This window comes from Buteo buteo, chromosome 13 (genome assembly GCF_964188355.1).
Source record: "Buteo buteo chromosome 13, bButBut1.hap1.1, whole genome shotgun sequence".
Lineage (NCBI taxonomy): Eukaryota > Metazoa > Chordata > Aves > Accipitriformes > Accipitridae > Buteo > Buteo buteo.
The window spans coordinates 5,567,815-5,711,993 of NC_134183.1; the positions used below are offsets into that span (position 1 = coordinate 5,567,815).

A 144,179-nucleotide genomic window follows, 5' to 3' on the forward strand; every position below is an offset into this window, starting at 1 on the left:
TACCCAATCTACATTATTAGCTATCAAAGGTCATGTATGACCTCATCCAGGAATCTATGCACCACAGGTAGAAAATTAGTGTTCTACTGCTTTCAAGCTATATTCTTTAGTCTGGAAAGATTCAGGGAGATCTTGCTGGACTTTTGAAATGTGGTGCTGCGTCTCAAGGTGCCTCATCCATTTCCCTGCCCCTTTCCTGATTCACAGAAACGGCCACAGAATAAGGATTGCGTTAACAGACTACACAATGTTAGCAGGTGATCAGCTGCTCTGAAAGAAAACAGTTATGAATCACATACTTTGGAAGGTAAACATTTTTTGAGAGAGCAAAGTTCTACCTTGAAATCCCAACAGAATGGAGACAGGGGAGGATACATTTGGCCAAGATCCTGTATCTGCAGTGATAAATGATGTATAAATAATATATTTTGAAACTAAGCTCTGGGATGAATGTTTTATAGTGGAGTAAATCCTAAGATGACTGATGCATTAAAGCAATGAAAAAAAGCAAAAAAAAAAAAAAAAAGGAGACCCTCCAAATAAAACAAGTTATTTCTTAGTCTTTAAGTACAGCTACACGTAGAGATGTATCCATTGCCTTAAAAAAAAAGACAAGCAAAGAAAAAAAAAGAGAAGGCTATAAAAGAAGAGAAGAAAATCTTGCAACGTCCTTAAAGAATTGCTCTATTTTTCTCATTTCATGTAATTCTTGCTCCTAAAATACTGTGCCTCTTTGATTATCAGCCCACTCTCCTCTTGCTCCTGCATTTTTCCTAAGGTATAGACTTTTGTCTTTAGAACAGAGCTTGTGCATTCATCTGCTGATAAACTGTTTATCTTAGCTTTTATGAGGGCGCCTTGCTGCAAGCCGGCCAGAGACAGGATCCTGGGTGTTTGTCTTTTTTTAAAAGAAGGTCCGGGAAGTGACGGGTATTTATACCTCCCCTTGGCTCTATATATCATGGGAGGTGGAAATCCACTGTCTCTGTTTCTTGCTTTTTCTCTCAGCAGTGTCTTCTGCCGTAAATCTGAATCTCTCAGAACAGAGTTTTCTTGGCTGCAACCCCTCTTGGAGGAATTAGGTTTATTTATTTATTTATTTATTTATTTATTTATTTATTCACGCAAAAGGTTTGCAACAGAGGAAACCCAAAGTTCTTCTAAATCCTCCCCCTCCTCTACCCCACCTAACCGTCCTATTTTTTGTGCCAAATACTAACATCTCAGCAGTCCAGAGAAGAGACCAGAGCCGGCTGAGCGTCTCACAGTTCGCAGACCTATTCGTTATGGAGAGAGAGGCCAGTGGGAGAATTGGCAAAGATGAAACAAAAACCAAGGCATTTTTAATGTTAAAAAATGACACTTATATTTACAAGCAATGGCTCCTGACAGGGATCTGAATTTCCACACAGGCTATGTTGTTTATCCAAACAAACTCCCTGTAGCAGCATATATTACATACATACACACATGACAAGTAGGAATGTATTTATCCTTTTTTTGCCAGCCTGCTTATTAAGATAAACATCTATTGAGATAAACCACATTTTTATTATTCCTTTTTTTATAAAACACTAAAGACAACTGAGTGACAGAGATTCAATGAAGCGAAAAATACAGCAACCCCCCAATCAAGCCCTGTGTGCATGTGAGTAATTCATTGATGCCAGCTACTGAATAACCCTGATACATAACATTTCCCACCTCTGATATTTAAAAAGACCCCCTTGCCCTTTTAGCACCAATGGAGCCCTTCAAATGTTTTATTGCTAATTGTCTAATGCTATGTGATGAATGGCTGCTTGACTGAAAATGACAACGCCTTTTCTCTCAACTACTTCATTTTCCTGGCTCCAGTGGGGGTGAAGAGGAAAAAATAAATCCGATTACATCATATTTAGCATGTTGGTTATGAATGAAGGAAAATTAAAGTTATTTTAAAAGTACTTCTGTCAACGAAGTCCTGAGCCCCCAGGTCCCCTGCACTCAGTAAATGTTGCCTCAGATGCTGGGGCAAAATGTTCTGAGAGACTTATGGGTTGTGTGGAAGCACAAAATCCCAAAGGCAGGGTCTAATCCTGAACAGGGAGCCAGGGGGAGCAGGATCACAAATATATCTAACCGAGAAACCCTGGACCAAATCTAGAGTGGCTGGACTTTGTGCTCACAAGAAGTATTTTGGCTACAGGGTAATAAAATCGCAGAACTTAGCCTGATATATAAAATAACTCCTGACTACAGTTTTGCCTCCAGAATAAATGCAGCAGAGGAAGGTCAAAAAATTCAGAACTACTGCTTTATTAGACATTCTTAATTTGCTCTGGCTAGAAAATCTGCAAGGATGAAGGAGTTCTAATAACTAGAAAAAGATTAAACTGTGCATCTTTGCCCAGCATTTTGTATTTATCACTTCTTCTCTGCTTCTTATGCTTTATCCCTTTAGGGAATCTGAGCTCTTCAAAAAGAAGTAGACCACAATGATCTGCCAGAGTTGTGTGCATAGCATTATCTTTGCAGCCACTACAAAATGTCACAAAATACAAACTCACAGTGACTGGGCTGGCTGTGAAAAGCTGTATGTTCAATAGGATACTTTTCAAAGAAACTTGTACCTTTAGTGGCAAATGGAACTATTTCCCCTTTCTCTCACAAATGATGAAACAGACACACACACACGGGGGTATGGGATTAATTCAGATACAGAAACAGACACAAAGGAGACTGCTTCCAAACCTGCTCATGTTCACTATGAATCTCTGGGTTGTTTCTTTGGCTTGGGAGTTTCAAGTCTTTGCCTATGAAGGCAAAGGGACACAGGCGAGTAAAATAATGAATCTAGGCTTCCCAGACACAGATCTGACATTTGCTCTCTCCCTCTGACTCAGGCTTTGACTGGGTTCAGGGATTAATTAGGCCATGCAAACGAGTTAGGTTCTCTCTTCTGGCAACCTGGTCACGTAGGGAACCCCCACCCCTCCCCTTCCCCACACTCTCCTTCCTCATAATGAAGCATGACTGTAGTAAAACAAGTCTTTTGATGGTGCCTCTTCTCATCACTTTCAAGACAAACAATGTCTCAGAAGCCCCCCAGCTGCTTTTATTTTTCTTATATCTACAGTTACATCTTGGGTGTGTTTACTCATCCTCATTAAATATGTTGTTCCCCCCCGCCCTTTTTTTTAATATCCTTCCTTTACTGCAGTTTACACAACACATCAATTACAGGATAGAGTTAAAAGCTTTTAGAGCCATTCTTGGGTATAGAGCAACATCGCACAACACCACCATCTCCAAAAGAGAATTGACACGGGGCATAGCAGGGTATAGTAGGAATGTGAGACAAACAGCCCCACAGCAAACACCTCCACAGCAAAGGAAGAAGTGGTCACAAATTACTACTTTGCTGACAGCAAAGCATTGCTTATGTATAGTAAACTTCCTTTGATAAGCCTGAGTAAGGATTTTGTTGGTTTTTTTTTTTCATTAAAAAATATTAACAGGTGACTATTGCCCTCCTCCTTTTAATACAGATACTTGGAAAGTCTAAGATGGCACAGTAAGAAGAAACAACCCATCATAGGACTAACAATCAGCTAGACTTTCCTGCATACACCTTGGTCTTAGGATCATTTTCTTTCAAGCAAGATTGAAATAATGACACTTCAATTGAGCATCCTTGCTGTTTAGCATGCAGTTTGAAGCCACATCACCTTTTAAAGTACTTGTTTTTATAATAAACACATCAGCAGTTCAATAAGATGCCAGACACAATGGCATATATTTTAACTATTATTTGGATTTGTTCTCTCTCTCTCTCTCTGTGTGTGTGTGTGCAACTGTGTGCATATGCATGCATGTGCAGTTGTTCCCATGTAGGAACAGCCTTTCCGTTATTCCCATTCTTGATAGAATAATGTGTCTTTGCAACACTGTTCTGTTTTTATTTACAAAAAAATCAACACCAAACAAAAAAGAGCATTGCCCTGACCACTGTGGAAGTTCCACAACAGTTCTCCATACTTTGAACATGAGGGTTAGCTTCTGTAAGCAAAGTGAGCACTTCAACTCAAATATTAGGTATTGAAACAGACCTGGACAAGGGACTCAAAGAAGAGACATGCCTTTGAAACAGAAAAAGAAGCAAAAGGAACACTGCTGCATTTAAAGTGTCTCATGGCAGAAATGGCTCTTTATGCCACTTTCACTTAAGCTCTCCCCACTTTTCTCATCAAAAAAGAAGGTAGGAATAACCTTGCTTTGCAGACCCTAACCTAAGTCACTCTCTCCAGGGGGACAATTCGGCTCCAGATATCAGATCTCTTAAATAAATAAATAAATAAGCATCCTTCCCCCACCAGCCTGAGGGCCCTTGCGTGCCTAGGCTTAGGCCTTGCCCAGTGGCTTACTGCTGCAGGACCTGAAGGGAGCAGGGCGGGGAGCGAGGTGGGGGCAATCACCCTCCAACACTGGGAACCGTTTGTAAATTACCCTAAGCTTCCCTTAGTCATTATTCCATTAACTGCCTCTTGGTAGATCTGTCAGTAACTAAGCTGGGACTTATTTGTAGAGAATCAGAGGCTATTTGCTGTACTAAGTGAGCCATGAGAGTGAAAGGGTTTGGGATTTATTTGTAATTACAGTCGGGATTTTTTTCTTCTCCTTCTTGCCTGGACCCCACTGGTACTTTCATTCACATTCCCTAAGCTGAAGCTGGCGCCAGGATCACAGGCTGGCCCTGTGTTTATGTCATTGAGACTAGGACAATATTTCAGTGTGGAGCCAGACCGCAGGGATCCACTCTATAAAACCCTCACTAAAAATAGACAGCCGCCCTGCCCCCAGGCCTGCGGACCGCCGGCACCCTGCGTGGAGCACAGCCCTCGGCTGGGCCGAACTCAGCCCTCCCGGCTGGCCTGCCGGCCCCGCCAGCCCCCTGTCCCATCCCGTGCTTCCCCCCAGCGAGGGGTCCCCCCTGAGCTGCCCCTGGAGCCGGCAGAGCCGTTCAGGCTCCTCATTCAGCAGCATCCCGAGGGCTCCTCTCCTCCCTGACTGCTCCTTGCGAGTGGATGTGGCACCTCGAGGTGCCCGGCCTTCCCCTGGGCCCTCCCGGCTGGGTGGCAGCACTCCCGGAGTCCTGTTCTGCAGCAATCTCTGACCAGCCCTGCAAAAGGTCTGCTCGGGCTGCAGCGCAGAGCCAGCGTGGTCCCCTAAAACCCCACTGGGGTATCGCGGCTGTGAACTGGGAGAGTAAGAGATACCTGAAAATATCAGTGCTTGGGACTCCTCCTTTCCCTCTGTAGCTTGTAAAGGCGTTCAGAGGGACCCCAGCAGGACAAAACTGGGTCAAAGACTTCACCTCTGTCTGATAAATCTTTCCTGCAGCAAATTAAAAAAAGAGCTGAACATTTCCATCTCATAGCTGTCAATTTTATTCAAAAGCATGAACCGGGGCAAATCATTCAGCCTTTTCAATGCCAGTGGTGCGTGATCCCTCAGCTTAGGAGGATAAATGTAACTAGTAGAGTGTTTATTGATTAGTTCAACAGCTATATAGATAAGATATGAGGCGCTTAATGCACAGATTTTCAAGGTAAGAGCCTGATCCTACAGCTTAGATCCTGACATTGGAAAGGGCTTCATTCAAGAAGCCTGCAAGTGACAGAAAAACCTCACATGGATTTTAATGGGCAACAGAGCCTTCCAAAAGACAGCAACAAAGAGCGATTGAGCCTCTTGATTCCCTTAGATCCCTGTTTGTTTAGCTGCTGAAAAACCATACCCAAAGGCAGCAGACGTGAGTACGTGTGCTCACACACACAGGTATCCCAAGAAGGGATGCTGCCACCGAGCGCCAACGAATGCCAACCTCCAGGAGGAACAAACCCCTCAGAGAACAGCTTTGTTCCAGATTCCCGTCACTGAATCACAGTCCTGGCGTAGGTCATGTTTATTAAGTCAGTAGGAACCAGACCCAAGAGTGAATGCTTGCTCAAACCAGTGGCAAAACTACAGTGTGTGCCAGGGGAAGAGCCAGATGCTGAGCTGTGATACAGAACAGCTGGAAGGGAACACCAGGGTTTGGTTAGCTAGAGGACCCTGTATCACTCTCTTATCCAAGGCCCAGGCCAGCCTGACTGTTCTCTAGCTGGGCTGCACAGTTCATTCCTGACACAGGTGCAGCCAGTCACCACCTGAGCAGAGATGGTTGCATGAATCTATGACAGAACTGAAAACTGAACTCCAAGCTCTGAAATCCCAGATAGTGCTTTAAAACCTTGCTGTGCCACACACGATGCTGCTTATAATGAGACTTGACTTTGATTTGATTGGCTCAAACTACATCATTCACTGGGCAAAGAAGTCGTTTTTTATAAGGATATAAGACTATTGTATCATGGACTAAGAACGTAGGAAAATAATGGCTCCTTGTTGAAAGGCTGCTTTGAAAATTTTCAAAATGTCAAGAATGTGTATGCAGTAGTATACAAGGACAGCTGTGGTGTCATAAAGAGATTTATCAGAGACATTGGGAAGAGAATCCAACAGATTTCAGACAAACCGGTACACGTTTTCTGCACCATGCTATATGTACTCAGCACTTGCTCAGTGATTATTCTGTTGAGTTCAGCTTCTTCTGTCAGTTGTTCACTTTGCTTTTTCAGCTAAATATAACAGGTGAATGTTAGTGCAGTGTAATCAGGATCCCTTTGCAGTAGGCATTGTGCATGTGTTGAACAGCAGTTCAGGGTCTGAATTTCGGATCATCTCAATAGATTACACAGATAAAAGATGAGAAGGTAAAAGCACACAAAGTACCGAACTGGCCTGCCCAAGGTCACAAAACAGCAACACTGAGAAGAGGGCTCCACTTTCCCTGCTTAGGACTGGTTCCTATCTTTTGTAAGAGTAGCACGTTGGCAGGCATAGGCCACAGGGCCTCAACGATTTCATAGCATCTTCTGATGCCATTACAGTGGAGTTAGTCATCAATTAGAAAGGGAGATCCAAATCACAGCTGCATGAAAGGCAATGGCAAAACTCCACACTGCTGCTAACAGTGGCTTTATCTACTGGCAACGAACATGTCAGAGTAGGAACTGTAGCTACAGGGAACTGTTGTGCAGTGTGTGAAATACTGGTTGCTCTCTGCACAACTTCTCAAAGTAATCCTTGCAGCAAGGAAATACTACACAGACAAAATTCAGTTTAGAAGCAGCCTTTGAAATGTAACATAATAGTTGCTTTTGCAGGGCTTCTCTCTATTTTATCTGAATAGTCACTGTTTCTCAAATACCAGTCCTGGGGATAGAGGACCTTCAACCACCTTCAGTCAAAAGTGTGATATGTAAATAAATGGCCTTCGTGCGGAGGAAGCACATTTTTGATAATGAACCACGTGCCATTAGTGTTGGAGAAACAGCCCTGAATTGTTCTCCCACTTCATGCTACAGCTTTTCACTACTTGAGCAAATGCCATTTGTTCCCTGTGTACTTCTTTCTATAGTCAGTGTGTGGACTTTCTTTTTAATTTTTGGAGCTCACTGATTGTGCACCTGACAATGGATATGCAATGAAAGGAGACTGTTGCAGAAATAGGACTTTCTGATTTGTTACAGTAATTAGATGCTAAGTAGTGAATGAAGCAGAAGATTGCAAGAAGATAAAGGCAACACTTGCAGGAACTGAACATCATCACAGAAAAATGAATTCTCTCCCTGTTTTCTGCCAAAGAATCCCAGTGCAGTAGCATATAAGCAACTGAAAACTTTTCACAGGTGGCCACTTAATGTATATGTCTCATTTTCGACAATGCTTAAGCTATGCAGCCCCAGTTGAGACTCCATTCATAGCAGGGCGTGCATTCACAACAGCTGCAATTCAAGCCAACTGGAACTGTGCTTTGAACATATAAAGTCCTGATATGAAATATCAGCTTTTAGGTGGCTTGAATAAGCACACCCACAATTAGGGGATACTCGATAATTTTGACTGTAGACCAATCTATGTCTTGGGTCTCAAGCCGTAAAATGACATCACACCCATGATGATACTAGGAAGATAAAAAACCATATCCTTTCAAAGATTTATTAGTTATATTATCATAGTACCTAAAAGCTTGGACATGGACTGACCATGCTTGGTATTGTACAAATGTGTAAGAAAAAGGCATGCCTGCTGCCACAAAAGTTCGTAGCATAAGTTAAAACAGCCATCTGAGGTAACAGATGGTATGACAGGAAAAAGACAATGAAACAGTACCGTCTGCTGGTTTGCTTCAGCACACCTGTGCTACAGCACCTATGTTCAATTTTTTTTTTTCAGATAAAACAGAAAAAAAAGGCCTAAAAAACTTTAGATACTGTGGTAAGACCCAGAAAAAAATTCTGTAGAGCCTATGCACTAGGCTGTACAGCCTGTGCTCCATACATTTTGATGAACACAGTCTCTTTCAAAAAGTCAGTGCTGTGAACTGCCAGTGAATCTAAAAGTTTTAAATAATGCTGAGTGCTGGAGAGGTTGCCTCCACACAGAAATGATCGCATATTAAGAGGTGAAAAACCTGTCTACATACACTATAGAAAGACACGGTGATTTGAGTTTTCCACATAAAACAAAACAAAGTCTCTATTATATTTATTTGTTTATTCTTTGTATTGCTGCCTGGCCAAACCAGTCAGACGTTAGAACCCACTATATCTTAGGCCCTAGGAATACATGCTATAGGGATTGCTCTCACCACAAGTACCTTATTATGTGATGGTTTTCCCAGCTAATTTGAAAGGTAATAATTTATCTTAATTTTAAAAGAAAAGTTGTTCTTAATCTGCAGATCTCTGCAAAGTGAACAAGCAGACCTGAGAATTTTGCAATCAGTTGGATTTTATACGTATTTTCAAAGTATTGCAGGTATCTGTTGTGGCAGCAATCTGCGGACTCCCTTGAAAAGTTTATGGAAATGTATTCTTTCAAATCATTACCCAACCTTTCTCCCTACCCTCTACCATTTCAGGACAGGAGCACATATACAGTTCTCTCTTTTCCTTGGCATCTGGACAACTCCTCTACTGTCACTGCCCTGTAGTCCTCAGCTGGCATAAGAATTCCAAAATAAATGAGCGTGTTGTAATCAGGAGAAAAATATTGTGTCCTTGTGGTGTTGATGTTTTTGCAGCTCAGCTTCTCAATGGCCGCCACAAGTTAAGCTGCATATTTCTTTACAAAAATATGCTTGCATTGGTAACTTGGCAGGCCACTCATTGAATAGACATTTAGCTACTTAACTGTTTACTGTTGCCAACAAAGTTCAGTTGATGAACTTGAAACAGGGGAGAAGAGGCACCTTGACAAACAGTACATGGTTAGCAAGCAGGCGGGCGGTCTTAGGGCAAGCAGACCTTTACTGCAGATCTGCTGGTCAAGAGGCTTTTATGAGTTTCTGTGAAACCCAAAAGCTAACAGTAAGAGTGACATATTATAGCAGAATGTCTTTAAAGAGACAAAGATACTGACTAAATACCTTCTAAGTTTAAGCATGTTGCAAGAAATCACATAAGCAAAATAAGCCTCAGCAGATAATTTATAAACCTGCCTACAGGCAACTAGAGCATGAGCCAATACTCAAAACCAGCACGGAAGTACTTAAAGTTGTGTTGCTGTGTACAATCACGCAGCCCGAGGGAACGTATTACCCAGAGAACTAAAAGGGCAAGGATGGGATTTTTAAAGCATTCGCTGTCAGCTTTGCTTTGCCAACTTTCACTCCTGCCAAACTGCATCCAAAAAGACAGGTCTTACCTGTGTTCATCCCCCAGAACCAACACTCTTCCTGGGGCCATTCAACTTCCAGTATCCTTCACTTCTTTCAAAAACTTAAGCTCTGTCTCAACTTCATTTCCAGTAAAACTGGATGCACAAATTCCCAATTTATTTATTCTGTACCCTCAGTGCTCCTACAAGTGTTTTTGCCTGCCTCCCATCAATTCACACCAAAACAATCTTCAAAGTACACTAATTTGCACTTTCAACCCATGCTTTCTTGCCAGCCTAGCGGGTACAGGCTAGAGCCACACCTGTGTATATTTGTTCAGACTGGAAGGTTTAAGTCAAGATCACTCACACTGCCAATAGTTTTCCAATATCCTTTCCAGAGGTCTCAGTGGAATGACAAGTTCTCTGGCCATATATTGGGGCAGAGTCAGCACCAAGAGCTGGAGGAGATGCTCCCACACTCAGGCGGACACTGCACAGACAGCAAGGTCGCCATCTGTGCAATACTCACTCCTGACTGACGACAACCTGGCTGATCAGACTACCTACTTGTTCCCCGAACTGGTTAAGCAGCACAGCGGTATTAGTGCACTACTGCTCAGGGCTCTTTGCATTCTCCAGCAGGGCTCAGTTGAGTAGGACTGGGACAGAAAGGCCATAGAGGAATAGGTACAGCCCAACTGTACCATTTTTTCCACAGCTGTTGATTTTTATTACAAAAGGGCAGTGACTGTGTTATGAAAGTCCACAAAATATGAAGCTAATAATAAACTGCTAGGCATCACGTGGAGTCTAAAAACTATGCTTCATTTCAGTGGCTGCTAACATGCAGGCTATTTAGAGTAGTTAACAATGTAGACCAAAATAATTCCTGTATAAATTAAAGCATGGGAGACATTAACTGTTACACCAGCAGGACAAGCTAAATTATGCTGAAAATATGTACACCAAATTTACGTGGTGAAGTTATAAAGGAATGGGGACAATTGGTTCTTTTTCTACAAATTTCACGTTAAAGAGGGGAATTACTACCTTGTACCATCCAGTATGAAAAAGTATTTAACAGATTTCTTAATTTAAAGAATGTCCCAATACAAGAGACATTTTCCAGAGGCAAAGTTCAATCCATTCTTCAGTTTTTCTTATAACTTTGCACATAGCCTTAAAAAAACCACCAAAACAGACGTTGGGCACACATATTGGGCTGAACTGTGACCACCTGAATTGATTTTTCTTTTAATGACTTCATCTTTATTCATTTCCCTCAACTTTCACAGAAATTATGCATGCGCATGAATAATGCATGCATAGGGCCAAATACAAACTATTTTGAGAGCACAGCTCCTCCTAAAATTTTTCATGGGAATACATGCTGTGTTATATGTATCTCATGGCATATGCATTAAATGTACTTTTAGAGCTCATCAGAAGTCACATTTTTTGCTTTTTCTTACTTAACAAAAGGTATTGGGAGGCAAATTATTTCTTTTTTTTTTTCACATCCAATAAGAAATGTGAATTCAGAGAGGCAGTTCAGTGCAAAGGGCAAGTCAATCTTCAGGAAGTTTCTCCAAAAGTTAATTGTACTCCCTATTTCTACCCCAAACTGCTCCGGTACCCAGACACTGGATCTCACAATGCAGTTTCTTTTCAATGTTAGGACACATTTACAATCTGAAGCATCCTTCTTGTGAACATACATACTGAACAGGAGCTAATAGCTCTTAGTCACCTCTTGGTTAAATGAACTACAAGAGTTGCCTAGGTATCTTGCTCTAAGGTACGTTTTCGAATCCCTGAATCATTCTCATAAATCTCTACTGATCCTTCTGAACCTTTCTGAAGTCTGACTACCAGAACAGGATGAAATACTTCACTACTTTTATTAATATGTATTAACATGGATCTGTATGTGGTAAATCTGGTCATTTGGCAAAGAATTAAAGTTAAAATAATTGGTTAAACCACAAATAGAGGAGACATTTAGCAAGAAAAATATGAGTGAAAGACATTAGTTTGTCACTTCAAATGAGATTATTAACATGAGTGCTGAAAACTAGATTACTGCCTAGTTGGAATGTAATCAGGTAGCTGATGCTCAGTACAGCTGCATTTTCTCCAACTTTCATGGCTTCAGTGGATGCTGAAATGAATCTTCAGTTTGTTTTTAAAATTAATTGTCAAAACTAAAACATTTCTCAGCATTGGTTGAACTGATTTTCTGTAAACTGCTTTAGCAAATAACATAGAACATGTTGAAAGTGAAATAATAAAGCTGTCACAAAAACAATGCATCTCTCGTTAGCTTGCGCATTAGTAGGCCCAACAGCATGGATGTCATTTACTTCATACTTGCTCCAAAGTGAAAGCTATCATCAAGCTCGTAAAGGATGTTCTATTCATAAATGGTAACTATGTTGCCTTAAATATAATTATATTCAATGGATTTTAAAAATGCAATACTGGACACTGGATGCAATCGCTACAGAATGTAGGAGACCTGTGCATGAGATAATTTTCTTCTGAGTTGCCCCTTTTTCTGATATTGTGGGAGTTCACTGATTTACTTTAAGGAAAAATATTACCATAAAAACTCCAGCTGAGTAAATGTGGTTTTAAAAGCTTGTTGCATTAAGCCTTTTATTTTACCTGCATTCTTACCCAAATCCTACCTTGACAGATGCAGATATAAGAAATGTGGTCTTTGAATAAGTCCAGAATTGTATATATTCATCACTTATTTATATTTTAACAAGCAATAGTTTCAGTAGCCTCATCCTTTGAAAACCTTTAGGACCCAATGCCAGCATGAAGCTCAACACAGAATAGTTACCATCTGAGCTTACACAGAAGAGAAAGCTCCATTTCTTTTCAAGTACGATGGATTAATGTAGGGGGAAAGTCAGTATCACTAAATTAATCCTGAATGTTAAAACCATGGATTGCAATGGCACAGAGGGTCAGAGATGAGTTTGGCCTGCTGTGGCTACGGCTATCTAATTTAATTAACATTTATGTTCTAAAAAAAACCCCATTTGCAAGTACTAAGTAATATGGTAAATATGGAGCAAATTATCAGCAACAGCAGGGGAGATTTAAAATATGCATCTTGAGTTGGAGTCACTCAGAAACCTGTGGTGATGCAATCACTCAAACAGAGTAATCTTTATGAGTTTAACTTTGCCAAGAATGCATGTACAAACCGTCTTCCAGAGACTCATCAGTGTGGATGACACACAAGCTGCCTTTAGTTGTTGAAATGCCTCATCCACGTGGCCCCATATCTGAATGTTTTCGCACATCAGGTGTTTCCTAATGACTTAGAGCAATGCTTTTCAATCTCTTTTGACTTGAAAACCCTTACAGCCATGTCAAGGCATGACGCAGATCCCTGTACAGTGGGTTGAAGGCTGGTGGTGATGGCTGCAGGTTGCAGCTCAGGAGGTTCAGACCGGCCATGACTCCCTGTGTTGGTGAGCCACAGGCACACCCACCCCACACCACTTGTGTCACAGCCCCTGTTGCCCTCTGGGGGTCTCCGGTCACCTCAGAACCCCCAAAACGATAAATACCTGAGAGGCGGCAGCAGTGGCCGTCGGTGGTTGGCGTAGAGAAACCGATCCATGCAGGCTGAGCTTTAGCAACGTGGGCACCATGTCTGGAGCATGGACCTGCCGTAACGTCGTAGCTAAGGGCCCGGGGGCTGTGGAAAACACCGGAGGGTTTTTTTTCATCCCGCTCGTTTATGGACCCTTGGATAATCCCCCCCTCCCACGCGCCGTGAAGCTCCTAGAGCACATTAGGGCATTACATCTAACGCAGCGTACCCCAAGCCAAGCCTCGCGGCCGCCATTACCTCAGGCTGCCCAGGAGAGGGCGCCGCGCGGCTCCCGAGGGACGCCATTTTGGGCGGGCGTGAGGTGAGGCTGCCCGGCCCGGCCCGGCCCGGCCTGGCTGTGTGCGGGCAGCCCGCCGGGCCCCCGGGCCGAGCCGAGCTGAACTCTCTAGGAAGTGTGCTCCATCCCCGTCCCCGTCCCCAAAGCGGGCACAGACGGAACATGCGGGCAGCAAAGGCGAGGGCCACAGGGCGGCACTGGCGTGTGGCTGGTACCCAGAGTCCCGCCTGACCTGCCACAGGACACGGCGTTTTCCCGCCGCCACGTGCTCTGTCACCTCGGAGGCTTCGGGCTGCTGAGGTGTAAACCTGACCCCATGGGCATATTTAGTCGCAAACTAATGAGGGTAATAAGGGCATGCCTTAGGCTGGTAAAAATCTATTTCTTGTTCAACAAACTAGTGTTGCAGGGTGTGTTAGATTGGTATGGAGGGTGATGTGGTTACTTATGATATGCAGCAAATGTCAAAAAATAGGGTACGAGGCTGCTAATAAGTAAGATCCCGGCTCAGAGCCTGCTGTCATCAGGGAAAAGCTCTTGGTGCACGGGATGGGCTTCAGCTGACATTGTGGGGCTCTGAGCAAGCCAGGAGTACGGGGCAGGGGGAGAGTGCTGCTGTATTTGCTGCCTGTATTGAAGGAGAGATCTGCAAAGCTGAGCAGCAAAACCCGGAGTGAGTTAGCTGAACTGCTAACCTCTGTAATGGTCTTCTGTAAAATTCACATCTCTGGGCATCTAAGAGAGGGTAAGGCGTACTCTGTGCTTTGCAGTTGTTTACAGGCTTCCTCCCCGAGCCCTACAGCACAGCCAGGTCTCATTTACCTAATTACTGTCTGAGGGGACAGGCTGTGGAGCTGATACCACTCAAGACAGGAGCGTGTATCTCTAGTCAAGCTGCAGAGCGAGCTGCAGGAGTACGGATTCAGGCTTGTACCATTAACACACGCGAAATGCCGGTTACACGCATTTTCCCAAATAAGATAAGGAGCAGCTGAAAACCGCGCAGGGGTATGTCCACCTCTGTAAGACAGGGCGAGGAGTCGGCGGCACTCCACGGCTGCTTTTGCAAAGTACCTGAAACAGCCTCCTCCAGCTGAGCCTGTGGCGCGCGGATTTACACTTGGTGCATCTTACATCTGGAGACAAGCAGCGTGTAGCTCGTGTGCTGGATCTGTGCCAGGGTTAAGCCCCCAGTAGTCGAAGCTGGATCCCTGGTAGCACTCATGATGGGAGGTCAGGCGCAATGAAAGAGCCCTAGTAGTTTGAGAAGGAACACACCAGCACCTTTCCTGATGGGAGGTCAGGCACAGTGAGCAGGAGGGCCCCCCTTGTGCTGGCAGCTCCATTCCAGTGTTTGGCCGGACTCCAGAAGATTAAAATAGAGCCTTAGACTGTCCCCTCGGCAGCACTGCCAGCCAGAGCCCTGACAATCCTGGGGTTGTACTCAAACGTGAGTCCCTCGGGAGCATGGGCTTTACCCTAACAGCTGAGGCACTGAGTAGGTCGAAGCAGGCAGGGTTATTGCTCTTGTGACTCAGACTCAAGGAAGAGAGGGATCAGGGTGGAGCCACGAGAGAGCAGGGGATCAGAACGAAACCACAAGGCACAGAAGGGGGAAGGAGCAAGTGTGGCCCAGAAGAAAGCTTGAAAAAATCCTTGTTCTGCTGGGACTGGGTTCAAAGCACATGTAGCCATGAGAATTGGGCATTAAACTATTCAAGCCCGAGTTCTGATTTAGCTCCTTTCTGCGATTTCAGGAAAAGAAAAGATAAGCAAAAAAAAAAAGAGCAACGTTTTCCTTTCTCAATCATTTTAAAAAGCAATATGGGAAAAGCCGAAGGCCATGCAGGTTCATGTGAAGAACCTCCACGTAGGTGGCAAAATCATTTGTGGTCCAGAAATGATCACAGCTGAGGGGAACCAGAGTTCTCATATCAGGTATTTTTTTAAAGTGCTAGTATTAGTCATACACATTCTCGTACATGTGTGACTAATACTAAGCACTTAAAAAAAATACCTGATTTTCAGAAGGGAGGAGCATTCCCAAGTACCACTAAAACCAACAGCAGTGGCAGATGTTGGCATTTCTTACAGAAGGGTGTTTCAATCCAGTCCTCTATTACGGATTTATTTATCGCCACTTATTGAAGGCACCCACACTTGAAATGTTTTGCTTCAGGATTTTCAGAAAGTGATTACAAACAGTGCTGGACAAAACATTTTGGCATTGCCTTTTTTCCCCTGAAAGATGAAATTTGGTTGAAATGTTGAAATAATTTTAATTTTGAAAATAGCACATTGATTCAGTAAAAAAAATGCCCATAGCACCAAATTCAGTGACTGTATTTTGGTATTTCCAAAACAAAACATGCATATTTACTGGTATAAAAGGTTGTTTTGTCTTTAAATTGACTTTAGTAGTAGTTTATAAAGCTCAAAAATTGCTACTCAGTTTACCATTTTTTCTTTGTAACTGAGTGTGTATGTGAGTAGCAGAGGGGAGGATTCTACCTGAATTTTCTTCCTGCATGTTTGCTATAATAAGATGAACTGGAAAATCAGAACAATTAGATCTGTTATTCACACAGGTAAGGAGCAGAAGTCCTACTGATTAATTAGGAATAATTAATTAATATTCATTAAAAACTCTAAGAAAATAGAAACATTTTTAATAACCCCTGTCTGAATAACATATATTTGTTTGAAAAGAGAGTTTAAAAACAGCCGTCTGGGGAAGAGAACGGCAAAGCTTATTAATAAAGATTTTTTGTGTGTTTGCAAAACAAACAAAAAACCCAAATCAAACCCAAAGCTTTTATTTAAAGACAGCATTAAAAAAAAAGTTAATAGTTTTCTCAGAGAGATGACAGTTTATATAAGTTAATACATTTGAATGGAACAGCAAAATGGTTATCTTTTGCCGTCAGAAGAATGAATCGAAAACATGCCTACAAGAGTTTGTTGATTTCTTTCCAGTTGGTTTAAAAGCATTTCAGTAAAACAGCATAGAACACAGAGGCAATTATAAAACAGCACTGTCCTTCAAGAAACCATGGCAAACTTGTTATAAAGGTCTGTAAGAATTGCACTGTTCACCTACTTATCTTCTTATATGGAGAAGAAATCTCAGCTCAGGGCAAGCAAAACATATGAACAACCAGGCCCTAAAAAATGCGTGGTACATGCAAAAATGCACCAAGGTAATTTAAGTACATGCACACAAAAATCCTTCTTTGTCTTGCAGTGTTTTTTCTAGTTAATTTCTTAGGTTACTGTACACGACTAATTACTTGCATTTGTTTTTTTTCTTTTACTAACTTAGTAAATGTGGTAACAATCTTAATGTTTTAAAATTAAAACTCAAGGAAGCAGAAATGACTGACGGTCATGTTTTATCTTACATTTTCAGAATTATTTTGCTCTGCTGCTTAACTCCACTTTGGCTGCGTTTTGGTTGAAATATTTTCCATGTGTGAAAATATCCACAGATACTCCAGTAAGATGCTGTTATTCTGAAGCTTGCAATGAGTTGGCATGTTATGGCTGAAATACAGACATTTGTCAACATTTACATTACCATATATACTTGTGCACAAGCTATGGATAATCGACTGATGCTGTAAGGATGCTAGCCAGAAAATTGTGTCCCTGCTCTGTCATAAGCTCTCTGTGTGACCTTGGGCATGTCACTTATTCCAATTTTGACATTATCTGTACAAAAGGGAGAACAGTACATGAAATGTTGAGAGGTTCAGACAGTATTGTAGTTAAAATACATTTAGCAACCTGTTCATCTTTGGAACAAGGTAAACAGTGACCCAAAACAGAATCCTTCCAGTTCCACACCAGCATTCAGAATGGAGTTGATCTTACTTGTCTTGCTTACATGCAGTAACCCAATTTTATACTACATTAGAAATGTTGCCATGCTTTTCTTTTCTGTGTACAAGAATATGTGAAAAAAAGAGGAATCGCAACAGAAGAGTGTGTTTCACTTTTATAAGGTAATTCCCTCAGTAGGTAATATCTGGGGTGTTCCTCAACTAGAAGCAGATTATACATACCCACAATACAGTATGTTTACAATGTGGCTTGAAAGCACAGATTCACACCAGAAATGCAGAGTGGATTCTGTCTGGCTGTCACTGTAAAGACACAGCTGAAAGCTGTGGAGCCTGTACGACAGCCACCAGGCTTGGAGAAAGAGGGCTCAGTCTGCGAGATTTTTATGCTGTTCGCTGCTTTGATGCAAAGATGCTTGTATGCCAGCAACTTCTGCAATTGTAACACACAGATTAGAAAGGTGCCACTTCAAACCTGGCTACCCAGATATCACTTCTGTATTAAGGCATTTACATTTATATAAATTGAATTTCAGTTTCCGTTGACTTTGATGGGAGGTTATTTTTCCCCACAAACTCTGGAAGCCATGCCTGTTTCATTTAGGTTTCTGAATATGTAGACCAAAATCAAAATTTAGAGACCATATTTGAAAGCTTGGCCTTAGAAAAAGTCACTTTCCAATAAAAATAAAAGAATTCAGGGGAAAAACACAAACTATATTCAGATTTCCATGGATTGTAAAGCTCACGTACGTGGGTACTTGATGATGGTCAAATAGAACATACTTCAAAAAACACGGTTTAAAGATTATACACAAGTACACATGGTATTTAGGATTTTGTGAATGTATACACTAGCATTTTTTTGTTAATGAGGGAGAAGACTTGAAGTACATAATTTTAGAAGATCAGAGGAGCTGTAAGAATGCAAGAGCATTTCAAGTCTTCTTAAAAGAGCTAGGTTTCTATGATATTAGATCAAACAAAAAAAATCTATGTTAAGAACATTTTTATGACAAGGATTCACTTGAATAAACCTAAGATTTCTTTTACCAACCAATCTTTTTTCTAAAATAGTATTTAATATCTGAAGTTATAAAAAATATTTGTAGTCTTGAAAATTATTTTTATTGTCTATTTTATGTACTATACATGCCTCTTTCAGGAATTATTAAAGAAGCATGAGTCATACGGCACTCATTTACTCTTGGCTCTTGGCCATCCTCAATATATATTTTGCTATTTTCAAACTATTTGCAGGTACATATGCATGAAAATATTGTTGTGTCAAGTCCCAAGATCACAGTTAGCACAGCATACATTGTTCATCTATATATTTACAAAGTTTTAAAGCACATAAAATTGTGCATTATTATGTACCCAAGTTTAAACTTTAACATACGCTTGGTTGCATATATAGCAACAAGTTACAATAAAAATCTGAACAAAGACAACCAATAAACAGCCAAATTGCTATGTACAAACAAGGCAGGAAGCAATTAAACACTGCTTGCACATTTCACTTAAATTACTTTTTCTCTGAGGGGAAAAAACCAAACAACCCCTCTTCCCCTCCCCCAGTAACCCTAAATGGTCTTCGTTTTCATCAGCAAAATAACTGGAACTCCCGTTGCATTCAGTAGGGGATTCATTTGCATAATATGGGAGAGAAATTTGGTCCCTATCATAAAATGTAGCAATGTATTATGCAGTATGTATTTCCCCCCCAGTACAACTGGTAACACAGCAGCATGGTGGGCTTGCTCTCTGAGCCAGGCTCCGACAATGATCCCTGTGACCTCTAGGGGAATATTCCATGAGGTAAAAACCCTTTTGTCTTCTTTACACATATTATTTTTGACACCAGCATGAATGTGTTGTTTTCATGATGACTCCTCTGATCCAGATCCTCAGCTGATAGCGAGCCAGCCTTGTGAGCGAGTGGAGGTATGCTGATTTATACAAGGCAATACCTGACTCAGCTTCAGTGGAACTACTCTTGATTTACACTGGTGCAAAAGAACCTGGAATGAGGTCCAAGGACAGCGGAATTGGGCCCAAACTGACCTTTATATAAAGTAAACCACAAAAAGTCTGTGCGTTTAGCTTAAAATCTGCTTAATAAATTACTACAGTTCACAGTAATAAGGTAGATTAGTGCTACGACAATCACTTTCTCTAATGTTAGATCAACTTCACATAGCTTTTCCAAGAAAGAAAATGAAAATGACAATAAACGTAAAAAATCTATTCTTATTATTTGACAAGCAAAATAGGAGGTTTTCTGTAGCCTAGTGACAGACAAGCTTAGTAACACATTACCCTATTATAGGATGACTGGTTTAAAGGCTAAATCTTGCCCAAGATGCTGTGGTACGAAAAGGCTGAGGAAGGTATTCTAGCCTGGCTGTTACTTCACCCCAAAAGCCCAGTATGAGAAACAGCTAGCTGGGTAAGAGCTCATGAACATCAGTACCGAGGAGAGATGATCTCTGAGCTGGTAGGGTCTGTACAGCTTTCAGCAATATATGGGGCCTGCTCCAAAGCCCAGTCAAATCAACCAAATGACTCCTAATGACTTTGCAAATGCTTACTTAGCAGAAGAGAGGGCTGTAGCTGGTGCCAGCACAAAAGAGGGGCGAACAACTGGCCAAAGCACGCTCAGCCCACCTTTGGGAACGTTGCCCTTGGTTTCTGCAAAGAATATACTGGGCCAACAGCTCTGCTGCTCACTTCTGGGCAGGATTTAGCCTTATGAATTCTACTTCATGGAATCAAAAGATAAATTATACTTACAAATAAAGTGTTCTAGCTATTTAATGTTTTTCTGTAGTGGAAAAATCAGAGACCCAACCTGATGAAATCTCCGTTGTCTGAAAATTCAAGGCCTCTTTACTAAAAATACTTCTTGCTGATGGCAAAGTTCAACACCTCAGAGAAATTCAGAGTAAGTTTCCAAGCTGTATACCATATTTTCAAATACACTATACCCTTTTTGTTTGTAAGGCTGTATTGAAGTTTTACATAACAGTCATGAGCCATGCATTTAAACACCTTAAAAGAGTTGACCAGCAACTTAATGCATTTCTTTATACCATAGAGAATTTAAAGATGCACCATCTCTTTCCAAAACACTCTAAACATAAATGTTCAGGATAAAATATTCCATCTTCCCCCTCCCCCTTTAATGTCTATGTTTTAAAATATTAATTATAGATTTCTCTGTGTGTGCTCTTACTGTATAGAAAATCCAATTGTTGATATCTAAAGGCAAAGAAAAAAAATAAATACAAGCATGGGAAATAAATGCTTGAGCCACAGGTTTCTTGAGGCAAACTGTCCATGGGCAGACTGCCTCTTGCGGGTGCAAGGGATTTTGAGTGTAAACCTTGCACTGTACCTATATCATCTCGCTTCCTACCAGCAGAAACAGGAAAGTTTTAGATCATAGGAGATGTGGTCCACAGGTTTTTCTTTTTTTTTTTTTTTCTTTTTTTTTTCTTCCTGTGGATTGGTAATATTAAAGCACTATATTCTTTTCTAGCTAGTCCAAGTGATGCCTAGAAATAGGAGGGACTGGGTTCAGCCCAGGTGAAAATATAGTCCCTGGAAAATGCAGGACAAAGGTTCTGTGGCAAGCTATATGAGTAAGAGAGATATCCAGAAGTTTGCAAAGCCTAAGTACCCATTTCAGAGCACCACTTTGGCTGATATAAAGTGGGTACAGACTCATTTGAATGAGCTGTCTGCTGGCTAATGAAACTCTAGTATGCTGTGGGCTCTGAGCCACAGCATTTCTCATTTCAGTGCAAGAATCCTTGGAGGGGCACTCTTGCTCAACCTGGAGAAAGGGTTCCTGGTAATTAAAGCAAAGGTCTGAGTTCCTAATTTAAATTTGATTCTTGACTGTGAGCCTTTAAATTCTACTCAGAAGAGTCACTCTTGCCTTTATGGAGTGGGGATAACAGTGCTGTATTTTGCAGGATTTTTCTGAACTGCTATAGTTGCTTGTGAAATGTCTGAGTGATCTTCCTAAGAGAATCGCAGAAGTATTATGATTAGTATTACGACAGTACTTGAAAGGCACTGTTTTCCACTCTTTATTTATCTCTGGGTGTTCATTACTATTCTTTTAAGGAGCTGCTTTACTCAGTCACCCACTGAATAGGTAGGGATAGCAATTTTGAAAAAAAGAACACATACTTCTACCAAAAGATAATTCCAGTGCTTTATAACCTGAAGTATTTAAAGTCAGAACTATCAATTACTACTTTGACTATGTGGAAAAAACCTCAATCTAGAGGTAATAGGATCAAGGAAGCATGCCCCATTGGCCATCATGTAAACACTACTTCTATATAACAAGGTTAAAATCAAGATGGGGTACACGGTGGCTGGCATTTGCATTCCCAGAGTCAAATTCCATCTTAGCACAGAAGATTATGATGAAGTCAAGCCCCTTCTACCAGTAAAGAATCCAGCTCTTTGTTAGATACATGACTACTTCTGGAAAAGTTCAGCAGCAGGAGTAGGTAACAGAGATTTTTTTACATCCTTATCTAACCAGCAGTGGGTACCTGTTCTGCTGTAGATTTTGCTGCTTCTTGCCCTCACTGCTCCTGAAGAGCCAAAGCAAAGCAAGGTGGGTTTCATTTAGGAACATCTTGTTTTATCTCGTCACTTCCTGCAAAAACATATGGCCTCAGCATATTGTTATTTTTATTCTTTAATAGACAGTTTTATGGCAGTTTTACTTAGAGGCTAAACAGATTAGGGAAGCCTGGGCTAGGTGGTGTATACTAGAAAACAATGTAAATTATTTTGACTTCAGAATATGAGCATTACATTGTTCTGGCTCTCCCTGATGAAAAGCCTTCTGCTAATGAACATAATCTAATGTAATAAGCTCTTACTGCCCTCAGTGACAGTAAACCATCACTATTTAGTTCTATGGCGTGTGAGTCAGGTTTTCCCCGTGCGGGTCCATGTGGCATAAAATGTACAATATATGTCCTTCTAGCTGCAAATTGGCACTGACACTTCTGCTCCCCCCCCGCATCTTCTCACCCACAGGAATTTTCAGATGGGTCTCATTCAAAGCCTGTGGAAGTGAATTGAAGTCTTTCCATCCTCACTGAGCTTTGGATCAGGTAATGAATGAATATTTTTGGTGCAAAAAGTTAACTTCCCTCTCTCAAAAAGAGACGTTACGAATGTAAATCCCTTATAGAGAGTTTTTACCCTTATATCACTGCAAAGACTCTCCTTGGCTTCCACATACTGACCAAGCATAAAATAGTGAATAACATTTATTTTTGAATTTATGGATTGAGTTCACAGGGATTTTAATAGCACTGGGGTTGTGGAAGTGCTATTTTAATAAGGACCACAGATCATGGGCCCAAATCCTTACCTTTACCTCAAGGACTTGTAAACTCAACTATTTAACTCAAATCTCTTTATTGGAGGCCTTAGAATGTATCCACCTGGAGGCTGAAAAATTGAAAGGTAGAAGGCTGCGCAAACATGGAGTGAGGGAATTTAACCAGCAGGAATGTGGCCCATAAAATTAAACTTCAAGAACTGTTTAAGAAAAATTAAAGCTTGTGCAACAGCTGGGGTTTCTCTCCACATTAGTTCATTTCTTAGTGACTCAAATGTTATGGTTCTCATTAATATAGATTTCATTTTTGAGATCATCTTCTGTAGTGCTGTAAGTCCTATTCTGGTTGCAAAGGACAAAATCATGACTCACTGTGATCTGCTGTTGACAAATATGGCATGCTAAAACACCACCTCCCACCCTCTTTATGATATTAATATTTATTGGTGGCCCAAATAAAAAAATCTCAGATTCAAACTGCACCCCAAATTTCCCTAATCTGAATTGCCAGAATATCCCAATTTCAGACATAGTGATCAAATACCCCTGAAGTTGACAGTGACTATTCAGGGACAGAAGTAGGGGCATTTCTTTCTAAGGGGTTTATGAGAATGCCGCCAACATACAGAAATGCACTCATGTGGTGGGCAGAAGAAAAGACCAAGCTTCACTTCAATCCCACTTAGACCCTGCATATTATTCCTCCAGAACTTGGCCTCATTCTGCCTGCTCTTGACCTCAAAGGTTCACCTCCTAAGCTTTTAAAATAACTTGGTACTTCTTATATAATTTGAAATCTAAGCTCCTGAAAAAACCCCATTGTGATAATTATGTCAGGCTCTGACAGCATTCAGAGATGGTGTTGACTGCATTTTCTAGATATAGAAAGAATTTTCATTTCTCTGTAAGTGGCTAGAAACTCTGGGTTAACTGTGTTACTAGACCAGTTAGCACTTTAGTTATATGCAACCTAAATCCATTCAAGAAGGCTAAGAAGTAGAAAAATTTATAGGAAATAGTGGAAAACAGGTTAATAGAAGTTTAGGACACAGTCCTAACATGAGGACACCAAGGATGTTACAGTTTCTGCTAACTTGCAGGCAGAACCACTCATGCTTAAAATTTTGCATGCTCAGAGATACATGGAAATCAAGAGAACTGCAAAACCTTATTACTAGATTTGCAGCCGCGGATTGTTCTGTTATGTGGTGACTGTTACGAGACTACCTGCAAAACTGCAGATGCCAATAATAATGCTTGCATCATGACAGATACCCCTGTAAGACCAGAGATCTGGTGATGAAGTCAAAAGATTAGGATTCGTTTGAGTGACATGAGTTGCCATTTCAGGAGCTGGATTTTTACAAGTGGTTTTGAAAGTATGGCCCTACATGCATAATGCTCACTATCTCATTGTGGAGCAATGGGAAACAGTGCAGAAGTCTGGGGTTAAAGTGTGCTGCTGAAGACTTCCGAGACAGCAGAACCCGACTGGTCATCTGGACCCGTTATCTGTTGCATAGCATTGTGCACATCCCTATGTTCTACAGACTGTGTGCTCATTGCCCAGGACTTGCCCTCTTCATCCAGAAATGTTGTTTTATAAGGCTCCACATGTATCCTATGGACATTCTGTCTTGATTCCTCATACTTGCCTTTCCCGTCTTCTGGAAGGCTGGATGCATGAGGTAAGAAAGTGCTCCGAGACCCATCGATGGGAATTTTTAACTGCTCACTGGAGGTAGGTTCTTGAGACAGATCTGAAGATCGCATGAGATGCTGAGTATACACGCCTTCAGACAGAGAGCCAGCCTGTGTCTCGCTGTGCACACGCAGCCAACGATGATGCCGGCTGAAGTAGTTGTAATGCTGATGTTTCCCTAGCTTTTTTTTCCCTAAAAAGCTCAATGGCTGCTTGGAGCTAGAGGACTTGTCTATGCTTTTCGATGTAAGCCCTGACATTGTTAGATTGCTCATATAATCTGTGCAACATTCAGCATCAGTATCAAAGGCACTACACTCTGTCAGGCCTTCTTTCAATGTTAGGCAAGGCTTCATGTCGTGGACTTGGAGAACATCAGGTGCACTGCCACCCAGGCCACTGCCTGCCTGCTGGGATATGTCATGTGAGGAGGAGTAAATCAGGTCTAATTCTCTGGGGCTTAATGCATCACTGGAGTCATAGTCACTGTCAGTTGGAAGGAATACTTCAGAGCAGCCTTCTTCATCTGAGCAGGGCTGGGAATCTGCAAAGAGAACTGATTAACACTAAGACAAGCACAGGAAAGAAATTGCTTAACTGTCATTTATGTATTTTTTTTCTTAATTTAGGTGACAGCAAAGACAGTAGTCAGGGAGGATTTACGTATGTGTTAGAGAGGTGGTGGTAGAATTAGGAAAACCCAGAAGGATTCATTTATTATATTAAGTACAGGGAAGAACTTGAATTTGAATTGGGACTAAGTTCTGAAAGGATCTGTTTTCTTTTATCTTGTTTTCACCAAATTTCATAGAGATGGAGATTTGGGAGAGAGAAAAACTCTAATCCAGGTTCTGTTTTAATTGAAGATGTCAGTTGAGTTACTCCAGGTTTATACCTCTGTAACTGTGAGTAGGGTGCAACTGTACATGTGTGTAAGAGGCTTGAGGCAAGACAGGGAGGTAGATGAACAAAAACTACCCTTTTGCCTGTCAGGTGCATTATGTATCTTCAAATCCAAAGCAGGCGCACTTAATTCAAATGTGAATTTGTTGACCAAAATGCACACTGGCACTGAAATCACTGCTGTCTTTTGGCCACAGAAGGATCAATGACATAATAAATAGTGGCATATGTGATAGAATGGATTGATGCTCCACTGCCCTGGATAGTTTATATTAGATCCAAGGAAAAAAACATAGATTTTATACAGTGCTGACTATTCACTCTTGACCTAGTGTAAATTACCATATAGCACAGCAATAATGAATCAAGCCCATGCAGGACAAGATAATTCTAGGTTACATGGTGCCAGCGCTAAGGATTATTCTGCATTCATGGTCTGTAATACAGGGAAAAAATTAGCTCAGGGAGAGATGCTGAGAAAGAACACCACTGTGTAATGGAGCGAATCAAAGCACCATCGTCTTTGGGTTTCTTTTCTTTTAACCTAATCTAATCAGAGTAGATTTATTCATTTTTCTTAACTGTATAAAACTACCAATTTGAAAAAACAAATTATTATTACCAAAATGGTCATGGCAGTTGTTTAATGCAGCATCTGTTGCTTTTGTTTCTACTGTTTCATTTACTTGTTGCTTAAAGACAGCTCAGCAGAATAGTGGTTTACGTTTTTCTCCAAAATCCTTATTCTATTAGCAAATTAGGTGTTACTGTTTAATTTGCTTCATCTTTATTTGCTGTGATCCATTTCTTTCATCAGTTTAATTTTCCAGCTGTTCAGAGAAGCAGTAATGGTCAATGAGGTGGGTACTTATTTGCGTAATTCTGTGTTTTAAAGTGCTTGTCTAAAACACTGAGAACAGTGTGGTATGTGAAAATCACTGTTAAATCAAACTGGACTGTTGGCACTAAAATTTGCTCTATCAAAACAAAGCAAGAGGAGCATAAGAAAGAATTGCTCCAAAGCAGAGGAGCAGTCAAAGCATGGAAAGAAAATGGCTGCAATATCAGAGAAACAGAAGGTGACAAATGGAGACCATGAAAAAGTCTAACTTAGATTCCGGGCAAATTATTAGAAACTATGGTGAAGAATAGATAGAAACATGAGTGATGAGGAAGGGTCAATAGCTTTTGCTTAGTAACTCATGTCTCACCAGTCTAATAAAACTCTGAACACGTGCACAATTAATACACAGGCATCCTTAGATTTCTGAAGAGCTTTTGACAAGGTTCTTTACCACAGGTTCTGAAGCAAGGAAGCTGTAATTGAGATAAAGAGAAAGCTCCCTCCATATATTGTTGGTGTAGACAACAAATGAAGTAGTCAGCTTTCACTATGGAAGGATTTTACTAATTCTGAACATCATGGAGAAGTCAGTGTTAACACTTGTCCCTTCCAACCTGTTCATTAAATGATCTGGAACAGTGAGGTGACAAAGTTGGCTGATGATAAGTGATGATTCTAAGTAGTTGAAAACAAAAATGATTGTAAAGACTGTAGAAGGATCTTGGGATACTGAGTGGTGAATGATTGGTAAAATGATTGTTAAAATACCTTTGCAGGGAAAAAATTTACTCCTTTTATAAAACCACATACATGAACCTTTATAATTAGAAGTGAGTTCAAAGATTTTGCTTGAAGAACAAAGAAAAATTCTCTTACCACTCACAGCTTTTCTCCTCTGGATTCTAGCCTCAGGTGAAGGGGGAGGTGAAGGAAGACAATCTAGATGTGAAGAGGTTGAGCTGATTTTCTTTTGAGAGTGTTCTTCTGAAAGATCCACTAGCTTCTTTATAGGTAGGCCAGCTGCTGGCTGCTTGTATCTTGCATACTGCAGTGCTTCTGTGATCCATCTCATTTCCCTCCAGATGTCATCAATTTGCTGTAGAGAAAAAAAAAGGTGAAAAAGTACAATTAAGTCTGTGTATTAATTTTACCTAAGTGTGTACTTTCTTCAAGTGCCCAAGTAGGTGTGTAGTCACTGCCAACAGAGAGAAGCAGGATTCCCTGACAGGACACTTCAGATTTAGGTGGTCTGAACTGCCTTTGGTTAGGTGCTTGTTCTCCTCCACCACTGCAGAGGGTGCTTGGGGCCACCAGACTCTCAAAATAGGTACCTCAATTAAGAATCTGTAGTTAGGAGGGTTGAATCCAGGCCTAAACTCTGACATGGAAAGAAAATGAAAATTGTCTTTTGATGGAGTAAAAAATTTGATCAATTTTGTAGCACACTTGAAAGTTGGCTTCATTCTGTACTGGAATGAAAGCAAGGCTTCTTATGCATCCTTGCAAACCCAGGATTATGTTCAACAGCAGAGTGCTCAGATCAAACCTAGTTTTTAACTAGAAGAATATATATACATGGAGGGTTGAAGCACAGCTGTGAGCCAAACTGCAGGTTTCTCCCTTATCATCACATTGGTCTGCATACATTTTAAGAGTATAAATCTACACTAAGACAGTTCTAACACATGCCTGTTGATGGCAATAAGAGACAAGTGCTAAATCAATAGCAGGATATAGCTTTAAGTATCTATGCAGAGAGGAAAGATACTGTTTAAAGTGGGTCTTGAGAGTCTTATGATAATGGAACACTTTTAACATCTTCAGGCAATTCAAGATCTTTGATGACTGAGCAAATGTTGCTGCAACCAGCAAATGGCAGTAGCTATAATACCCTTCTGCTGCAGTATCCTTTCGAAAACTTCCCTTGTATTTGTCTTCCTACAGAAGATTCTGCATCTGAAGAAGTGAGCCTTCACATTAATATTGCAGTTGTTAAGGGAAACTGCTTTGCAGTTACACAAGCTACATTCTGCAGAGCGAAAGACCTGGGTCAGTAAATGGACAGGCAAAAGTGGGTCGTACTTTGTGCAGTATTATCAAATAGGGAAGTAACAGAGGGATCAGTGAAAAGGGGACTGCAGACTGATATATTCTAAGATGAGTTCTCCAGCACATACTCAGCTGGAGATACTTCACAAAATGCACATCCAAAGTGTGAAATTTATTGCCAAAGGATACTGTAGATGCCAGATTAGCTAGGGTAGTTCTTGATGAGCTGTGTTGGAGACGGGATAGCTGGATAGATGGATCTTTGTTTTGACCTAGTATGGCTGTTTTTATGTAAAGGTGAAATCCCAGCTCCAATGATGTCAGTGCAAACCTTGCCACTGAGTTAATCTGAGCTAAGAATATACACTGATAAGAATAGCAAATGATTCAGAAATTAATTTGTAATCCTACATCATTTCAAGACTTCAGTGTAGCTCCATGAAGAGAATGCCAGTTAGCAAACATCTCACCTATTTGATTTTGGAGATTTTATATTTCCTTTTTGTGATTCTTCCTCAACCCCAAACAAAAGTCATATTGCATGCAGTTTAATAAAATGCAAATCCTGTTGGTTTTCTCCCTGATGCCATTCTGCAGTGTCTCCTGGGATAATGGATCAGTCATTTTAATGAACTGTGGTTCTTTTACACTTTAGGAACATTTGAAGCATTACGCTATATAAATTACAGCTTAACTTCAGTTTTAGTTTCAGTGTCTGTAGATTTCTTCTCTTGCTGTGTAACATTCTAGTAAAGACTCCAAGTACCTTATCTGCTGGTTGTTTTTTTTTTTTTTCTAATTTTTACTTTTCAGTTGCCCTCTGACTCCTTTTCAGAACTGCATTTATATAGACTCCCTTGCTCTTTACAATGTTTGGTTTGTGTAGTGACTTCAACACTGTCTTAGATCTAGGATCACACAAATGCTCTTGCGGTTTTGTGGTCACCACTGAAGATTGCGGTATGTGGTGGGCTGAGATATTTTTGCCAATAGGTGGAATACAGCTGGTTTTCATTTGAGAGGAAACCTGACAAGGCTAATACACTGTCACAATAATTCAGCACAAAACACTGAAGTTTAAAATGTTCTCCCATATTTTCCCAGCATATATATGTGACTCAAACACTTTGGAGAAGAGGAACACAGAACTGTCTATACAGTGCATGCATATTAATATACATATACTTATTTTTGATGTGAATGATAAAATTTTTCCAAATTCTCCTGTACACTGGGAAAAAGCTAGATTTTCTGAGTGTGAGAATGAGAAGATGAGGAGGAATGAGATGATTGAGCAGTGAAAATGTAATGGAACATTCCTCTCTGCCCTGCTGCAGGTTGCCAAAAGCTCTAAAGTGGACAAGGCCAAGGGGATCTGAATTCAGAGCAAAGAGGAACAGAAATACTATCATCTTGTCCATAATTATGGAGGGCCAAACGTATTATCAATGGAATAAATGGTTGTCTTGGCCCCTGTTCCAACAGAAGGTTGCTTGAATATTAAGAATACAGAGCTGTAAACTTATCTGCACCTCACTTGTAGAAAGGCAGATCAACCATGTCCATAGATGCACTCTGCAAAGGGCATAAGTTTTACCTATAAATAACCAATTGCCAAAATGGTTTGCAAAAGGACAGGCCTTGCTATGCTGCACAATGGGGTGTAGTTCGAAGATCCCTGAGTTGAGCAGGTAAAGTCCTGATCTGGGAACAGTACAGGAAAATCAGTGTGAGAGACAGAGAATAAGCAAATTAGACAAGCATGATAACATTTGTGATCCTTCTGCATTCGGGGACTGAAGCAGTATCACTGCATGGTGCTGGACAGACTTACAGATGCTTTTGGGGCTAGCTTTCCATCTTAAATGCAGAGCTGCTTTCTTCACTGTGATATTGTTGATGAAGATTGCCTCCACAACCTAGTTTGAATTATCATTTTAATTTTTTTAATTGGCAACTTATCATGGTGAAAAATGTTCTCAATTCACAAAGACAGAGAAAAACTATTACACAAATGAATGCCCAAGCATGGTACTAGCTTACCTTACATTAGAGGGGAGTGAGTTTTACAAGCAGACTGACACATTTCTTTATAACAGTCTAGTATAACTGTCATTTGATTTTACCCATAAAAATCCTTGTATAAAAGCAACAACTAAGGAAATCATGTTCTGGGTTTGAATTTCATAAAAACAGAATTGCACTTTTGATACAACTGCTCTTTTTATGATGTCTGTGAATAATTCTCCATTTAGATTTCAAATTACAGCCCTATGCAGTTTTTAAGAAAGCCACCTTAAAATCTCCTTGGAATAGTCAGAAACAGACTATTACCTGTATGTAGTCTATAACTTGCTGGTGTCTTTGTTTGGCTGCAGCGACTTCACTGTCTGAAATTGCTTCCCTTAGGGATTGCTGGGTTTTCAGAGAGTCCAGCTCTATGACAGCAGAAAGGCGGCAATACAGGCTTATAAATTTTTCCTTGTAACAGCAAAAATGAACTGTGAAAAGACCAAGTGCAAAGGAAACATTGTTATATTCTGGTTATGAAATATGAAATCCTTAGCTTTCAGAACACAAATTTTATTAAATGTAATTACTAACTCTGGATGGGTTACTTTAAGCTAGAAATAAATAATACAGGCTCTAATTCTCCTCTCATTTACACTGGATTTACTCTGTAACTTCAATGATTTCAAAGGAGTCATTTCTAATTTATATCTAAGTGAAGGGATAATCAGGTCCTTAGTATGCAACTCCAGAGGCTATCTTGCCCTTGATAGCTTTAATCAGAAAGGCTATTTCTGAGGCTTTTATAGCTCATCATTTCTTTTATCAAGAAAGTACTGACACGACTGGAAAATGGAACTCATCTTTTATTTTTTCTAATAGAGTGTTTTAGAAAGTATCATTTTGAAGGATGATAACTTCCTCTTGGGCTAGGCTCGCTTAAATCAGTAACTTAAATGTAAATGACTCAGCAGTAAAAGCATTTCAGTGATATCAGAGCTTGGGTGAAACAATTAAAACTCTTTTAGGTGTTATCACACATCATCCTCTGAACTCTCATGCAGGAGGGTAACACAGAAAGTTCAGACATGACCTCTTGCTTTGTGTAATTTGACTTTGGAATAGCACAGAGCTACCCAAGCTACCTCTAAAAGAGGTAACTAGATAACAGAGACAGAACAGCTACAGTGCCATGGAGCTTCACAAATGTTAATTTACCTGGCCTCTTAAAGCTACATTATTCTAGAACCTGCAATTGCTCAGGCAAAACTTACCAGTTCTCTCTACAAACTGCAGTACAGACATAACAAAACTTGCTGAGGGAGAACAAATTTTCAGAAATACTTCCCCATTCATTGGTGCTTCAATAAATGCAAGCATACAGCGTGATCTTGTTATAGCAGCGAATGCCAGTTGGCTTACTACTGCTACTTTTCTGGATTGTGGCATGATATTTTTCAGGGTGTTTCAAGAGTAAATTGCATAGATTCTTCTTGTCATAAATATTAAAAAAAGAAAAACAGTGTCACATGTCTACTTATCCCTTGCAAACAACATGATAAGAATAATTGAGAAGAATTTCTCAAACTAAGAAATCCAATCACAGAAACATCAGCAGCATAACAATAAAGGCCTAATCTGAACATAGAAATCCCACAAAAAAAGAGTGAAAGAAAGAATTCTACCTTCTGGTTTCTCAATGATTCCTAGATATTGCAGGGATCTAGTCTGAATAGTGTGTGGTCTTACAGTATATATGCCATATGTGGTGGACTCTTGAGTGAATTACAGCCGCGGTTTCAGCTCCAGTGCTGAAGTTTCTAGCCTTTGTGGTTTTAAGTCAGACCCTTTAATGTTACTTTAACAAATGTTACTTCAACATAGTCTTTTGTGGTTATGCAATTATATAGTTGGTAGCCACCAGCTAATGGGGAATGGAAGCTTCTAATATTTGAGATGTGAATCACAGTCACTTTATAGAACATCAGGGATACATATATAATAAGTCATATAGAAATGTCATCCGCCTTTGGCCAGATGATTGCTTACTTAAAAAAAACACTCAAAAGTAAAACTCAGCTTTCCATACTATTTTCTCCACCATGAACTGCTTTCCCACTGCAGTAACATTGCTAAACAGAGAGGTCTGCATCCAGAATGCCTTTTGAGAGATGACTTTGTTGCGTGTTTATCTGCACCACATCATCCCATTCAGTGTCTATCGCTTTGTTGGACTGATGCAAACTATGTCCCAGAAGTGAGAATGACTCCTGCCCCCAGCCTGTGTACCACATAATGAGAGTTAAATAGTCTGCAAAACCTCTAGTGCGGAGATTAATTTCACCAGAGATGAATATGCTTCATGCATTAATTTGCACAGTGAATGCAGCAGTCACCTCTCACAGCGAGAAATTATATGCTCAATACACAGAGTCTAACTGTAGACTTCAGGGTTGTGTGTCAAGAAGATCTGTCTTTAGGGCACGACAGCCATGGCCATATGGCCCAAAGCACTGAACTAACTCTTCTAGGTCAATTATGTTAGTCTTGTTTTGAAGGGGTAACTTTTCCTTGGCAGACTACACCAGCTCATGTATTGTCTGTCTGTACCACTCATAATTTTATGGCAGCTCAGCTGTCATCTGTCCTCCCACAACCAGCATAAAAACCCAAAGTTGTCGCAGGCACCACTTTGTGTGCTCTGACTGATGTGGCATAAACACAATCGTATATTCCTGCCTGATCCAAATGAAATTTGTGTTGCTGGATGATGGTAGGTCGCAGATCTATTGTGACTGCAGAAATGTAGTCTTGGTAAGACCCTCCATTAACATCTAATGATTGTTCTCCTACATTAGTGACTCTAATAGCACTTAGCAATGACATATAGGAAATAGGATGGTGCTGGTAATGGTGTCACATAAACACCTGAGAGAGCTATCACTGAGGACACAGTTGCCATTAGAGACCTATTCTGTAGTGGCTCCTCGTGTACTGACACCCATCAGTTTTGGTTTGTATCTTTTTCTCCTCTCCAAGGCAGAGGAAAGAAAGATATCCAGTTTTACAGGCCAGAAAGAAACAGAGGAGACTAATGTGTAAGGCTCAGCAGTCCCCATACTTATAATATTCTTTCTAAAAAGAACTATTAAGTCTTTATGAGCTGCTTTTATGTGGAACCTTTCTTTTCTCTGTGGACCAAAGAAGAAGAAATGAGAAATAGAGGACCTCGAAGCTAAAGCATCTTATGTCTTCTGTGAGACCGCTGGAAAACTCTGGTTTGGGGAATTCTTACCTGGTCAGCAATGCCATGAAACAAGAGGGCTCAATCTGCCACAGCACAGGATGTGCTCCCTAAAGAAATAGATTCAAGTCCAGTGCTTTGGCATTTTTCACAAAAGGCTTTTTCTGCACCACAGCAATAGGACTAAGTCTCCTGCATTTTTTTAGGAATCAGAAGGAAAAAGATGACCCTTACGTGGGAAACTCTAGTCAGACCTTTCACAAAGCTGTGAGGGAGTCAGCCCTTGAGTAGGACTATCTGCAGTCAGGAACTGCAAAAATTCTCCTCTACAAAACTGGTGATTATTCTTGTGACAATTTAGGGGGACGTATTTTTTCATCTCCTTTCACACTCCAACCTTGCTATGTCGTGTGTGATTTTTTGGTTCTGTTTTTTAAAGAACATCATCTTCCAAATAAGCTTAAAGACACATACTGGATAACTGTGGGCTTTGCTCTATGCTTTGCATTTCAATAACGATTGCTACAGTATATGCTTTAACCGCTCTGCTCTCTCTGTAACTTGTACACAGTTATAGGTAGTGTTGTTGCCAAAGCCATCATGTGATTTATTGACTCTCCACTGGGACAAGGGGGAAAACAGATACAACTTTGTGATTTTATTATAAGGAGACTGGGTTAATATTTCTAGGTGAAGCAAGCTACTATACCGAGTTCAAACATCTGAAGAGGGAGGTTAAGAAATCCTGAGTGTGGGGTGTAAGGATTATTCTGTCCTGGGGCAGTGCAGACGTCGTCTGAGGCGGGGAGCAGGAGAAGAAAGGAGACATTGTGACCCAGTTCCAACACCTCCTGTGTATACAGACGGAAGTGCTTAGCCTGTAGAGGGACACGCGCAGGGGAAGAAATAGGAGAGAATTACAACATGGCACTTATATAAACAACACCCCAAATGATATAAAACATTAAAGAAAATTTGCACAACATCAAGCTCGGAATTTTTATAAAACATAAATATTTGGGGGGGGGCCTAAATGTGGGTTCATGTCACTACATAAAATAAAGATTTAAAGCTGCAATGTTCCACATTAAAACAACACACACAGACACAACCCCCCTGAAAACAACATTTATGTTTCTTATTAGGCAGAAAATGATCACATGCCATGTGCTTTTCAAGATTATGATTGCATAATTATGTGAAAACATGAAAATGGATTCAATTAAAAACCTTTAAGATTCAATTTAGGGTTGGTTAAGAGAAATATGCAGCTTTCCCTCAACACAGCACTGAAAAGGTTTAACAAGTGCTGCAGCAAGAGAAAATGGCACACACAGGAGTTGGCCTGAGGCTGCTGTAGAGCTGCTGTGTGCAGCACTGCATTTTACCCTGGGTATGTACCAGTGTCACTGTCCGTGATTCTGTTTACCACAAAAATAATAAAAATACATAAATAAATCTGTTGAATTAAAAATTCAATTCATTAACATAGAATTTTGGTCCTGCGTCATTGGAACATTTACAACTATGTTTAACTGCAAGGTCATGTTTATGTCTATCTCTCATGCACAATAGATGAGCTTAAACGCTTGGCTGAACTGCAGCCTAAGGAACATATTGCACATTGATTTAAATATTTTAGTCCCTAGCTCAAAAAAAAAAAAAAGCCACAAAAGCTATAACCTCCAAGAAAATACACTAGCATAGAGACCTGCACAGAGCCCTAGTGAATTAGAGTGATTGACCACAAGGCAGCACACCATCTGTCTCAATTTTAGATTTACTTGAGTCTTACTTGGCTCTTCCCAGGCTAGAAGGTGCAGCACTGATGGATTCCTTTTTAAAAGCAAAGCCTAAACCTTTCAAAATCAAGAAATGTAGAACCAGATTAATTTATTTTAAGGCCATTTCTTTCTAGCTGCACAAACAGACCTTGAAGTGAATATAAAGATGATTTACTTCTACTTTAAGCCCTCTTTACCCTTGTAGACCAAAATAAAATGGAATTCATGTAAACAAGAAACAAACTCCTTAGCTTATTTTTTCATGGATCTTTCACATCATAGATTATCCTCCCTGACTTTATTTATTCACATATGCATTTCTTGTACCTAAATGTAAAGCCAGAAGCCAGATACCTCTCCTCACCCACAGCAATCTGGAGGTCTGGAACTATGTGTTTTAGAAGTGCTACGTTTATCTGTGTGTAAAAGAATAGCAAAACGCTGTGTCTTCAGCAGGCCTTTCATACACTCTCACTATTACCTCTGAAAGAACAGTCAGTTGCCTGGCTTGCCTGCCTGGTTTTTTTTTGCCAGCTGGGTAAAGGTGCTTGCAACTACTTTTTTCATGCAAAAGTGCTTATTTGCACCTGCCTGACGTTGCACAAACGTGCTAGCAGATGCAAAAATAGGAACTAATTGAAAATGTGTCTCTTAATCCTTGTATGTTCAAATATCCAGGAAAATATCTGTTTTATTGAAGATGTTCCACACACACATACTTAGAATAATGGAATACAAAACTTCTCTGCTTTTCTTTTCTTGCAACCGTAATGTTTAATCCCTACTTGCAAGTTACACAGTTTGTAGCTTTTAGTTGTGTTCTTAAGAATCAGTTTTTAAAAAGGTGATAAATACCACAAAGGAAAATACCTGATGCAGAGGTAGATTGATCTGTTTAAGGAGAGCTTTCACTGCCATCTGGAGCTCATACAAGAACAATTGAGTAGGGCAGTCTGAAGTATGATCCATACTTTCCACAGATTCTGAGCCAGAAAGTGTTTGGATCCATTCCCACTCATCTCTGTATGTTGAGTCAAGTTAAAATTAGAAATATAACAAAAGTTCAGTGCACAAGCAGGAATTCAGTGTATGTGCATTTGGGATCTGTTGATAGTTTAATCCTCGTATAGCAAAACATTCTAAACTTGTGCAGTCTTGATTGTTTGTGGTTAAAAATCTAACTTTGAAAAGTTTAATTTTTCTAGCACATGTACATCAGGCTGAACATTCCTTGCAAACCTCTGAAAGTCCAACTGCCTTTGAAATATTTCACTAAGGCTTCCCACTCCAAGTTTTCTTTTTCACATACTTCATTCCCTATCTACCACAATATTTTAAAAAGCATGCATTGGAAATGACAATTAGCAGGAAGTTTAATTTCTGTGTCAGACTTTCTTGTACTCACTGGAGCCAAAGAACTTTCTGGTTTGCTTGACATATATCCATTTTAGACTTGATAAATATGGGAATCATCTTTCTGGATCAAATCCTTAATTCACCCTGCCCAGTATTCAGTCTTGAAAAGCAGCCAGCACCAACCATTCAAGAAAAAAATGTACAGGAAACCCCACTACAAGATGAGTAATAGATGTGGTACAATTTGCTCCTAAATAAAGATCTGATCTTAAACTTCAAGAGTCAGAGATGGTTATAAACTTTGAAGCACTAGGCTTTATATTCCTTCCAAAATTTTTGTTAGTATTAACTACTACATTCTGGATATCCTTGTTATCCATATAGATATCCAGTTCCTTTTTCCTCATGCAAAATTATCAGTTAGTTGCTGAAATGATATGGGATTAAAAAGCTCCAGAAAAAAGCCAGTAAAATGTGTTGCCCACTAGGCAAGGACTGAGCGGTATGAATAAGTGCACTTGCCCGATAGATAAGGGAAGCAATGAACAAAGGGGAAAATGGCTTTCCCAGAGCACAGTAGTTCAATGACTGATAGCATTTGTCTGAATATGTGTTTTTAATTGCTGTATGTTTGCTGTGGATTAGAGTGAGAAACCAGATACTACACAAGAGAATACACAGAAAAATCACCAACACCAACAGCCCATGGTCAGTGCAAATCAATAGAAAGGCTGACATTGAATTCACTGGAGGCTGAATCAAGGCTGCAGGCTATGAGCTTCCTAACAGATATATGGAAGATCATTACCACTGTGCAGAATTTGAGCAACCACAGAATACTATCCTTAGAAACCAGGGGGCTCATATGTATGTGTTCTGGATAGGCCTTCAGATTGCTGGAAAGATCCAGGTGCACCTGTTTAGTTCAGTGCTGATCTCTGTGGTGGTCCACACCTGAGCCAAACTTTGCTGGCACCTACAATTTTGCAATGGCAAAATTGCCTTAGCATTTAAATTTGATCAGTTGTTTCCAAGTTAAAACAAATGTTCTCTCTCTACATATGTGTGTGTGAATATGTATATATTCACTTACTTGGAGACGTTGCTGTTGTCTCGGATTTTAACATGACACAGGACATTAGGCAACTTCTGCAACACAAGCACTTTGATTTGATCCACAGAACTGCAGAGTTTAAGGTAACCCAGATACAAGCCGGGGGGGAGGCGTTGCTGACTTCTTTTGTGATAGGAAAGTATGTCCTGTTTCAAGAGAAACAGTCCTACATAAAAATCTCATTTTTTTTCCACGTAAGCAGAAGAGTTTGAGATCAAAAAGCAACAAATGTTTTTACAGCCATCTTTTTGTTTCAACAGTGTTCCCAATTTGCAAAGCATTTAAGCACATGCTTAAGCATATAAATAATCTCTGATAGTTTGGATGCACTTGGACAACTTTAAGAAAGTCATACACAGGTCCTCTAAGCTCTCCACGTCATGCAGGAATTGGCTTTAAAAAACTGAGGTTTCAATTTTCTACAACTGTAGTATTTAAACTAGCTTAAATAACACCCACCTCTGCACTCCTGTCTGATCATTTCAGCAGTGAGCTGGTTCAGGGAACTGATTCAGCTGAAAAACAACTCAGGGAAAGGAGCAGTCATTTTTTTCAGCCAGAACGGTTCCCTGGTTTGGTGCATAGCTACACAGATGGAGCAGAGCAGCATTGAGAAAAAGCTATCACCTGGAGAAGGTGGGAGAGAGGGGCTGCATAAGGCAGTACGGTCACCAAAATATCCCTGTAGAGTCCCAGCCTGCATCTCTCAAAAACCTGTTCTGTATCATCTGCTGTCAACAGGAAGATCTCTATGAGCATGGGGGTTGGTGGTTTGCAAAATTTAATTACTGGCTGTGTTTTCTGAACAAATAGCTTTGTCAACAAATAGAGCTTAGAAGGAATTAATAATGATGGCATATTTGCTGAAGCCAGAGACATTTTTAAGGCTCTGTATAGCAGTCCCCCAAAACTACCCTAAAAATGATGTCTGCTGCCATCCTGAGAAATGTGTGCTTCTGCAATGGGTGAGTAGTAAGACACCTGGCCTTATGCCTTTACTCTTGGAACCATCAAATTATCTGCCAGTGCTATGCTTGGCTCTGACCAATGCAATTAGACCCTCATTTTCACAAGCACGTCATGAACAAAATACCCATTCGATGATTAAACAAGTAATAGAAGAAAGGGTGGGCATTAGATAGGAATGTGTAAACCATTAGGGGAACATTTTTTCCACTAGGATCTCTGTGGAAATCTGATCAGGCCTGTATTTTGGGTTTCTTAATATAAAACTTTTGCCCAGATTGACATTTTTCTACACCTTTAACACATTTTAATACATTAAATCTAACATAGATCAGGTAAGTTTTATTGTCTTTTGGAAATTTTTTAACGTTCCTAAAACCTGGTAATGTATATTTTGATTGCCTGTCAGTTTCCGGTTTGAAAAGCACAGTCTCTGCCCAAGAAAGTACCTCTAATTCAAAAATTAATCACAGCAGTCATCGTCTAGTCGAGGGTGCTAAAGAAGGGACTAAGACAACGATTTGTCTTGTAGTATTTTGGGTAACTATGCAACTGAGTTTTAGAGAGATTGGCTACTGACATTTTGGGAGAAATATATTGCTGTTACCTACAGAAAACATGCATTAATCTTCATGTGAACTGTCTACGTTTAACATGAGTTTACAGATGCCCTGATTCTTGAAGAGCTGAAAACCCATGGTTCTCAATGATGTTAAATGAACTGACTGTGCAAAGCAACTTCTAAGATCAATCCTTACCTTGGTATTTTTCTAATTGTGAAGTCTAGGGGCATGTTATGCAGAAATTAAAGAGGGTTATGGTCAGTAAAGAATTCTTTAGCAACTATACCAGGCTCTAAGGAACTCTGAACCCCACAGAACAAGTTTATTATGTAGAACAGTAAGGTTTTAAACCTGGATTTAGTGTTCAAGGTTGGATGGAAAAATCTTATGGAGTGTAGCAATTGTGTCTGTATAGGTGCTTAAGAACATCCCAGAGAATTTTAAAGGTTTTTATATCCCTTGCTACAGAATTCTATAGCATGGTTTCCCGAAACTGATAGAAACTACTATTCTCTGCTAGGACTTTGAAGTAATTTCTTTAGAATCTCATGGATATTTTACATAATAAGGATCTGATCCCAGACCCACTGGAAGTAATATAAGTCTTTGCTTTCAATGGGAGCCTTGCCATTAATTTTATTGGGCACTGGATTAAGGCCTAAAATTCTACAAAACTCTCCCAAAAATCAGGGCTCTGGCACAGGTTTTACAAAAGCAAATAATGTACAGTAAGAGAAGCAAAGCACTACCTGGATTGTTATAAGCAAGATGTCTAATGCTGTTGGCTCCTCTGGAGTTGAAAGAGATTTCCTCTGGCTTTGTAGTTTGGATACCTGCATCCATTTGCCATTAAAAAATGAATAAAGACTCTCCACTTCTCTTATAGTAACTATCAGCATATTGCCATGTCGATCCTTGATTGGCTCATAAAAAACTCTGCCTAAGTTGTGCGTTCCCAGCAAATTCTAGAAAACAAGCAAATTATAAAATTAAGGTTATTTATCACATATCAGGAGAGTAGTATTTTTTTGAAGCTTAACTTTGTGCTCACTGACATCCGTCCTATTGACTTCAATAAAAACTAGACACACAGTGTTTCTCAAAATCTTGCCCTACAGTCATATCATTCAGTGGCAAAAGGAAAACTTATTCCCTAGGTTGTGTTTGTGGATTGAATTGTGGATCCTCTGATATATTTGGTCCAGCAGTGTTTAGTCCAACATTTAACGGAGAACATCAGAAAGACTATTATGACCCAATGCCTTTGTAAAAGGAAACACTGAAAAGTATTTCACTTATTTGGTCAGAACTTCCTATTTTAGCCCAGTCATGTAAAGATAAAGGATGCAATTTTCAAAAGCACTCAGTGGTGGTCTAGTGGTGATTCCTTTGGTATCAATAAAGCCCTTCTGATCTGAACTTACTGAAGAGCTAGGTGCTTATCTTAACCTCCCCATAACCAAATGTCAGAGATGATACAAAATGCTTCCTCTATCCCCAAATCATTCATAATGGACACTTCAAATGTTTTCTGTTAGGGTCATTAACTATAATATCCAGTTTCTGTTCTCTGCTTTAAAATTATTCGGATTATTTTCAGGAACAAAAGCAAGAGGCCCTCCTATCTGTGTTGAATGTAAATAATTCTGGAGCTAAACTGTGGAGTGTGTTTGTGAAGGAACACAGAAGAATTTGAAGAGATGTGGACCCTTTTCCTTTTACTTCAAATTCCAAGAATGTGCTGGACAAAACCGGCAGAAACTAACAAACTGCCAGGGCAAAGCTCTTCAGGAAGATATGGGAGGATTAAAGAAGAGTAATTTTAAAAGGCTCCACATAAAATACATATTTTGGTCAAAATCCCTTTCCTCACACAGTAAGGCATCTGCTTATAGATGCAAACACACTCAATCCAGTGACCAGCCACTGAAGAGATTCCCAGATGTCTTAAAGAAAAATGCCTAACATTTAAAATATGCTCATTACTTTGCGACTTTTCAAGAGATCTACAGTAAGCTGGATAGGGATGGGAGTAGTTTAAAATGAAAACTTGAATTCACAATGTAGCCCATGGTATGTTTAGGGAAGAGCTGTAGGTTAACTTAATGACACTGTAAACAGATAGATTATCCTGAAATTATTTATCTGTACTTAGCAGGCAATATTTACTTATAAACTTTATTATTAAATTATTTATAAACTCTAGGTAGTCAGCACAGTGACTGCCCTTTATGTGGCATAACTTAGCTATTTTAGTTTATGCATTGCTCTCCAGGGCATACTTCTGATGCCTATATAACACCTCGCCTCTTCTTTTTTTTAACTGTTCTGACTTTTGAGGTTAGCCTCCATAACTGATTAACACTGGGTATCTTGAGTATATATTTTGTATTAATCTATGTATCCACAGGTGGGTCAAATCCTTGCAGGTAGATGTTAGCCATCTAGTTGTCATATTAATCACTGCAACATATGAATGTGCCTAGATGAAAACAAAGTTCTTTACTGTCACTGACTGTATATTCTGAATGGCATCCCAGCATAGTGAATGGGGGTACCTACTAATATGAATATGTGACTAATTCGTATGCTAAAAAAGTTTTGTGTCTGCTTAGCTTGGCACCCCATCACTTGTGTTTTGTTTGCTTTAGTTGTCTCGTGGTAACAACAGGCAAAATTACAGTCCCTGTTGTCTCTGAATCCACTGATCTAGTCCTTTAGCAGCTGTGTTGTCACTGATCTTTTCCATTCTGCCCTAAATTCCTGCGGAGTCAGTCTATTAACTGCCTCAATAAAATGTATTCAACCGTATAAACTTTATTGAGATCCTTCCATTGGTGGATCCCATTAGGCCACACACTGTTAGAGGTTGGCAGACCGGTGACAATCCCTGTGTTCATCAGGGGCCCAAGCTAACAGAACAAACGTTAAGGACAATAAATTTGCCAGAAATTCAACAGAGCAATATACCACATGGACACATTTGCTGTATCTCTGTGCTTCTAGCTCTGCTCTTAACATCTCCAGTAGCAAATAATATCACAAAGTACTAGGAATCTTGGTTATCTCGAAGTGTAGTCTGTGCATACTAGCAATGCTCTGTTAAAGGCAATCTGCACAGAGGGAATGAAATTGAGCTAACCAAAGGAATACGTGCTACCTAAGCTGAGCTAACCACACCAGAGGGAACATTCAGCAGATATAGTTAAAACTTTCTCTAGTGACAGCTCAAAGGACTGACAAGCAGCTGCTGCTTAACACAGGTGGTCCTCCAATAAAGGTACAGCAGACTGGCATTCCATATATTTCGGGATACTTTGGGGAAATCAGTCAAGACAGGTGGTTGCCCAGGAAGGCTACTCTCCTGTACAGCGTGCTTTGCCAAAAAAGGTAAAACAAACCCCACATGGATATTCTTAATAATGCCCCAAAAGTATCTGGCTCTCATAGCTGCTATAAAACCTAGCTTATTGCATTGACTGGCAATAACAAGAGGGATGGCCGTATGGCTAATACATGCGCCAAGCAATATGAAGATCTTCATTAATTCCATGACTGTACCATAGACTTTTCTGGGAAGCTTTGGTGACTTCATTCAAACAAAAGGTAGGAGAAAGTGAGGCCTGGATATACTTTTTCTGTAAGAATTGTACACACATCTTCTTGAAAATGTGTTTTCCCACAAAAGTAAATATTTTATGGAAGTGTCTGCCTTCCAGCTAGAGATTTTGTGTTACCATGAAACCCATTCTTCAGAAACTTTACAATAAATGGCAAAATGTTCTGCTGGAGAAAGTGTAATTACTGTTTGCATAACAAACAGTGGACTGAGACACAGAAGGATTAAGTGACCTGTTCAGTACCACTCAGGCTGTATGTGTAGCACAGGTTGGAACAGAACAGTCCTGAGAGTCACTGCTATGCCTTAACAACATGATATGAGTAGTGCATGTAGTGCTGCTGTCCTTACCACTGTGCTGAGGGGTCACCACAAGATCTATGCACCACTTAGTCTCTATTTTTAAGGGTCTAAATAGGTCTCTGACTGGTTCTCTGCACAAAGGTACATTTCACCTTAAAAATTTTGGCAGCTTAATTAAGAACTTAATGAAACATTCATTTTTATTTCCCCACTGATGATCCACAACAGCATAGCCATCCTGTTTGTCAAACAGCATAGTTCTGCCCTAGAAGCTGTACTTGAGCAGTTTGTAAGCCATGGGTGAATCAAGAGTACTATTTTGGCAACTTCAGCAGTCTACTTGTCCTTCCTGTTGGGGACAGAGGCTACCTACTGCTGCAGGTTCCCATGTAGCTCAAGGGAGTGCTGAATCTTACCCAGAGTTTAAATGCTTCATTAATATATTAATAATGAATAATTAATAGGCCTTCTAAGAGGCTTTTAAGCAGCAAATGTTAGAATTATAACTCTTAAATTCCCAATCTGCAAACCCTTAGGCTTATCTGTGGTCATTATTTACTGGTTCATATGTGTTTGTTTCTTCATCTGCCACTATTGTTTCTTTCCTTTCTTTTTCCTACTCTTTACTCTTTCCTTCCAGCTGGCAAGAGAGGCTCAGTGGCTCATTTTGTTGTACATGATAACGTTGCTTCAAGAACAGGCCAGTGGGGAGTGGTGAACTATAGGACAGCTGGCAGTACTATCCCTTAGAGATCAGAAAGTCACTAAGTTAATAGCTAGAAATATGCAATGCAACGAACCTGTAGCTGTGCTGCTGCCGAAAGCATCTTTTGCCTGGCTTGAAGTGCTGTTGATGAGGACATGGATACAGACATATTCTGCCTTAGCCATCTGATATCATCCCACATACAAGACAACTGCAAAAATATATCCAGTTCAATCAGTTTTTGTTCTCAGCATTTGCAAAAGCAGAAATGAAACTAAAAGCATTTTGGACTTGGAGAAATCAGTAGATATTGCTCATTCTGAGTTTCTGCAGATGGCAATGAGTTGCCTAGATAAACATGAAACAGATATTGAATCAGACACAGAAGTTGTTCTGTAAACATCATGCACCTATTTAAATTGTTTTTTTGACTATTGTGTAAAAGTAATGTACTGTTCTTTGGGGTATAAAAAATAGCGTGAAGATATCTTGAATGATGGCATAACCATAATACCAACTTTCAAACTTCTAGTTATTTCTTTAGGCTCTTCCTCTAAATGTTCATAAAACTTTTATGTACCCAAGTAGCAAACACTTATGTAGGACCACACATTTAAAAGAGTTAATTTTGCCATTGTCAGTGACCCAATCAGAATTTAATCCATATAAATGGTTCATGAAATTTTAACATGAGTGAAATGTAAAGCACTTAATCATTTAGATTTTAATGACATCATTTCATATATTCAGAATGATGAGCTAAGGCCTACGCATTGCCAGCAACAAATTTGTAGAAGCAATATATGAAATTAGGCTCCCGTTACCTTTGTGAACCACAGGAAGTCCTGCATAACTGAACTACTATGAGAGTCATCAATTTCCACAATTGGGATTTGATCTTCGTTGGTTACTAATAAATTGTCTTTGTAAAAAAATATAACAGATAAGTAGAGTCCCCTAAAGAAAGAAGGAAACATTGTCAGGTGTTCATGTCTATTCACATCCATGCCAAATTTTAGTCAAAGAATCAAAGATACTAAGTTCTGAGGAGACAAATCAAACAATCTGGTCTTAACTTCTGTGTTATATAGATCATGCAACTTCAGCCAGTGAATTCTGAAAAATATTTGGGAAGCTTATCACTTTAGATAATGTGAGACTATAGGAATCTAAGAAATTATGAATCTGTGCAAGCCACTGACATCAGTTTTAGTAAGAATTTTGTCAGAGTAAACAGTACACAATGGAGGCTTTATGCCCTTTAGAAATCAGGAATTTTACTAAAACTTTTTATCATTAATGGGCTTAGTTCTGCCCTCTTTTACTTCAGAGTAAATCTGAAGTAACTCAGTTGAAATCAGCCAGGTTATTACAGATTTATGTTAGTGTAATTGAGTGTAATTTGGCCAGCATATCTGCAAAACTGTTTATAGAGATCATTCCTTTCAATATTTACCCTTGCAATTAGTTACATAGGTTAAGTAGTTGCCTTAGGGAGTTTAAAGACTCTGGAGAGCTCCTCTGAAAAAATCAAACTCTTATCAAAATACAAAGAAGAAAAAGCAAACTGAACACTCGTGGCAATGAAAGAAGAAATAACCCAGAAGAAGCAACTTCCATTTGCTAAAACAAATTATCGAGGCTGAGGGTTGTTTGAGTCACACTGGGTTGCAAACCTAGCTAAAGATGTTAGAGAGTTCTAGATGTGTTTCCTGTTGCCAATGGACTATTAAAACATGTTATCCGAGCTCTGCATTTTATATTATGAATGAAATAAATACCATAGTTTCATTACTGAGCAGCAGCAGAGGCAGTACTTCCAAAAAAGCTCAGAAACTACACTTTGTGTTTGCACAGAATATTTCTCTGTTACAATTCAAACCCTTTTCCAACAGTTACAATGAAAAGATTCTATTGATTTCAGTAGGAACTGGAGCATTATTTTCCTATCAGCTGCACCAGTCTTACATGTATGTGAATTTATCAGGTTCATTCTGATTGATTGCTGTTTCATTGGTAGTGGAATCTTCACATATATTTCTAAAGTGCTTTTCACCATTACATAAGAGCAACAACTGCTAGCTAAACCTCAGGATGTTTGAGAGATAAAATGAATGACAAACCGTTTCAGAGTCTTCACAAACTTGTTTGAAGAGTGGAAAAGGTGCTTCAGGCTTCTGGAAACTGATTGCTTGCGACCAGCATTCTGTAATTTAGAACTTTCTAGAATGGAAAATAAAAAGCAAACCAAACCCAGCACTTAAATTTCAGTTAGTATCTCATAAAGAACCTTTGCCTCTTGAACCACAATGCTAAATTTCAATCAGTGCCTACTATATTCCTTTCAAAAGACAATATTTAGAAATATGCTCAAATACAAGCTTTTGTTTGTGTTTTCATTATCTTGATGATATGCAACAGCAAACAATTTCCTTACTTGCAGCAAACTCAGACTTGGTAAAAATGTTTTGCTCCTAGGCAAAGTGTAGCTTGAACCAGTACTCTTAATTTTGAGAATGATTATGAAGTTTGCAAGTGGTCTCAAAAACCCAAGAAGAGATTCGAACCATCAGCCAACATTTTAGGGTGTTGTAATTCCTCAGTTTCTGTCCATATATAGCTTAAACTTCTAAGAACTGAATAATTGGTGCCTTGACAATCACTATCATCACAGCATCACCAGTCTAACCTAAGTAAAAGTTTTAAGGAGACACCTAGATTGACCCTCATCTTTCTCTGTATCACATTAAATGCATGTGCTTTTGTTTGGATTTTTTTTTTCCCCATCACAAGAATTTCCACTCACCTGTATTGCTTCAGAGCTTTCACAGTTACATTTGCTCCCTAGTAATCTGGAATCCAAGGAAGAGGTGTTTAACTCTTTTGTTCACTTAATGTCAAAGCTGAGACCTGCTATGTGCCTGCAAGGATCTCTGGACCAGCTCTCTCAATAGAAGAATTTTATAAATTCAAATATTTGCCCAATATTGTAAAAAATGTGGTTACATTTTTATACATTCTATTATTTTTCACTTTCATGAATTTGACTTAATGTCTTTCCTTCTCTCATGCATGGCCTGAGTTTCCTTGTAAGCCAAAGAAAAATCTTCCAGTGGGAACTGGAACTCACAGGCTCTGTGAAACAGCTGTGTCCACCTGTATACCTGTAAGCAGATTTCAGAGGGTATGCCAATAGATGGCAGTCAGGAACATGCAGGATTGTATAATGTGTAATGTATTGTCTGTTGTTGTCCACATATAGCATTCAAAAGGAACGAGCGATTAAAACTGTTTCGGGGTTTTTTGCATTGTCTTTTGCGATGTCCCTCCTGTATAATGCTGTTGTAAGAGAAACAGCAGAAACATTTAGTTTAAAAAAAGAATTAATTCTTCAGATATTTACTGTGATCTGAAAAGAAAGACAAGAAGAAAAATGTACATGTGAAACTACATCTCGGTTTTCCAGGATCTGATTGTTTATTTGGATGAAGCATGGATACCCATCCAGACTGAAGTGTGAAACATTTTTAGGGACATCCTTCTCCTGTAGGGAAACAGTATGACTCATGAAGAACTATTTGCTGAAAGCTGCTAATCAGTCTGCTTAGGTGTTTTCAGAGTAATGTATTTCCCACTTACTTACCTCCAATGCAGAATAGGAGGTGTCTATCTGTGTCTCCCTAGTGAGTTCTAAGTTTGAACATTTAAAGAACATCTAAATTTGCTCTTGTCAAAACCCCATCTGTGGAAGTGCTCAACATATTTTTAAATGATGAATAAATTTGCACCATAATTTGCACATTGAAAACCAAAGAAAGAAGACACATTGTTAGCAATAATTACCACTCTGCTGAACAGCAAGTACAAAGAGAACAAAGTTATACTGGGGGTGAAATCATACAATTCAGATGTATGAGAATTATTAGATCATCAAATCCATTGTCTTTCCAGTGCAAACTTGTTCTCCATGGCATATTCTCCAATGTGTTTTAACAGACTCATCCAAATCTATGACTGCTTCTTTGATGCAACTGATCTTTGTTTTCTTTTCCTTTTAAAAAAATTCATTTGTTTTTCTATCCATATCTCCTCAGGTAAGTTTTATTTTACTGTAAACTTTTTCAGTATATCAGAGTAAGGTAAACCAAATGCTACATGAAAACTCCTGTCCTACTGTTTCCTTCTTCCAAGGTTAAGACCAATTTAGGAATATAAATTTCATTCTAATTATGGAATTTTTATTTTCTTCTGTATTAAGGGTGGAGGGAATGAAGGAGGAAATTGCTGAAGGCAAAGCAACATAATTCTATATAAACACCCAGAGACTGCAGCATTAAAATAAGAGGGCACATTGCAAGCGAAATATATGTTATTGGGCTATTCAGTGGTTTGGGTTTAGTCCACAGCTTTACAGAAGCCAACAGCAAAAGAAATAATGTAAAACTAGATGGAGGCTGTAAACTATCCTACACTGCTATTTGCTTTTGTTTTACAGTATAGTGTGTCTAGAAACCAAAAAACAGGAGCTGAGATTAGAGGATAATTTGGATCTACAGGAAATGGAACTTTGTCTGTTATTTAATTAACTAATAAATAACATAGTGTAACCTTTATAGAAAAGCACTAGTAAGAAAAAAAGTTTATATTAATAAATGATACAGCAATAGAGCTGTGAGCTCTTTTAATAGAAGCTCAGGAGCAAACAAATAGTGGCCAAGATTAGAGAATTTCCAGTGATTAGATTTAGATCAGAAGCATTCAAACTTGGATTGAAATAGGCAATTAACTACAAAGGTACATTTACAACATTAGCAGTTTTTCTCTTCTCAAGTAGGATATATAAATGATTCTTTGCAGTTCACTTAAATACAACAGATACTTAAAGCAACATAAGTCAGTTGTGGAAGAATGAGAACAAAGTTGCATACTCAGGCTGCTAGTATGCATCTGGGGTCTCTGCTCTAGAGGAATGTCTGTTATGCCGAGCCATTTCTCTGAGGAGGAAGATCATCTGGAATTCTTTCCTATCACTAGACAAGTGGGTGCCTCTCCTCAAGTGGGGCAGATGTGAAGTAAATGGAATTACCTCAGTGCAAAATTGTCTGAGATCTTAGCCCCACAAATCAGACAGCCAGTGGAACAGCTAAATATCACTTAGGGTGACCCTGAATAATGAAGCAAATTAGCACAAGATGAGCTAGATCCCACTGAAATCCTAGTGGAGGGCATAAAATGGGGCTTAGAGTTTTCACTAATTGTGTAACCTTACGAAAATACATCAAATAGCTGGAAACTTCCAGGCGAATTCAAACTCAATTTAAAGCTGCACAGTTTTAGCACTGCAGACAACTGACACTGGGATAATGTTCATGGAGACATAATTCCACACAGAAGTCAAAGGCATAAGTAGTCGCCAGACACCTCAATAGCTTGAGACCATGATAGATTCTGTATTACCTCACCTCAAGCTGGGATGTCTTTCAAAGGAAAATTCTGTATCTCATGAAGAAGCTATTGGCATGACAGTCATATTACTGGGTGGTATAGTTTGTATTACAAAGTCATGCTCAACAGCTGAAACTATAACTTCTTAAATTCCCTACCTGAACTTCTCAGCCTATGGCTTGGTTCTCAAGCCTGCTTTTTTATATTCTCACAAACAATTAAACATTTTAAACGCCCTGTGTAATCAGAGATCCTTCTCTTTGTTAAGTGCAATGAAACTATGTGCTCTGCTTGTGAATCAAATTACAATTAGAACATTTTTATTTCACCTCTGACTTGTCTAGTAAAACACATTTCAACCAAATTTCAGAAAGAAAATATCTGGTAAGCATTTTACTGAAGAGTTGGGTTCCTTTCTTAATGAAGCATCACACAATTACTTAATCCACTGAGAATTGCTTAGAAAGAATGATCTACAAGAAAAAAAATACTTAAAAAATATACTTGAAGCGTTGCCAGGACGTACGATTGTAGTAACTCAGTTATGATAGTCTGTAGCATGGTATTATGAAGACAAATGGATGACTGTTGTTTGTAATCATCAGGGTTTTCCAGAAGATTAAACATATGAAAGCAAAGCTTCCTAAGTAATTCCCTGGGAGATTTCATCATATCACAGAGCAGGTTCAAAAGCAACAGCTGATCTAATTCCAAAAGCTCTTAAACTCACTGTACATTCCAATGTATTCTTCCTGGTATTTTTGTAAGCTTGTTTTCTTCAGCCCCTGAAATGCAAGCATAGGGCAAAAGGCAGGCTGCAGTGCAAAGCCTGAATGAACAGACTTGGGCAAGAGATCTTCGTGGAATCTGGGCAATTTAACCCTCCCAGATCATGCTGGAGCACTAGCACACAGCCTTGCTCTTCTAGCTCCTCTGTGTTCTGAGGCTTTTGCCTATGTTATCCAAGTAATCTCAGGCCTTTTGGATCAATTATGCTCAGTTTTTTCCACCTCCTTTGCACTCAACCTCCACTCTTCTTCAGCCTGAGCAGCATGAGTGTGATATCCTGCAGAGGAATCACTCAGTGAAAAACCAAGGTGCCGGGACCCCAGGTTTGAGTCCTGTCTTCACCTAGCTTTAATTCATGCAGAGCTTGATTCTGCTCTCATTTATAAACCACAGCAAATCACTGGTTGTAAGCAGATTCAAGGATACTCTACAAAGAATGTTCAGCTATTTACTGACATCTCTAAAACAAATGAGGAAAACAGACGTTACAGTATTAACATATAATCAAAGAAGAGTGTGGTAAAGAGAAGCGTGGTAAAGAACAAATAAATGCCTGGACAGGTCCTCAGCTTATGTGTAACAGCAGATCCATGCTGACTTCTATCCATGTCAGTCGAATCATGCTAATTTACATTAATTAAGAATCTAGCCCAGGCCTCTGTATTATATGAAGTGAAAGACATTATTGAGGCTTTTCAGTCATATACAGTAGTTTATCTCAGATCCTTGATCAGAATCCTCAGATTTCACTCAGGTCGATAAATACCAGAATCAAATTTCAGAGTCAAAGTGATGTCATCATTCTTACTTTTTCTGCAAACTCTTTGTCTTGATTCTCTACCAAATTACTGAAATACAAGGGATTGACATCAGTCATATATTTAAGGCAAGTTCCAAAGGCTCTCCTATTATTTTATAATCCTGATTTATCCAAAATATACTACTGTGTAATGCTAGCATTACAAGCAATTATGAGATTTTTATTTGGTTAGAGGCAAGGGTGTTGCTCAAGCTGACTCCACAGTGTAGTACTGCTGCATGTAAGCTCCCACATCCTCTTTCAGACATGCAAGAAAACGTTCTGAGCTAAACAGATTTTCTACGTTGTTGTTATTTATTATTTAAGGAAAAGGAGTTAGGAAATCAACAACAGAGTTGTCTGTGTGTTGCTTTGAGACTGGGGTTAATTTCTGCAGCAGTGGAATTTTATAAGAACCAGGCACTGGTGTCAGATTCTCAAAAGCAGGGATTTTCTGCATGTTGTTTATAACTGCTTCTGTTTTGGGCTGGTATGTCAGTAAAACAATTTATACTAAGAATATTCTCAGCTATTCCATCACTTATTCCCTGTTGACTAGGCAAGTGGCCTGAAAGACCTGAGATATGCACTAACTTCAGAAAGAAAAAACTGTACCATGGAAAAAAGACTTCTTTAATAGAATGAAAAAGCTATGTAAGAGATAGAATACATCATCTGTATTTTCAGTACCAAGACCACCTGCAAGTGCTAATGCTTGTTTGAATATTAATTAGAGAAACAACATTTTCTTGCAATATCTCATTTCCCTTTCCAAGCAACATAGCTGAATAGTTTAAGTTGCTATGGTTACAATGGGTTGTGGCAGACTGTGGATCATCGTGATAGTGACATATTTGCATGTAAAGAACAAAGGCTGCATCTTTCCATTTCAGCCAGATGATTTTAGCCCTAAGTATTTCTATGTTTTTAAATCAATTGATGCAGCTTGACATAACAGTCATACTAGGTGAAGAAAAATGAAAACTTCATGGTAGTTCAACTTTTCACTTTAAAATAAGTTCCTTTGCAATGAAGCATTATTCCAGTTAGAAGTTTATTTTAAGAAAATAAATAGTACTTTTCAACAACCCATATAGAACAGGAGTTTTTATATATGCTTTAAAAAGAATGCCAAGCTGTTGCCTTGGCTCTTAAGCTATTAAAGGCGCAGTCTGTTTCTCATGAATGAAGAGCAAAGAGCTGGCTGAGATTCGAACTCTCTCCTAGTTTTGATCCATTCTATTTGAAAATGTAGCAATCTTATCTTCCCACTGCATTGTGCAAGTATTTTTCATTATAGATTGGCATCACATCCACTAGAGTACTTAGTGTCTTCCATTTGAAGCCAGCCAAGTCCCCTCTTTTGATCCAAACCAGTTGTTAACTCTCTAAAGTATTTCTTTATATGAAAAAATAAAAGAGAGATCCTTGAAACATTTTAGTGGAATCCTGTGTGAAACTAATTTGTAGGAAAAAACAAATCAATAGGTGTGTAGGGTACACAGAGAGAAAGGATGTGTCTGTGCTTGTGTGCATTCTAGCTTTCAGATGTTTTCATCCAACTAATTTCAAGGGTTAAGAGCAAGATAGTGCACTAAAGTGATTCCAGATGGGCCAATATTAATATCTTTCTTTTCCTGATGAATGAGAAGGTATGACCTAGTTAGAAAACTGCTAAAATTACAGGCGCCACAGAGGCTTCAGCTGGTGCCCTACCACATAGATATTTATCCTTACCTCTGCAATTATAATGCTGATGAGCTGCTCGAACCTGCTGAAGGAGACGTTCCAGTGCTTCAGTGTGTCCCCTGTGCCGAGGTTCTCTTCCACTGCAGTCTTTCCAGTCTATTGAACAAAGGAAATAAACAGAAATGAAACACAAAGGAGAAGGAGAAGGTTTTAAAATATTTTCTTGCCTCTGATACTCTTGGCTTTAGAGGAGTTTTACATCTGGGCATGCGGGAAAAAATGGCAATTGTTTTTAAGTCTGCTGTTGTTACTTGTACAATAAGTTTCCTTTGCCTTATGCTGGGTAAGTAATTAATCATAATGATTATTAACAAAGAGCTCACAATCAGCTCCCAGAAGCTCCTGTAGTGACTGACTAGACAATGGCTATTTCTCTTCAGTACATAAATGGTCTCTGTTGCTGTAGTGTCAGAGCTGCTCTCAGCCTCTACCATACCGACACTCTCAGTACCTCACCAAGATCACACTACTGCTCCTTCTGTGTTTTGTTGAGACACCAGGAGGCTAAATAACTCTCTTACAGTTATACAGGAAACTGTTTGCAGAGCAGGGAATGAACATCTTCCTACAACCAGAGCTAGCTCTGTAGCCAGAGAAACATGCTCTGAGTAAATTTGCTTCTGAAAATCTGTTCCCAGCAGAGACCTGAACAAATGCTGGCAATCCCTGCCCTAGAGTCTACAGTCTGCTCAGCACTGCACTCGTGAGGCAAGAAGCTGCGGTTTCTGTCCCATGTACCTTCAACCTACAAAAGACTGTTTTCACACATTTGCTGCTAGCTGCAATCTCAGTCTTGATTTAAAAAAAACCAATCTTATCACAAATAGGAGGATGAAACTGTGTGTATCAGAGAGGAGCTTTTTAATTCCAGATTTGACTATTTTCATACTTACTTTATATTGAGAAAAATGTATTGCACCAGTTTCCTGACTCAAAGTAATGATGGGTCAAGGTATTAGGAAATCTGTCTGCAAGGGAGGCATGCTTCCATCTTGGTGGCATAGAGGCCACGTACATATTCACAGCCACCAACAAACAGTTTGCTCACTCACTAAATATACAGATCTAGTTTCTAGTGCAAGTTTGGAGTCAAGCATTCCTTCCAATGGGCTCACTATGCCAGGGATATAAATATGTATTTGCAGCCATTTAGTATAGCAGCTAGAGTAAGCCCCATGAAAGGGTGGAAAGAGAAGATATTTGCTATCCTGATAGCCTGTAGGCAGTTGCAACAGCTGCAGAGTGGCTATCCTGCATGTCGTATGCTATTGCAGAGATCAGGGCCCTGCTGCATTTATAGCTCTGTGTGGGGAGGCCAGTCTTAGATCTCCTGTGAGCAGCCGAGAGGAACCAACTGGAACTCACCAGTCTCAAAGTGCTTTGGTGTCATCAAACTGGTAGAGTTTCAAACAACCTCATGATTTCTCTATCCCAGTGGTTTCCAAACTTTTTGAGCCTCCAGATTGCTGACTACCTTAAAAATGACATGCAAATCAGACCAACTTATCTCATTGTCCATCACTCACATGCTAATGAATAAGCCTAGAAATGTTACTATCTACTTATGATTTCACAGACCAGCTGCACAACACTGGCCACTACTTTCCAGGCTGCTACTGTGTATGTGGGGGATACAGGAGGATAGTGGCAAGCATTCACTGTCATGCTACACGGATGCATCTCCAAGGATGTCACTAACCTTTGATGCTCTGGGATTGGAATGGATCAGGATTAAGCCCTGAAGCTTTCATTTCCCTTGCATATTCTTCTGGCTGCTGTTGCAGACAGCTTTGTAGAGTATTAATGTATTCACATTTAATTTTTAGCTTAGGGCCATATTTTGTTATGCAACACTGGTGTAATTTCAGGTTGCTGCCTCCTTGCCAAGCACAAATCTGCTAGTTTTCAAAACCAATGGTGAAGGCAGTCACGTGGATAAAGAAGTTCTGCCCCCAGTAACCGCAGTGGTAAATAGCATCTTGTCACTCAATCTATAATTCTGACATTAGTATTACTTAATGAAATAATTTACATTTAGGCTCTGATGGTGTCACTTGCTGTAAAGCTTGAGCATGTGTCACTAAGGATACTTAATGAAAATACCACATTCTTGCCAGCTACCTATATACAGTGTGCTGATTATGCCTAATGCTTCTGTGTTCATCAACAGAGAAACATACATATATAGCCACGAAGAAACATTTCTCTTTGCCTTAAACTCACAGAAAATCACATATATATCAAGTGATGCTGCCGGTCTCCTACAGGGAAATCCAAAAGACTCCTTTTGTTACCTTGGCTGCCTTTCAGAGACACACCAGCACAATGATTGTCCCAGGCACTTCAGCAGTATTCCCATGGATAGTACTGCTCTCCCTGGTGGAAGCAGGGACTTCACTGAGTTCTGAGCAGCTGCACATGACTACATGGCCCTAATGCCAGCAAGTCTAGGACTTTCTGCTACTCTAAAGCCCAGAATCCCCGAGACACTAAACATGGGAAATGAACTTAATTCTCTGCATAGTTTTGTGTTGATCCACTGAAATCTGCAGGAAAAATTCCCTTACATCCCAAAGCTTTGGAACTGGCACATATTGTCAGATTTCAGAAGGTTAATAACAGTGGACAAGAAATAGACAAAGAAGACAATGCAATACGCTTAAAACAAAAGTTCATATTGTACAAAGCTATGGTCTTAAATGCCACCTATCTTGCTAGGAGGAATAACTAGCAGCTACTACAAAAGAGTCTGTTTCTCAGCTGATGTAAATTTTTGGTTTGTGGGGCCAAATCCTGTGTTGTTATACCTGGCTATAGTCAAGGTAATTGCATGTCACTAAGTTATTCAAAACAACTCCACAGTAGTGAGTTATCCGCATAGCCATGAGTAGAATTTTTTCCCACAACTGTAGCACATTTTTGTTCTCAAACAGAGTATTTCTTTAGGCTAGTTCTGGTTTTATTCTGGGGTAAAAAAGAGCAAAACTGAAGCAAAATAGGACAATGGTATTGCAAGAGCCTCATTTATCCAACCCTCTCCATTATGACTACTGAGAGTAGGTGCAGCTTGCTTTATTTTCTCACATTAGCATGCAAGGTTATTAAATTGTTACATTAGCCTAATAAAAACAAGTGCTAATGCAATAAAATGAAAAGTCCCACTTTACTGCATTAATCAATACAAGGAAAGCTGTAATATGCTGAGCCAGTTTGGCAGTGAACACTAAGTCTGGAAAAGCAACTAACAATACAATGTGATTATAATAGATTAAAAATTACAAATGAAAAATCATAGTCCTAATGGAGTCTGAGAAAGCCTGTCATAGGTTTGAAAAGGAAGAAAGGCTTTTGGACATGTCTGGAACATTTTAGTGTTTACGGGCTAGATCCTATCAACATGCATGTCCACACTAGAGTATTTTACATACAGGATAGTGTAAGAATGGTCCAGTGAATGGGTTCTATAATGCTACAAGGCAGAATACAAAATCACATATGATACATGTAAGTGTTTTTGTTCTAGCAGTTCAGATTCAGGTTTTGATCCATTCATGTACTGACAAATGAGGTTCCATATAGCAAAACTCTATTAAGAGAAATGAAGGTCAAAATATTTCTCATTTTTCTTAAGTGTTAGTGACTAGATGACAATGTTCTGTCAAAGGACTGGAGAAGAATAAAAGATAAGACAAATAAATATACATATATGATTATTTTGCTTATTTTTGGGGGGTGGAAGGAGTTGAGTTCTATTTATTTATTTATTTATTTCACTCCTAGGTGACATGGCAATTAAATCATGAACTCCAGAATAATTGTCTTTTTCTGTTCTTTGAAGAGGGAGAAATTCTTACAAAGCAACACCACTAGTCAAACTAGGAGGGTAGAGAAACTCAACCTACTTGAAGGAGAAGCATATTCAGGAGTAGATTTGCGTGGAGGTCCCCATCCTCTCATGTTGTATGCTGAAACATGGACATAATACCTCTGGCCCTGCAAATGGAAACAACTGGAGTCAAAACTATCACTTGACTCAAAATCTTGGCTGTAATAACTGGAAAGCAGTCCCTCCCAAAGATGTTTTCTTTGAAAAACTTAAATAGCTTTCAGTGGCATTAACTGATGCACCGTGACAGATTGAAACCCAGTGTAAAGATCGCAGGACAGGTGATCTGCTGAGGGTTAACAGAACACACCAATTCCAACTGACAAACCGCAATCTCTTCTACCAAAGCCAAGCCCTGGGAACTCTTTGCAGTCAGGCTTCAGGAATAGGGACTCCCCCATTTCCTGTTGTATTTAGCAGAGTCTCTCTACCAGCACAGCAATGGAAGAAGCTTCATTTGGCTGCCACTGAAAGCAGTCAGACCTTTATCACTGATTTTGATGCATAAATCTAGGCCAATGGAAAGCACTTCTGAAAGTCTAACTTTTAATTTAAATGTGTTATGTACTTTGGAGAGTATAGACAAACACACAGTGAGCACTGTTCTTAACATGTGTCTATGGAAATGACTGTGCAAGCTTGCTTGATTTTAACTCAAGAACAGTTACTCTGTTTTGTTGTTAGAAAATGTGAAACAGAGTAAATGCATATTGTGGCTCAGCTCCCTGAAAGACAGTGTGCTTCAAATCAAAGATTTCTTCAGATAAATGGCTAGAAAAAGACAGTATTTTTTTCTATTTTATGTAGAGGGTTTTATATTGTGCCTATTCATTACTCTTTAAAGTTAATTCTCTCATTTTGAGAGCCCATCTTTGGGGGCACTGTCCAAGGGTCACAGGCATACCTCCCCCTACTATAACTTTGTAGGCCTGATGCAGTGTGCTGTGAATTCAGTGGAAAGGCTCCAGCTCAGCAGATGCTGGATCGGGCCCCTCTTATGATGTTTCCAGTGGAAATAGTTGTATTTTGAGCAAGCTTTATTTTCATCAAGTATTTTGTGAATCAAAATTTGCTTGCAAAAATGGTCCTTAACGGACTGTAGGAAAGACTTTCAGACATGTGGTCAAAATTATTCTGCTTAAGAATTCATCAGTTTTCTCCATCACTGGCCCAGTTCTTACCAGTGTAAAACATTTATACAAAAATAAATAACAAAAATTAAAATGATTGCCATTAACATGTGTGTTCCCAGAAGAAGTAGAAGAGGAAGAACTGTTATTTTAGCTACTGGTCATCAGAGTCAGGACTAGGTCTTTCACGAGCCTTTGATCTGCACTAAGATTACCCTGTGATCCAGAAAACAGCAGCTTTCACTCCAGACTTTTCTGATCTCCCCTAAGCATGACAGCTTATAAAACAGTTCATGCTGTTTGTCTATTCCTTTGTGACTTTCGTCTTATGGATACCAGACATATACTTAGTGAGTGGAACTTGTTGCTAGAAGAAAGGCACTCTACATATTACCAACAGGCATGGATGCAAGTTATCAATGTTTTTGTTATTACTGGGGTGGCAGGGGGCATCGAGATCTAAATAAGTCATTTGGCACTTACCGTTCTGAGACCCATGATGGTGCACCTCAAAGACTGAAGATTGTCCATAATTATTTCACCAACCAAAGGAGAAAAGTCTTCCGAAGAGCTCCATTCCACTAGGAAAGAAATATCAGGAGAAAATCAAATCAGATACCAGTCCAAGCAAAGAAGTCAAAGTACTTGGATCACTCACAGGTTAACTTTTCTCCTAGCAGTTTCCCATTCCATGTGGATACTAAAAGTCATGTTTAGCAATAATCTTTAGCAAAAATTCACACAATAATTAAATTATATCCCTGTGTATGAGAGAGAAAAACAAAATATTGCTCAAAAGCTTTTCAGGAAAGAATGCTTAAAAATACACTGCAATAAAAATTACATTCAGTCAACATTTGCCCTCATTTAAACAATTTCTGTTTAAAGAAAGAGAAGTAGTGGAAAAGAGTAGGTAGAGGATTTGGATCTGCTAATGCCATTTGGCAGTTTATGCATCCAAACCAAGAAAAAGTACTGTTTTGCAATTGGATCTGCATAGGCAGGCATGGGCAGAGCGCCCTTTTGGCTCCACAGGTCCACAAAACTCTCATCACCTAGCCTTGGCTAATTTGTTTAGAAATATCCTCCTTGGATTAGATCTGACACTCACTGGAGTCTCTTCATTGGTTTCAGTGGGTTCTGGCTCTCTTGTCCAAGCCTGATGCTGCTGTGGTCACTGAAATTACAGAGCTCCATAAGGACCTGTTAAGTGGTATCCAATTTTGATGTGAATTAAGTGCCTCCCAACACATCCTACAGCCTAAATTACAATGGGTACCTTCACCAAAGTGCTCCCATCAACTTGTACAGACAACTCATATTCCTGCTTAAGGGGTTATGAAATTAGTAGTCCTGCTGTCAGTACTCTTCCTCAGGACTTGCAAAAATGAATGGACATGTAAAATAGTATCAAACAGACCATGAAAAACTACTAGATGATTTTAAAAAAAGAATACATGCAAGTGGGGAACTGGAGGCTGCAGGTAGGAAAACAGCCACTTTTTCTTAAATTATACTTTATGAATGACAGGTACCATGATTAGAGTTAAGGTTAATCCCAGAGTCATACCTCTGGGATTTAGTACCTTGTACCTTCAGACTCAAACTTCCAGGAAAACCATAGTGAAATTAATCTCTTAAATTATTCTACTGTAGACATGGGAGTCTCATCAATTTACTGGATTTACACCAAAGTAGAGAATTCAACCCCAAACTTTCCCTTTCAGATTCACAAAACAGTTTATAGATACTTTATGTGCATATTTATTAGTATTGGAGTCAATAATTTAGAACAGATCAGAGGGTATAGGTATTTTAATTTCAACATGTGGAATTTTCATCTTCTGGCTGTGTCATACTAGTATTTTCACATTAAAAGAAAAAGGCTTCATAGAATTTTTTGCTCAGCATATACAACATTTAACTGCCAACACATTTTTCTAAAATAGCCAAGTATCAATAGCACAACTCATTTTTTCTTTCTCCTAAATGCTCCTTTTCTGTGATTGCAGTTTGTGAGTGCACAGCATGTTCTGCAACATTTTTGTATTTTCTGCAATGAAAAGGATATTGGTTTCGTCTATTGTCTTTGAACTTTTTCAGGGTATGTTTTTCTAGTTTTCCAGGGGTTTTAAATACCTAATTACTGCCACCTTTAGTGGAAGCTATCTCTGTACATTAGTATGAAAATGTAGAGAGTGTTATGGTACTGTATTGTAGGTTTTTGTTGACAACTTAATTATAGAAATACTTATAAGTACCATTGAACTTGATGGCCTGTCAGAGTTTCCATTGTAAGCCACGATTTTCAGGGTTTATAACTCCACTGTATTAAATCATTGAGGACATTGTATACATGCTGCAAACTTAGCCATGTTGTCTGTTTTCCAGAAGGATGAATTTGAGAAACCCTGTTCGAACTGCTGAACGTGTTATCAACAGGCTTGCAGTCACTTTAGATAGCATTTTTCTTTTCAAAGATTCTTGTAAAGCAAGATAGTGTCACTCAAGACAGATTCTACCAACAAATCCTGTATTCACTGAAATCCCCAGGCATGACTGAGTGTGCTTCTCAGCATGAGGGGCAGTGGTAAGGTTGCACTTTAAGCAGCACAAAACAAAAGCCAAGGCTGAAATAAGCAGCTTTAAGCTGCTTTTGAGGTTCCCAAATTTTTAGCTGTTCTATGGACTGGAGACTGCCTGAATATAAACTGGTAGTTCAAGAGGCATATTTAATTTGTGTAGCTTACACAAATAAACACTGCAGCCCTGTTCTTGATGTGGGTCTCTTTCTCAACCTTTCCACCTGTATTCTGGCATTTAGAAAAGCGCTCCTAATATTTAGAGATCCTAACACACTGTCTGAAAAGGAATTAACTGCCTTAATCTAAACAGGATTGCAATCCTACACGCTTGCAAGCATGTGTACAGCAGGAACATCATGATGCTAGTATTATGAGAAGCAACAGCATGGCAGTTCTCAGGAATAATCAAGGACCGCTGAGTTAGAGAAAGAAGCTGAGTTACCAAGGGAGAAAAGGCTGACGTTGCCTTTAAAGCCATCTTAGGAACAGTTGAGGAAGTGAGGTTTGAAGTAATAAATCACAGCTTCGCTCTGATGTTCTAGGGCAAACTGTTGCCCCAACTCATGTTGCTAGTGAAACCCCATGTGCAGGGCCAATGCCCTCATTCACTTGCTGGGTGACACCGTGATCTCCCAGTCCCTTGGAGGACAGCTACTTGCTAGGGAGAGCGACTGAGTCTGCTAGTCCTCTCACAAGGTCCTGAGGAGGGCTGTGTACCCCTCTGATCCCCTCAACCAGCCGAGTTTTCACTGGCTGCTAGGCCAGGGCTCAGCTGTTCTTCTCATTATACAGCCAAGTACTGCCAGCATTTTGCACTTATTTTTTTAGCTTACCCTGTGGTGGTTGAGCCCCATGAAATTGAAAACATGGGAATATGATATTAGCTTGTGGGTCAGGTTATGGTTATCATTATGATTGAGACACCCCCCCCCGCCCCTTAAAGGATATTTGCCTAACAAGATGGTGTATACAAAGTTACTCAGATTTTCACATATATATATATTTAAAAACTTCACATTTGGAAAAAAACCCTGCCCCCCCAGTTTCAATAAAAATTTCCATAACTGAAAAATAAATATTTTTTGAACAGCTCTGTTGGAAGAGTGCCTTCTTTTCCCTCTTGTTTCAAAGTACTACTGAAAACATATCAACAGGATACACTGAAACATTGCTATTTCTGACAGAATGTAGTTCTCTGACTCATGATATCTGTCATAAAGAAACTCATAACAAATTTTGGATATTTTTTGCTTACTTTTGATTTTAACAAACTTTTTTCCCCATGAATTTACTGATTGAAGTGAGAAGAGGATGACATGATATAGTTTTAAAGAAATGCAAATCAACTTAAATCATTTATCAATGAAGTTTATATCTCCTGTTATACATTGCCAGGTTTCAGCTTTTTACCGTAATGGTTGTCTAAAGATAATCCATAATATTCTACTATACTCATTCATTGGGTTTTAAACCTTTTAGAAGTGTGTGAATACCAGTGTCGCTATTTAATAGATGGGAAAATGAAAGCAAGGAGAGCTAGAGCATCTTGTTCACTCAGCAGGCCCCAGAACAACATGGGACAAACTCCTATGTCCTATGTAACATTTATTAGGCCAGCGTTGCTCACACTTTCTGGCTACGTGGGATATATATAGCACTTTCTGGTACCAATAAAAAGCTACATGTCCATGGTCTTACCCTTGTGATTAACCTGGGTCTAAAAGTTATGTAACTTTGTGCATGAGAAACTCATAATGAAGATTTTGCTAAATCTCTGTCTATTTTCTGAGAGAGTGCTGGGAGATACTGCTCTGGTAGTAAACAAAAAATATCAACCATTTGTGTAACTCTAAAGTACTTGGGACTTTAAGAAAGAACAAAAGGCTAGCTAACCTCAGCACTTTAAAAGTTGCATATAAAAATGCTCAAATATAAAAACCTGAAGATGAAGAGGGTCCTTTATAAGAGCCCAGGAACAAGAGCTGGTCTTGTAGACTGTACCAACTGTGCTGTAAAGGACCTGAAAGCTGTTGGGTGAATTAAGGATGGAGCATATTCCAGTCCTGTTCTGAACACCCCAAAGGGCTGCTTTGTCGTGAACGCTGAATGTCTTTGCTGTTGCGGCTTTCCATCTGACACTTCACGTTATGTCAGAGCAGGGTTTTTTTGTGTGTTTAATATATTGGTGACTATGTGTTTTAATGAAGGTGCCCTGTATTCCAGAACTAGCAAATGCACGATGTGTTGCTGCGGTCGCCAAGATAAGTAGTAATTTTTAAATAAACAGCAGTATAAACAGTTACATAAAACTCATGTAAATTGCTGGCACATAATTTTAGACTGGCTTAAGTTATGTAACTTACTTGTGGCCAAGTTTTTTTTTTTTTTAATACTCAATTCATGCACTTTAAAATAAAGGGAGAAGTTTTTTTTCACCTGTTTCTTTTCTACTCGCTATCTGTTATACTGACCATGCCTTAAACAGCTTATCAGAGATTGACAGATAGACAATAGACAAAGTGAAGGCACAAAACACCTCCTGACCCTATTGTAGATTCACTCAGGAAAGCACCTTCTCCTGAGTCAAGTAAATAGCCCAAGCCACACTAGAACTTGTCACTTCTCTTGGCATTATTTTTGCTTGCACTTAAATTACTCACTGAATTGCTGAGTAGATTAATTAGAGCGAGGGACATGAGTTCTCTTGCTAAATTGATAGGGTCTACAGAATAGTGTACTGAGCTCGGATTCTGGGTTTTATTCTCACATTTGCTACTAACTTGCTGCATGACCTTGGGCAAAGTATTATGCCACTACAGCTTTTAACCCAGACTTAAGCAGCAAAGATTCTCTCTCCTTCCCTTCCTCCCCATGTCTAGGGCCTAGGCTGAAGGACACTGTGATCTTAGGCTTGTGTTTCCAAGGGCCTCCAAACAAATAATTGCATTGTTCAATAGCTTCCTTTGAAATGTAAAACTGAAAGAGAGCACTAACACCAGAAACCACTTCACACCATCTTTTTCTGCCTGCTGAACTTTAAAAAATAATTTTAATAATTTACCCTCATAATGTCTTAGCAGCTTGGTGCAAGGATATTGAACACTGCCATTTGTGTGAATAAAATCAGGATGAAAGTGCCAAAACAAATATTTAGATGTATAACACAAGCGAAGAGAATTGAACACTACTGAAAAGCAAGAATCAGTTTGTTGGTGTAGACGGCATCACTGGCTCAGATGGAGAACATTGTCTGCAGTATTTGGTCAGCTCCTCCTACCTGTCTTGAACTGTTCTTTCCAGCCTGACTTAAGAAAGGAACCCAATTTTTGCAGATTTGGGTTCAGGCTCTGTTCATGCCTCTCTTGTTTGGAAATTCTCCAAAGAATGATAGGAGAAAGACAAGTCATACCAGCTGTAGGGAGTACTGACAGAGATCCCAGCATAGTGCTTCCATTAGGAAAAGATGAATGTTTGGCACTGAGGAGTTTGCATTTGTTCCCATGGATTTGTTTTTTTGCATGAAGGGTATAATCCAACCATAAATGCAGACTAATGTAGAACGTCTGGAATTGGTTGCATCGGCTTAGTAAGAGCGTAGACAGGGACAATATGGTACGAGCCACAGCATTTATAAAAGGGATAGGTGAACTTTTCATTTGTTTGTTTAGGGACTCTAACTGGGATTTACTACAGTGCCTAAGGGACTTAGGCATATTGGTGTGCAAACACAGAAGTTAAAACAGTGTAGTGATGGCCTGGGACTAAGATTTCTAGGTACTACTAAAATGAAAACCTGAGCTCCTAAGTGCTCTAAGTACTAGTGTTCATTATTTTGGATCTTACCTATTATTTCAGTTATTTCTGTAAACTTATTCAAGGCTCTTCATACTGGGTCAGTATAAACATCAATAAGGCTGAAGAGGAATAAAAAAGATGCAAACAGCCAGCACTGTGTCCACCTGAAGTAAATAAAGCACTGCTGCGTTTTAGTGTGAAAGATCTATGGGTGGGTTTAAGGGCCTCTCATCAGAAGAGTACCAAGAAGAGTGTTCCTAGACTATTCCTAGAGAGCACATCTTCATTTGAAACTTCTGTGGCTATAAATCTTCATCATACATGTTTCAGAGATTTTTTTTAATAATCAAATACTTGCAGTAAAGCTTCTTCCCTAACAGCTGTGGGCTCCTTTACCTTTTACGCCTGCTAATAATAACTGATGATGTTAAATAACCTTTCTTGTGGCCCTGTTTCTGGATGTTCCTTTGACCCAGGCCAGAATACTCTATTTTATGTCTTGATGTTTATGGGAAGCATTATGACAGCAGGCTGTGTGCCAAAGACACATCTTTGCTTGATCATGGCTTCACTAGTTCATCTTATAGCAAGTCTACATTATATAAATGATTTATAAGATACTATTTTTATTGCATTGTAATAAAATTCTCACCAAGAGAAAATAAAAAAAATTATTGACTGTTTTTTTCTCAAGTATTTAATTAGTGTTTTCTAAGTACTAACAATTCTTTATCCATTTGTAATAAGGTCAGCTATTCCAGTACAAGAAGGAACTTTTTTCCTTTTTGTTAGTGAAAATGACATTTCTTACTAACATTTTATAAATAACTAAGAAAATGTGCCATGTGGGTGCATATTGCCTTCCAATGTGGGCCAGTGGTTAAAAAGCTACAATGGATTATAATAACAGCCAAGATTTGTGTCTCAGCCCTGCAATGCAATGACAAACATATCCCGCTCTGGCCATGGAAAGAAAAGTGGGAGAACATAAGTGTTGGAACTGTGAAAAGCGATTGGAGAATAAATGGGGTTCTTATGCAAAGGCTTCACATCCTAGAAAGGTATAACAGGCTTGGCTCCGATTCTGCAAATTTCCACTCCCAGTGGGTACGTTTTACTCATCTAGTCTGCGTAACCAAAGCTGGTGGGGAAGCTTATGAACGTAAGGACTACTTATTTGTGTGAAGCATGCATGAGTTAGGCTCAGCTTCTTCCCAAAACATAATACATTAAAATCTAATTAATAATGAGCAGTTGGGAAAATGCAAACAAAAAAGTAATCTATCACAATGTATGAGACAAGCCAGAACACTGCACAGCACTGTTAACAAAGAAAATAAACACACAAACACTAACTCAATCTGTTTAATGGGATTCCACTGCTTTTCCTCTGGTTCTCCTGTAATATATTTTTAAAGAAGGACTTAGCTGCATAGATGTTAACTAATTATATTTAAGGCTTTTATTTCTTTATAAACTAATCCCTACAGTAACTTAAAGAGCTTTCACCTTTCCCTAGCACTGCAGTCAGGTGCTGCAGGCAAAACAGTCTTGATTTGGGGAATTTTTACTTAATTTAATTTACTGCCAATTAACACAAATTTCTAATCACCCATTCAGAATGAGAAGTAAGAAAACATAAACAATTAAACAAATATTTAAGTGAACACCTTTCCACTGCCTTTCCCAGGCTCAACTTAAGCCTAACACCTATCCTCCCCCTTTCCTATGGTCAGCTTCCCTTGTCTCCACCATGGGCTCCACACTCAGCGATAGGGTTTGCCATCACATTTAGAGCTAGCCGGGCCAGTTGTGACCAGCACCCAGCATCTGCTGACCTCCTCCCACGCCTGTGGCCCCTGGCTACTGAAACCTGCCATATATGCCCAATACGGTACTCGGGCATGAGCTGAGTGAGTACTCATGCATGAACTCATTGGTTGCTCAGACATGAGTTAATAGGGCGCTCATGTGTGAACCAGCTGGGTGTTCATTAGTAAATTAAATGGGTGCTCATGCATGAACTGATTGGGCGCTCATGCATAAATTGATTGGGTGTTCATGCGTGAACTAATTGGGCACTCATGCATGAAAACAGTAAACCCTGCAATTTATGCTCATACATGAGGTAAGAGTTCGAAGCAGATCCAAGGGCCTGATTCCAACTTTACATTCATTTATCAGTTCTGTGGGTCAGATCTAATTACTAGAACAGAATCAGGTTTTGGTTGGAGAGGCAAACTGACTATGGTTTAGACCCTTTATGCTTGTAACTGGTCCAGAAAAGTCCACGATGGACCAGAGAAGACTTCAGACAAAGTGGTGAGCAGGAAACTTTGCCACAATCACTTTGAAGACATTCTGGTTTTGTTTAAGTCTCCAGTGAGGAACCATTCCCAAACCCATGAATCAAAAGATCTGCTAAATCAGGAACCTCCTTCAAGACAGAAGCTGAAGGTCTTGAGTTCCAGTCCTGCCACTGACTATAAGAAATTCACCTCTTCTATGCAATACCTATGAATGGGAAGCTGTAACACTTAGCCACATGCAAATAATTTTTAAAAATAGTTGTTAATTTTGGTAAGGCAAAGCAAATGTAAAAGGTAAAGCAATGTCTAAAATTTAGCAACATCATGATATGAGCCTTTTTCTTAGACACCAAAGACAGACAAAACTAGAGCCTCTATGTCTGGGTTTTCTCATAGCCATTCATCTTGAGCTGCTGTTCAAAATTCCTATAAAACACAAAGCAGGAGGAAAGAATGATTGAATTGAGTAACTGGTGTCTGATCAACTATATTAGTTAAATACACCATCACTCAACATGTGACCCATGTTCAAAGGTGGTTTTAAATACATAGCAAACTTAAAAAATAGTAGTTCTTAAATTTTAAGTACAACACATACTACAGACATTGGCAGGAGCTAGAAATAGAAAGGTTTGTTTTAACATTTATACATTTCTGTACTTGCTAGGCATAAAAATAGAAGGCAAATTGCACAGTCCTGTTAGCTACCAAAATGTAATGTGCAAATAAAGTGCCCAGGAGACCTAATAAAATGCCATAAATGAACTACTGTAAAAAATATCAGACCACACCTATTCAGCAGGATAAATTCAAATGTCTTACAAAGAAATGTATTCTCTTTCCTTTTTATGGAGTAAGAACTGTTTTGGGGAAAGAAAGAAAGAGTTTCAGAATATACAAAGAAACTTTGAATAATAAGTGAAAAGGGTTTCAAGATCAAGTTGAATGCAGAATGCTACTTAATTCCACTATAGACTGGAACAGGATCAAACAGTGACATAGCATCTACTGTAGCAAGATGCATAGGTATTGATATTAAAGCACCACATTTTCACACCTAAGATTCATTTCTAAAAGCATTCATTTCCATAAGCAGGGTTCTTCTAGATATCAATGAAAGCACAGGCTTGCTGTTTTCCACTCTGACACTGCTATGGGAACAGTTGGTTGCCACCAAAGTGGGGAAAAATGCTGGACGTGTATATATATGTGTGTGTATATATATATATATGTGTGTGTGTGTGTGTATATATATATGTGTGTGTGTGTATGTATTTAGGTCTTTATGTAAGCCCTACCTATTAGACCAGGCAAACCTGTCTGGAGTCAAACCCACTGTATAGTACTAGAAGGATCACTGCAGGAATCCTGCTATGGAACAAATCCAAACTTGATCAAACATGGCAAGTCAACTATTGATAGACAAATCAAATACATAATTACAAAACATAGGTATATGCTGTTTGTATGTGCTCACAGGGACGAGCAGAAGCCCATGCAAAATGATAAGATTATTTGGTTGTGAAAGGATTACCCCGAGAGTAAAACATGCAGAATCACACAAATATTGTAGATAGTTTTTGTAAAACCTTTGAGGTTTTTCACACTGAAATTTTCAATGAAAAATTTCCATTGACACAGTGACATGTCAACTGAGAATCTCAAATACAGATTTTTTTTTTTTTTTTTTTTTTTTTTTTTTTTTTTTTGAGCTACAGAACTCATATCATATAGGCCCAGCCTGGCAGGCTTCCTTATCCCATGATCTCAGGTGCTGACCCTTAATGAAAAGGTAGCTCCATTCATTCTTTAGTTGAGGCTTCCAATGACAACACCAAATTGCACCAGCCTCTCCTGGACAAGGGTGCTTGCCTATAACCAACCTATTTCATGCAGCCATGCAATAGCAACATACTGTGGCTACTGCATATCTAGCTAGGACTGAACCAGTGATTTAAAGACAACTTAAATTTTTCTCATGCAAAAAATTCTGAAATGAACCACAAATTGCCTTGGAAGATGGAAGGCAGGGAACAACTTTTTGTCAAAATTTAAGCAAGACATAACTCCTCCTTTCTTGACCTAAGCTGACTTTTTTTTTTTAGGAGCTACACTGACATAGAAAATAAAAAAATCTTCTCTCCATCCAACAGAAATCCTAGAAGGCAGCTGGGCAGTCCTGACAAACATGATATATTCTGCTAAAATAACAAACTAACCAAAAAGGTAACAAGGGCTAAAGTAGCCTAGACAACTTAGCATCGCTATCTGGAAAATAATTTGGCACCCAAGTCCACAGTTACATCCAAACAGAGAGAAGATCAGCTCTGTTTGCTACATCAAACACGGCTCAGATTTTTTTTTTTTCTCTTCCTCTCTCTTCAAACATAAATAGTTCCAGGCTCTTAAATAAATTGGCTCAACTTTGGTTATACAAGCTATTTCATTTTTTCTCCATAGATATTTGTTTAAAAATTGTAAATAAAATATAAACAGAGATTTTCCATTGCATAGTGATCCTTTCCAGTAGGTAATGATCAGAGCTATGCCCATTTTTCTTCCTCATCCTATATTTGGGGATCACAGCATTATTATGACTACTTCTGATGGGAAATGGACAAAAAAATAATTATGCAGTAAGAGAAGGTTTACTTGTACTTATTCACTGTAAAAGCATAATAATAATTGGGTTTAAAATGCACAGAAAATAAGTGGAACAAAATTACTTACCATTATTTATAATTTTGTTCTTTAAAAAACCCTGCTTTGTTTATGTGTATGTGTTGTGTGGAATATGTGAACCCTAGAAAGGCTAATTAGTGAAAGACAACAGTTCTTAAAAGCCCTACAAGCACTTACCACTTGGATCTATTGGGAATGTTCCTAGGAATCAAATGGTGCCTATCGGGATTATGTTGCTGCTGGGATTTTTTGCATCAAGATAGTTACAGTAGTGTAGCTCTAGGATAAAAATACATCAGTAACAATATGACAGTGTAAACAGAAGGTTCACCCTAGCTTCAAACTGTGGCAAGTTATTTTGTATACTAGTGTGGAACGTTTTGATTGTGTTTTCAAAGATGTAAAACTAAAGCAGGTCTTAAGTACCTCCACAATGGAATGTAAAGTTTGGCTTTAGGGTATGATTAGCCAAGGGCAGGGGTTTTTCTTCTCAATATTACAGTGATGCTTCACATCCTTCCTAAAACTGGCTGGGGTGAGGTGTCTCTGGCTTTGAATCTTTCTCTAGTATGGAGCAGATTATTACTATTATTATTGATTTATGTTATGCCTGTCTGCTTCCAGCCTCAAAACACTTTACTAAGTTACAATATACATAGGAATCATTTCATGTCAGCCACCACCACGCTGTAGCCTTCTCTGGAGGGAAACTGAAGGGAGCCATTAGGATGGTGCCTGCAACATTAAACAACAATCCAGGAGAGGAAGTAAAGAATACTCTGGTTCCTTAAAGCAATGGCTCAACAGAATGCAGTCACTGAACTGCCATCCAGCTGGGACACCAAAGTCAATACCCATTCACCGTGTGTGGTTAAAATTAAATCTCCTAATGAAGTGAGATGGTTTTAGTGGTTAGAGAGTGAGTGCAAAGTATTATGCTCCTGTATTATTATTTGTAAGCTATACAGCTAACAAGGGAAAAGATCACACACAGGAAAATAGCAGACAGTTAGATAATGTTCCAAGCCCAGTTTCTAAATGACATTTGGGCAAATAAAGCTTTGGAAAAAATATGTCGAAAAAAAGATGACACAGAAAAAAGGAATTGGCAGTTTCTCCCTGTTTTTAGGGAACTAAACTAAACTGAACAGAAGTGATGTTAGTTTTTATGCCCTATAATTCAGGTCCAGAGAAAAGAACATTATTAGCTTCTGTTAATGAGCAGGTATTCCCTAAACACTGCTGCAAAAGCTCCTGAATTTTAATTTGCTTAGAAAAAGAAATGGTAAAGTATTGAGGGGAAAAAACCCCTAACAGCTTATTGTTGTTCCTGAATTAGCAAAATGCTTAGATGGTTTTCTGGATAGGAGGTTTATATATCTGTCTAAAAAGATCCTCTCACAATGTTATCAAGCTCTCCTTTCAGGGTTAGTAATTGCTAGCTGGTTCTAATCATTCTTGCAAGTGATCATTTGAAAGGTTCATTTTATGACCCCTCAAACTAGCACAAAGAATCTCACTCCATAATGTAATAAACAATTCTACAACCAGTGCTTAATTAATTCCCGAAAGTCACCAAAAGGAGCTATTAATGATCTTTCTTTTTATCTAACCATAAATATGCAAGTCTCCTGGGATAAAAGATTTAAAAAGAACATTCTGGCAAAACTAACTGTCAACTTGGTAAAGCATAAAATGATCACCAGTGAGGGTAATTCAAAATACAATGGCAGCGCTACCTAGTCTGATTAGAAAGTTAGGTCAGGTTGGATTAAATGTCTCTGAATGTTGTGCTTACCAAAAAGAGGAAAGAATGGACATGGTACAAAACAGACTCAACCCAAATGAATACACAAGAGAAAAACACTACAACCTTTAGAAAATTATTTTAAAAAATCAATTCTATTGGGGAATTTCCTTTACTGTGAAGATATCAACAATCATTGTAAAAAGAGCGTGGACAGTATTTCAAGGTTGTTTAAAATACATGTATTACAAAGAGCAGGCTGATATTTTCAAGAGAACTTAAGTGTTTTAGGAGCCCAAGTATCATTTTCACAAGTAAACCAGGCACTAGGAAGCCCTTAAGTGAAATTTAGTTTCCTGGCAACCCAGCCCATTGCTGAAATTAGATTTAGGCTTCTAAAGGGCTTTGATGTTTTTGAAAATCACACTTCCTGCAGCACTGCACAGCTGACTAGGTGTAATACAGTAATTTACCCTTCTACTGAGGCTATCAGGAATGGAATCACTTTGATGGCTTTAGTGATGTCTGGGAGGCTGGTTTTTTTTTTCTCATACTGTAAAAAAAATTTTACTGGGCATAGCCAGTGATGACTGGAATCTCTGACCAGAAGCAGGGGGAGGAAAGAAAGAGAGAATCTGCCTTTTTCAAAATAAACTCATGCAGTCCTTTGGGTGCTTGTGCTTGATGCCAGTGGAGCCTGTGCACCAGTATGTGCCACCTTCAGAAGAGCTCCATGAGCTGTTGAACCCTCGATGGACTGGGGCTTTCTGAATCCCTTCTGTAGATGAAATCCCTGTGACACCCACACAGAGAAACATGAAATAGACTGCCCCCCAAGACAGCCATTAGTGTTCTTGCTATACGTGTGGAAATCCAAGGTTCAAGTACCTCTCAAATGAGTTTTTAATTATTAATACAAATACAAAGAAACAAACACAACAGGAAGCATTAAGAGAGACACAGTGGGAAATAACTAAGAGGACTTTCAGGCTCCCCTCTCCTTGACTCCCCTGGGCTGAGCAAAGAAGACCTCAGATCTTCAGAACAGTGCTTTTCAGTCTCTTGACCTGTGGAAAGACTCAGGCTCCCACTGGAAGATGGAGACTGCGGATTGCTGCATGTAATACTGAAGAACTTACTGTTCCAAACATTTTAGAAAACCTGGAAGTTCCTTTAAACAGGAAATTTTAAAATTTCTCATTTTTGTTCTAATCTTCAATAAAACTTTTTTTTTTTAATGTTGCAATTTCCTGTGGAACAGAAATTCTGTTTTAAAACCATTTCTATTCAACAGCGCTATTCAGATGGAAGCATTTTCCTATTCATTCCACTTTGCAACTAACTGGTGCCACCCCGAATGTATTGCTCTTCCAAGAATGATGTGGCAGCCCTGGAATAGCTAATTAGTTGGGCTGTATGATGCCTCTGCCAAAAGTTTCAGCTTCCAGAGGCATTCCTTGAAGGAATGGTGGTGTGGGTTTGGCATTTACAAGGATACATATGATTTCAGGAGCCCACAGGCACCAAAAGTTAGCTTGTGTTTTATAACTGCTCATCTCAACCCAGTCATTGAGCTGATGTCCTAACCACAGTGAGTCAAGCAAACTTCTGCAAAGCACTCATGGAGAAAGGTTTTGGTTAATTTGTTTTTTATTTTTTTAATAAAAATATTGTCTTTGGGGAATCTTTTAAGAAAATTCCACTTTTACAGCTATTAACTGGGGAAATAATTAAATTCAAACATTACTAGCATTGTAATATAATCTCTTGTAGATAAAGACCTTTGTCACTTAGCCCTCAAATTTTTGTACATTGTTAAGGTAAATGAAAGATGTCTAAATCCAGTACCTTTATACTTGGTCACCACAGCTGAGTTGACACTCAGAGGTTCTTGGAAGGTGACAGTGAGTGATGTACTGCTTGTTACCATGAGACAGACATTGGTTGGCGCCTCAGGGGCTCCTGGGAGAGAAGAGAAAACATCAGCTCTTCAGCACAACAAATCCTATTCAAACAATGTTTCTGAGTCTTCAAAGAACCCACTGAAAATCACCCTGCAATTGTGAGCTTTGGGTTGTAGGTGTTTGTGTTCTCTGCCTTTTGAGCATTTTAATTAGTGCCCCTGCTAACAATATCCTGCAGACACCATTTGTTTCTATCATGGTTTTTGGCTCCTTTCGGTTAAAAATATCTTCCTGCATATATGTAACCCAATAAAACAGATTCATGCTAATTATGTCAATGAAAAGCCCCTATAAATCTCTTGGGGTGGGTAGGAGGAGAGAGAAAGGACAAAACCACAAAGACCTAATTAAACCTTTATGGTTTCACTAACAAACTCAAATTTATCAAATAACAGAAAACATTTTTACATTATTGTGATTCAGAAATTGTGAATTCCACAAATGTTTCAGTGTAGTAGTTCAAAATACAGCTGTCACTTGAGGTCTAACATCTTTTTTTTTTTTTTAAAAAAAAAAAGCTTAATTCACAGAATATCAATCAGACTCAATTCAGAAATCAAACACAAAATGTCATGACTTACTGCTGGGATTGATTTAAAAAATCATTATATTAACTCACACTACTGCTATATTTCCTGTATTTAGTATCTAATACAAGGAGTACTACATCTATCTTGAAGAAGTAATCTTAGAATACAATAAATTTGAGAAAATTATTTGTAAGTACATTTATATAAAGTTGGTTGTAAAAATGTTAATGGCAATGATTGTATTTCATTGAATAGGATACAGCTAAAAGATCTACATGTGAAACAATTCAGCCCTGTTTACTCCTTCCCATGGGCCCAAATTCACATTTACTTTGGGCACAGACTCACTTGTACAACTGTTTAAAGTTACCCAATCTGAGACTATGCTGATGCATCCATACATGGATGCCAAAATTAAGTTTTCACAATTTTTATATGTAAATGAAATTCCATTGTTTGATCAAATGTTTAGAACAACTCCATTCTTCTAAAACAGAATACTTAAAAAAAAATCAGATTACAACAGAAAAAAGGCCAATGTCCCCCCATCCCTCCTCTTCCCTATTCACATATTCTTTTCTAATCATCCCATTTTAAACTCTGAGCACATTGAGATTCAGGAGTAAATGTGAAGAGAAATAAGCAGGACAGAATCATTAGATCCTGAACCAAGAGTTTGGAGGTCTCATCAATTTTATGCAGCCCACTCCTAAACTTGCTATGTGCTTGTTGTGCTCAGATATTTGGTCCCCTGTTGTTCTAACATCAATTTCTTTCTCATTCTTGGGAAGGCCATTTAGTATTATACCTCAGTTTTCCCACCCTAACATTCATCTGCTTCACAGCAATGCTGTGAGGATCAGTTAGTGAGGAGAGCATCTTTGCTCAACAAAGGCAGTGTTTTCTCAGTTGTAGAGTTCTTGTCTTGAATTTTGCAACTACTTTCTTCTACTTACTAGCATGCTCGTAGCCTGCTTTCATGCGCTTGTATAGCCTGTATCTCCATTCCCATGCTTTTAGTTGCTTCTCTTTTTCTGTGTTGTCTGTACCAAGGCCTTCATTCATCACTTGTGCAGACAATTCAGTAACTCGCTGCTGTGCTTCCTGGACCAAGGTACTCAGATGCACTGACCTGCTTTCCATGTTAACAACTACCAAGAAAAGGGAAAAGTAAGTAATTGCTTGGCGGACTTATGTGACAAAATTCTGGCCTTACGCATTCTGGTATAACACATGTAAGGTCAAATCCTTGAAGACTCTGCCTTCCAGTAGTTATCTTGTCATCAAGTGGGCTAAAGCATGCCAGTTTGTACCACTTAAGGATCTGGCCACTTAAATGGGATTAACAACATTAATAAATTGAGCAAATTTTATCTTCTGATGTTTCTCATAAGCTTAAAAATGTCTTAATTAGACTGAAATCACATATATGTTTTAAGTTGGTGGAATATTAAAAATGACTTAAAATAATAAAGCATTTGATTTCTATCTAACCCCTACTTTGCCATAATATCATAAGCTTTCATAGAAAAAAAGAAGGTTGTACTGGTTATAAACACATACAATATATAAATGTCTACAAGCAAAGAGAGATCTAATTGGCAAACTTAAGAATGAGAGTTTTGTGCCTAAGGGCCATGGCTGGTATGGAATGGATCTCTTTCCAGGTTTTCTTTGTGCCAGAGTTTTGCCCATGTAATATCTGATTAGTCCTCTGACAGACTGGACAGATAGCAGACAGCTTGACACATGGAGATTTTGTTTTTCTCCAATGCTCAGAATAATTTTAATTTGATATTTAGCAGTTCAGATTGCCTGTATGAACTACTGCGTGCTACATAAAGGTGAAAATGAAGATCACATAGGTTACAAACTAAAATAGGTTTGATTTTAGCCCAAGTCCACAAGATGGTGAATCAAGCCGTATTTTCAGAAATGCTCTTAGCCTGAAATTGTTCAAACTATTTGCAGTTTAGAAAATAGGAGTTGTAAAGGTGCTTAATCTGAAAGGAAATGCAACCACTGATCTGATGTTCAATATGCAGGAAATAGCATACAAGAGAAGGAGTTCTGAAATTACAGACAATAACTTTTCTCTGGTATCTGGTATTTTTGCAGAAGAGCTCTGAAATAGTCTTAATTTAAAAAGACCCCTATTTACTGAAAACACTACCCTAGCATAAGCAGCTACTCTTAGCAATGATGGGGAGTTGCTATGTAGGGACAGCCAGGCTCTTCATTTCCCTAAGGTTTTTACAGGAACAGCATGAATCTTGCACAGGATGCACTGATCATTCACTTGCATAAGCCAGGCACAGTATACATTTCTGAAAACATCAAACTATACCATATAAAGGACCAAGACTCTGACACGTTTTTGACATCAAAATACCATGCGAGTGAAGATGTCTGTGCACATAAATGTGTTATTCCTAAACAGGAATCATAGGATTATGGGACAAATCAGATTGGAGAGGACCTTCTCTAGTCCAACTTTCTTGTTCAAAACAGGGTCAGCTATGAGGTCATACTAAGTTACTGAGGTCATTACCCAGTCTGGTCTTGAAAACTTCACAGGATGGAGGCTTTACGATGACTCTAGGCAACATGTTCCACTGCTTTACTGTCCTTATGGTGAAAAAGGTGTTTGTTTTATCCAGTCTGAACCTCTCATTTTAACTTTTGCCCTCTCTCGCTCATAACAATATCACAATCAAAGTTTAGCGGAGTCTAAGAATAACCCTACATAGTAATGTGAAAAGCACCATGGGATCTTTAAAGCCACAGGAGGAGAGCAAAGAATTACTCAACGCCTCTGACATCCAAAAGGTTGTTTTTGAAGAATGTTTGTCTCTAAGACTTTGCTTTCAGAAGCTGGCTTGAAGCCATCCTTCTTGAAGTTTGATCGTTCTTCATATGGACATCAGAGACATATGGCCAGGCTTACTGGAATCCGTTGGTATCCTAAGAACTGCCTGTTTACTGGGAGGCCAAAGGTGATATGGTTTCCTGGATCCGTGCCTACAATAAACATGCAACACATCTGATAGCACAACAGGACTAAGGAAGGAGATTTTATGCGCCAGAACTTCAGGTGATTGAGAATTGGCATTGGTTCAAATTCTCACTAAGGATCTGGCTCTATCTGTTTAATCAAGATTCTGATCCACAATTGTCAGGTCTTGGAAATGTGTCCAATCAGCCACTGGAAATTTTAATCTTATTTTTATTTGGGTTCACATGAACAAGCCAAGCCAAACCATGAGTATATGATGAATAAGAATAACTGAAAAGATAACACAGTGGACTTTGCCTGCTCCCCAACTAAATTAATATTTTAAATGCTGTAGTCTCTGATCTTACTTACTTTGTGTTTGAGATGTTGGGTTCCTGTTAAGATTTATAGTCTGAGCACTCCATGTGGAAATGAAGATCATAGTTTTACTTTCTATTGCTTTATCTGCTGTTCCTATTCCAGGCAGAAATCCAGGTGATACAGATGGAAGCTATCTGTCCTCCAGATCCTCTTTTCTATAGCATTAGGTTAGGGGCTATAATGAGGTTTCGGCTGGATCACTATGGCTAATATAGTGGAAAAGCAAGAGTTTTTTCTGTAGGAAGCTTTCTGTGTGCGCTTGGGATGGGGAATTCCTCTATCTTGCAGTCTCCCAGATCTGTGCATCTGTCCTATACACTTCCAATCAGATTGAGAGATGCTTGTGTCCTGTCCCAAAATCGGAGTGGGTCAGAATTTTACCTTGAAATCCCCTCCCCTCCCACTCAGCCTGGGGAAGTCTTGCTCAACTGCCCACCATAGAGAAATGAAAATGCTCCCGCTGGTTGCTGGATCATGTTCTTGCAGCCCTGAGATCATACAAACAGAATGGATTTCATTCTAACAGGGCTGGTTAAGTACAGAAAGCAAAGCAGAAAGACTAGAGAAAATAGAAAGTGACTGCTATCAGTTCCACATGAATGAAACCACATATAAGATGCTGTGAACCTTTGTTTTGAATGCTGAAAAGAACTTTTTGCATTTTGCTCTCAAGTAGCAACTGTAAACCCTTTAAGGTAAAAAAAACCAAAACAAACAATCGTTTGCTTTTTATTGAGAATGCTTCATCCATTATTTCAATCAGAAAAACTAAAAATCAAGATAAGTGAAGTGGAAATTTGGTGGGTATATTTTGAAATGGAAATGAGGTGGTTATATATTCATATTCTCTGTGTTCATAGGCATGTTTGCATTAATTACAGGAAATGAATACTAATTTATGATTGCCCCTGCTCGCCATCAGACTACATTTATTTACAGATGAGGTCAATGAAAAATTAGTTTAGTCTTTTTTACTGCTGTTTAGAACACTCAAGACTGTGTTTTCCTCTAGATTTGTCATGGTTAATGAATGTTGCTTCAGCAGTCAATCATGTACTCTAAATGCTGTCACACTTTTTTTTAAAGCCTCAGTCATGAACCATGACAGAAAAATAAACAAATAAATATAAAACTAAAAAACTCTTTTCACTGAGCAGCTACACTATGCAAAAATCTCCAGGGAAGGTTAAAGGAGGCCAGAATAAATGATAATATAAGTGCTGTGGACATAGAAAAGCAATAAAGGTGTACCAACACTGAGGGTCTGGCAAAAAAACTCAACACACACGCACATGCACACACACTCTCCAGTGAAAAAACTGGCAATGTTAGTAGCCTCAAGGTGCAATTTCCTGGAGCACTGAGATTGACATGCCAGCACTAAATGTTGTTAATTTAACTAACTTCAAATTAATGGCAGAGTCTGCAGTGGCCGAACCCCTCAAACACAGTCTCATTATAGCCTTGCTGGGAATGTCCTAAATATAGGCATTGACAGTTTTAAACAAATTCGCATACATTGGTGTATTTTTAGACACAAGTAAGGCGTCAGAGTTTGTGTCATGGTATACGGTTGATTAATTGGGTTGGTAAGTCACCCTCCAACCCACAAATTGTGCATAAAAATGCCCATGAAGGAATACAAAGGAGTTTTATAACTACAATATGCAGTTATAAGAAATATTGGTATTCCAGTAAAGTGAGAAGGTCTGTTTTGTGCTTAGATTTTCTCTGGTTCTGTAGAACTTTGAAATTCTCATTTAAGTGGGATTTTAGGCCATTTGAAGACCACAAGTAAGGAGTCTGTGGGTAATGGAAATGATAGATTTCAACACAACCTCTCTCCTGAAGGCAGCATAGCCAAAATCAAAAGGATAATCAAAATAAACCAAAGTCTAGACAACCCATCGTCCTTTCATTTTTGATGACAAACTCCATATTTCAGACCATGATCTGTGAATCACTCACTCAGTTCCTGTTTCCATATTTTTAAAGAATTTTTTCTCAGTATTGATATTAACTCAGCTGCCCCAGTGTTAATCACATTAGACACTCAACCTGATTCCCCAGTTGGTATATCTGACAGAAAACAAAAAAGATCTACTGAGCACGCATTCAACAAGCGGATATTGCTGCAAATGTCCTCTAGCACTGTGGTACTATTGCTGGTATAACCATCTTTATGATAAAACCAGTCAGGTTTTGTGTGTAATTAGTTTCCCCAAACAGCAGCAAACCTAACCTCCTACAGGCAATTATCTGAGTAAATTCAATTTGTGTTCTTTACTTACAGTGTGGGCTTTCCTTTGCCCCAACGTGTAGAAGGGTCCTAGCAATAGGGACGTTGTTTGTCAAAATGGCAATATCCAAAGGAGTTAGTCCCTCACTGTTTGGTGTGTTCAGGTCCAGCTCCTCCAGTGTGTATTGATAAAGAAGAACCTGAACAGCATCCAGATCTTGCTGTTCTACGGCCTCAAACATAGCTTCATTGCACTGGAAATTCTGTGTATCAATAAAAACAGAAATACAGTAAAACTTTTCAAATATCGGTGGTTTAAAAATAAATTGAGAAAATTTGTGTTTTGTGACATTGCTATAAAATATTGATCCTCCAGGCCCAGCTCAGGTTAAGCTAGAAACATGGAAATTGTTTGCAGCAAAGTTGAGCTTGGTCTCCTTCTGGACTTGTATGCTTGAACTTGCTTCAGGTCTGTGGGAAGATTCAAGTGAGATTCAAATCCATACAAAATAAACCCATACTTATTTAGACATCTGTCCTGTAATCAAACTATATGAGCAATATTATATGTTTTCAGTGTGAAACTGGATGAAAGACTATGATTTTAGCAGAGTCTTGGACTACTGAGTTTTTCAAACTCAAAATTTAAACTAAAAATCTACAAAGTCAAGTGATTAAAATCCAAATAAAACAAGCTACTCTGGAGAAAAACCTTCACAGCTCCAGTGTGAGGTAGTAATAGGTGCTGTTCATTCAAATACTTCAATCATTCCTATGTGCTCAGATTTTTGCACTTAACTTACAACTAGAAGCAGCTTTGAAATGTATAGTCGCAGAAATAAGACTGAAAACATTGACCATCCAGTGCGCGTGTCCAGAAAGTGATGTTTCTGAACAGCAGAGAACACAAGCAGCCAAAGGCAAGAACATACACAGCACCAACTCTCAAGCAGGGAGAACCTCTGAACCTTTTCCTTACCAATGCCAAGGAGATAAAAGAATGGTATAATACAAAGAAACCTATCGTTTCTTAATTGAGCTGGGGAGAAGCAGGTGCAGGAGAGTAGCATGGCCTGCAGGTTTCTGTTATGAGAACATCCTTCTGGAGCCTACAGTAATGACATGTTATTTGCCAAGATTCGTTAAATTCTTTCCCAGCATCCCATTGCCATAATTACCCAATAGGTTTTTTTTCCTCTTAAGAATGAATTAGTAGAACCAAGAGGCCCAGCTGAGCAAGAAGGGCTCAGCATGCAGTCACATAAAGGAATTGAGATCTATGTAGACATATTGTGCCAATGGGTTTACTAAAGAAATGCATACATAAGAGAACAAGTAATCCAGGTACATAACATAAACTAGCTTCCTGTGTCCTGAAACCCACACGGAGGAAACACAGAGAAAATTCTTATGTAATAATGTGGGTTTTATGATATGAAATAAATACTGAATTGAAACCGTCTTCTACTGTGATTAGAAATTAACATTTCAGTCACACCAAAACTTCATTTTCTTTTTTAAATTGATGTAGTTTTATTTGGCATATCCCTGTCCAAGTTTTGCTCTCAGTGAAACAACTCTTTCTGAAAGAGCACTGATCTGCTGGAACATCTTTTGTCTCTTCCTAGAACACATAGACTAATGGTTTGCAAGCAGTTTTGAAAACTAGAGTCCACAGCTAAACCTCTGAATTTGATCAGTTCTACAGGGTTTTTTTCAGTTGTGCTTGAAGTTAAAAGTGTCTTCAGAAATTCTCAGGCCTGACAGAGATCTTCTCGTCTACTGTTTTGCATGTGAAGTATTGGTACCACACTAAGAATTTGCAAAGGTGATGTTATCTTAAAGTTTTAATATGGACCCCATCTATGCTGAATATTAGGGATCAGCAGAACAACAGGTGCACGTAAGATGATCTTTACCCCAAATTGTCAATATAGAGAAATGAGATACTTATGTTAGATGACTATCTAAGGATGAGATGAATGATGCAGCAATAAAGCAAATCTAGGAGAGTAGTGCCGACTTGGGAACCTACCTTTTAGACACTTAAGTACAAAAGAGAGGTCATGCTGGAGAAATATTTTTTCTGTAGATTTCCATGCAGAATAAAAGATACTACTTAAACAAATGTTTCATCAAAATGAGCCTCTGTCAAATTCTTGTTTTCAGATTCTTCTCTACATTGTAAGATTCAGATTTAATTTCATTATCAAATACCTAGATCATACTTCAGTGTTAGGTGTAAGAGAAAAGTCTCAGAAAAAGGAATAGTTGAATGGTAAGCAGCTAGATTTATCATTCTTTATCTGCCCCTCGGTTCAAGGCAAAAAATTGTCTTTAAGGACATATACTGTCATCAGAGAGGGCACATCTCCAGAAAATTTTAGAAAAGAGGGCAGCACATATTTCTCTTCTTATAAGGTGAAACTTAAAAATGACAGAAATTTTTACTGCAATGCAGCAATGTTTCTTTTCATTCCAGTAGCTCCACACATCTGCTGTCTTGTTTATATAACACCTTATCACCCTGAAATCAGAGATCTTATTCTGGCGTTTTGCCCCTACCCTGAAGGGATGAAGTGCTCTGGCTAGAAATTAAAATAATTTTAATTAGAAAATATTTTAATTAATGGTATGATTCTGATACATGCTATATGTCATCAACTCCCACTCAAGTCAATGATATGCATTTAACAGCTGTATGTCACTGTACTAGGTACTCAAAATTAACATAAATAGATCATTGATGTTCCACCTAGAGGAAAAAAAAAAAAGCTGTGCTCCTTCGCTCTTTGAAACTTCATTATTATGAATGCAGAACTGTGAACTGATAGATTGTTTTTTATATAAAATATTAGAAATGCAAAATATATTCACCAATTCTCCAAAAATATATATCAATATTCTAAAAAGCATTAATTTCATCACAGTTTACACCCATTTCAAATTCTTTTTCTACTGATTTTGGAACTTCCTCTATACTGTTGTTTATGTAAATAAAGACTAATTATGCTTCAGAAGCATCTGCATTTTGATCCAATCAGAAAACAAGCAAAATCATATTACTTTCTTAACTGATCACAGCTGGGAAAATCTACTTATTTAGCAATAAATTCATAAAAATCTTACAACAAAGGGAATTGGTTGAAGTAAACTGTATGACTACATTAGTTTCCATTTCTTTCAATTAAGTTCATTTTTGGAAACACCAGCTAACAGTGTGAGAACAGAACCAAAAGGTACAGCTGATGGTATTACTCAATGACAGGCTTGTGGTGCTTACTTAGGATAGGAAACAAAGTACTTTCTGCTTCACATTTCCACTTCTGTGGCACTGAGTACATACATGGTTTTCACCTTTTTTGAAATCAGAATAGTCATTCTTTTTTAATTGACTTTATGTACATGCATAAAGGTTAAATGAGTTCGCATTTGTAGAATGGTATCCTAAGTGCTCAATACCATTATTTGGCCTTAATTCCAATTTTGTGCGAAACTCAATAAATCTTGTACTACATCTCAGGAGTTTCTTGCATTATATAAAAACAAAAAAAACCCTGTTATAATAAAAAAAGATGGCTACCTTCATATTACAGCTGAAATTAACTCAATGATATGGCTGACAAAAGCATTTGGCCCTTTTCAAATACATAGACACACACCTTAATAAGAGATTTTTCCTACCTGAATGATTATGGTAAAATTATTTTTAAAACTTTGATTTGAATTGGTTTTTATTTTTTATTTAGTTATCAAGATTTAGACCTGCCTAGATACCTTTGAAAATGCATCTTTGGATTTTTGTTTGCCAAATGAATTACCTGAAGTATTTGTGAAATTTTGGATTTAAGTAAATTGCTGAACAGAATCTAAGCACATGCTTAAGTTAATTCCTCATAAATGCTCTTGCAAGCCAATCTGTTGGCAAAAATGTTTCACCAAAAGGGAAAAAATAAAAGCAAATTTCTATTTCTTCATTTCATTAGAAATCTGATTGAAAAAGCTGCACTGATTTAAACAAGAAACAGAGCATGAATTTTATAAGCTACTTCATCCAATCCAAACAATTATGAGACCAAATTGCAAATATCAGCTTTTCCAAATGAACAATTCAAACACAAGCAATAGGCTGAAATAGGTTGGCAAGTCTCCGAACTTCAAAGAGTGTAAAAACATGGGAACTGTGGTATGGCCTTTCTAACTGTGCACATATGCCTCCCTCATCCACATAGCAGTGTGCATCTAACCATGCTATATCTATTTCAGTCAAAAAACATCCTGGTGAGACAGTGAAATATCTACATTTTCAGCCATGCCAGTAAATTGCCCCATTTGGAAGTCTGCATCGAGCCCAGCTCTCCAAGTCCAGAGAAATATTCTACACACCTGACCAAGTTTTCCCCAACTATCTGCTTTCACACAGAAAACAGAAATATATTTGAGGATTATATAGTTTCCTGCAAAAAGCTGATCATATTCTATGTAAAAGACTCTAGTATTGCAGCAGGATTCAGGTGTCTGCAGTCCAGGGGTAAGAAATTCAAATAGGGGTAAATTGTAGTATCTTCAGACCCATGTGCTCAATTTTAGCCCAGCTGGTATTGTCACAAATACTAACAAAAGCCTTCTGATTTCTGCCTTCGTTTACATTTACTAGATAACTTTCTTCTGCTCTGAAAAGACAAAACTATTGAATTCAAAGAGAAACTGAATCACATTTACAAGTGATCAGGTAAAGTTTAGGGGCAGTTTTTACATTGCGTTTTCCTTGACTCAGTCCTGCAGCCTCTAATCATTAGCTAGACAGCTGTGCTATGTGATTAATTTATTTAGGTGTTACTCTGATGCACAAATGTATATACTGAAAAGGACTACAGTACTGCTTTGCAGTAAGTAATAACCATGTTCCAGTAAGTGATTCAGTGGTGGAGTGTTTAGAAATGCAATCTTATGTAGCTTAATTAAAATGAAGTGCCCCTTTCAAGATATTTGCTCTACGTCTGACTGAAAAAGTCCACTATGTGCTACTGGAGTTGGAAAAAATGTTAAAATAGTTTCTGCAAAGACTTGTTTTGATAAACATGAGTTCAAGAATAAAGCTATTTTGGGACATTGCTATGTCTGCAGCAAGACAACAATTTACTGAATGGAAAGTGTTGCACAGCAAGAGAGAATGGAAAGAAAACTCTTCACTAGCCAAAGCAGAAAGAAAACAAATTCTAACAAATGTTGTTCACTTGTCTGGAGACATGATTTTACTCATTGACTTAGCTCTGTAGCACATAAACTCAGTGATTAGAAAATATATCAGCCAGCAGCTTGACCAGGAATATTTCCACCCCTTCACTGATGGTGTCCTTGCTATTTATTTTTAGGGAAAACTGTGAAAACAACGGGCAGAATGGCTAGAATGGGATCCAAAGACTTTTGAGTTCAGTGGGAGTCTATTCACTGACAGTTGTGGATACCAGCTCAGACCGCAGACTGGCAATAGCTAGAGGTACCTACGCTCACTTTAGGTCAGCAGTTACAAAAGTTATGTCACTCCCATGACATTGTAGCGGGTTGGGGGAAACAAAGTTAGCACAATTAAGCCTACATCCCATTAGACCACCACCCACATCACAATGGAAAATCGAGTCACCTAATTATGATTACCAATTGAATAGGCACTCCCATCACCTGACACACCTAGACTGAAAAGGGAGAAAAGTGAGACTGTAGTAATTAACTCTGCGGAGAGCAGAGGACTTGAGCCTCAGCAGCAGTACACTGCTCCTCAATCTTTGGGCTGTGCTCGTTTGCCTTTTCTCTTCTCATTAGTTAAGCATGACAGAAGACCCCATGTTTGAAGGAATATGGAATTTGAAGTGTATATTTAGAGAAACACTGGTCAGAATATATGCTAACAGACTGGCATTCGTTCAGTTTACATGTCAGTGTGCTCTGGCATGGTCCCCAGCACTAGTTTATCCTCTTCTCTTTCACTTGCTTAGTCACACACAAGCTTGCAATTGAAAAGAAAAAGGAAAGAAAAGTCAGTGGCTAAAAAATTCATCTAAAGAATCTTTTCCCACAGTTCATACTTAGAGGCCCAAATTCAAATGATCCCCACAAACTGAAAGCATCTGGAAACCCACTGCCTCAAAAGCACAGCTGTTGGCTACTATGCAAAGGCTGTTCTCCAGCTATCAAGACCTGTTTGAGTTTCAGGCTTCTCCTTCTATAAAACAAAATCTATTGGCTCTGGCAGAGCTGAGAGGAAGGAGCCATGATCCCCTGCTTCCTTCAGGTCATAGTCTTTCTTCACTGGAGAGAGACAACAGTCTCTTGACTTTTCAATGCCCTAGAGCTACATTTCAGCTTAGCTCTTCCATGGGGCATGCATGGGTCCTCTGACTTCAGGAGAGAAGTGATCCTAGGGGATAGGATCATTGAACTGATCTTAAAATTATTTTCAATTCTTGCATTGATTCATATAATTTGTCTCATATGTAACAAAGATTTGTGAGTGTTAAAGGACTCTAGAGTGTGTTTTTTATTCTGACAAAATGTAATATTTTTATTATCTGGCCCAACCATATTCAGAGTTTAGCCCTGCACTGCGCTTAGCATCTGCTTTAGTGCAGCAGAGTAATGGTTCCAAGAGGTGTCTCCTGGCACATTCATAGACGCTGTCATAAGTTATTGCTCTTCAGAAGTGGAGAGGAACTCTTTCCTTCAAAATAATTCAGAGGAAAATTTGAAGGATGTGTCTGTTCTTCCTACTTATGGAAAAGGGGAATTTATTTTATTTTGGCAATATCAACAGCAGATTCATCTTCCTCCAGCAAATATAAGAGATTCTATTGTGCACTGAACTTACACTGTGCTGTTATTGCAGGGACACAGTCCATTCTTCAAATGTATGTGCTGGAGGTTGTGTAACTTCACCAGCACTGGCATAAATAGGAGCACTTGTGAGTGTTGAGTCTAGCAGGTGCTTATATGCTTTCCTGTACTGGCACCAGAGTGCTTGACTGTGTTCTGTGACTAGAGTATGGTACCCAGGCCAGACTGCTTCATGTGTGGTCTCCTTTTCCCATGGTCTTATCTAGTGACCATTACCACAGTCTGTGAACAACCTTGCATTTATCTGTCACAGCATGTAAGTTCCAAACAAGAGAGCAAGTAGAAAAATGGGAAATTCTATTAAAGTAATCTTCAGTTTTCCCAAGATACTTTTTCTTCATTTCTTGTAAGAGAAACACTTGTGTGTATATATTTTATCCACATTTTATCACATTAATGCCAGGTTAAGATCTTACTCCTAAAATAAAGCATCATCACTTGAGCAAGGTAGCTTTTCTTTAGCCTTCAAGAAGGTCAGACTTTGTTTTGACACAAGATCATAAGTGATAAGTCTGGGAAGAACGTACAGCACTGGTCAGGGAACAGACAAAGTGAGACGATGAAAATTCTACAGATTAAAAGCAAACTGATTAAGGACATTAATAGGACAGTAAGTTGGCAATTTGATAAAAAATTAATTACCATTGAGGTCTTACGGAGACTGAGCCGGTCAGATCGAGCTCTGAAATATGCTTCATCAAAGGATGTATGACTCCCCTTAAGCTTCTCTGACAGGTTCCGATATAATCGCTTTGCCGCATTTGGAGAGGATGGCACGCTGTTCTTTTTAGTCTGGAGGAGACTTAAGTTATGCATTTGCTGTGTCATTTTCAGCTAGTAGTTTCTAGAAGAAAAACAACAGCTGTTTAACAAGGTTTTGCTACACTAGCATAATTGATCAGAACTGTATCATCAAAATGCACATTGCAAGACTTCTATGGCAAAAATCACTTTCACACACACAGTTTTTGAACACACAGAAGCATGTTTTTGGGCTTTTTCAATGGCAAATTGCTCTTCATGGAATTAGTCCTGTGGATATCTATGGGGAAGGAGAATTCAGGATGGAAAAACTAAAACAGACCACTTCAGAACTATTTGCTGATTTGTAAAAGGACAAGGGGTTTCATTTAATGAAGGAAATAGCCTTTTGACAGAGTGAGTTCTGGCAATACAGGTGTCAGAAAAAATTACACCCAAATGTAAACATTAATATACAATTTGGATAGCATGTACATAATCTGCGTTTTGTCAGCACAATGGTTTCTTAAAACAAAACCAAAGCAACTGAGAGGAAAAAAAAAAAGTCTGATTACAGAACAGAATGCAGGACTGAATTTTTTAACTGGTCAAGTGACTTAAGGTTGACACAAGCAAAACTGTGGCAAGACGTGCTTTATTTCCCACATTACTATCTGCTAGCAAACTGTGTGCTCCAAAAGCATGTGACTTTTCAGTTGGGTGGGTGGATTCTCTTTCTCTAGAGACTCAAAGCAGTATTTCTCACAAAGGAAGTATGGCTGGCTCCAAAATATTTTTTCATCTCTGAACCCATTACAAGCTACTACAGAAATAAAGCATGAACTTACATTTAATTTGCATCAAATGCTGACATGCTACTATCCAAATGAAAGTCCATTACTACAGAGAATGTTTTTTTTTGTTAGAGGTTTGAGGAGAATTTGGCAGGGAGGAAACCTGCTCTGTGACCAGGACTCCTAAGGCATTACGTTTTAGCAAATAACAGCTGAAACACAGAAAACCTATTTAGGCTCTGCTATGGGCATAATGAGGCATACGTGCATTTTTAGTTTAACCTACCTATGGCCAGCTAGTGTCCAGGTTATTGCAAAGACCTTACACTCTATGTTTTACAGTTAAAATAATCTGTCATTCTAACTGTTGCTGTTTATAGTTTCATACTGAGTAGTTTCTTCCCTCAGTTAGTGGACAGGCACTGCCTTTGTCTACGTATTGTATAACTTTATCATGTTCTGTGTTTGCCCTGACCATTTAGACTACAAACTCTTCCAAGAGGGACTGCCTCCTCTCTCTAAGACTGTCTAGGGTAATAGGATTTCCATATTATCTCATAATTAAACAATACTTTCTATGCTCTAGGATTAGAGTAATTTTTCCATATTAGGAAAAATTGAATTAATATTTAACTATCTGGAAATACTTTGTGTGGGAATAGTTTTGCCTTTCTGAAGGGAAACTAAGAATCAGATTTGACCCAACTGCAAGCACAGGAAACTATCCCCAGGGATCTCTGTAAGTGAAAAGGTGACGAAAACGCACAATTTCTTCACATTTCCTTTTTCCCCTCACAAGAGTGTGTACACATTTATAAGACAGAATGTCCCTCTAGAAGACCTCACAGTTGCAATAGTAAATCTGGCTACCCTTTCAGACTATCTTTTCCTGGAAATAAGCTTTAAATTTTTTGTGCTATGATACAAATCCTGTAACTTTCTGTTCTCATGGTCTCAGCCTGCATCTAAGCAAATCAGACTACAGGACCAGACTCTAATAGCTATTTACAATCATAAAAGCATTCTTTACTAAACACTTGCCCCGCTGTTGAGGCTGCTTGTTGGCATGAATTGGTCCCTAAGATTAAAGACACCACCCAGGTCTCATGAGCTGTCTACATCTTCCTTTCTCATTTGTAAATTGTGGTGAAGCAGAGATCCTGAGCACAAAAGTATCTGATTACAAGTAATCTCACATATTTTCCAAGCTCATGGGGTATTGAAGAGAGACCAAGTCTCTGAATGAAAAGAGTCAGAGTCAACATAATTGTCATACATGATGAAAAGACTTTGTTAAATTAGAACAACAGTGTGTGCAATCAGAAGAAGGGAATTGTGAGAGCTGCAGCCCTGAAACTAATGTGCAAGAGTGGATATGATAAGAAATGAGCTCTCTGGGACTGAGGGAATGACAATAATACAATGATTTTGGACTGCTTTTCTCTGAGCTTATGGAATAAAGGTAGGAAGTGAGGCTCACACAAGCAATTCATCCTACCTTTTAATTATTACATGCATTTCAGCAGTGCCTGCAAGGACTAACTGAAATCCCTGTCTCTTCAAATGAAGCATTTTATTCTCTGGCCTAAACAGCAAGCTTGCATAGCCTAGCTAGAAGGACTGAGTGGAAACCAAAGAACATAGCAAAATATGTTTAATCAAAGTCTCTGTCATGAGAAGTTGCTTGTTAATGTCAGACTAGAGCATAACACTAAAATTACGATCACCAATGCCAACTCACAAATGTTCCAGACATGCCAGAATTATTTGGAACCATGTGCTGGAATCAGTGTGGGTTAGGCTTTACTCTATGGAAGTTGCTGGTAATTGTTGGGTTTTAATATTGGACAAACTTAGAAGAGAGCCTTTTGTTTTACAGATGCATCCGTGGAACCATTTGGGAATATAAACATGAAACAAAATTCTTTTTAAGATGGTCAAATGATTTCATTCACATCTGTCTCTGTTTAGCATAGCTTCAACAGTTCAGTTTATTTTCAGATATTTATTAAAAATAAGCTTGAGAAATAGCTGATTACCCCCAAAGCTGATTACCCATCTTCCACTGTTCCATGTTATTAATATTTTAAAGAAACTCAGCAATTTACCAAATATAATAATAAAAATAATAATTTCTCAGTTACTTAGAGTAACACTTCCACCATTTCTATTAGTATATAGAGCTAGATTATCCCGCATAAATTTCTCCTCTTACCTCTGTTTTCAAGAATTTTTTCCTTTCATCAATAAAGTAGGGGTCAAGAATGAGTCCCAAATTGTGGATAAAAATAGGCCAATAAATGTTATAGGCATGTTTGTAAAGGAAGTTTCAATTTCCCCAAATCATTTGATTCCAAGAGTACAGTCATTGAATACCAAATACCACACAGTTAGTAGTAAACTCACGAGAGAAAGAACAATTTACATTTACCACACAAACCTAAACATCATCAAGATGAGGACAAAAAAGAAGAGTAGACCCATCCAATACTTAATTCAAACGTAGCTCGGCATACTTCACTGTGTTTGCTTTGGGATTAAATTTTTTTATATGAAAAGCAACAAGCTCAGCACCTCTCACTGGCACAATATTACATTATGGAGAGATTCCAAGCTTCGTTAACCTGTATGCCAACTTACTGAGAAGTTGTGTAGACATTTAGTAAGTTTACATTAAATAAATTAGGCATATCTGCTTAGTAGGACTTCTCATACCTATTGTGGTATTAGTAAAACCAAACAAGAATGCCTGTTATTAAAACTAACAAGGCTTATGCCTTTATCAGTCCTCCCTAGGCTGATAAAGTCCTCCCTCCATCTTGCTAGACCAAACTATCTGCTTGTTGACTTCAAGACCCTAAGTTATCTGTAGAGAGGACAGTGACTGAAGGAGAGCTGATCTTGGCTGGAGATTTTTGGCATTGAGATGAAGAGGCATTTATTTATATTTAAAGTCATGCTTGTAGAAGCTGTAGTGCTTTCTAGTTCATAGAATTACTACTGTGACTCTTGAGGATTAAAATAATTACTAAAAAAGGAATTTTGCCAGCCTGACTCCTAAAAAACCCGATCTCTTCTCCAGCCTTCACTAATGCAGGAAGTGTATTTGTATCCATCTCCTTAAACACAGTTGCCCAGATGTCTTTCACAGAATGTCTTGAAAGTCATCAAATTCAAGCTTTTCTTGAGAAGCAGAGAAGTTAGTTTCAGAATCCCAACTTTTTACAAAGAACAGCTTAACAGCAAGATTTTCTTTTATGAGGAGATATTAACTAGAGCAAGTAAAGGAGAAGCACCTCTCAGTTTTTGAACAGTTTTCCATGAAACCTGAGGGTTTGGTAGAGGTCTTCTAGTCACACATCTCCCAATACATGTTCAAAACTTAAGACAGTTTGCAGTTCAGTTCTCTCTATTTCAATATGTACACTGTAAAAAGAAACTAGGTTCTCTAAATGTGTTACAGCACTCTAGGATGCTGTGTAGTCTCAGGACCAAAGCAAATTTAGGTATCATTGGGCTGCTGGCCTATGTCTCCAGAAAAGCCTAGCAGCAGTTTCATACCAAGACTGCTCAGGCCTGTTCCCCATGGCATGGGTTACTGTTCATATTGACTCTATCCAATCATAGTTTGACTCCAGCTATTACAATTCCTAGGGGTTGCTGGACCCCTTCCCACCTTGATCTGGTCAATGAAACAGGGTATACACTCAGCAGAAAACAATAGTCTGTTAGTAACCATCTAAACAACGACTTCCAAAGACAGTAACAATAGGGTGTCCATATTACGCATGTAAGCTTTTTCAGTACACAGCCAGAGCAGATCCCCAAGACTAACATTAATGTAAGAAGAGGACAGAATCTTTTGCAATCTGTTGAAAGTTTCTCTTAGGTCAAGAGCAGGTGAGTCTATAGGGAAGCTAAATAAACACTGTAAAAGTTGCAGCTATTCAACAACAAAACAGATGGCATCTTTGCTATCCACACAGAATCAGTGCATCACAAATGACTTGAAACATATAAATGTTTCCTGTATACTAACCATCAATATCCTGAACTAGTGCATGGAATAAATGCAGAACAATAAAGCAATAGCTGGAATAACATAATGCAAATGAACTGCATTTTTTACCAGTGTAATGAAACAATAAGATGCAAAACGCTACTGAAGATTATCACACTTAGTATGTTCTCTAGTCACATACAAAGTATGAAATAAAGAAAGAAAAGGTAAATACAAGCTGCATATTCTGGAAAACTTCCCGGAAGTGTGATCTTAGGCTGTAGAAATGACTCCCGGGAGAGCAATGGAAATGAGATCAGGCAAAATCATGGGTAAAATGTATAATAAGAAATAAGGAAAACAGACAGCTCAATTCACATAATTTGTAATTGAAAACTTACTGTTTTTTATTGGATGTTGGCATTTTATTTTTACAAACATGAACTATTTTTTTAAAAAGGAGCCTAAAACTGCTCGTAAGTCATTCATTTTAGTTTTTTTACAGCCATGTCCTCGCCTCACTGATCAGATGAAACCCTGAAATGTGCATTGTCTTGATTGAATTAACAAATCCTCCAACTGAAATGCACTTAGCCTGAGGAGATATCATTGTTGCAACTAAAATTGTTGCAGTATATCAAAGACTAACAGTTTAGAAACAGGTGGTGTCCAGAACTGACCCATTTGAGATTTTCACCTAAGGAAGACTCTGCCCATATCTAGCATAGGTCAGAATGAAATGGTGGGGACATCTCGGTATGGTTCAGAGTAGCCCTGTGTGATCTGACTAATTAGCATTGTCACAGCAAGTCAAGAACTACAAGCAGCACATTACAAGGTTTCTCAGTAAAAGGCAGAACTAGACAGAATAACAGCAGCTCCGCCTTATAACTAGTGACAATTAACAGTAGTTTGCATTTCCAAGAATTAAAAAACACAAAATGAAAGCCTTATGGCAGTTCTCTGGGGAAACAGTTACTGCACTACCCTGGAAATAACCACCAAAACAGTCTTGTTTGAGACTATCGCCCTGCTATAGCACGTACCAAATCAGTGATTGAAGTCTTCCAACATGCATTTCATGCTGCACATACTGTAGCTTAATCTTTGTGATCGGATTTCTACTTGCACTTCTAAGCGCTGAAGTAACTGCTTTATTCCCCAACAGCAGGGTGCTTTAAAAGTCAAATTCAAATATAAATGAATATAAATTAGCTACCCTTATAAAAGCTTTTTTTTTTTGATTGGCAAATATACTGACCTAATATTCACGTCCTTTAAAAAACATGTTGCAGACAGAGAAAAAAAAATAAATCTAAATTATAGATCACTGTCTGTTGTATGCAGCACATATATGCTGCACTGGATAGGCAGGTGCACTAGTAGTACACAGCATAGCTGTAAAAGCATTAACTTCAGATTTTAGGAAAGCACAACAGCCAAGAAACCACTCAACACTATACGAGTTCTTAAATATGTTTATGAAACAATTTTATACTTGAAACTAATAACTAAAAATATATGCATTAAAGAGTTAAATTTGACTTACCAGCTTAGGCTATCCAAGGCAAAATGTGAACAAGTTGCTGGTAATTGTCCACTGTCTTCATTCAATGAATCACATTGGCTTTGCTGTCTCTGCTGGTTCAGCCTCTGGGCAGAATGAATAAACCTCTTCCTTATACTGCATGAATGATCAGATATGGAAAAGCTTATTACTAGCAATTACTGAAGTCCAATATCACTGATAAGATCTCAGAGCAAAACAGTATTTAACGCAAGTAGTGTTGTATCACAGGTAAAATGTTTGGTTCCTTAACTCTATACTAGCTACCTGTGCAGCTGTAAGAATGACTAATATATAAAGCTCTTGCCTCCGTAGTCAAAGATGCCATGACTTCTGTACGCTTTTAGCTTGTTGTGTCCCTTAAAATTGATCAGCAGCACAGCGTGCAAGTAGAAAAAATAATTACTGCCAGAGTAAACAAAACTGTGATTGTAATTAATTTGCCATGAAGTATGAGCAAAAAGACATTAATGCAGCCTCTTAAAGCTGTTAGTTTTATCTTAAACCAATAAAAGGGAGGGAAAAAAAAAAGTCACAGTCCTACACTCAGTCCAGTAATGCATGTTACATGTGATGTATTGTTTCTTCAAGCAAGCTATCACTACAGCTGCCTGCAATCATAGCAACAAAAGCAGCAACCATATCCATAGCTATGGGACATCTGCAAGATCATTTGAAAGCTCCCAGCCTGAACAGGTTATGCTTAAAAAAGATTATTAAATGAATAAGAAAAACATATTTTATTGATGCCTACATTTCAGCTAAAATGGATCCTGTAATGTCTGCATTAAGAGCTTCCAAAATAGTAGAACGGTCATATTTCAAAATATATCTTTTTTTTACTGTAGGGCAAAAACCACAAATGCTGGATCCCACAGAAACCCACAAAGATGTTACAAAGTCAGAATATGCAATAATTATACACAACCTTAGAATTCTAAAAATAGTGTAGGCGATAAACAACAATCTAGAAAATCGTTATCCTTCCTCGACAGTCCACCAGGTTAAATTCATGTAACCAGAACACTCCTGTGTAACATCTAGCAACAAAAAAAAAATTAATGACACTAATCTCTGGGTCTGTCTTAGCCAATGATCATTAATATCTACAGAAGAGGTATTTTTTATTGTTTTTAAAGGTATACTGGAACTACTATTACAAACTGCTGAAAAAATTTCACTGTCTTTATTCAGACATGATGCTTGATTTTTGGAAAATGTTGGAAACCTCCCAAAAGCTGGTGACCAGTCTGATTCTCCCATCCTTCAAAACTCAGTTAAGGGTACTGTACCTCATACCAAATACTGTCCTTTTGCCAAAGTAGCTGAAGCTACTGTAGTCCTGGGCCTAACATTTGAATGTCATGGGACTTGAACCTATTCTATACTTTTTACATCAATCTGGGTAGGGACCAAACCATTTTTTGGGAGATTTTCTGTACGTACATATGCATGCATACATATGTATGTGTGTATGTAAACACACATATGCATATATTTCAAAGACATAACAAGAATATCAAATGCAACTACCTGCATGTTTTGCTGCAGCAGAGAATTACAAAGTGCTGTGACAATATGCTATGCACAACATTCCTTCTCCTATACCATGAAAATCACAGGCTATATATGTATAGGATTCCCTCTTTTGTTCTGCCACTTCTAAGGATCATTAGTCAGAAGGCTGGAGGACAGCTGACTGAGGTCACTGCTCCTTGCTAACAGGGGGAAGATCTGAAATCTTTTGAAAACCACCGAGTACCTCTCTAACACTGGGATACTATCTGGAAAAAAAAAATGCTGAAAATCTGAAATGTCTAAATTAGTTACAATTAAATGTAAGTATAAAAATTCCATTTTCAGTGCTGTGCTGAATAGGGATGATTCTTCTGAGTCAAAATCCCCAATTAAGTTTTTTTGGTCTGTATAGACCACATCTATGGAACTCACTTGTGAGGGAATTCTCGATTTCCAGCTGTTTTCAGGGGAAAAATCTAAAGTAAATTTATTGAAACTAGTCTATTCTTAAACATTTTTCTAGCAATTCCTCATTGTGGGTCAATACTCCCCTTTGTCTTTTTTGGTTTTTGCCTTCAGCTTGGTGGAAAGTAGACCTTCTGCAGTTGCCATTTCAATTTTTATAATGCTTAATACTTTTCTATTGCTACCCAAATATTATTTAGTAGAATAATAAAAGACAAGATGTTTTCTTGCCCAAGCTAGTTCTGTGAAAGACAGTTAGTTTGTTTACATCAAGTAAACATATTTCTAATCTTCCTGCCATAGGAATTTAAGTTCACTATTAAGCTGTTCAAAAGCCAGAAGATACAAACGAACACTCAGTAAGAAAAGTAAACATAAATTTACCAGATGATAAAAACATGAAATCAATTACTAAAAATGATGAATGAATGTGTGTAAATAAGTGCGAGAGGCACCTACATCTATTTCTGGAAATGGAGAAGACTAAAAGACCTCCAGAAAACAAAACCGTGGGTTTATGATAAAACACATACGAGCAGATCCGTTAGTCTGATCTTGTACAGAAACCTGCATGTTCTTAGCGTTTGATGATTCCATTAGATGGGTCAAAGATATCAGTGGTTTATTATTTCATTTGCCTATATTTCATGCTTGTTAGTTGAACTGAATATTTTGTTTGCTGTGCTTACACTACTTACTTTAACCTATTGTGACAGATTTTCATTCCATATTTGATCCCTCTAAAAGTTTACCTACCTACAGCACACATCAGGAGCTGATTCTACAAGCTATTATTGTTCTTGCTGTTGCTAAAGCTGCACATTTTTATGAAGATGTATGTTTAGGGGTACGTTTCATTTAAAGAGGCCACCCAAGCTGGCTGATTAACTGACACATTTACCAAAATGCTTACCCTGTATTGTTCTCAGCTTTATACACCACAGATATTTTTAGCAGCCAAGCAGCACATTGTACTGGCCATTACTTCCATCTAGCAAATTCTGTTTCTTCTGGACACCGGTAACGTTTCTGGGATGACAGAGGCTGTTCTCATGCAGAGGATGAGAAGCTCACAAAGCTGTTCTGCCTAAAATCTCAGGGTAGCCGGAGACGTTCCCTTTCAGTTCGTCAATCAATAGGTGGCAGTATTCACCCAGCTCTTCCAAAGCCTGATGTGGTCCATGGAGCAGCAGCCTCACGCAGGTATTACGTTTGTCCCAAGTACACGATATCCAACCCTTCGTCGCAGATGGTATTTCAGCAGCAAGCACGTCCTCCATATACAGAAAAGAACGTTCCTACGTTTTATGTCGCCTTGTGTTTCGGTGCTATGTGTACACTGAATTTGTGAAAAACGCTTGGTAGACCAATAGTCTAGAAACTGGGTGGGAGCAGCTCGTTCAAAATGTTTGAGTGCACAGAAACTCACTCAAACATTTTGAATTTGAAAACTTTGCATGGAGCCTGACTTTACTTCCTAATCAGACAATGGCAAAGCTGTCATCATCATTGGAGACAAAGCTGTAGTTTAGACTGTTCATAATGCCCCTAGAAGAACAAATACTGCTCAAATGTCAGATCCGACATCCCGTTCACTTGTCGTGGCCAAGGTTGGGGAATGTAGCCAGGCAGACTGGATACCTGGGAATGGGATCTCCAGCCTCCATCCCAAAGTAACATGGTCAGACAAACTCTGTCTGGCACCTGTATGCTCTCTCATTTTGGAAATCCATGACTAGAAAGGTGGTTAAGTGACTCTTGACCTTGAAACAAGCTATTGGGGTGGTTTTTTCATACAGGCGAAGGTATACAGTAGGAAAGTTAAAAAAAAAACAACCCACCCCAAAAAAACCAAACCAAAAAAACCCAAACAAGCCTATAAAAGTTATCTATCTTTGTCCCCACACTTATTCTTTCTTGCAAACTTTTTATACATATAAGCTACTGTGGTAAATTCCAACTCTGGTTTTGGCAATTTCTGCTGCTCTGGCTCCTTGTTTACCTATCATCTTTCACACATACCCTTTTGCCAATTTGTTAATTCTCTGTCCTATTCCCTGGTTTCTTGTGTTTCCTCAAGGACATCGATCTGAGTCTTACTGTTTCACTAGCTCCTTTAGGCAGTGTTCTTGATCCAAATCCATAGCAAATAACCTATTATCCACAGAGACACAGAAGTATTCAGTGTATTCATAAAAAAGACAAATATTTCCCAGTTCATCAGTCATAGACGTGATCAAACTCAAGAAATTCTGAAATTGTGAGTGAAGAAAAAATAATTGTGTTTGGACTAAGTTTAGAAAATTTCCCAATGAAATAATTTTCCCAAGTGTTTTGAAATATTTGAGACACCCATGATGTAAGCGACTACAAGAAACTGAGCTTGGCAGCCCCAGCTCCTCCAGACTTCCTGCCTTAGCTGTGGTTCCTAATCTACAGTCCACTCAGCACAACCTGGATTTCAACACACTCGGGCTCTGCCACAGGGCTGAAGCTGGCAGATACACCAGTGCCTGGGGCTTGCAGACTCCCACTTCCACAGGAACGAACACGGAGGCCAGGAGTTCTCCAGCTGTATGGCAGCAGTGCCTTGGAACCGCAGACCCTGGTTGCTTATATTTCAGAGTACGGTTTTAGATGAAATAGCAGGAAACCAGAACTGTTTGGTCAGAATTCTTTAAAGACTGCATGTTTTTTGTACCGTTTGTTTTTGACAAAGTGGCTTCCCCCACCCCCCCCCCCCAGTCTTTTTAATTGGAAAATTCCTGAGAATAATCATCCCTGGCTGCAGTGGAATAGAATCAGGCCTGGAGTGTTTGAGCCACAAAACGCTGGTCATTTGGGATGATTTGGAGTGTAAGTTAAGGTGAACAGAAATACCTTAGTATAAGAAGTTCATCAGATCCTTAAAGCCATTACTGTTTGAAACAAGGAATCAAAGAGCAGCTGCTGGTACCCTAAGTGATCAACATACATTCAAGAGGTGCTCATCAACATTGCTTGACAAAAATGCTGCCCTATTGCAAAAACAATGTAGAGCAGAATGCTCTTTGCTAATGGTTCCTGCAATTGTTCTCCATATTAGGAAAAAACTAAACTTGTGCAAACACATCCATCTTCAGAAAGCTTATAAAAGCACATACAGGCCATTAGACATATCTGAAGATATTGCTGTTCCTCAGAAACAAATTACCCAGCTGAACATCATAGAAATAATGAAGTTGTCAGCAACAACAGCGCAACTGTGTTGTTTTGTCAATCTCATGTTGATTATGCTATCTAGTCAGACACTCCATATAGAGATAATTTATGCCATGTATTGTTTGGCCATGACTACTCCCAGCTGCACTGCATTTAATCCAAGTTACAGCAGAACATTTTACAAACAGAAATTAACAAGCTTTTCATAGCTGGCAATTTCTAGATTAGGAAAGAATAAACAGGATTTACCAAAACTGAGCATGGAACAAAGCTGAACAAAGGCAGACATGCATGATTCCACAGAAGCACTTTTTTAAAAAAAACCACCAAAAATATAGCTATAAAGTGATGCTGTCTTCAAAGATCAGAACAATTTTTAGGGTTGTGACATGGTCACTAAAAGGACCAAAAGGAACTTATAAATATATAGATAGGTATCATTGCAACTTTTGTATGATTACAGTAATTAGCAATGTACTTACTAATATAAGACCTATTTCTGAAGGTGAATCTCCTTGTTCAAAACTTGATGTATAAGAGCATCTATTATAAAGCACTAAACAAGTGTCATTATTTTTCATAATGAGTAAAGAAACAACTTTGATGATAACAGAAGAACAACTTCCTATTATTCTGTGAAACCCAAGCAGTGTTTATTTCACTAAACAGATATTCCTGTTTGCCCTGATAAAAGCAGAAATCTCTTTAAGGGCAAAAATTTCTCTTTAACAAATATTCTATAGCGATTAAAATCAGGCATTTAAAAAAATAAGAATAAAGTACTCTTTCAGAAAAGCTTTGATACTGAGGACAAGGAGTAGGAGGAGGGGGATTATTTTCAAAGGCTAACATTTACCTGGGGATAATAATTTTTCCAGATCCTGATAGAGGCAGACTATTCTAGATAACAACAGTTCAAAACAAGAGCCGATTTGTCTGCATTATCAGAGAAAGAACCACAAGGAGATCTGTCTTACTAGACCAGCTTTTGTGAATAGCCCCATGGGTTATTTCTGTAATAGAGAAACATCACACTTCTTGGCTGTGATAGTTTTACACAGGCTGGAATTCATACTGCAATCATTTGGTCTGATGTGACTGTTCATTTACATTTTAGTTAAAATGAAAATAACTCTGAGGAGTTCCAAACCAGTCTCTCACAGGAGCAATACAAAAACCTAAAAAGAATAGAATTGATTTCTGTGAAGCAACTCCAGGCTTTCCACTGTAATTCTATTACACATGGAGTTAAAAAGCACATTTAAACATTCATTTTTGCTGAGCATTTATGATAGCTTTCAAATCATGAATATCCAAGGTTTACTACAGAGGCAATGTACATGGACATAAAAGAGGTTTTGTTAAGCCTTTTTATAATTTATAGAGGCAAGGACATATGATTATGTATACTTTACAAGGGGTACAAGGCACAGCAAAATCAGTGGCAAAACTCAAAATATGTGATTGTTCTTTCCTGAAGTCCAACATTTCAATAAAATAAAATTAAAATGCAGGAAATGCAACCAAATCTTCCCTGTGTAGAATATAGGAGATCTGTAACATACTTTGCCAAAAATAATTACTTTTTATTGCAGTGGAGGCTTTTAAAATATGTAGCAGTTACAATAGCAGTTCACAGAAATATCCTCTCATCACTTTCCTTAAGCGCTAAAACTGAGGAATCTCTTTCCTTTCAATTAGTTATGTCAGCTCCTCAGTAAGCAATAAACATTATTACCAGTCCTCACTTTGTTGCCACGAGTCCCATCACCACCACTACAAATGAGAACAGAATAGAAAGTGATCATTGCTCTCTGATGAGCACATACTTTTTGGATAGATTTAGTTCACAGTTTCTCTTTCCATTCCTCCATCTTCCTCATGCCCTAACTAATGCATCAATCAACACCAAAGGGGAGAAATTAATCTGAAATAAATTCCTACTTTTCATGGCAGGCTGCAGCAAACATTACTCTGTTTTCCAACAGGTCAAAGATAATTTGATTCAGACCATGAGATTCTTGGTTTTATTTCCCACATTCAAATTCTGACTTAGCAAAGTACTTGGGATACAGCCTTCGAGCCACTTACGATTCCTTTCAGGACTAAAAAAACCAATCCCTCTTCATGAGGGATTGTGGTGTAGGCCAAATCCTGACATGTTAGCACAAGTCTCTGAACTTCCATCTTGCTAATAGGCCATCTGGGACAGGCTTTACTCATTTTCACTCATCCTTAAATCAGAAAGAACAATGCTGGTTAATCTTGGGGCAGAAAGTGCTTGTAACACACAACGGCACTCTGGCAAGTGCCCGGATCCACTCTAGGTAGTACAACTGGCATGGCCTGCTCTAAGTCACACTCTGAGCTAGTTCAGTCTCCAGCTGGGCCAAGTTTCAAAATACCTTTTGTTCTTCAACTCATACTAAAACACTTGCTAGTCCTAGAGTGCAAAGACATTGGCTGGGAAAGCCTTTGTGATACCAAGCTCACATACCCTACAAGTTTACTATATCAAGAATGTTTTGTTACCTATGTGTTCACTTATGTTTCAGTTACGTTCAGCAAATTTAAAAGAATATTAAAAATTAACTTCAAAAAGTGAAAAAAACCCAAACCCCAACAGCCTACTATAACTAACTACTACCTATATTTTTACAAATGAAATACTTAGAAAGTGTTTGTACGTCACCATCCAGATATTATGTTCATTAGAGCTGGCATAGGAGACAGATGGGGAGAATAATTTGCTGTTGTGTTAAAAGATTGAATATTGATTTGAAAACAAGGACTCGTGGTCCAATGAAACAACATTCTCTGCAGCTAGAAGTGCTAATCTGACTTCATCTGAATTGAGTTAATAAATATTTGCAAACCCAGGCAGCTTAGGTAGCTTAATTAAGAAAACACTTGCTTTTCACCTTTAGGAATTCATTTCCTCCAGGGTCAGAGTTTGGTGGTCTTACAGCTATCGCACAAACTTGTACACAATTTGGAATGATTAATGATCTCTGTTCAGAAAAATTATGAGGTGCTATAAGGAAAAATTAACTGAATTCACACAATGTGAAAACTCTCAGTACCTTGTGTCTGCACTTTTTTTTTTTTAAAAAAGGGGGCATGATCTGTATGCAGGTATTTCACAGATAACTTGTATATTAGTAACCTACAAACCTGCACAGAAGTATCTTATATGGTAACGCAGTCAGTCTCTCTTGTAGACAACACTGAGTCCAACTGAAATCTCATAGATATTAAGTGCTGGACAAGAGAATTATGCTTCAAATAGCACTGACCAGTATGACACCTGAGCCCTTGTACAGAAAAAATGCCCACAGGTTTTAATTCAGGTGCTTTTCTTGACCATAACATAAAAACCAAACAAACAAAAACCAACACAAAACCAAAAAATGTACAGTTTTATCATAACAATGAGTAGTTTTGAATTTCTTTTTTTTGTGACTTTTCTGATTGGTAAATAATACGCTTTAGATCATATTCTGCACTGTTTCATTCAATGCAGATCTTTTGAATGATTGCAACTGAGAATATAATTTGTCGCTTTGAAGACACCATTCTGAGTGAAATCCTGCCTCTGGGCCTCTATCCACTTTTCCAAATAGGCACTATTGCAACCGATTCCATACAACATCTGGTGTTGCTACTCAGCTAGCAATAAAGCCATGAATTTGCAATAAGTTTGTTTTGTGATCAGTTTTTGGTTTTGCACTGACTTGAGCAGTATTGGTAAATACGCATACCCTGGTCAGAAACGGAGCACTTATTTTTCCTGTCTTTTGGTGGTATGTTGTTGATCTCCTTCTAAAGCATGACCACAATCACGTGTTATGATGCTATAAACCAAAACCACTTCTACTCTGATGATGGTATATTAATTGAAATGTTGATAGCAACAGCTTTTTAGGTAGAACAAGCTGTTTCTGTAAGAAGAGAAAGGAAGTCATGAAGATTAATGAACAAGTTGAAGGTTCAAGAAACCCAGACAGCAGTACCAGTTTTAATAGGAATGTGGACACCTCACTGTGTCCTAGGTATGTTACAATTTCCTTTCCTCAGCTTCTGATCTAATAAATATACAACTGATAGGTAATTGTGAAGCTTAAATCACCGATATTTGTCAAGTATTAAGAGATTCTCAGATGGACGATATATTAATATATACACAGTCCTCTAACAGAAAATCATATGCTCTAATGCTTTAGAAGCACCTGATCTTTTCTATTGCCTGTACTTTTTAATAAAACAATGTATTTTAGTTTTATTTAGGGGCCTCAATTAGAAAGAACTTGAGAATTACCCACTATCAGTATGCAGGATGAATTCACTGTCTTCTCATAAAAAAAAACAAACAAAAAACCCTGTGCTGAAAAACAGAAGGTCAAATTGATTATTCCAGCTGCACTTCGTAAGAAGCAGTGTTAAGCATAAATCATGTAAGATTCTTTCCTAGAATTGCTGGTGCAGATGCTTCTGTTGCCTACTGTTCAATACAAATAAGGTGAATTTTCTTGAGAGCAACATTGAACTCCAGAGGGGGGGAAAAATGAAGCCAAAAAGAACTACTTCCATCTTGAATCATAGATAAAAGGCAACCATGAAAAAAAAAAACCACCATGTAAAAATTCCATTTTAAATTTTAAAAAAAGGGAACATTGAGTGACACAGTAATCCCTTTTACAATATTCTATCAGAAAGGTCAGATACATTTTTGTACTGAAGTCAGTGTGAAAGTGTATGTTTTGTACTGAAATTCCTGTTGTGAGTACCAATACCTGAAAGTTCAATGGATTGCAAATAGACAGGATGGGAAAAGGAAGGTAGGGAGAGTGATTTGTCCAATGGTTACTCAGTGTACCTGTGGCAGAGTTAGAATTGGACTTTAATATTGTTCCTACACCTATTTATACCTCATCATACAGCTTAACAGAAATGCTGTAATTTTGTCCAAGCTTGGCTCATCTGACTTATCCCCTTACTTCGAGAAATTACCATGGAATTGAACTTTAAAATTACTGACATGCTACACTGGTACTTGTGTTAGAAAAGTCCATAGATTAGATTACATACAATCAGAACAGAATAAAGTTAGTGGCCAATGAATGATGCCATCTTTTTCTTTAAATGAGGCTATATTAAGAAACAACTTAACAGTAAGTAAGAAGCATTTCTTCACTGAGAGGGTGGACAAACACTGCAACAGGCTTCCTAGAGAGGTAGTCAATGCCCCAAGCCTGTTAGTGTTTAAAAGGCACTTGGACAATGCCCTTAATAATAAGCTTTGACTTTTGGCAGCCCTGAAGTGGTCAGGCAGTTGGACTAGATGATCATTTTAGGTCCCTTCCAACTGAAAACACTCTAAGTGAACCTGTACTTCAGCAAAAAGCTAAGTATCAGTATTATGGAAAAGTTTGATTACTAAGCTGTTATATCACAATCTCACACTTTAAATATAACTTTCTATTTTCTGAAAAACATCCAGACACTTAAAAAAGCATATTCAGACAAGTTCAGTCCTTAAAGAATGATTCTTTAGAAGGGTGAGTAATCCAAGACTGTAACTACCAGCCTCCTGAACATACAAACTGATAACATCAAAGTGTCTAAAAATTGAATGCTCTGATATATCAGATAGAAACTGTGCTGGGAGAATAAAAAATTGTAGGACACACAAAAAGACAAGTGAAACAGCTATGTTTTCCAACAGTGGAAGAAACACATTTACAAGCTGAGTAGTAGAAGCCCACCACAAAGATTGCCTAGATTTTCATCTATTTGTACCAGAAATTAACTTTTTTATATAAGAAAGTAAGAGAAAAAATATGATTCATAGAATTCCAAATAGTTCTAATATGTGTTTAAAGAAATAACTATACAACATTAAAAATAGAAATTTTGGTCAGAGGTTTTCTGACAATTTATCTACAAACAACTCAATGTGATTTTAGTATGCAGCATCTTGCTCAGTAGGCTTTTGAGAATAGTAAGGAGAATAATACAACTGGTTACTTCTAGCCAGAATCATTTATACAGCCCGCATGAAAAATAAGTTGTTCAGGCTTTAAAGTTAAATGAAGCTTCTGTAATTTTAAGTGAAATTCCACAGCTCCATGCAATATGATCTTCATTACATAACAGGGGCTCCTGTTTTGTTAGCAAATAAGCACCCCTCTAAGTTATTGCCTTTTGGATATCTGCTAAAGATCTGATGGTCTGTAAGCTTCCTTAGCTCTTTGACCTTAGGTTTGGGTAGGGAGAATCTCTCAGTAGCTTACAGATATGAAACCTCATGAGTATGAGAAATACCTACTTTCTTCAACCCTAGATTCAACTATTAAAAACAGATAATCACAACAGAAACACCAATCCTAACAAACTTTGGCAGTACTGAGCTACTGCTGTTCTATCTTGTCAAAATGTAGAAGAAAGCTGTTTCTAAGTTCAGACAGTATTTCCAATTGTGCACATGGTGCTTACAGTAGATGACAGCATAATAATTAAGTGCCACTTGCATATCAGAAATACATTTGAAATGTGAAGTGGGAAATAAATGAGTGATCACAAGTATAAAAGAAAATAAAATAGTTAGGATTGCAGTGGTAAGTTTTGAATTTGCGGTAAAAGTTGCCTGCCTGGAAGACGTGGTCAAGCAGAGAGTCAATTCCTTTTTATTTATTTCATCTATCTGTCTACCCAAAGAAGCATCTGAACTGTATTTCCAAACAAACAATAAAATAAAACTAGATAACTTCTCAGAGATAACTCATGAACTGTTCCTTTCCTTGAAAAGCAATGCAGAAAGTAATTGATCCTTAGATCCATACATTCTGTTGTTTTGTTCAGGTGAAGAAATTACTGTACTGAAAATTACTATATTGATATGTGTCCATCTAAGAAAAAGCAACCAAGAGAGTTAGAATATATTAGAAAAATATTAGAGGCACACAATGAGCTTTTTAGATGTGATTGAAGAACAACTGTATTTCCTAAAGTATAACTACCAGGTAAATAATTTTCTGTAAATAGTACTTTTGAGAAAACTGCTTGCAGATGCTTTCTGAGTAAAAGGAAAGGCAAAATTCACTACAGCATTTGCTTCAAATTATACAACCAACTAATTATCAAGTAGTGTCTTTCAATACGGAGTAATTAATACAACTGAATAACATATACAGATGGGTGAGAAAATTAAGCTTGTGAGTGAAATATGAAAGTCAGTGAAGTCTGAAAGTAATTACAATGGAATTTTATTCCATTAGTTCTACATAAAGAGATATTAACTTATTTTCACCTCTGTCTCTAAGAAGACAAGGCAGTGCACTGGCATACAATTTCACCTATTTCAAATAACACAGGATTTTACACTGTTATTAATCCAGGAACAAATGGAAAGGGGGGGAAAAAACCCCACCTTTCTTTACAATTGACAGGTCATGATTAAAAAAAGGTCAAAAAATGGCATTTGTATTATCTGCACTGTTCTGAAGATAATACTGTATTAAGAATGAATGATGCAAAAAATATCTTCAGAAAACCTTAACAAATGACAAATGAAGACAACCAATCAAAGATCAGAAATTACCATCCAAAGCTACTGACCAGTATTAACTGCAACAGGATTTGAGCCAATCAATTGCTGCAGGACTATATTTTGATTGGTTTAATTCTTTTACTGGACAGCACAGAAGATATGGAAGGCTTGTCTTAACTACAGGTTGAACATTCTGCAATTTGTTCCTGTTACCCCCAGTTCATCTGTCTATGTTCTTTTATTGGCATCTTTTATGAAATCTGAACATCAAAGCTGAAAGCTTCTTTAACTTCCACTGATAGATTGTAGCAACAATAAGCAGCTGTGAGGGAATCAAAATGAGCAGCATCCACCTATTACTGTTTTGGAGACAGTTTTTTTAAAATTCCAAAACACATTTTGTTTAAAAACTGCAGGTGCTTAGAAGCCATATAGGAAATTACTATTGCATCTAGAGTACTCTTCCAAGATAAAGACCAAGGCAGGAAGACATGCTGAAAATTAAACCGGTACAAAAAGATAGACAAAGGATAGAATATAGTGAAACTAAAGTAGACAAAAATGTAATTTCAGTGATGGAATAATCCCTTATTTTATGAGTAGCTGTACTCTTAAATAAATAGTTCTCACCAGTTTAAACTGATACAATTTCAGTCAGTAGAAGAAAGCAAGCCACTATTTTGGTAAATCATTTTGAAAGCCCCCATAGATGTGTATCTGAATCACTCAAAGGGAAAATTTTAAATGAAGAAATGGTCCAGGATGAGTTAACACTTGTCCTTATAGAATGGATTTGTGACAGGGTCTGGGAAAGGAAAACATACATGGGACTAAGAGCAACTTCTGATCATAGTTCTTCAATTACAATAGCAGTTCATAAACAGCTGAAAAAATAGGACACCCTCCCCATTAAGTATATTCTGTGACAGAGGAAATAGGAATTTGCTTTTCCTGAAGCGAAATGAAGCACAATTACACAGACTTCATGTAACAATGAAAGCAACTCTATTTATTGGATCTTGAAAGTATAAACAAACAACATAGAATCTCTGCTAGAGTATGTATATATATAAAGCATTTTGTCTTTTTGGAAAGCCTCCAAAATCTCAGGCATTTGCTGAAGTATCATGCATGGGAATATAAATAATACTAGCTTACTGAAGAGATGGACAAAGAGTTTTCCAGTAGCTTTTGAGTAATAAAAAGATATTATAAAATAAGAAATCTGTGCAACCTTCAACATGTACTTTTCTGTTGCAATTTAGCAACTGTTTATTACAGTCTAAAGATGCTCTAGTTATTACCTCTGTGCTGTCTGCTTATAAGGTAATAGAAGCCTCTTGTTTTAAAAGTTGCATCAGACTTCCTAAAGCAAATATTTAGATAACTTAAGTTGTTTCACTCTTAGAAAATCAGGATCTTAGTTTTCTCACTGCTTTGATTGTCATCTTCATGACAATAATACTATGAAATACACAGCTTCAGAGAGTGATTGGAGATAAACTGCTCTGGTAGCTCTTTCTTTTATTTATGCTTTATATTGAAAGATTGGAAGTGCAGTGCATTCAAGCAAGCGTTATCAGTATCTTCAACTCATGAAAACTATTATTCAGAAAAACAAATCTGACTGTTACCCAGAAAAATATTGTACCGTCAATTTGCAACAAGCCAGTTAAAGCAAAACAATTTAATGACAACTTATTACACCCAGAAATTTATTGCAATGATGAAATTACTTTCTTGTATTTGGAATTATAACAAAGCATTTTTAGAAATGACAGGAAAACATGAAAAAGTCTTCTTTCACACTAACACTCTACTATAAAAGTAGTAATTTGGAGAACTGGCAAAATAGTACTGTGGAATGACAGCTTTGATCAAACTGCAAAGCGCTGGTTAATATCTCATTAACTTTGCTACTGCAGGAATAAACCCTTCCGGATCAATGTCTAGATACAAACAAACTGAGACAATCACACATTTAATTATTCATGACAATTTTTGTAAAATTTAGGTTCCACTGTGTAAATTTAGATATGAAATGTGGGCGAGGAAGGCCAAGAGCAAATGTGTTGGGCTTGATCCTGCAAACTCACGAGCACATGCTTCACTTTATAGACATCAATAGAGCTGCTGCAGGAGCAAAGCTTACTGTCACAGCCATCCTTCAGCTCTGCACAGGACAGAGTAAGATGAAAGACGACCCTCTTCGAGTTGTGACCCTGCCCTTCACCAGTATGGTGGGGACTGCATGTTTCTAGAGCTAAGAGGCAGGGACGAGAAAAAGCAAAAAGGTAGTAGAAAGGATTTCTTCACAAGATTTTTCTGTTTCTGAAGGGCATGAGGGGAGTTATCTGAGGAGGTACAAAAGAAGACCAGACAGCTGATTAAGACAGTCCTTTCACAGACTGCAATGAGTGACAAATGCCCTCATGAAATACTTGTGCTACTTCTTAATGTAAATACTTCTTTAAGCTACCTCATGTGTGTGAGCCACAGGCCTACAAGCAGGCCCAATACCAAAAAAATAGTGAAGGGATTTGCACGCACTGAGGCTAACTGATTTCTAAGGCTAAATTATATTAAAGCACTTACACAGCCATTAAACCTCCTGTTCCTTCACCACAGCTGCTTTACTAGTGATTGTAGGAAGAAACTAGTCTTTGATGTGTTCCCTAGTGAATGAGACATTTTAGACTTTTCTTTATGATTACTCTTGTTTTGCCTACCCACTTCCAACCTCAACTATAATAGCGCTATTTATGGTAGCTACTACAAGATAAATTAAGACCACATTTTTGATAGCATATACAAACCCGGCACTCCACTTACTAGAGCAACCATCTTTGTGCCATACAAGGGCACTGACTGGACTTGTGACTGACCTGTGTAGTTCTGCCATTTTTATATGCCCCTCTCCAACCCCTTGTTGGAATTCCTGTGCCACACAGCACATAGCACCAATCAGCAACATCATGCCACACAGCTGCTCTTCGCCATCAAGATCTATGTTCCTGCTAAAACAGTTAAAGTTGTCTCCTTGGTCATGCAAAATGCAGTGATTTCCAAGCACATGTATGACACTAGGACTCTAGGCATTGTCACTGGCATACCACATGTCTCCTAGAGCCAGGTACAACTCCAGCTACATTTATAGAAGTAGTCCTTCCACTGAATTTAATACTAAAATGCATACCAATTCATTCAGGCCTCAAGAAGGCAGTTACTTCAACACTGGAGTTACAACTGGACTAATAAGTATGTGTTTTTAAAAACATTGAGAAAAACTGGTTTGAGGTTACAAGCAGTACCTCAGAAAGTTCTTCTCTGAGACAGCAAGCAATTATTTAAACCAAGTGGAGCAGTTCTGACAGCTTGGACTGCCTCTATTGTGTTGCAGTTGGATCACTAACCTGGTAAGAGGGAAGCTCATTCCCTCTTCACACCAACCTGCAGTCTACGAGTTTTTAATTACTCCTTGATCTGCCTCTTTCAGAAAAGAATTGTAAGTATAGATCTCAAGATCACAAATTCAAGTCTAATGGTCAAAGCTTCCAGTTCTCACATCCCTTAGTCAGAAATTTAACTGTGAGCCTTGGAAAATTACCTAAGTGTTGATGTTATTCTGTTCTGAGAAAGCTTCAATTTTTATAAAGAGCTTTCTAGTGAAAACCAGTAAGGATACCTAATTAGCTCCTATTTACTGTGTTGTGAATATACCATAATGACCACCCTCCATTTTATGAAACCAGCTGAAAGAATCTTAATATATGAAAAACAGAAGCTTGGAACATTATGCAATGTGCACAGTATTTGAAACACAAAAAAAAAGCTGAAAACTTTACGCTGTTAAGGTATGAATAACAAAGATAACCATATACTACATAGTGAGCAACAAGCATAAAGCTTTCATCTCTCTTCATGGGAAATCCTATGGAAGGTGAATAAACCCAAGAGACCATTGTAGGAACTCATGCCATACCATTTGAGAAAGCTTTCTTTTATCCCAGTAACTGACAACAAAGTATATTAATTTACAAGGTTTCTTTCCCCGCCCCCCCCCCCCGTATATCTGCAGCTAACAGCAATTTTTAAAGCCACTCAGTTGTTTAACTACTAGGCTCAACTAGGAAAGTTGTTATTGAGAAAAATAAAGTAAATCAAAATTAGTTAAATTTGGCATTCTTCCCCAATAGTTCAAACTTATGAGTGGTTATTCTCCCTTCTCTTCAGATCCTTCTCTAAGCTCTCTCATCAGGATTTCAAAGTTAGATGATCAAATGTGCAGAGAGGCACCTAATTTCTCACAGGCGCTTCTGAGAGCTCCTGAGTAGGTCTACAGTGAACAATTTTCTTTCTCTTCCCCTGCCCCCACCCTTTTTCTGGCCTTTGATCTTTAGAAAGCACAAATACCATTACAGTGAATAAAGTCATAGCCCACAGAGTCAATCCCCTACTATTTACCTCTTTCGCCCCTGCCCCCCTTCATGACCAAGACTCTAGCATAACCAAGCTAGTTAAGTTGGGCTAAGATACAGCAGCAGGTATCATCAGCACTGTGACAAATGAGAATGTGTGTCAGGGGAGACTATTTAAACAAACAGTTGGATGCTTGGGAACGCAGACAGAAGACCTAAGATCTTGCTCTTTTTTCTTTTTCTTTCTCCCTCCGTCTTCAAAACAGAAGATTAAGTTTGCTGTGAACATGAGCTGATGAAAAGAATTCAAATAGTGCTTTGAATAGTGCCACTGGGAGCGTCACAGGAGAATTACAAATTGCTGCTGGAGACACCAGTCTCCCTTTACAGAAAGTTAACATAAAAGTACACATATCTTCTTTCTATAAGGTACTAACTTGTAAATTAACCTTTAATGGAGTATAAATGATGTCCTGAAAGAACTGCTTATGCAGCTATATTTATGATCTAGAAAATTGCAAATATTTACAAGATTATAGGTGTTAATGGTCTGTCAAAAATGTTTGTATATTGTACATACATTAAACCTCAGTTTAAGACCACCCTGCTATAAAGACCACCCCATTTCTTGTCCCATATAGAATTTCACTTTGATTCTATATATTCTGTTCCTTATAACAAGGCTAGGCCCCAGCATACACCCAAACCACTCTAGACAAGGAACTTCTCCTCCGTAGGATCCATTTATTTTACTCTCTGTTCACAGATCCTCTGTGCAGCTCTCTACTAGCCAGTATTATCATTGTTATTCACCTTCAGTAAGAGATCTGAAGAACATTCCAAGTTGCTCCATTGCTCACAACACACTCCAAAGGCAAGGCAAAACAAAGCTGGAGGGGGCAGTCAGACGCAGGCTTAGGAGAACCAAACAGTACTTCGCCGCAGTACAAGCAGCAACGCCACCTTCCAACATTCCTGCCTCAGTTTCCACACTCTGCTATAAGCCAGTCACACTTTTTAATGAGGCGTCTTTAGCATCACTGTGTTCTCCTCTAAGGCGAATATTTACTGTTCAAACACAGGTCATCAATAAAGAAAACAGATAAACCAAATCCTGCTGTCTGGCCTCTCTTAAGACCTCTGTTTCCAAGGGCTTCTGCTGCTGTCTACACAGCAGGTGTACCCAGCGAGGCCTTTCATCTAGCTGGTAGAGCAGGCCCCTTTCCCTGACCCAGCACTTCTACAGTAGCCCCCTATTCCCTACAGCTCACTCTCAGCTAAGCTGCTTGTTGTTCTTTTATCTCACCACCTGGGTGCAGCTAATTAATCACATGTGGGGCTACACACCCAACTCCTTAATACAATATTCTTTTGCTGTGGCTCAGTAAAATTCAAACTTTTCATTTCCTACATTCAGGTCTCAGGTCTGAGCTTTCTTTTTTCCCCTAAGCTCATTATTTAACCTGTAATTTTCCTTACAACAATTTTTAATCGAGGTTTTCTACCAGTGCTACAGTGAAATAAAAAGAAAACATCCCCTCTTTGAGTTATCAGCAAATTCTATACTTGTCTCTGATTTAATTTTTTCTTTGGTAAAGAATTATTAATATATCTTTTCCAGACATAAGTTATAGTGACAATAATTTCAATACAAACTATTGAATATATTTTTGCTATTCAAAGTGAGAGACTAACTTGTCCTCTGATGTATTACAGTTTCTTTCCTGGGCAACTGAGTAACTTTCGATGTCAGAAATTTAATTCAGACTTCTGAATTGAAATTTCTTTTTCTGCAAACGTTGTCAAATAAAAACAGTTGGAACTTGTCTGTTGTGATAGTGAGATTTCAGAAAGGTCAAAGTTCAAATTTTGAAAAAGAAAAAATTTTTGAGGGGAAATGTGCATAACTAAGCCCAGTTTCTTACTTAAAAGATGTTACATTTTTCAATACTTGCTTTAGAAACATCAGTGTATTAATGCACAAATACAGCTGGGGAAAAAAAAAATATTTTAGGAACAAATACTTGGGCCTCTGCCCAGATTTTATTACAACAGATTATTTTCTTTTGTAATTTATCATTTGCTGTACATTACCTTGCTCAATGGCTGAAAAAAAGGTTCTTCTTTAGGATAAAAAAAGTCAAAGCAAAACTTGAAAAGGCTCTGTCCCCACTGACCTCATGCACATTTTTATTGATATCAAATTGCTCATATTTTTTTGCCTTGCCATTTTCATTTTTATACCTGCTGGGTCAGATCTTCAAATGATGTAAACTGGCATGGACCTAATGGTTTCAATGAAACTATCAGAGCTGAGGATCTGGCATTAATTATTGGGGATTTTCTGTTATCCAGTGCGATAATGTAAAAACAGCTCCTCTCCTAACTCTGAAACAGAACTATCTGTAAGCTAACTACAGAGATATGTCTTAAGCAAACTGCTATTAGAAAAACATTAACTTCTAAGATTTTACATAGATCTTCAAATTATCCAATTATTTTTATGCTGTGTCAAGAGAATAATAAAAGTTAAGTTTCCCACAAATTATGAAACATTAAATTTTCTTGAAAATACATCGTTTGCTTGGATACCTCAATAAAATAATGTCATTTCAATTTTAGTGTTGTTTTACACAGAATGTGCTGGCTTCTATCAGTTTGGCTGCTAATAAGCAGCACAGCAAACAACAAAGCTTACATATAATTTTTGGGTTTCAAGCATTGTATTTATTTGCCCTGTTTTTTTGGCTGGCATAATCAGATACATTACCAGGTTCGCAAGTATTCCTTTCATCTCAAGTGAATAGTTTCAATGAGTCTTCTCTAAGTCTTCTTCTAAGATTGGTCAGTCAAAAAGGCTTTTTATACAAGTCCCTAGATAAAGTTCAGAATTTTATTTTTATAGTCCTACAGGTTAACTTCTGGTTTTGGGGCATCCACTGAGTAGAGATCAAAAGCCTAAGATCTCTAGCAGATCAATGAGAGGTTCTATTGCAGGCAAACACTGTACATGTCATACAGCTTCTGTGCTTCTAACAGGTATTTCCCATGTTAATCAAAAGCATTATAAACTATGTATTTATAACTCTGTTACAGAACAAACAAAACCTTCACACAATCATAGGTCCAGGTCAATAAACTTTGAAGCCTCTAATGTTAGCTTTCAAGGACAAAGAAAAAACTCCAAGATCTCTTTGACTAATACCTGAGATGTCTCTTAATTTTCTCTGATCATCAGAGCACTGAGCTATAAATTTCCGTGAATATAGTTGAGTTTCTTGCTGCCAATACTCGTACTGGAAGAGTGTTTTCCACCAATAGATGGAAACATCCTGATTTACCATATGTAAACATGTATTCGTGGCTAGTTTATATTATTTTGATTTTTTTCACAGTATTTTTTATTTGGAAGTGTGTATCTAACTTTGGTGTCTTCCCTCTTGATACTTACACAGAGAGTGATCATGGACCTTGAATCAATTAGTTGATTTCAAGAGCAGTTAAATGTTTTTGTGATCTGAGCCTTCATGTTCCTGTATTCAAGTTTTTCCTCTGTAAAAGAAGAATAAACAGTCCTTCCTTTCCTCTCCTCTATATGTTCATGTTCAGACTGTAAATTCTTCAGGGCAAGAATTTTGTTAATAAATGTTGGTTTAGTGCCTACTACAATGGGTATCTGCTCACAGTGGGGTACTACTATGCTTAAAAAAAAAAAAGTAAATATTACTGACAGTAAAAATACAGCTCGTCAACTAAAGGTGCATGAAAAGAATTTTGTCCTGTAGGACATCAAAGTTCTTAAAAATTCATATGTCAAGTATTGCCATCTGAACTAAATTAGTTTTGTAGAACTAAGATTTCATGGCAAATAAAAATAGTATATCATCTTAATAAAAGCATCATGTGCAAAGGGAAAATAAAAGCAAGAAAGATATAATTTTATAGTACTTGCACAGTTCTTCTTACTCTGAACTGAAATTCAAAACTACCAAAAGAAGCAGCCATCAACAGCCACATAATCAATCTGCTGCAAAGCTGGTGCTGGTCTCCAACTTATTTGATACAAAGGACAGTGGAAACAATAGGAAAGTTTGCAGGAGTGTAGTAAATAACTCTAATGCTTTGAATTGCAAAGGCTAAGCAGCCTACCAAAAGTATTTATCAAAGTCATATTGGGGGAAAGAAACATCACCAAACAGAACAGTGCAAGCCAGATGCTTGCAGATTAAATGGGGTCAAAAATGCAACCCTAATTTTCATAACATCCTCATAAAAATTCACAGGAAACTGCTTTCCGAACCTGTTATGGAAGAGATTTTTTTGAAAGTTAAAGGGGAGTTGCAGATTGAGATTCTACTGAATAAGGTCAGAATTACAGAGGAAGGGAAAAATAACCTGTTCATTAAATAAAACTAAGGACATAAAAATCAATACAGAACAATGGCTAAAAGTAGCTGACAGTTATGTCTAGACTTGTGAGATCAGATTTACATCTTTCAATTTGCACTTGTGTTGAAGGTTGAGACTGGAGTCAGATCTTTAACCCCTTCAATGAAGGAACCAGAATTATTGCATAAAAGGGAACCAACATACTTGACTTTTGTGAACTCCACAGACTTGCCCCTAAATATAACAAAACAAAACAAAACAAAACAAAACAAAACAAAAGGCTTTTCTAATATTTGAAGTCCTTTCAACTCTAGTGTCACTCCCCCTTTATTACTACACACCATGTGCTCAGCAAACTGAAATCATATAATTGAAAGTTAATACTATAGAGATTAAAATGATTGGGTTTGAGCATTATTATTTGAAGATACTCAGAAATGTAGAAAAATGTTTGGCTGTATTGATGATTTTAATTTTCTTTTTCTTTGAAATCTCAAATTTCAGTGAAAGTTCTTATAGAAAATGCATATTTACTTTTTTACCTGTTACACTGAATATAATGGAAGATGTCCCACATTATTTCTCTGGAGTACAGACTTTAGCAGAAGAGAAGATTTTATTTTCAAGAAAAAATTAAGATGGAATCCCCCCATGTGCAAAGGCCAAGATACCAGAAGCCTCAAAAAAATAAATTAATAAATTAATGTTATTCAATATCTCCTAAATATAATGAATCATGAAGCCCATTAGAAATTAAAGGAAACAGATTTTTTAAGTCCTCATGATGCCCTTTAGCTGCCATTCAGAAAACCATCTGATGTTTTCACTTACCACTAACAGTTCCCGTGCCAGCAGCACTAGGACAATGCCCAAAGCAATGACAGGCATTTCATTTTCAGGCTTTGATATTGCAAAACAATGCAGCAAAGAGAAATGAAAACTTAACAAATTGGTTGACAATTTTCTTTTAGACTCTTCCCTTTCATTTCTACCATACCAATTTACCTCCTGCTGACTTGCAAAAGAAACAGAGTGTAATTAATTTGCTTTAGTGGACAGTGAAGGAATACAGAATGCAAATATAAGAACCATAGCTTTGGTGTATTTTGGCTGACAGTTTAAGCTGTAATTACTATCTGCCAACAATTTGTGCAGAAGTCTAATTTCTAATGCAAATGAATTCTTGGAAGAGCAGACAATGAAGTTTTAAACAAGTAACAACCAGCCACATATGAACATACTGGCCATACTCTTTTTGTAAACAGAAAATTTAATAAGTCGATATGTTGATAGGACATGCGGTATAAATAAACTGGGCATAGGAGTGACTACTCAATGCATTTTATTTCCATCAACAATTAAAATAATCTACCACGCTTACAAAGGTCATCTTTCTTCTTCTATGGAAATCCAGGAACGAATTTTCTTCTGTATTTCAGTAGAAAAATAATTCCTAAATAATACTGCAACTGAAGCACAAGTTGCCACTCTCCTAAATATTCAAAGCTACTATAGCTGTAGAGCATGGTTATGTTTTGTGTCCCTACAGCCTATGAATGAGTCTATACTCAGGGCTGCCCTAGGCAAATATGATCTGTGTATCACATTTACAGTAAGTTTAAAACTTCTGCAAGTCATCAGACCTAGTGCACACATGATGCATAGACTGTCTGTTCGTGATCAGATCACCTAGTATGATGAGATATGTTGGAGTAATACGCATGCTTGAAGTTACTCCTCGGCACATGCACATAAAGGCTGGACAGCAGAGTTGACTTGAGGTGTTTCTACTCTCCCTCATCTGTAGTTCTGTCCATACAGTAACAATTCAGTGCCCTTGTTCTGCCACAGCAACTGTTTGCGATTGCAACTGTTTCAGCTAAACGTAAGACACAGCCTTCTAGGGTCCCTATAATAAATCCAGGTTTAAATACTTACACATATGCTGTGCAACACCTGTGCAGCCAGCTCAACACCTTGAAAACATTATGTCAGACCTACTGTATGGGGTATGATTGTTGTGCACATGAGGAACAGAGCAAATCTGTGCGTGCAGGGAAAAAATACACGGAGCTTGTGGAGCAGGTCAGATGCTTCCTGAAAGACTTGACTTACTGAGCGAGTGCAGCCTGAATTGAAAGCACATGTGTGGTAGGGCAGGTCTGTCCAAAACTTCCGTAAAGCATCAGATCTATTGCATGCAGACAGCAACTGTGTAGTGCATGCGCACTTTGTCAAACATTTCTTGAAAGAACCATCTTACTACAACTGCCTCATGGGGGACAGTCACTGATGCTCCAGTTGGCCTGCTGTGTTACCAGAAACCCTGGATAAATGTTTGAATATGGCAAAATCTTTGAAGCTAAAGTTTTTATCCAGAAAGAGGAAAATCTGGAGGTATGGTACCCCATATTTCTTTGTCAGTAAACTCCAGTGTGAAAAAGTGTTTCCCAATTGAAATTCTTGAGTCACAGTAATGACTATAATGTTAAAACATGTCAATTGTCTCTAGTCTGACACATGACCCAAGTACAAGAGGCTAAACATTCCCATACTAGAATTGTGAGATAGTGTACATGTATACAACATGGACAATGTTTCCTGTAGCTGTGGGATACTTCATCTGCCTCCCTGTATCCTTTGCTACACTTGCGCTGCAGCATAAAGGAAGCAATCTCACTCCTCCTCCTCTCACTACAGAAGAGATTCAGCTTGCCATAAAATTGCATGTTTGATTCAGAACAATAGGATTGACTTTCTCTTTTTTACAAAAAAGACAGCTTATTGTAAGATGAACATGGCATACCAGGGAAAAGTCTACAGAGGTTATGACTTAAGCTTAAAAGCTGGTGCAAGTTAATTATTCTTGAAGCTAAAACTGCTTGAAAAGAGGTTTCCTTTGACAATCATCCCTAAATCTAAAAACTTGGCTGCAGAGACTACTTGTTTACAGTCCTTCCCACACACTACACTTTTGTCTGTGAAGCAAGTAGAAATGAAACTTTGAACCTATCATATGTACCTAGGAAGCAAAGAGATGATAAACTCACTATTTGTGCCAAATTCGTTTCACCTAATGTGCTATTTTGGAGCTAGAATACAACTGGAATGATGGTCTCTGCAGATAAAATTAGAAACCCGATACTACACTTGCTAAGTAATTTGTTATACCTGCACATTCAACTTATGTACCTAAAACTTTGGTGGTGCTTATCGTCACATCCAGGGTAGGTAGGCTCAGATTTCAAGCAGTGGTTGAGCTTAAGAAATACCTAAGTATACAGATGGAGAAGCAGTGTGGAATACTGGATAACACGCTGGGTTTGGGAGTGAGGAGACTTCGTTTCTATTCTTGTTATATGACTGTGACCAAGTCGCTTCCTGTTTCTCTGACCCCTGCCACCCTCATCCATCATCTGTCTGCAATGCAAGCTTGCTTTCTTACATGCAATACCTAATAAAATAGGGCCTGTAGGTGATCCTGTAACACAAATAATATCTGTACAATGCTTCTTGCCTATGTTGATTAAGACATATTCCCTCCATGATATTCTATGTTTATGATTCAAGAGATGGTAACATGTAACCATCAAACCCACAGAAGACATTATTGTCATAATTCCCAGTGGCAAAACAGTCTTACAAATATGTGAACCACTAATGGTGCCAAAGGCTTTTTGTTTCCTTTGTACCCTGTAAATCTCTAGTACCTATCAGATACAAATATATTTTCAAGCACCAATTAATATATTATATCTTACTTATTAAAGTGTGTGGAAAAGTTGGTCTCTGGCAATGTATTTCACTATTATATCTGTCTACTATTCTTTACCCATTTTTTAAACCCACAATTTCATATATTATTCTTCTATTTCACATAGGGTTTGATTTTTATGGAAAAGGCCACCAGGAATTACTGGTACTTGAGAGTTTAATTTTCTCAAGGAATTTGTAACTTTTATCAACAATGCAAAAAGGGAAGATAAGTTATATTCAAAGTGAAGAAAGTGAATATAGTGAATAAAGACTGATCTAATTAGTCTAATTAGAAGGTATTACTGCTTCCTAAAAAATGTGAACAATAGGACAAATTGGGAAAAGAGTATGAAAGATAATTGGAGCTTTTTCACCATAATCTGAAGACCAAAAATACAATTTTTATTACACACATAGAACACCATGGATAACAGCTGGCAAATGTAACACACACTCCCTGGCTAAAGTTCATGTCATCAGCAGAGTAAAATGCATAGCGCTAAACCCTAAAATGTGTTTAGCATTCTGGTCTTAACCCTGGAAAGCATTAAGCACATGATTTTCTTTAACCCCTCAGAAGTCTAAGTAGTTCCACTGAAAACAATGAGACCACTTCAGTGCTAAAAAATTAAATGGAAACTCAGGTAGGTAACTTAGGTAATTCACATCCTTGTTTTCGGTTGAATGCATTTAGATCACCCAGCTCTGTGCTGTGCTTGATACAACAACCTACAGGTAACTGCAGAACCACTAGTTGTGTGAAGGGTAAGTGATGTTGCTACAAGTAGACTAGATAAATTCACATAACAGGGGTTCGACTTCAGTTAGTACTAGTTAGGTCAATCTTGCTTATATCCCTGATATTATAAATATGCAATATTAATAAGAGCCTAACATGTCAAATAATGTTAAACAATTTGTAAACCAAAAGTTTTTGTGAGAAGAGCTCAGTTTCTTGAAATATACAGCTTTCAATGGAACTGAGAAGAGCAATTAACTTTTTTCTGATAATAAACATAAGAATAAAAAGATGCAAACCTAAACTTCAACTAATGAAAAACCTATGCTGAGTAATGAGGTGATTAGTTTGTATGCCTTAAGTACCCCAAAATACACAAAGGCACTGTAATAAATAATCATCAAGCATCCATCTTTAAGGTGGAATACCTGTACTAAAATTACTACTAAATAGTGAGATAGGGTTTTTTTGCACAGAAAATGTCTGTGCACTGCCGTGTTAGTGACAAGGTTTCCTAGGCAGAGCTCTATGTGTGTAGGTCTCCCTACTTCCAAGTTTCACACATCCTCAAAGCATCAAAGTCACTATGTATGTGCTGGTGGGTTGATCTGCCTATGTACAGCACCTTTTCTGAAGAGCTTTGAATGTTCAGAAATCCTGAAAAAAAGAGTTCAAACTCTCATTATTCTGCTCCAATAGGTTCCCAAGGAAAATAATCCAGACTCACTGAGTAAGAGTTGTCATAGTTTCATGTGCTACTCATAGTGTCTTATGTTTTTTATTTGGATAAATATATTCTCTCTCTCACTAATCTCATAACTGAAATAAAAAAAAATAATTATAATTTTTCCTAAAATTCACCACTTAATACCCCATTCAAGTGAATGTCATGATTGGAAAACTTGTAACAAAATCTCCTTTTAAAACATAGTTTCTTTAGAACATAAGACTATTTTACATGTTTGCGTTTAAGAAGTAGAAAATAAAGCTCAGCACAGCCATTTAATGGGAACAATCTTAAGGCTTGTCCACACAGGAAGTTAAGCTAAATTAGCTGAAAGGTGTGAATTTAAAGTGCATTAAGGTAAAGTGAACTACAGTCACTTTACTTCTGAATGAGAACATTCACACCAAGCTTTAATGCACTTTCACTAATATACTTTAAAATCATATCTTTAGTTAATTTGTCTTAACTTCCTGTGCAAACAACTCTTCTCTAGCACTTACTGAGAGCCACAATATAAATTGATGTGGGTATATTTATAAATATGCCTATTAACCTTAAGACTCTGAGTCAATAAAATTTGGGATGTTAAATAAAAGTAAGAAATATGTCCTTGCATGAACTTCCTAGTGCAATGAGAGTGCAAACAGTCCTAGTGTTCCTAGTGCAAACATATCATTAATTTAGCCCTAATTTGTGTACAAGTATATTAACTACTCAGAGCCAGATAAAAAAAAAGCACTTGTGTATTGTAACTGACTATATTATGAATTTATTCCTGAAACAAATGAAATGTAAATAAATAGAAAAGAAAGCTATGTTTTATTTAAATACAGCACATGTATTGACATTCACCAAGAAGGGCTAAATATAAAGGACTCAGATTTTAATTCACTTTAAAAAAAAGCAAGGAAAAAAGGCTCTAAAATTCTTTCTTTTCTGAGGGACGTCTGAAAGTCATGGTTATAAAGGATGCCTCAAATTATCCAGAGAAAGCAAAACAAGACTTTGCCTCAGATAACCTGCGAAATCAATACTAACTGTGTTTTTCCTGCCACTGCTCAACTTAAAAAAAACTTTTCAGAAGCAGCTTTTATAGAAAGAGAACAGAGATATGCTTAACACCCCATGTATATTTACAGAGTGACTTAGTGCTCTGCCAAAGCAAAGAACAATGATCTGGCACAACAACCAGTGTTCAGACTGTTGTGCTCTACAGGCTAACACATTGAGCTCAGCTACCAGAACTCTAGCTTGGAAAAAAAAAAGATGCCCTTTGCAAGAGCAGGAAAAAAATCTGTTTTGCCAGCTGAGCTGGCAGACTGACATTGTGTGTCCACAGTACACAGGCAACCCTGGATGCAGCCCCACATGTTCTCAAGGTTACATAGGAGCTTCCCTATTCCCCCCTAGCTAGCCCATAAGTCCTTCCTCTCTTCAAAAGCTGATGAATAGCACACATTTAGTTCAAAAGGGAAAATGCAGTAGTGCTGAGACCTTTTTTTTTACTGATGACTTAGAGAATGGGATAGTAGACCATGAAAAAGATTCTCTTTAAAAAGAGGACTGCTAAAATAACAGCACTGATGGCTGCTGAAGCACAAACTTTTTATGAAAAAAATATACTGTTCAGCATATACCACCTTTTTTAGTTTATCAACTCACAAAAAGCTTGCCCTGATTCAGGCACTAGGTGTTCTGATTGACTAGGCTACAACAGAATAGAGATAAAAAGATATCTAGCAGATGATATATAAATAAATATTTGCATTAGCCTTCATAAAGATTTTGAAATGCTGAGTATTGCCAGAAAAGTTATTTTAGTTAGTTAACAGAAGCACTCCATCAGTTAAAAGCTTCCTTAATTGCACTGATAATTTTGCTCTTGTAACTTTACACAGTGACACAAACTAAGAGTATTATATTAACACAGGTAGCAAAGCTATAGCCATTTACAGTTCAGCAAAATGTAAGAGATTGTCCTTGCTCGGGCAGCCTGCTGCTGTGTACTGCACATTACAAAACACACTCAGTGATGAGAATACCAGGGTCTGTTTGATAGCTTTTTCTGAGTGCAGACTGTTGCTTAGACAACACACAGCCTTATGCTTTGAATCTCAAAGCCACAATCCTCATGTTTTCTGATTTCACCTAACTGGGCAGCCCAAGCACTATTTTTGAGCACTCAGTAGTAATACAACCTTTGGACAGGTTTCCCATAGCTCGATATTCTGCATTTTGTGGTGCCAGAGCTTTTAAATCATGGTTCATTTTCACGATGAAAGCCAGTCATATATAAAACAGAAAGGCTAACCATTAGGTTAAGAGTCACAGCCAAAGGCAGTAAGAATGTGCGTGGCAAAATTGAGCTATTTGTCCCATAGCCCCTGTTTGTGTGGTATCTTACTCCTCTCACATCTCACTCTGTACCTTCCCCTCATTTCAAACATGTTCTTTTCGAAGCCCTTAATTATGTTATATGTCATAGAATAAGTCCAGGATAAAAAGCAGTTGTTGCTTTTGCCAAAACTACAGTAAACGTAGATTGCCTTTAGGGGGTGGCCTCTTGGTGTTTTCCCCGAGCAGTGGGCACTCACTGAGTTGATCTAACTTGATAGTTCAAGATTGTAAGTGAAAATGTATGGTCATACTCTGTTTGTGCAACGACATTCCACAGTCCTAAACTTTTGGGGTGCCATCGTCTTTCTTGTAATTTCCCCCAAATCAGACTGTTAATATGCTTTAAGAATTCTAGTTGATTTCAAGTTTGGTCATTTTATACTCTCAGCCCTTTAGAACCATGCTCATTGCAAGAGCCTCTAAACATGCTTTTCACTAGTGTGATAAGCAAGAAACAGCTCCCATCTCTGATGCTGTTTGCTATGTCCTTCTCTTTCCCTTCTTTGTAGCTCATGGAGTGGGGAAGTTTGCATTTCACTTTTTAATTATTCCTCCCTCCCTGAAGTTAACACCAGAACATTGCTATCTACACAAACTGAAAACTGGGAGCTGTATTCTACAGGAGATCCAGGCCCTGCTTGGACTAGGCTTGACTCAGTGGAAGAGAGACAGTTTTCTCTTTTGCTCAGCAATGTAAATTGGGGACATAATGTAATCTATACAAAGTTGTGCATCAGTCTTGATCATCCAAGATATCACATCCTAGAAATACAGAAAAACCTTAAACCAGCAAAAAAAATTAAGAGAAAACGCACCTGGGACATGCAGACATTTGTCTAATTCATACCATCAAGCTACGAGCTAAAGCTTTAACTTCAGTGATTATGCCTGAGACATTTAAATGGTTTTAAATTATAAGTCTAGCAGAAGTATTTTTCTAATAATAAGCCATTAATTCTGGCAGTTTCAGACTGTCTGAATCTAGGTGTATAAACTGTAGCTGCATCAATCAGTGCTGTGTGTCTGGCTATTTCAGGCTTTCCTTGTTAGTGTAAAGAAAGAACAGTTTGTCCACCAAGCACAACAGCAGCTGAGATTCCCGTTGATTGATAACTAAATGTGCCGTAGTGAAAATATATTCGGATAGAGCTGAAGAAGCAGGCACAGCAAAGACGTAATGGGGGCGGAGGAAGGAGAGATGAAATTGGCCACAACAGGAAATTCCTTCTCGTGAGTCTTCCAACTAGCTGACAAGATGGATTTCATTCCTGCAGGTAACAGTGCCTTTATATTTAATCTTCTACACCATCTGTAACCATGCAAGTTCTTCACTATTCTATATGCAAGCTCAGTTACTGAAAAATTGTTCTTGCTGTTTAGGACATTACTCCACTGCATATTAGTACTGTTTCACATACAGAATCCACTGATGTCAACAAAATTAGTGTGTAAAGAAAGCATATATATAAAGGGAAGTTATTCTGCCAGTTGAAGAATCCTTTATTGATCACAGTTAGGAAGTTGGAAATTTCTGAAGTCTAAAGTGGTTTACCAAGAGGCTTGTAGTATTTATTTCCAGAGAACCAATGATTTTGCTGTTGGTAAAATTGGCAGAAATTCACAAATGTCACAGTATTTAAGTTGAAGAACCTTATTTTAAAACCTTTACAAATCTAGCTAGGAAAGGAATATTTTCTGCTGTAAACATCAGTATTATACACAGTGACAAGTAAAACTCAACTCATTTTCCAGTTTGGTGAAAATTTCAGTTTTTGGGTTCTCAGCCAAATGTCTGTCTGAACTTCTGAGCTTTGACAGCCTGAAAAACAAGTTAGAAGTTTCAGAGCAACAGATTTCTACAATTTGCAAACTGTGGAAATCTAGGCTATAAAACTTTGACAAAATATGGCCCAGATCCTAATTTTGTAGATGAAGTAGGTGAACATCACTACGGCAGTTAGTAACACAACATTAGAATTTCCTGTTACATTAGTCTCTTTTCTAACATTCATTCAATCAGTATGGAAAGCCTTTTTTCCTCCTATGCAGTAAAAGATTAAAGTATGCACTTAAGTTTAAACAGACGTGAAACAAATACTTACCTCAGAGGTAGATAATCCTGTAATCAAAATGCCATGCTGTTAGCTCTTTTGGAAGAGATAGTGAGGAAGAGACAGTGATTCTGCCTTCATTTTAGGTATATACATTGGTAGTAAGTGCTCCCTTTATTGTCAAAGCAGTGAGGCAAGCATCTTAGAGTAACTGAGACTGGTTAAATTTGGATGTCACCTACCTCCAATGAGGTGAGTTTGGGCCCCCCATTTTGCTACCTAAGCTAAGTGGTGCAAATACCTTCTGTAGTGAAAGTCAGTTACAATCCAAAGGACTGAAGCATGAATTCACAGGTATATCTGAAAACAAATTTGGAACAATCTTTTCATCATTAAATACATTTTATGAAATGCAGATTTCTTGATAATGGGTGAGGATTTTAGATGCAGTTAAAAAAGATACTTGAAAGCATGAGTCCTTCTTTACGAGTGGAAATTCACGCAGACATTTCAGCACAACTAATTAATCAATCTGCTTATATTTAGGCACGGGCTGAAATATCTTGGTCAGCTGATACCTGAAAAGGGAAGAGCTTTACATACAACATCAGGGATGTGATTTTTAAATGTTTTGGGAGTAATAGCCAGATTTAGAGATCAAGTTTTCAAGGGAGAAAACTGGGAAAATAATACTGAATTAGTTTTTGCCCTGAAAGAGAAGACGCCAGTAGGAACACTCCCCTATCAAGACAGCTTATTTACAGATGGCAGTCAAGCTTTCGTTCTTATTCCAGTTCATGACTTTGCGTTTTTCTCATTTTTTTTCTTCAAAGGTCTCCAGCATTATCTTCCCTAATCAGCTGTGAAAAGCACAAAATAAAATGATGTGACAGAGGTTTATGCACTTGAGAAATCAACCTCCTGCAGTGACTTCTAAATTAAGAAAATACATTTTTTGTTTCGTCTTTTTCTTGGCAATTTCCATGTAAACTAAAAAGATACCATTCCCCATACCATCAAGCCACATCATTCTTGGAGAGAGAACCACAACATTCATTTATACAAAAGAACTTGTCTGGAAAAAACTAGGAATGAAAATAAGATTTATTTTTATTTCTTTATGAGTTTGTTACATGACCTAATGAAGGGACACTACCCCGTTCATGAACAGAGTTAATTCCAAGTTAGCTTCCCATCTTCAACAAGAAGTGCTGCACAGAGATTTCCAAGGAGATGGAGCTGGGGATGACTACAGGGATGCTCAGGTTGATACACTATGTAGAAACTATTATTAGTAGTTATAGTGTGGTAGCATTTAAGAGTCATGGATTAGTGTCACCTGATGATAACGAACCCATCTATGAACTCCCTGTTTCCTTGCTCCAGTTAGAGACATGTCCCTGTAGAACTTTTTTAGATAACAGGATAAAAGATGAATGTTGGTTGATCTGTCTTGCCTAACTGGGGAAGAGGGGTAGAAAGATCCCTTTGTTTTTCCTTCACTCAGAGGACTGGTAACAAGTCTAGTCTATTTTGCTATTTCCCTTTTTCTCTTCTGTCTTGATGTTTCCAATTTTGCAATGAAAAGCATTTCTTTTTCCTTTGCTAGAACAATTTTTTTCTTGCAATATTAACCTTGCCTGCTGCAGATGCAGGTGGAGGCAAATAAGACCTCTCTTGCTCTTATTCACTGGAGGTGGCGAATCCAGATAAACCTGCACAGTATGCACAGGTAAACAGGAAAACAGGCAAACCCTGTTATGTCTGTGACAAGGACACATTTATGAGATTATGTGTTTCCTGCCAGCCTGCAAGGATCACTGAAGACTGATGTTACTGGGTGCTCAAATTTGGGGAGAAACATCTCACTTTGCAAAAATATACTGCTGTCCCGTTGCCAAAAATCAGACCAGGAAATGACCCATATATTTCACTGTTGTTCAAAGGGCAAGATTTTGCAAAGGAGCCTACGAGATTTAGCTGTCAAGGTTCCCATTAAAAATTTCAGATTGCTGTGTTTGATCATTAAATTTCAAAATAAAAATCAAATTAAAATTTCAAAAGCAAATGTAACACTGTGTTTATGAAAAGATCAGATTGTAACAGTTAAAATGAAGACATGTTCAGGTGCCTGGCTTATGTGAGCCACTTTTTATCTTTGTATTTCTAGTTACAATGAATACATTTAACCAAGGCAGAAAAGATGGCTGCAGGGCCTTTAGGTCCCACTCCTATGTCAACAGCACTTTACTGAGGCACAAATGCTTCAGTACTCTAAGACAGAATTACATAAAAAAATCTTCTCCACCTTTCCCATACACAGGAGCTGCATTTAATTTTCATAGTGGTTAGCAAATAATTTATTTTTACCACTTCTTAACATGTCTGACCCAATATGCCACATAAAAGCCATGCCCACACACTATCAAGCAGACTAGAAGAAACTAGGTAAAAATCATATTTAATTTTTAAACCTTCTATACAGATTAGTCATATGCAAACTGGGGTGGTCTGTCCACCACCAGTGATTGTCTTTCTTACAGAACATGGAAACAAAACCACAAAGTTACTGACAGTCTATTTTTATACTTCTACCCATACAAGTTTGGTCATGGCTTCTCTAAGGATGCATAGCTGTCCTCGTTTGAATTTGTAGGAGATCTCAGTCTCCCCTTTTATGGATTGTGTTTCCTTTATATTCAGCCAGATGGATACTTGGTTTTTTTTCCAGCTTTGCAGTCTGGATTGCAAGCTGGGGTTTGCTTTGCTTCTGTCTGTTCATTTATTTCCGTTTCATTTTCTGTTGCATTTGTCTAACAGGAAATTACTGCAAATTACACTGGGACATAAATTTACAGCATACCGATTACCTTGCAGTAATTCTCTGTGTTAATCCACTCACCATACCCCAAATCCTTAGAAAGTGGAATAAACCGTCTTGTACTTACTGAGTGTTCAAAGTGACCACACAGAGTTGCTGCATATGCTAATACACATAATCTGACACCTTAGCTTCCTTTGCAGCAATTTTTCTATTAGCTATTAACTTTTTAGGTGACATTTCAAAAATATCTTGAGACATGTATATTATGTGTCTGCTGGTGACTGGTTTTCCATGTTAATAATCCAGTTCTTCCCGTACAAAACTGAGTCCAGCCTTTAAATCAAAAAACAAAGTGACTCCCAATAAGGACAGATTTCTAAAAGCCACTGTTTTAAAACACTTTCTGTTCAGAAGAACAAACTCTTATTCTATTAAATGTCTACTGAACTCTCAACACTCAGTGTTCTCTCACACATAGAGAACATTGTCACATATATGGTGGAAACCATTATTAGTGGCTACAGTAAGACACTATAAGAACTTTCAAAAGCTACCCATTCCTGTTTCAGATTTAACCAAGGACCAGGAAACAATTAATGATTAATTTCATGTGTAGAATCATGTATAAACTATTCATGTTTCATTATGGAAAGGAAATAATTTATCTGATTTACTCTACACTTCTAACCCTGAGTCTATTTTTTTTATTGTCTGCAAGAATTTCCCTAGTCACACCAGAAAGACAAGCACAGCAGAAGATTCCAGTAAAACTTTGCACAAAACCAAGATGTGTCTCTCTCCAACTTTCCATACTTATCAAACATGGTGCACATTTTGTGTTGTAGCATTCAACTATTAAAAATTGACAACACAAATTTAGTAAAACTAAAAACTGCCACCCACTGCAAACTGGAACTTTACACATAACCAACTGTTAATAAACATTTTTTTTCAACTCTGCAAAACAGAGAACTGTGAACAGAAACCAGAACTTCCATAAAGGAGAAAAAGTCTGGATCTTAATAAAACAATTTAGTAATACATGGAAACATGGCGTGCATTTTTGTTATGTTTGTTACCATACTGGTATTACATTTCAGTTGTTGGGGGGAATACAGGTTAATAACTCCAGTTGAAAAGAATATTGTTGGCAAGCTTAGGAATACAAACCAGTTATTCTGCACCCAGTACAGCAGCCAGCATGACACATTTCTACCATAATCTGCAGTTGGTCAGCTCTAAAACTTCTAATTAAAGCAATTATTCTAGACTTTAATTGTTTATTTTTATTACTGTAGTATCAAGAGGCCCCTGATGGAACCGGGGCTATATGCTCTACAAACACTTATCAGGAGAGAATACTTCCCCTTTCAAGCTTTCAATATAAATAAGTAAGACACAGAGGAAACAACAAAGTGAAGAGGTGATAGTTATGTGTGAGTTTAGTTACATAGTGGTGGAGACATGATTAGCATCTGACCCTGATCAGTCCCATTCTGCTGCCTGACCAGTTGGATGTCTTGGGTTTTATATATGATTTCAATCTTTTCTTTAAGAACAAAAAGAAAAAAGAATAGTAAAATGAAGTATGCGCTACTATTTCAGCTACAGTACCGGGTACCGGACATTTTGGGATTCTGATCCTAAAGACTGATTTTTAGCAAGACAGAAAAAAATATAATCAGGTTCATAAATGAGGTATCTATTTAAATAGGCTAATTAATTCTCCAAAACATCCTTTGAAAGTTAAACTCAAAGCTCATTGAAATCAGCTAAAAACTTGCATTAATTTCAGAGGCTTTTGGATTATGTTCCCTTTCTGTCCCAACAAAACCCTTTTATAATACTAATTTGAAATCCCAAGATAAATCTAAAAACCCTATTTAAGAAATGTAGTGGCCTAACTAACATGAAATAAACAATCTAGCCACTTGTTGGGAAGTCTATCAGTGTTGAAACCTGGTCCTGTAAGGCAAACTTTGTGAGCAGGATAAAAGTCCCAATAAAGTTGGCTGGGCACTTTGAAAGAACTATGGTACATTACGTATTTTATTGCTAACATGCATAAATCAATCAGTGTCCTGAAAGCAGTAGTCTTTCTTAACTCATTGATTTAAAGCAAAAAAGCCCAATCGGCACACTTATGTGTATAAATAGCTGATTTTGATGAGGTAAGACCCATGAGTAGGTGTTTGCAAGAGTAAGGTCTGAGACGTACAATTTACAGAGAGTTTGCTGGGTTTACAACTAAATACACTTTATGTCAACAACTTAAATAAGAAGTCTAAAACATCACCTTTTTCAATAGCAATATTAAGCTCAGCAAAAGTTTTCAAAGGAAAAAAATCACACGCAACAATGACTACACTTATTCTCGACATACAGTTTCTCAGTATTGCACTAAAGCAGTTCATTACTATCACCTTTCTTCTCTCTACAGATTCCTGCAGGGGAGTTAGTTTTTAGATAATTTTAAAATTCACTATTAATCATCCACATAAAAAGCATGCCAGAAACCTGGACAGAGGTCATAACAAAATAACAGAGACAGAGAACTAATTAATATCCATAAACAATGTTTAGCTGCAAGATATGAAGTTTGTATAAAACCACATACATTTATCTCTCACTTAGTGACTTCTGCCTGCAAAGGCACACCGTACACTGTGACCAGGTAGCCAGGGAGACTAGGAGGTAATAAGCTAAAATATTTTTACTTTTCCTGTTACCATCCTCCTATAGCATCTCTCCTCTCTCTATGCCAATTCCTTCTCTGTTTCTTGAATGTTGAATCTAAACATAATCCTAACTGGTACTATAATCAGACTGTGAGGACTGACAACGCTCAGTGTAAATAGTACCACTTTCACAGCTTTACTGTTGCATACTGTGGGTTTAAATAAATAGCCATATGAACACAACAGCAGATATCAACTGGAGAAACACTTTTGCTATTCTGTTTTGTTCCCTTAAATAGAAAATAGCAAAGAATTACCGTTGTTCAGTAGGCACAATAACAAGATAGGATGGGAGCCGTCTGGAGCAATGCTTATCACCAAACTGCAGACAAGCAGTGACAAAAAAAGAAATTTCAACTCCTCAAACCAGTCTTTCCCTCCACCCTGTTTTTCTCTTACATTGCTCAGAATCTGGTATGCTCTCCAAACCTTCATCTTCCTATCAATTTATGGAGTTTTAAAAAGGCCTGTAGCATGACATGATGTAAAAATACAAGCCTCGCCATAAGACATCAAATGTTGCAACTCTCAGCCTCTTATTATCTAAATGAAATTGAGTTATTTTTTAATGTACTGCTGCAAGGAACAGTTCTTTAGTTAATATAAACTGTAGTAGTTCAACTGAATTTGGTAGTGCTGAAACATGTCACAGCTGAGGCTCTATCCTTACCCTTGTGAACACTCAGACTGCACACTTTCTGTCCTAAATGCTCAAAATAGATGTAGATAATGAGACACAAAATATACTTTATCTAAGAATATCTTGGAAAGCAGTGAACATATAGCTATTATGACATTTGTTTTTAATCCCAAATTGACCACAATGGCCAAGTTCAGACAACATTGGTCTAAGCCTGATAATATTGTGTTAGAAATCTGAAGAACCCTTTAAATAGACAACATAAAGACATTCAGCCGCCCAGTGATGTCAGAGAGTTTCTTTGTACACAGTACTGCAGTGACAAGCAATCAGATTATACAGAAGTAATTATACAATGGAAGTCAATTCTAAAATAATCAACATTAACTAATTAGATGTGGTATATTTTATAATATATCAGCCCATTTAGTTTTCAAAAGCCCCTAACAACCCTCATCTGGTTTAAATTCCAACTCAAAGTAAAATGCTATGTTGATTATTTTTAAAGAATAACTTTCTGGCTATATATTACATAAAATTGAATGATTACCTTCACTTGTGAGCCAAAAAGTATTGTCACACCAGACAGAATCCAGTAAAAATGGCCAGTTCTTTTCCATATACTTTTGCAATGACCATAGGTCAAATTTTCCATATATGAAATGTCTAGTGATATATATACTTTTCAGGAGGTACAAATGGCCAAATGGCAATTCTAACTCAACATTAACTTCTGAACAAATTTGATACACTTCATTATAATAATTCTTGAAATACAGTCATAATTTAAAATATTATTACAGAAACTTCCCCAAGCACTATAATCATACATTCAGTGAAATATTTCAAACTTTTTCCTTTGCTTTTCAAAAATGCACTGACTGCATATGTCAATTTCCACAACATACTATTTTAGTCATTAAAATGTTGGACCTGAAATTCCTATCTATTTCAAGTGACAATCTGACTGATCTGAAACTTAGTTTGGCTACAAAAAACATTGTGTTTCAGTCTGAATATCTACTCTCTTTATCCAAAAGAATTTGTTACTCCCCTGGTGATGCATGACAGCTATTGTATAATCTTGCACTGCCCCAAAAAGAGGCTATAGAATCCAGCCTATACAAGCAGAGATTTATGAAGTGGCAAATATTTGCCTGAGACAATTGCTGACCTCAAAGGAACATCTTCAGGAGACCAGGCATGCTGAGCGTTGCCATATGATTCACACAAGGATTAGCTCTGAACAAAAGCTGCAGCAACTTTGTATTTAGAAGAAACTTGGATTCAGGTACATCTTGTCAGCTTGACTCCATGTGAAATTTAAATCCAAAGATCATTTATTTCAACATTGTCAGGATGCAAAAGGAAAAGGAGACATTAGCCTTAAAAGATTTAGAAAAGAGTGTTTTAGGATCCCTCTGCAGATTTCTATCTTTCTCAGCTCACCATCTGCCTTAAGGCAAGAAAGTAACCCTGAACTCAGAGCCGTTGTATATGCATTTCTGATATGTTTCTGGGGAAGGTAAGTCTAGACATCAACTTTAAGCTCATACTGAACTTCCAGACCTTTCTCCAAAATGCACTCCAAGCTCTCAAAGTTTACTACTACAGAACAAACCTAATCTGAATCATACATGAGATGATCATTAACACAGGTTTGAAGATGACACAGAAGCAGGCTGCAAAAGCAGTGAAGGACTTTTTTCAGGTCTTGGTTTTACCTTTTTTAGGTCAAAGAGAAATATTTCTAGAGACAGAGAAATGAAAGATAAAACACAGTTATTGTTTATTTTGAAGACCCTCCAACTTAGTTTTTCCTACAACTGTCCCAGGCAATAGACTAGAGTCTGAAAGATGATCCCATGAATACAACTATTACAATTCAAAGTAGCTTCTGTATAACAGACTCTACAAACATCTGTTTATGTGCTTTTTCATAACAGTGCTGAAAGAGTAGAGAGAGAAGGGAAAAGAAAGCAAATATTCTTTTTTTTATCCACTGAGTGGAAGAATAAGTGAAAGGAAGTATGAAAAGGCAACATCTACAAACAAAAACTGATATAGAATTAAAATCAACTTGTCAAAGGAAGAGGAGGAAACAGCTCCACAAATCCCATGACTAAAGAATTAATAGAAGCAGGTGATTAAAAATGAGGGCATAAGGAAGTAATACTTGTTCTCCATAGGGCTGTCCATTAAAACTCTATTGATAACATTCAAGTAGAGAGAAGAAATGCTAATCTTAAGTCTTCTCATATGTATGATATTTGTGAATTTGAAAAGGCTTTGAGACAACCCTTGTTTATCCAAACTCCTTGCTGAACTCTTTCAGATGTCCCACCTACTCTTGCACTTCAGAAGACATATGTGCACTGCTCATTGCCATTGAGTTTTTAAGCACATCACATTGTTACTTTTACATCTTAATTGCTGGGGAAGATGTTTTTTCAGTGAAATAAATATTTGGGCTATAACACTTTCCAGCTGTTTATTCAGTACAGTTTATTCCACATTGAGTATGCCTACACATTAAGCTAACATAATGTAATTGTACCAAATTTTGTCATAAGTGAGCTAGCAAGGATGACACTAGCAATGAAGACATGAAGGCACTAGATTTAGTACACCTTAGAAACTAGAGTGCTCTCATGGGTCTTTGGAGAGTTGTCTTCTCATCAGCCTGGAACAAGCTAAACCCATTGCTGCAGCATTTTTACAACTGCTGTTACCTATGTCCGTAGGAGCACAATAGCATGTGCTACAGTAAGAATTGTATTTGGGTCAGTGATACAAGATGACTAAGTAGGATGTTGGGTCAATGAAAATTTGGGGCACTTTTTGTCTACTTTCAGGGCCTCCATCTATATCGGCAAGTAGCTGGGACGTTAGTCCCATGGACTATCTGGCATTTGACCTGCATGCATCTCTCTAACTACATTATAAAGTTTGCCGTGTAGACGTACCCTGAGTCAGGACTTAAATGACACAAGGATAAAGACTCTAGCTACTTTGCTGAACAATAGCTACAGACTGTATATGACCACTAGTTCTGGCTTCTTAAATCCTTTAAAGTTCTCTGAAAATGCCAGACCAGTTCCAGACTGGAAACAGCTGTGTAAGACCATTCACAATTCCTAGCTTTTCTGGCTCTTCCCACAAAAGATGCTGAAAAGTCTTTACAGAAGAGGATGCCCACTGTCTACCTTCATGCAGTAGTAATGTATTTTAGCAAAGGATCAGATGAGTGATAACAGGTTGCTAGGGTCAGTATTGCACCAGACTACCACACCAGTCCTCTTTTCAGAGCTACAATATAAAAAGCCATGATCCATACACAAGCTAATATATGATTGCTTTTTAGCCAAAGGTATCTTGGAGGAGTTATACCTTCTGATCTTTTCATGAATAAATCAGACTGAAAAGAGAATTACTCCCATTATAAGCCTTGCCTTTTACTTGGTGTTGAAAAATCATATAGTATATAAAAATGGTAAGATCCAGAAATTTGCTCTGTATGACATTATCCTTCTTGCTAAAAGCATGAAACTTCTCCAACTTCTTGGCTGCCAGCCACATAAATAAGCTTCTCATAACTCTTCCTATAGGTCAATCATCATTCATTTCTTTAATCTTTAAGACTAACATCCACTTCTTCTTCTGTTTCAGCTTAGTCTATATAAGTGTCCTATATGTAAAGCATCAAGAAATTGAAATAGGTGTTGGTATCAATCTAATCCGCTTCTACATTAGATCTTTGCTTCCTGTTCTAAGATATGTAGCACTTCTGTAGATTATTAGAATTCTTTTTATTTTCTTAGTTTCTGGATGAAGTGATCCCTTAGTGTTACTTCCTTGTCTCCAGGTTTCTGGGGAGGCTTCATTTACATTTGCAGTGCACTTCAAATGCTTGGATGAAAGGCACAGTATAACTACTGCTAATAACAGTACAAACTTACTAAATCTGAAGTAAATCAAAGTGCTCTCAGTGGCTTATTCATACAAAATCTCTAACAGCAGGCCTGGCAAAAGGACTGACAGGTTTGTTCATCTGAATGAAAATAAATTCTACTGAAAAGGATAGGGTAAATGTTGAACAAGGAAAAACTGCAGAACTAGAGACAAATGGGGATGGGGGAAGTAATCGAAGATCAATCTGCTATTACTTAAAATCTTTGTAAAAAAACCCCTAAACCCAGGATTTTCTTCACATATTACAAAATATACATACGGAATTGTAATTTGGAACTCAAACACTGCCTACTAAATGTAAAATATTTTAATCCTGTACCTTAGATATTATCACTGATTCATGCAGTAGTATTGTTTGAAGTAGAGCATAAGAGGAGGGAAACCACAGAGAGAAAAGGGGAACAACTCATTTCAATGACATTACATTATTGCCTTCATCTTTATTCAGGCACAGAAGCTAGCATTATTCATAAAGGTGCAAACATAGCAATTTTTCTTAATTTAAATTGGAGCTAAGAGACAAATTGTCAATTACCACACAAAAGGGAATATTATGACTATTTGAACCTGTGATCCTCTAGGAAAAGCTCAGTGGTGCTGGGTGCTGTACAAGCACATAGCAGCAAGTGATATGTAGAAGGTTAGCATTGCACAAGGAATAGGAAGAGTAATAACAGTACATTATTGACATGACTATGGATAGCTGATGCGTGATACTTCTGCAGCTGCTCTGTGCATGTAGTTACCAATGACTATTTTTTCCTGCAGTAATCACATTTGAAATAAGAGCAACTAAGTTGTCTGTAGTGGTAAATGCATTCACTGCGACATTATGAGACTCATTTGTAAGTGTGGAATAAAACGAAGCCTGCATCCAAATGATCAGTATGCAGCACCATTTGTCAAAATATGAACTCAAATGCCTGAATTTTAATTCAAATGTGATGAAAAATTGTGACCAGAGGAACTTTGTACATCAAATTAGGAAGAACTGAGAGACAAATTTCTCCCTTATGCAAGTCCCCCAGAAAATAACTGACTTACAATTGGATTAATTCAGATGTCTTTTTAGGTAAAATGACTACAAACTTACAGAGTTTATGCATTAGGCTTTTCCAACTAAGACTGGCAAGAGCTCTGGTAACATGTAACACTTTAGGGACAGCAGAACAAGTGTTTATTTCAATACATAGAAAGATTAATTTTCATTATTTTATAGTATGCTGGATTTCACTGAGACACAGTTACTACTTTACCAATGCTATAGCTGTTTTGGGGGAAATAAACGGCTTTATTTCTGTTATTTATACACCAGCATACACAAATTTTTATGCATATGCACATGTATGTACAGACACTACATGCACCTATGTCCTCTTCTGTACCATGAGGAAAAGCAACTAGATCTATCTACAGAAAAGTTAACTGAGTTAAATCTTCAATAATAGAGCAATACTTTATCTCGGATTCTGCACACCTTATCATTAACTTCAAAAGCAAACATAATTTTGACAAGCAATATGGTATATTTCTACAGTACTTTACAGTCCTTTCAAGATCCTCATGGCATATCATCTCCATTTAGTGGATGGGGAAGGAAAACAGAGAGATGAGGTGAGATGTTCAGGGCTATAAAGGAAGTCAGTAGCATACTAAGGACTAGAACCCAGTTATGCTAATGTTTCCGAACCCTGAAATGCTAAATGCAGACATGCAATCCTACCAGTAAACAAGGTAAGCATCACATTAGTACCCCTGTTTCAAACATACATGCCTACTGGGAAGTGCTGGACACTTCTGGTTGCCAGCCAGTAAACTTTCCCCCTCCTCAGCGTGAACTCTGATTGTGTGCCAGTTCACTTACCCATGATTATCATTTTTTCTGTCTGATGAGCGTAGAACAATTGCCTTTCGAGCACTGGTTAGCTAGAGCCGGAAGAACCGTTTGCCTCCAGCCCAGCTGTCGGAGTCTCCATGCAAGATGCTGTGCAAAATGTTGAGTTAAAAGAAAACACGAGTAGGGGGAAAAGAGAGCTCTCTGAGAACCTCCACATGGTTCCTGTTGCTAAGGGAACCACTCCCTTTGTCTGCATAGGTTAGGAATGGCTGCTTCGTTTGGAGTCTGTCTCTTAAGTACCGAAAACAGCACAACAATTTCAGGAAGAAAAAAAACCAACCTCCAGAATATCTTATGACCAAAGAAAAACTGAACCGCCTAGGAATTCTTACATTAAAACTAGCTATTAATAGTTGATTTGGGTGACTCCAAGGAGACTGTAGAACTCATCTGTGCCATCTGATGGCATGATACACCGCTGCACACCGTTTAATTTAGTTATTGTAATCAGCTTTTGGGATCAAGGTAGCTGATTACAGAAAGATAGATTAAGAAATGAGATCCAGTTTACTACAGCAAATGGAGAGAGATCAATAGCAAGAAATATAAGCTTTTAATAGGTATTCATGACAGACTATAGTACAGAGATGCCTTTACTTCCATAGGCTCTTACAAAAACCGAAGCCCGAATCCTTAGCTCTGTTCTCTGTGGCTGCTCTCCCCTGTTGCCTTCTGTCCCCTGGGCCCAACACTGCACTGGCCATGTTCCTGAACCCCCAAATATTTGAGAATCTACATTCTATACAGGCACTTTGGTCTCAGTCCAATTCAGCATATGGAGTTAGGAATTCCTGGTTCTTATCTTTGTCCACCCCCAATTTTAAGAAATATACCAAGATGTGTACTTCTGGATAAGGGTGATTTCACTGTGAATCTGAGGTCCTACAACATGAAGAGCTAATAGAAATTGTCATGAAGGTTAGTATGCTGGAAATGAAAACACCTTGAGTCTAATCTCAAACTTTTTGTTTGCATTAAGAAAATCAGCCTCCGTATGAAAACATACAGCACAACATGCATTGCACAACACAACCATATCTCGCTCTTTCTTTCAGGTGACACCTAAAACAGCATCCCAAAATACTGTAATTTTTTCCTGTGGAATTACTTGTTTCAGTACCTTAATATTATGGGGTAGCAATGGTCAAAGCCTTGGATCCAGACCCAGACTTTCAAGTATAGACTTATCTGAGCCCCTTAACACATCCAGAGAACAATCAGAAAAATGTGTTACATTGTGTCTTGATGAATAGACAAAAGTTCAAAATCTTAGATTATGTACTTGTGTATGGAAATCAGATCTTTCTCATTCCACCAGAGAGCAGCTGTGAGTGCCTGCAACAGTAGAGAGGTCAGAACTAGTTCAGTCTTACAGTAAAGAGCTGAGCTTCACTTTATGCAAGGTAGTTGCTGAGGAAAGTCAGTGCCAGTGTTCTATTTTCTGGAGAGTTGAGCTGATTTTTTTTCACCTCAGTCAGACTGTTGCTCTTAGAGAACACTAGTCAGATAACAGTACGAGACGTCTTTGCTTACACACCACAGTCCAGCACTGATTCTTTGACATAAAGACTTGAAGAATTCAGCTGTCACTTCATTGCACATGTTGAATTGTATTTGCAGCATGATATGTGTGTGCACCCCCCCTCCCTTTTTCCTCTCACCCCAATGAGTCAAAGCAGTCAAGATTGCTTTGTAGAGAGGCCCTTCTGCTCTCCTTTGCAAAAAGATTAGGAGATTAGAGAGGGCAACTGAGAGTTCAATTTAGGGACATTAAAAAACAACCATTAATATACAGGTTTCTGTTGCATCACTTTTAGCAAGGAACAATTAATAGGAAAGCAATTTACAAGTTTGTGATTTTATTTATTCATTTCCTTTCAAAGGATTAATTTGAATTGCTCAATCCTGCTGTGTATGAATGTGTGTATACACACACACATCACAATTCCTCCTCCTCATGGACAGACTGATGTCAAGGTTAATGCAAGCAATGGATCTTGGGATTCTGTGCAGCCACAGAGAGGGAGACAACAGCTTTCAGGACTGAACTGAAGTTTCTGCCAATAAATTCTTTACCCACTTTCTTCTGTGCTTGCAACCCATGGAGCCTTCTTCAGCATTATTACAATGCCAAGGGCAAAAACATGTGCATGTAGAAGATTCAAAGTTAACCCCCAGCATAATAAAAATCTTCAACACCCCAATTTAATGGTTAGTGAGTCTAACAGTGCATTTTATCTAAGCCTTTTACAAATATTTGCATATATAATGCTATTATTAATACAGGAGTATTTTGCTGATCATTCCCATTTTATCACTTCAGAATAAAAAGACATTGGGAGCAATTTCAGATCACATTACAATTTTATGAGCAAGCCAGGGACAGCATCAATGCAGCCTCCTGCTCTACTACACAATGTCGTGTGTGTCTCCTCCCCCCCCCCAAAAAGAACAAGTAATGTTTTTTTCCTGTATTTTGACAAAGAAAGATATTTTCTCTCTTTAATAGAAATTTTAGCATCTTATACAGGACACTTAACATTTTCCAATTATTACAAAAGCAACATTTTATTATTTTTATTGGCAGACTGGCAGTGAGGCTCAGACTTGATGACCACAATGCCAATTTACACCAAAGTGGAATTCTACTCAGGAACTTTTCTTTGATGAAATAGTAAGAACTTTATCTATTACTATAAATCCCAGCTTCTCAAAAGCTCAATTGAAAAATTAACTGCTTCAAGTACTGATCTCCTAAAGAGTTTGACTTTGTTATGCTAATCCAAGGTATTAAGAATAATCAGAAAAGGAATTCATTAATGGCTACTTGAATCAACTGCTTTTTGTCTCATATGTGAACACATCCCCACAGTCAGAAATTACCTAACACAGTGTGATTGAAGTTTATTTATTTACTTACATATAACAAGCGACTGAGCAGCTTGCAGTGCATGAAGTGAGGCTATGGAAAAGTACATTACCGTGCTCCTGCTTCAGGGACCTCTCAGTCAGAATTTCAGTATATATGCCTATTTTCTGTTTCTTATTCAGCCAAAAACATTGAAACTCTCTATTCCCTCAGTCCACAGACTAAAACTTAGTGACCAAGAAAAGATTGCCTACCTTATTTAAGGTGGCTTAAGAGGAATTTTGTAAATAAATATTTACAAAACTCTAAAAATATCATCTTGTTTTGTTAAGGTTAAGTGTGTAAACACCTTACCTGTTACTAATATAGATCTTGTTATGCAACGAAAAAGAGAAGCAGATGGAGCTGTTGATAGCCTCAATGACAATAGTGCAACATGCAGTTGCACAGGAACCAGTATTTTTCTTATAAGGAAAATTTTTCATATTTCTCAATTTTTTTTCAGTTGCAACTTGGAATTAAAATTCTGACATGAGAAATTTTCCATAGGAGGGTCATATTTAAAAGACCCTCTATGTAAAAAAACCTTTACTTTGAATGAACTGACATGGATTTAAATGACCTGTGAGAGTATGTGTATGGTTGTATGTGCATGTATAAGGTTTCTTGTCCACTTTCGTGAGCCCAGACTCCCATCCTTTGTGGCAGTCTGCCAAACAGGCCAAGAACGTGAAGAAACTTGACTTTCTGGCACCATTCCATGTGAGATGCCGGGGAGCTGAGAGCTGGGAAAAGCGGGTGAGCTGGCAGGAAACCAAGCACATTTCCATCAAAAATTTCATTGGAATAGACATTTTCATGCAACGTGTTAGGTTTTGGTGAACTGGCATTAGCTGAGAGAAAAATGTTCCACTGGAAAGTTTCCAACTTGTCCTAGTGCTAAGATCTTGACACTTGGACCTCCTATTTTTCACTCAACTGAAAAATGGATTTTTATTTCCTAGTATCATGCACAGAGATCAAGTATAGTTTATTGTAGTACTAATTGTCTAAAATTATTTGTCCTGATGTTGTAAAAAGAAGCTTTATTTTGCCATACTGCAGCGAGTGCTGTTCTCTCATGACTGCATGCTTTTTTGCAGTCACCCCGCCCCTCAGAGTCTTTCATCTAAATGGATCACAACATGGTGTGTCAGCAGAACAGGGACTCAGTGGTGAGAGAACTAGTTTTTACTCAGAGGCAGATTTTAATATCCGTCTCTGGAACAAGATCTCTGTCTTATTTTCTGTATTAGTTCAGTAGGGAAAACAGTACATCCCCACCTTGCAGTGTTACTAGAATTAATACATAAGAATTATAATAATGGACCTCTAACAGTTCTGACAAATGTAAAAAATATATTAACTTCAACTACTAAACTGCAGAAATCTCTTGAAAATAAAGTATTTAACATTATCCTGAGTAAAGATGTCACAAAGTTGTGGCACAAAACAGGGGTAGAGAAGACTATAGCACTGGATGAACAGTCAACCATATATTGAATGCACATAGAACACACCCACATACACTTCAAATATTTGATTTCACAGATTCTTTAAGACAAAAAGGTATATGGAAGCTTAATTTAGCCCATGTATTCCAACACTCCTTTTAATTACTGTATTTGCTTAATTAAATCTGCTGATTCCCTCTCCCCTTTATTATTCCCCCAAATCAGAAGCTGAAGAGTCTGGTGTGTCCATATGACTTCTGCAGGCTTTTCTTACCAAATTTTTCCCCTTTATCTGAAATATAATTTCAGCTAACAAAATATACTGTCTCCTCTACAAACCTTGCTTCAGATAACTATGAATCATTATGGACACCAAACAATTATTCCAGCATGGTCTTTTTGCAAATCTATGTTTATTTTGCCATTTCTCCAAGGTAGCAAGTTGAACATGAGAAAGCCTCTGTGCATGAATTAATAGAAAAAACCCCATGCCTGTAATCTAGCCTTACTGAGCCAAAACACTCAGCTCTGCTTTCAGGCACATACAGAATTTTTTCGGTTCAATCTCATGTTTGTGTGTGAATATTTCATTGATCCTACTTCAAAAATTCAGACTGTATTCAGCAGACAAGAGTAGCGTATCAGTACCAAAATATTAGATCACTTCAAAAAAACCCAGTCATGTGTTGAACAAGGGTTCTTAAAACTAGGGAGGACCAGACAAGAGGTGCAATGCCTACTTTATTAAAGAAGCTTTGAGAGTCCAGGAAGGTGCAGGTACTGCAGAAATTGGAAGTGACATCTGTATGCCACTTTAACTAGTGAAAAGGAGAGTTAATGTAGTGCTTACCACTGCTTAATAATCAGGAAGAAAAACATGTCTGGAGCTAGCAAAATTCCAGGGATGTTCCTGGATATTTCTCTGAAGTCCAACTAGCAACCTACACAGAAAACAGCAGCTTACTTTGTTCTGCTTCTTATAGTTGGTCTTCATAAACTTTTGTATAACTTATTTTATGCTTTTACTATATTTGGGATATGTCTGCACTCCACCTCTATTTAGGATAGTTTTATTATGCTGCATAAACAGTTTTAGTTACTTAATGAAGTAAAAGTGAGACAGGCATCTAACTTAGGAAACCAATTACAAATAGGTATGGATGGAAGTAAGAAAGCCATTCTTTCTTAGATCATTAAGAACTACAACCAGCAAAACCAACTATATGAGTCCCAGGATAAACCACCAGTTGACTGTAAATTCATATTTTATCTTACTTTTCTTTTTCCAAGTAGGCTTACATTGAAATATTTATGGGGGAAGTTAACATCTTTTGCACTGTGTTTGGACAGAATCTTGGTCTTTAACTAGGACACAAATTTTCCATTAAAATAACTGATGATAACCATACTACTTTAGATATTTTGCAATCTGTCTTTGTAAAAGCACTTTATAAGGAGGTAAACCCATGTAATTTGGCAGGTACTTTTAGAATGAAATTCTGACATTTTTCTATTCAAACCAAATTGTTCTACTGAAATCAAAAGGTGGATACATACATTAAGGTGCTTTAAAACCTAAATAGTATTGTTAGAATTTAATGTTTAATGAAACTTATCACTTAAGATATAATAAAAGCTCATTTTATTCAAGCTGCACCTGTGAAATTTCTGAGCTTATTGGAAAACTTGAATCAAATTCAGCTTTATCACTGATGGGATACCTCAAAAGTGGACAGTTGCTGCCTGCTTAGCTTTTGAACCTGCCTCTCAGAACACTTATTCATGTTATGCCCCATTCAGGAAGTGATCTCACTGGAAAATCTGAGCAAACAGTAGGACAGAAGTTCCAGACTCAAAAAGCTAAAGAATGTTCTTTTTCCCCCTTCATCTTCTTTTAAATTAATTTAGTGCTTGTGAAAAGAATTAGATTGACAGCCCTAAAGACCAAGGGTTGCTGTGTATGCACAAGAACACAGCCATTTTCAGTGTCCTGATTTCATGCTGATGTACGTTCACTCTGAGTTGCAAGTTTAACTTATCATCTTGGGCATTAATAGGACCTCACTCAGAACTAGGGCATAGATAAAGCACAGATTCCTTAAGCCTGAGGTTAAATATCCATATAATCATACAGACAGTTTATTAATGCAGTAATTCATCACCTAAGCTTTTAAGTTCTCATAGGAGATAAGAAACTGAACAACCCATTCTCAACTGAGCATTAATATGAAATTCTTATTACTTGTACTGTAGTAGTATCCTTCAGTCACTAGCGCTCTCAATTTTGAGGAAGGGCAGAAAATTTGAGCTAAAGCTAGCATTAAACACATCCCTGTAGGACTGCTGTCTTGCTTTTTGCTACTAGTAATGAAATAAGTATTAGTGGAGTAACAAAATATCAGCAATCTTGTGCTCTATACAGTAGACTAAATCCCAATCCTAGACGTATTACAGCAAGTCTTAAGGAAGCCTGTGGACATTCCAATAGTTTGGTGAGGCAGAGTTAATTCAGCTTCATGTCTTCATTTTACTTCCTGGAAATTTCTTATCCTATTTGGAAGAGTAACTCACCTCATTTTCAAAAGTATGAAACTTCTCCATCTCCATCTCAAGTTGGTGTCAATATTTCTGGGCTGTGCAACTACTTTCCTCAAATACAATGGACAAAATTGGCTCCAATAATGAAGATATTTCCCTCTCCACTGCTCGTGTCTAGAAATCTGTGTACTCATATTAATCGTGGAAGTCTTCTAAGTCTCAATTATGCTCATTGTTTTCTATTTTAAATTCTTAATTCTCCTCTTTCCAACTATAAATTTCAAAAATATTCATCCTTGCAAAAGAAACAGAATAACTGTTTGTAATTTTTTAAAGAGCAGGGGTGGCCATAGGAGACACTGTGGCAGAACTGAAGAAGGAAAAGCACTAAAGGAGGACAAAGGAATGCAAACAAGTGGACCACCCAAAGAGGGCAGGACCAATTAAATTCAATTAATTTCCAATTAATTCTTCACTACAAGAAAATAGAATGCATTCCAAGCCTGCTGAAATGGATGGGAATCTATCAAAGAAAGTATTTGCACAGAATTACCAAAGCACAAACCAGACCTGTGGATACATGTTGGTCAATATCTCAAACACAGTTAAATTCCTTCAGCTAGTGTTTGCTACCTCTACTTGACAATGATGTGCATCATACCCTTCCCCTGACAAGAGCTGACTTTGGATTTGTTATCTCTGCTGTTAATTTCTGTTCTTTATAAAACACAGATTTAGAAAGTTATGCCACCCACTTGCAGCAAATTTAAATTTCTAAACAACAGCAAAGTTCAGTGATAGCATCATGAGTGAAACTGCTGTAGCGTATTTAATTATTCTCTTTACAAAAAGCAACTCTCATATGATGTTTAAGTTTATAGATCTAGACACACATATCTATTCAGACTAAATTTACTGTACTATGCTT

General features: G+C 38.0%; 1 protein-coding gene across 1 annotated transcript; it reads right to left on the minus strand.

Annotated features, from left to right (window-relative positions):
• Positions 1-24,338: 24,338 nt before the first annotated feature.
• ANKFN1 (ankyrin repeat and fibronectin type III domain containing 1) lies at positions 24,339-86,802 on the minus strand. Its single transcript, XM_075043857.1, has 17 exons — positions 86,611-86,802; positions 79,130-79,340; positions 74,419-74,613; positions 72,817-72,930; positions 58,334-58,431; positions 56,737-56,827; positions 52,823-52,930; positions 46,176-46,275; positions 44,877-45,009; positions 44,147-44,263; positions 40,174-40,389; positions 37,875-38,041; positions 36,296-36,446; positions 34,351-34,519; positions 30,722-30,888; positions 27,215-27,434; positions 24,339-25,135 (listed from the first exon to the last, which is right to left on the minus strand). The coding sequence occupies exons 1-17, from the start codon at positions 86,794-86,796 to the stop codon at positions 24,339-24,341; spliced, it is 3,240 nt and encodes a 1,079-aa protein (XP_074899958.1). The 5' UTR covers positions 86,797-86,802.
• Between the last annotated feature and the right edge of the window lie 57,377 nt (positions 86,803-144,179).

Coding starts and splice junctions, on each gene's coding strand:
- ANKFN1 (XM_075043857.1), bottom strand. CDS start 86,796: ATGACACAGCAAATGCATAACTTAAGTCTCCTCCAGACTAAAAAGAAC. Junction 45,010..46,175: donor TTTGTGAAGACTCTGAAACG/GTTTGTCATTCA, acceptor TTCTTTCTTTAG/GGGACTCTACTTATCTGTTA. Junction 30,889..34,350: donor TCTTCAGATGTTTGAACTCG/GTATAGTAGCTT, acceptor GTCTTTTCACAG/TTCATTTTTGCTGTTACAAG.